The sequence below is a fragment of the Oncorhynchus tshawytscha genome, linkage group LG26 (assembly GCF_018296145.1).
Source record: "Oncorhynchus tshawytscha isolate Ot180627B linkage group LG26, Otsh_v2.0, whole genome shotgun sequence".
Classification (NCBI taxonomy): Eukaryota; Metazoa; Chordata; class Actinopteri; order Salmoniformes; family Salmonidae; genus Oncorhynchus; species Oncorhynchus tshawytscha.
In genome coordinates, this window is record NC_056454.1 from 17480808 (window position 1) to 17599893 (window position 119086).

The window sequence follows — 119086 nt, forward strand, 5'->3', positions numbered from 1 at the left end:
CATGGGCATTAATATGGAGTTGGTCCCCTTTGCTGCTATAACAGCCTCCAATCTTTTGGAAGGCTTTCCACAAGATGTTGGAACTTTGCCGAGGGACTTGCTTCCATTCAGCCACAAGAGCATTATTAAGGTCGGACACTGATGTTGGGTGATTAGGCCTGGCTCGTGGTCGGCGTTTCAATTCATCCCAAAGGTGTTCAATGGGGTTGAGGTCAGGGCTCTGTGCAGGCCAGTCAAGTACTTCCACATCGATCTTGACAAACCATTTCTGTAAGGAAAGGGCCTTCCCCAAACTGTTGCCACAAAGTTGGAAGCACAGAATGGTCAAGAATGTCATTGTATGCTGTAGGGTTAAGATTTCCCTTCCCTGGAGAATTGTCTAGAATGTCATTGTATGCTGTAGCGTTAAGATTTCCCTTCACTGGAGCTAAGGGGCCTAGCCCAAACAATGAAAAACAGCCCAGGCCATTATTCCTCTGCCACCAAACTTTACAGTTAACACTATGCATTCGGGCAGGTAGCATTTTCCTGGCATCCGCCAAACCCAGATTCGTCCGTCGGACTGCCAGATGGTGAACACGTTTCCACTCCTCCGCTTTACACCACTCCAGCCGATGCTTAGCACTGCGCATGGTGATCTTAGGCTTGTGTGCGGCTCCTGACAAACAGTTATTGTGCTGATGTTGCTTCCAGTGGCAGTTTGGAACTTGGTAGTGAGTGTTGCAACCGAGGAAAGACGCACTTTAGCACTCGGCAGTCCCGTTCTGTGAGCTTGTGTGGCCTACCACTTTGTGGCTGAGCTGTTGTTGCTCTTAGACATTTCCACTTCACAATAACAGCACTTACTGGGGAAAATCTAGCAAGGCAGAAATTTGACTAACTGACTTGTTGGAAAGGTGGCATCCTATGACGGTGCCACATTGAAAGTCACTGAGCTATTCAGTATAGGCCATTCTACTGCCAATGTTTGTCTATAATAATTGCATGGCTGTGTGCTCGATTTCATACAGCTGTCAGCAACGGGTGAATTTGAAGGGGCATCCATATACTTGTATTTTTATAGTGTATTTGTTTCTTTTTAACAATTTATGTAAATAATCACAGTAAGGTTCTTAATATTTGAAATGATTTGAAATTGAGATTGTCTGCATTGGGCCTTTAAAGATACACTATGCAAAAACCTCTCCAACATTTCATAGTGGCTAAAATTCAAACAAGTCAACTAATTTTAGTTTATGTGACAAAACAAGCAAGCTGTGAAATATATTTTACATAACCAAATTATTGCATTTTCTGCTGTTTGATGCTGGTGTACAAAACCTCAAGTAAAAGACACAAAATTGTAACTTAAGAACAGGAAGCATAGAAATAGCACACAGAATAGATACTGCTTTTTAGACTTGCTTTCAAATTAGAAAGACAGATCTATAACTCACCTTTCTATGTGAATTTGGTCAGTCACACAAAAAGTTATGTACCAGCTTTAACTAGTTTAGATTTTTTTATTGTAACATTTCCAGTGTTGATTCAAGTGTTAAATTAAGACTACATTACTGTAAATTTTACAGTGTAGTGTTGGCGTTAATCAGTGGAAGAAAAAGTACCCAATCGTAATACTTGAGTAAAAGTAAAGATACCTTAATTGACTCAAATAAAAGTGAAAGTCACCCAGTAAAATACTTGAGTAAAGATCTAAAAGTATTTGGTTTTAAATATACTTAAGTATCAAAAGGCCAGCAGACAGCTCGGACCCTCTTGCATACAGGCAATTAACCCACTGTTCCTAGGCCATCATTGAAAATAAGAATTTGTTCTTAACAGACTTGCCTAGTGAAATAAAAGGTTAAAAAAATAAAAATACCCCACAAGACATGCCACCAGAGGTCTCTTCACAGTCTAAGTCCAAAGCAGACAATGGAAGGTGCACAGTACTACGTAGAGCCATGACTACATGGAACTCAATTCCACATCAGGTAACTGATGGAAGCAGTATAATCAGATTTTTTTTAAACAGATCAAAATACAGCTTATGGAACAACAGGGACTGTGAAGCAACACAAACATAGGCACAGACACATGCATACACACATGATAACATGCTGTGCTGTAGATATGTGGTAGTGGAGTAATGGCCTGAGGGCACACAGTGTGATGTGAAATCGGTTATGAATGTATTGTAATGTTCTTAAAATTGTATAACTGCCAAATTTTGCCGGACCCCAGGAAGAGTAGCTGCTGCCTTGGGGGGGGGGGAACCATAATAAATACAAATGTACAGTGCCTTGCGAAAGTATTCGGCCCCCTTGAACTTTGCGACCTTTTGCCACATTTCAGGCTTCAAATATAAAGATAAAACTATTTTTTTGTGAAGAATCAACAACAAGTGGGACACAATCATGAAGTGGAACAACATTTATTGGATATTTCAAACTTTTTTAACAAATAAAACTGAAAAATTGGCCGTGCAAAATTATTCAGCCCCTTTACTTTCAGTGCAGCAAACTCTCCAGAAGTTCAGTGAGGATCTCTGAATGATCCAATGTTGACCTAAATGACTAATGATGATAAATACAATCCACCTGTGTGTAATCAAGTCTCCGTATAAATGCACCTGCACTGTGATGTCTCAGAGGTCCGTTAAAAGCGCAGAGAGCATCATGAAGAACAAGGAACACACCAGGCAGGTCCGAGATACTGTTGTGAAGAAGTTTAAAGCCGGATTTGGATACAAAAAGATTTCCCAAGCTTTAAACATCCCAAGGAGCACTGTGCAAGCGATAATATTGAAATGGAAGGAGTATCAGACCACTGCAAATCTACCAAGACCTGGCCGTCCCTCTAAACTTTCAGCTCATACAAGGAGAAGACTGATCAGAGATGCAGCCAAGAGGCCCATGATAACTCTGGATGAATTGCAGAGATCTACAGCTGAGGTGGGAGACAATGTCCATAGGACAACAATCAGTCATATATTGCACAAATCTGGCCTTTATGGAAGAGTGGCAAGAAGAAAGCCATTTCTTAAAGATATCCATAAAAAGTGTCGTTTAAAGTTTGCCACAAGCCACCTGGGAGACACACCAAACATGTGGAAGAAGGTGCTCTGGTCAGATGAAACCAAAATTGAACTTTTTGGCAACAATGCAAAAACGTTATGTTTGGCATAAAAGCAACACAGCTGAACACCCCATCCCCACTGTCAAACATGGTGGTGGCAGCATCATGGTTTGGGCCTGCTTTTCTTCAGCAGGGACAGGGAAGATGGTTAAAATTGATGGGAAGATGGATGGAGCCAAATACAGGACCATTCTGGAAGAAAACCTGATGGAGTCTGCAAAAGACCTGAGACTGGGACAGAGATTTGTCTTCCAACAAGACAATGATCCAAAACATAAAGCAAAATCTACAATGGAATGGTTCAAAAATAAACATATCCAGGTGTTAGAATGGCCAAGTCAATGTCCAGACCTGAATCCAATCGAGAATCTGTGGAAAGAACTGAAAACTGCTGTTCAAATGCTCTCCATCCAACCTCACTGAGCTCGAGCTGTTTTGCAAGGAGGAATGGGAAAAAATTTCAGTCTCTCGATGTGCAAAACTGATAGAGACATACCCCAAGCGACTTACAGCTGTAATCGCAGCAAAAGGTGGCGCTACAAAGTATTAACTTAAGGGGGCTGAACAATTTTGCACACCCAATTTTTCAGTTTGATTTTAAAAAGTTTGAAATACCCAATAAATGTCATTCCACTTCATGATTGTGTCCCACTTGTTGATTCTTCACAACAAAAAAAACAGTTTTATATCTTTGTTTGAAGCCTGAAATGTGGCAAAAGGTCGCAAAGTTCAAGGGGGCCGAATACTTTCGCAAGGCACTGTAAATGTACAATTGAAAATATACTTTACTATCAAAAGTAAAAGTACAAGTAGAAATCCTTTCAAATTCCTTATATTAAGCACTGCAGATGGCCACATATTCTAGTTATTTTTATTTACAGGGGCACACACCAACACTCATACATAATTTCCAAACGAAGCATGTGTTTAGTAAGTCCGCCATATCAGATGCAGAAGGGATGACCAGGGATGTTCTCTTGATAAGTGTGTGAATTAGACCATTTTACTGTCCTGCTAAGCAATCATAATGTAACGAGTACTTTTGGGTGTAAGGGAAAATGTATGGTGTAAAAAGTACATATTTTTCTCTAGGAATGTAGTTAAGTAGAAGTAAAAGTTCTCAAAAATGTAAGTAAAGTACAGATATTCAAGTATTACTTAAGTTATTTTTACTAAAGTACTTTACACCACTGGCGCTAATAACCAGTTGAAACAAAACCATGCCCATCCTTATCATATTTCCCAGTATGATCTATTGCAGGTCGATTGATTAATTGATCTTATGCTACTAAAATATAACATACATTTTCTAAACTATTCCAATCTTCTAATTGGACTTATTGCACCTGTTACTGAAATGATTGTTCCAGTTTAGATGTTAAAGGTAATCTCACATCTTAGTCTTCTCAACCCTGACAGTCATTCTGAATGCAGGTAGCGGAAAAAAGTTGGATATCCCCACTCAGGTACTCCAATAGGAATTACACATCACTTTGCAAGCCAGCATAATGTGACTTGCAGGCCTGTAAACTGAGTTTCTGGTCACTGTATTATGGTAAAACAAGGCCCTCAAAAGAAGGCCTTATGAAATATATCTTAAAAAATTTGAAATTAATGAATGCAACAACCATCTCTGTCACTAGCAAACACAATCACTGGTGGAACTGGTAAAAATTAGCTCAAAAGGCACCCTGGTAAAAATGCAAATCAGGCTTAAAACCCAACACAAGGGCTATTCAATTCCGGTCCTGGAGGGACAAAACATTTCTGGTTTTGGATGTTTCTTCAAAGATCCATCCCATTAATGGTTCTTCAGTGACCCTTAAATGGTTCCCCTATGGCATTGCTCTCAAGAATGTTATTTGGTTCCAACTTGCACCTTTATTTTTAAGATTGTAAGTGTACTTCATAATTTCAGTCATCTTAATATTTCCCTTCAATAATCAAAAAAGAATACTGTACAAGGTTCCTTAAAGTTAAGTCTGTTGATATAGCCATTTCCAAAGGTAGCACAATAATTCCTTTAATATGTTATCATTTGGCTCTGTCTGGATTCAAACTCGCCACTTAGCTCACCAGCATGTCAACTTTGGCAGAGCCTTTTTCCCTTCAAGTAAAGCTGCTGCTGCAACGTTTGTCAAATATAGGGACAGTCTCTTCCTGTAAACCCTAGGGAAAGGACACATCTGATAACATAGCTTGTGAACCAGGACTGTATAGCTCTGATTAACATTAATCAGATACTGGAAACCACTAACAGATACCAGAAGAGATAAGAGTTGTTTCTCGTTTGAGACACTTATTTGCTCACAAGGTTTAGAGTAAGACCCCTGAATGGTCCAATCAGACTTCTTGTTACGATTCCCTTTTGGCCCGACAGTCTAGGGGGGATGGTAATGAGACCCGTAACATAACTCATGCAAATTATTATTGTGACAAAGTAAAAGTGTGAACGAAATAACCACGACAACAGAAATCTACCGTCAAACTCCAGGTTTATTTATAAACACACGGTAATGGGGGAGCAGGAAAAGGGGCTGAGCTGGACCCAAGGAAAGAAACAAATATACAAAAACACCCCTAAGCTAGACTAGCCTACTTTAACAACAGCTAACTAACCAAAAATAGTGGGTGGTCCGCCCAGTTCTAACTAGTGTATTTAACAAAGTTCACCTACGGGTAGTGTATGCCCATGGGCGACTTGTCTTGGTTTCCCCCTTTTCCCACCAGCAACAAAAAAACACCATAACCAAAAACAATACTCACAGGTGATGACAAAGTGCTATGGAGGTGCTCAAACAAAAGAGAGCGGTTAAGACACAACACGAGAGTGAAACACAGAGCCCTACAGACATGGCATTTACAGAGAGATTGAGCTCTAGAGCAAACAAATGATGGGGTTTTTAAACCATGGGGAAGGAACTGTGATAGGGTAGGAAATAGGAGGAGGTGTGTCTTCTGATTGATGATTGATTGTTGACTGATTGGGGAGTGATGATTTTCACCTGTGAGGGGAGAAGGAGAGAAAAGAAACACACACACAGGATACACACACAGGTTAACTGTATCCGTAACACTTCCCATTATGTCATTCCCTCTAGCAGGGCCTGATTGGTGTCACAGTTTTACCCCAGCCGCAGATAACACACCTGACTCCAATAATCACCTAATCATGATCTTCAGTTTCTAATGCAATTAGATTAATCAGCTGTATTTGCTAGGGATGGAGAAAAAGCAGGCCCTCGAGGACTTTTTGAGGAGCTTACAGCCATTGACCTTCTCAACCTACCGATCTATAGGCTATGGGTAGAGTTGGACACTGTATGGGACAACTGTGTACTCTATGGCACCATGCACTTCCCTGTCCAAAGTAGTACAAGTTTTAAATGTAAAATGTACATATATTTGCTGTACATCTGAAGCCGTTTAGGATCCACAGGTTAAACTAAACATCCAACAATAACAGTCCCTTATGAATGGGAAAACTACGGGAAATATGGACATACAGTACACAATATATACAAAAGTATGTGGACACCCCATCAAATTAGTGGATTTGGCAATTTCAGCTATATCCGTTGCTGGCAGATGTTTAAAATCGAGCACACAGCCATGCAATCTCCATAGACAAACATTTGCAGTAGAATGGCCTTACTGAAGAGCTCAGTGACTTTCAACGTGGCACCGTCATAGGATGCCACCTTTCCAAGTCAGTTCGTGAAATTTCTGCCTTGCTAGAGCTGCCCCGGTCAACTGTAAGAGCTGTTATTGTGAAGTGGAAATGTCTAGGAGCAACAACAGCTCAGCCGCGAAGTGGTAGGTCACAGAATGGGACCGCCGAGTGTTAAAATGAGATCGTAGCGTGTAAGAATTGTCTGTTCTCGGTTGCAACACTCACTACCGAGTTCCAAACTGCCTCTGGAAGCAACATCAGCACAAAAACGGTTCGTCGGGAGCTTAATGAAATGGGTTTCCATGGCCAAGCAGCCACACACAAGCCTAAGATCATCATGTGCAATGCAAAGCATCAGCTAGAGTGGTGTAAAGCTCGCCGCCATTGAACTCTGGAGCAGTGGAAACAAATTCTCTGGAGTGATGAATCACGCTTCACCATCTGTCATCTGACGGACTAATCTGGGTTTGGCGGATGCCAAGGGGAACGCTACCTGCCCCATTGCATAGTGCCAACTATAAAGTTTGGTGGAGGAGGAATAATGGTCTGGGGCTGTTTTTTATGGTTCCCTTTACTGGCCCATTAGTTCCAGCAAAGGGAAATCTTAGCACTACAGCATACAATGACATTCTAGACAATTCTGTGCTTCCTACTTTGTTGCAACAGTTTGGGGAAGGCCCTTTCCTGTTTCAGCATGCAATGCCCCTGTGCACAAAGTCCATACAGACATGGTTTGTTGAGATCGGTGTGGATGAACTTGACCGGCCTGCAGAGCCCTGACCTCAACCCCATCGAACACCTTTGGGAGGAATTGGAACGCCGACTGCGAGCCAGGCCTCATCGCCCAACATAGACCTCACTAATGCTCTTGTGGCTGAATGGAAGCACATCCCCGTAGCAATGTTCCAAAATGTAGTGGAAAGCCTTCCCAGAATTTTGGAGGCTGTTCTAGCAGCAAAGGGGGGGGACCAACTCCATATTAATGCCCATGATTTTGGAATGAGATGTTCCGTGTTCACATACACTACAAGACCAAAAGTATCTATCCATATCTCTTTTACACAAGCAAAACAGTGTTTCCCCAATGTTTTGCTTCAGGGTTGGGACACTGTGTTAATTTAGTCTTAATGTTGGGGTGATTTGACATTACACTCATCTTGATGGAATTTTGGGAACTGGTTATTCATTCCCTTTGGTATGATGTTAGTGTTCATTAATGTCATTCATTCTCTACAGAACAGCCACCTTGTGGCTTTACAACAGCTAGGTTTCCATTAAAGGAAAGGTTCACCCATTTCAATGTTACATTGTTTTTGTGCATCTCTGAGTGATGTTCTGTCGATTCCCTGGGTCATTTCACGTTTTCACATGTAACTGAGTTAGCATTCAAGCAGACAGAAATCCATCAGGTATGAAGTAGCACTCTGATAAAGTGGCTCTCACTAAACTGGAAGTTCATAGGGATACGACTTTTAGATTGCGAAACGTCTATCGTACGTGTCAGATTTCAATACTGGCCGATGTCATAACTCAGGAGGATGTCTTCTTTCGACTAAGCTATTGATCATATTTTTTGCAAAATTCCTACTTCGAGAAATGTGTAATTTAACGGGGGGGTCTAGCACATGTTTCCTATTTGTCTGCCTCTTTAAGTCCAGGGTGTATTGCATGGTGCCGTTGCCAGAGATACTGTATTATAGAAAGGAAATAGCATTGAATGAGGAATGTATAACACCCCAAAGAGCAGACTGTCGACCAATCGCGTTCACCTTGTCATGTTGCGTCACACGGTTGCTAAGCTTATCGTCACCTTCTCAAAGTCAATGTATATGCTGATAAAAGTTCCTATTTTCCTCGAAAGTACGTAATGTCACGATTCCAAAGCTATACGATATGACAGAGAGCAAGTTAATTATCTCACATCTCAGAAAAGATTTGTAATGTTATACTTCCTCTTGATGAAATTCGTGCTAATTTTTGAGCTTTTGAGCTAGCGCCCAAAAGACTCCCATTCACTCCTTGAGGAGAACATTCCTTGTCCCAGAATCGCCCAGAATGGGCAACGTTTCCCATCTCCTCAAAGGTATATCTCTGTTGCGAATGTCAGACTCAACTCTGCGAGGCACATAGATCTCAAACCAAATACAATTGTATTTGTCACATACACGTGTTTAGCAGATGCTATTGAAGGAGTAGCGAGAGGTTTGTATTTCTAGTTCCAAGAGTGCAATAATATCTAACAAGTGATATCTAACAATTTCACAACAAAACACACAATACACACAAATCTAAAGAAAAGGAATGACATTTAAAAAAATGTAATATTCGAGCGAGCAATGTCAGAGCGGCATAGACTAAGATACAGTCGAATCGGATAGAAAACAGTATATACATGAGATGAGTAATGCAAAATATGCAAACATTATTAAAGTGACTAGTGTTCCATTATTAAAGTGGCCAGTGATTTCAAGTCTATGTATGTAGGGCAGCAGCCTCTAAGGTGCTAGTGATGGCTATTTAACAGTCTGATGGCCTTGAGATAGAAGCTGTTTTTCAGTCTCTCGGTCCCAGCTTTGATGCACCTGTGCTGATCTCACGTTCTGGATGATAGCGAGTGAACAAGCAGTGGCTCCTGTGGTAGTTGTCCTTGATTATCTTTTTGGCTTTCCTGTGACATCGGGTGTTGTATGTGTCCTGGAGGGCAGGTAGTTTACAGCCCGACAGCATGCTCTCAATTGTGCATCTGTAAAAATGTGTGAGGGTTTTAGGTGCCAAGCCAGATTTCTTCAGCCTCCTGAGGTTGAAGAGGCCCTGTTGTGCCTTCTTCACCACACTGTCTGGGTGGGTGGACAATTTCAGTTTGTCTGTGATGTGTACGCAGGGAGCTTGAAGCTTTCAACTGTGGTCCCATTGCTATGGCTAGCGGGGTACTCCCTCTGCTGTTTCCTGAAGTCCAGGATCAGCTCCTTTGTTTTGTTGACATTGGGTGAGAGGTTATTTTCCTGGCACCACGCTCCCAGGCCCCTCACTTCCTCCCTATAGTCTATCTCATCATTGTTGGTAATCAGGCCTACTACTGTCGTGTAGTCTGCAAACTTGATGATTGAGTTAGCGGCGTGTGTGGCCACGCAGTCATGAGTGAACAGGGAGTACAGGAGGGGACTGAGCATGCATCCTTGTGGGGCCCAAGTGTTGAAGATTAGCAAAGTGGAGGTGTTGTTTCCTACCTTCACCACTTGGGGCGGCCATTCAGGAAGTCAAGGACCCAGTTGCACAGGGCGGGGTTCAGACCCAGGGCCTCGAGCTTAATGAGGAGCTTGGAGAGTACTATGGTGTTGAATGCTGAGCTATAGTCAATGAACAGCATTCTTACACAGGTATTCCTCTTGTCCAGATAGGGCAATGTGCAGTGCGATGGCAATTGCATCGTCTGTGGATCTATTGGGGGTGGTAAGCAAACTGAAGTGGGTCTCTCAAAGCACTTCATGATGACAGAAGTGAGTGCTCCTGGGCAATAGTAATTTAGTACAGTTACCTTTGCCATCTGAAGGTTGAACATGTTGAGATTGTAGACTCCTAAATTGATAGTGCAGTTCGTTTAGGTAATTTTACAGCTACGTTTTCTAGCTAGCCAGCCAGCCAGCCCATAGAGAGAGCATTGCAGATGTTGTAGTCCACTTGAGCTGCAACAGATTTCCACAATGATTTTCCACCATGTTGCTACCAACTTTACTATAACGGCAAAATTATTATTTTTTCCACAAAAAATATTGTTCTCATATATTAGTGTAATTTAACAAAGTAAATTAAAATAATGAGTGGTTTTTGGTGGATTTTTCCTTTAACATGTCCAGTGATTTTTTGTCAACATTTAAGAAGTTCGTATAGAAAGTAGATGCAACAATTGCTTGCCACAGTGTGTTTCCATTTAACTGTCCATTTAATTGTGTTGATAAGAACAGCTAGACGTAATGACGTAAAAAATAAAAAAATTAACGTTTTTTGTAAAAACCTAAAATGTCATATAATGTTGAATATGGTTTGTTGAAAAATTGTTTCCATTTATGCAAATTTGAGCATCAATAAAGTGGTGACAGCCTGTATGCCCTGCCCACTGTTTAATGTCTCAGGTAGCCCACAAAAAAACAGCGTAGATAGAATTCAATAATTTACAAATATTTGCCATATTCTAATAATCCTCATGTGTCTACTTATCGTCACTGTCCGTGCCATAGTGTAACTTGCACTAAGGCCTAGTAGAGATCTGAAACAATTTGATGGTGAAACTTGCAAAGAACTTCAGGTATTCTTGAAAGTCAAGGCAATCCTTGCAAATCAACATACCTTTTCTAGTTGAATAAATGGGAAGCAGTAGGCATTTAGAATTAAATGTGGAGTGGAGCCAGACATACTGTGTATAATATGAGATGGTCTCTGCCCTAACAATTGGAGTCATTGTCTCAAAGGCGGGGAGGCAGGCGGTCTGATTATCTGTCTGCGTATTGACCGATAAAGAGAATCACTGTTTATTTCAAATTTATGGTAACATACTGTACCAAACAGTTTAAACAGCAAACAAACATATTTATTGGGGGTGGAAATTAAGTTGTACTTTGGGAGTCTTGCTAATGTTCATGTGCACTATAAACATCGCCTACTCAGAGGGTAAGAAATGGTAAATAAAATGCAACAATATTATCGAATCAAAATAAAACAGAAGTGTCTGTACTATACCTAGGAGGTATAAGAAAGCTCAGGAAATATTTTTGTTTTTTTGGACACATATTTAACCCCTTATTTTTGTTGGCACAAAACTACCTCCATATTTCCATTGGTTTGTATGGGTTACCTTCAGATGAGTCCTGTGACACTTGTGGGGGTCATAGAGCAGAACGGAGAACACCATCATGTTTGTGGGCGTCTCCTCTTTCCAGAGAGTGTTGTCATACGCTACAGACGTTTGGACGCTCGGACGCTATAGATGTGAGAAGACTGATTTTTGGGATGTGTCATGGTCTGACAAACATCGCTGTCGTTCGGCCACCTTCCACAGCAGATGCAGAAGACCGACATAGTCAGATGGGGTGGATTGAGCCCACTGACGGATTTTGATGGGTATTGTTTTATTATGTTACTTCTGTTGACACACAGGTGCTTCAATAATCTCTTAAGGATTACACTTCCATGGGCTTTGTGTCCTTCTATCAATCCTTATTTATTACCCTGCTACCCTTACAAACCCTGAATAGTATTTCACCAATTGCTTTAGCAGTTATCTTTCCTCAAGGTAAAACATACAGTTATGACTATAACTACTGTTCCCAGAAGGAGGGAAACAAGGTACAACACAGCTATGGGGAGTTTGTGTGCTAGTGCCCTCTGAATCCCCGCCTTCCACAGGTGATAAACCAGAGGCACGGATTCATTCCTTCTTCTCAGTATCGCTCTTCACCGAGCCCTTCACCTGCCCCTGAACAGGTGTTGTACTTAGTTTCCCTCTTTCAGGGAGCTATAGTTATAGTCAACTGTAAGTTCCCTTTGAATCGCTCATCTCTGTACAACAAGGACATTGTCAATAAGGACATTGTGGGCTACACTTGGGGCAGTGACATCCAAGCGATAAAACCTCACAAAACTGGATGGTGATGCACAATTCGCCGCAGCACAAATATCCCCTACAGACAACCCTTTAAACAATGCCCAAGACGCTGGCAGAGTGAGAGAGTACACTGTAAGGTAATTCCTGCCTTTTGCTAGATCAATAGCCTCCACCATCATTTTAGATTTCAGTGATTTAGCAGACACACTTATTACATTTTAATACTTTTTTCATACTGGTCCCGTGTGGGAAATCGAACCCACAATCCTGGTGCCATGCTCTACCAACTGAGCTACACAGGACATAAAACAGAATCCAGTGTGAGAGACACTCCTTAGAAAGTGCTCTCCCACAAGCCAGATTAGCAAAATAAACAAAACGTTTTTCACACAAACTGAGACCCCTGGTGCATAATGCTCTTACCGGACACAGGACATGGAACTGTTACTCCTCAGAAGAAAACAGAGGAGGTGAAAAGGGAAAAAACTCAAATCTATGCCTGTAGGACATAGTCGTGACCTTAGAGGTGAAGGCCACATTAGTACACAACACCAAGGGTGAACTGCATGCAGGAGCAGTGAACGGATAACGCACTGAGATCTCCAATGCGTTTAGCTGAGGCCAAAGCCACAAGCAGGACGGTCTTGTAGGAGAGGATCTTCAGATTCACAGACTCCATCGGTTAATAATAGCTTATGATTAAATGTTTAGGCTATACTGGGGTCTCAACACCATCATCATTATCATTATTCACATCATTCCAATTCATTCAAATCACTTTAATCAACTTTGGTATTGACATCAGTGAGAAGGCTTTCCAAGTGAGGACAGACACATGGGTAGGCCGACCAATAGAAAACATCTGAAAATGAAAATTATTATGAAATTCGGATCACAAAAATCCAATGTTTATTTAAATTCTGCCTTTTCCTATACATTTTAACAATCTAGTCAGTCAATTTAATATAAAACAACATCACAAAATCTATTTGGCCTATATCGTTGTATTTAGTTTCATTAGGATACAGAACATGTAGGCTATTTCAATAGAACAGAATACCATATTTTTTTTAATAGATTTAGCCAAGGTTCAACTTTAAGGCAAAGGCATCTTTTAAGACTATTTTGAAACTCACCTCATGTATCAGCCTGGTCTCATAGACTGAACGCAACACAGTAAATATAAATCCGGGACACTCATATTAGTGTGAGATGTTACGTTTGGTATGGTTACATAAGACAGAAGGTTACTTAAGGTAAAAAACGAAAGGAGGGTGATTGATTGGTGTAGAAGGGTGGGCGCATAACACAAACATTTAGTAACCCAAAGGTTGCGTGTTCAAGTCTCATCACAGCCAGCTTTAGCTAATTAGCAACTTTTCAACTACTTTGCAACTACTTAGCATATTACTTTACCTGACCTTAACTCTTTTAGCTAACCCTTTCCCTAACCATTAACCCTTTAACCTAACTCCTAACCGTAACCCGAACGAACCCCTGACCCTAACCCCTAGCCTAGCTAACATTAGCCACCTAGCTAACTTTAGCCACAACAAATTGAAATTCATAACATATCATACGAATTGTAATTCGTAACATATCATACGAATTGGATGATGGACATCCACAAATGAATACATACCATACAAAACGTAACATATCATACTAAATGAAGTGTCTCAAATTTACAGTACATACAGAATAATACGAAATGATGATTGTTGAAACAGGGTTGAAGTTCAATGTCTAATTTCACAGTTACAAGCGTATTATATTGATAGGCAAAAGACACTGCTATTAATACAAGGAAGTGTATTATGTCACACGATTTTGGACAAGTAAAATGTTATTAGAATGTATTAAAATGTTACATTCCCATGACGCCCAAAAGACGGTTCTAGTTTTAGGAGGTTTTGCTTAAATATAAAATGATAATCGGAAAACAACAAAGTATGCTGCTAACGAACAATAACTAGGCCCAATTGTTTAACTTTTAAACTATCCTCTTTGAACTGCTGGAACTGAATAAATGGGTTGGATGGATGTCTTCGATAGTCCAGCAATTGAATTGCAAGTTGTTCATATGCTAACAATCCAAATATTCTGCTTAAAAAGATATTGAACTGCTACCCTCAGTTTTCATCATTCTTAGAGGAGGTCAGAACAAGCAATGGAACCTGTATTTATCCTCTCTGTGGGTGGAAAAAATATCCTGCCGCAAATAACGACAGACCTCAAATGAGTCCTTCTGGAAGTTCACCGAATATGACATTTTCAAATGCCGAGGCCGCATAATCCTCACTGATGGGGTTATCTCCAAGTTATATGAGAATACAACCATATCCAGGATCCGAAAGGTGATGAATGGCCTGAAGGGGAGAAGTCTGATGACCCAGGAAGAACGACCAAGTTGTGGACAGTGGTACACATTGTTTGCCTGCATGTATTTGGGGAGAAATGCCCTCTCTGAAGAACATGAAGAAGTTGGTGCAGAGGCACCGACAGAAGAAAAAAACGGCACCCCCTGTACCTACATCCCTCTCCGAACTCATCATCCCTGACAGCTATAAGGCCTACAACAGAGAGCTGTTCCTCTAGCATATGACAGTGGACCCAGGCCAGACAGAATTCTGATCTTCACAACCACAAGCAACTTGGAATACCTGTGTGACTTAATGGACTAGTTTGCAGATGGACCATTCAAGACACACCCTTGTCTGTTCAGCCAGATGTACACCATTCATGGGTTGCAGGAGGGGAACATAGCTCCAACAATGTTCAAGTTGCTGCCCAATAAGACAGGTATGTATCAACAATTACTATTAATTGAGGCTTTATTGAGGTGTTCATAACAACAACAACAACAAAGAAGACAAAATGTAGGCATAAACATGCAGTTTAACATTATATATTTTATATTTTTAGGGAACATACGCTCTTGCATTTGTGGCGCTGAAGAACATGAGGCCTGACCTGAAACCAGACTGACTTTGAGCCTGCGTGTTTGAGCCGCGGTTCCACAGCCGGGGATGCCTATTTCACGTGAAACAGGTCATTAGTGACCCGTTACAGAAAGCTGGGCGTATGTCATTACTTCACAGGAGAGGCATTTGAACTGAGAAAAAAAACTATTTTCATCAAAATAAATGTTTTTGCAGAAATGCCTTCTTGAGCATATGAACTTTCATGTTCCTTAATAACAAACTCATATGTAATCTGTAAATATAAATAGAATGTGAAATCACAAACCTGTTAAACCATGATTAGTTGAGATAATGAGGGAGCTGGGACATTCACGAGAATGAGAGTCCATTCTGTCACTTAAACCTGCTCAGTCAAATGGCACATCCTGTTCAATGTTACCGCGAATATTTGAAAGATCCATTGGATTAACTCATATTTTCATCATGGACTACATGTAAAGTGTAGCTACTGCTTTCAATACCAGTGTTGTCCTGGACACAGCTCTGTCTTCTGTTTCTAAAGCAGTCTGGACTGGTTGAAGCCGAGTTATTTTGAAAGCGTTTCAGACAAGTCTGCTGTGAATCATCATAATCCATATACTATACCGGTAAGAGTCTACAGTTAAAATGCCAATATAGCTACATGTACATACGTTGGCTTATCTGAATCTAAAAGGTATTGTTAGCTGTTGTTAGTTATTGTTCATTGTTAGCCATATAGGTAAGTAGCCAGACAGTTGCGTTCAGGTACCGTTACCGCTTGTTTCGTCCTGCAACGAGCCACTGTTTAAAGATGGCTCGTTGCGAGACAAAGTAATGTTAAGACAGCTAGCTGAGCTGTCCATTTGCATTCTGCTGTTAATGTGATTGCTGATGTGCTAAGGCTTGCATGACGTGATGATAAGCTTTTTCATGCTTGCCAGTTAGTCATATTTAACTAGCTAGCTGTCGAAGATAGTCGCTAGGGTGCGAATGCTAATCGATTAGCAAGCTAATCAAACCTCATGTTATGTTACAGTGACACATGCTAAATTGGCTAGCTAGCCACAATGAAAATAAAGCTAAATAGCTATCTATTGGATTGTAGATTTTGAGGTCGGTTTTGTTGCTTGTTCAACTAGCTGGCTAGCTAGATAAATACTATTTACATTTAGCCAGTCGGTAACTATGAAGCTAAATGTTTGCTAAATCTAGCTTTTTTGTGTCTGCATTGCCATTGTTGGTCTGGAAGCAGGTTAAGTGTGTATAGGTCATTTCAGTACAGCTGTAGCAGTAAACAGGCAAATAAGCAATAGGACATTAATTAATTCATGTTTTAACTTATTTTTCTGGAATTTGTCTTTCAGCATAAACCTGCTCTCCGCCACCAGTACAAGGAGATGAAAAGGAGAGCCGCACACTCGGAGCTCAGATGCAATCATTATTAGAACCAACGTTTTGACAGCCAAGCTGTCTTCATCAGGGTATAATGACAAACTGCGGGTCACTAGTTTATATAGTTTGAAAGGAGACACACAGGTTTCTGTAATCATGGCCGGCTGCAGCTTGATTTCATTGGTCGATTTACAGATATAAATAGAACATATAAAAAAGAGGAATGGATTACATAGGATCGTAGATACAATTTGGCCACATACTGCAGGCCTACAAACATTATTTACGATGGGTAGCAAAACCACAATCACAACAAAAAATATTTGTATTGCTGGTATGCAAGGTTTTAATGTCTTGTCTATTTCTGCTTTTTGTCTGCTTTCCTCCTTTACAGCCTGGAGTTGTTGTAGCCAAGGAGCTTTCACTCAGATGGATCCAGGTTTCAGCTGCTGTGCAATGTTGAAGTCCTTCCTCCCAGAGATGTAAAAGCATTCCCCGGACGAGACACAACCCGGCAAACATAGATTTTTGAGAAGATCAGAACATTTGCAATGAAAAGGCCATATGGACATTTACATGTCCTGCTCTAAAGGCTAGATTCCTTTCTTCATATCATAACCTGAACCACAGTTACTCAGAGGATCTTATGAGTAACTTAGATATTGTTTTTACCTTGATTATACATCAATAGGGAATTTCATACAGTAAATGGTTTGGCTAATGGGGGTAACTTGGTGAGATAATGTTCAGAGAATCCATTTAGGTAATTTGGTGAAAGTATTCCTTCTCTAAATATACTGTATGTTCTTCAATGATTAATGTAGGTCAGGTGTGAAAATGACAGCAAAATGTTTGAATGCCTTTTTCTCCTAAATTGGATATTAGATTTTTCTACTTTTAAAACAGCATTACTTCCACGTTTCCTCCAACTAAAGTGTATGATATGCCCTTTTGAAGCTCTGTACAAAACACAATTTGAAATGTTTTAACATTTAGTAATCAACAACAACAACAAAAAATGGCAAAAATAAGAGAAAGCTACATGACAATGCAGTGCCATAAAAACAAGTTCACAAACTTTCCGCTGTGGTGAGGCAGATCCGCACCCGTGTTGAGACTGCCGGGGAGATGCGTCACCCAGAGTGAGGGAAAGTACTCACTGCTCCATAGCAGTAGGGAGCGAGCCAAGGAAAAGATGGGGCGAGACCACACCATCCCTGTCGGTTGATGTATGCCACGTTTTGGGATATAACTTGACCCATGGGGGTCCCCAGTGACAACAGCTGCGAGCCCTTCCGCCGTGCTAGAGCACGTAGACAGGACTGGGACACCCGTAGTGACCGGTTTAGGTGGCGCGATGTGTCCAAGTGAGTGTCTATTCATAATGTGTGTAACACCCCAATTGTCCAGGTAGTCCAATATCCTGAGCCCCAGACACCACTTCGGTGCCAAACTCTGCTCCACAACCTTTGTGAAAGTGCGAGGCGAGAGGGAAAGCCCAAACTTTCTGTGAGGGGAATATATGGCCATGAAAGTACACCTCCTTCAGGTCGATGGAGGTGAACCAATTGCCCCGGTGCACTGACTGTAACTAACAACTGGCTGTTCGTGAGCATTCTGAATTTGTAGACGCAGGTGTGCTTGTTTAGGACACACAGGTCTAAAAAGGGATGAAAAGTCCAAACCAGGAAATACCGGCTATACCAGCCATCTTGGGCCTCTGACATAGGAACCATTCGGTTTGCCTGCTTCTGGAGAAGGGAAGAAATCTCCTCTCTCAAAATGGGCACTGAGGCTTCAGGAGCAGTTGACATACTGACTTTAAATCCTTGGGGACGCACAATGAATTGTAGCCTGTACCCCAATGTCACTGTTTGCATAATCCAGGGCATCACTGTGCATCTAAGCCATTGGTCTTCAGACAGCGAGTCTCCCATAAAGTGCCATCTAAACGAGTTCAACCACGCCTTGTGGGCTCTGAGAATTTGGTTATTTTTCCATGCCTTTTTTAATTTCCACAACTCTCAACAAGAAATTGTCTGACTGTGTGGGAAACCAACTATTTTTATTAAGCTCACATATGGAGGACACAACCCTCTTGACACCCGTGAACACCGTGGAACTTGAGGTAGAAATCATGTGTTTAAGTGAAGATGTTTTAGAAGAAAAAGAAACGCACACCTATTAAGACGAGGTGCTGGCTAGCGGAGTAGAAAACATGAAAATAAAAATAAAAGCGAGCCGCACACTCTAGAAGCTCAAGATGCAAAAATGTAATTACCAATGTTTCGACAGGCAATCTGTCTTCATCAGGGTATGTGGCTGTCGAAACGTTGGTAATTCAATTTTCGCATCTGAGCTCCTACAGTGTGCGGCTCTCTTTTATTTTAAGTGAAGATGTTTGCCTGAAGCCCGGTCCACTCTGGGTTCGTGGGCTTCGGCTACCAGTGACGTACCCGATATACCGTGCCACTTAGGGATACTGTTGTCACAGCGAACATCTGAAGAGGGGAAGAGGGGACCAGTGGGAATACCCTTGCAACATCAGCTTGGCTGAATGTGGTTGGGCTCAGGTTGTCTTAAGCTCACTTCACAAAACGAGTTACTAATTAACACACAATGTGCAGAAGAATGAGCACGCCCTCCTTAAGTGGGACAGTTAAGTTGGAGTAAAGACGTTCCAATGTTTGTTTTTTAAAGAAAGGCATGAATTGTTCTGCTCAGCTCGAGGTGAAGAGCAGAAGAATTTAAGGAACGAATCCGGGACTTGGGTTTATCACCCAAGGGGTGGGGTGGGGCTTGCAATGAGGCACGGTGTTCATTGGCCTTGTCAGACGTGATTCAAATGTTCTTCAGTAGAGGGCGCTGGTGCGCGAACTTTCCCGAGCTGTGTTGTACCGAGTTGACCGACTGAAAGTTGAACTATCATTGAGGACTATGACCCTCCGATGAGCTCCACAACTAGTCATTCATATACCCTGGTTGTTTGGTTTGGAATCCCCACAGCTGTTAAGGTTTTTCCTCCAGAGAAAAAAAAAGATTTACCAGAGGCTCCCATAGTGCCAGGGAGCTGGGGACTCGAGCACACCGTGTAGTCTGTGCCTGGCAGAGGGTTCATAATGCAGCCTGAGTTGTTGTCTCACCGGAGCCCGCTGCTTCACGCCTGTAAGGCTTCTGGGGCTGCTAAATGTGGGAGTTATTTCCTTCAATGATTTATTAGGTTATCTCTACACCGTTGCCCTGGGATTTCAAGTGGGCTGCAGAGTGAAAAAATGAGAGGAGGCCTAAGCTTTATCATCCCAACACTCCTGTTCTGACTCGCTCACTTTGCAAGAATGCATATTCACATCACTACCCTAAAACACACATCAAAGCATTCCATTTTTTTTTTTTTGAGGTGTAGGTTATTCATTTAACAAATGATTGTCTTTTGTATTTCCATAACGCTGTTAGACTGTAGCAAACAAATTACACATACCGAAGGTGTTGCTTGGTCGGTTTCAAAGTGCAATTCCCTCATTGGTCACATGTCTGTGCTGTTATTTGGTCTAGACGGGCAGTGGATGCCATCAGAACATTTACAATGTCTGAGTGTCAACTTGTTCCCACATTTCTGTTGATTTGTGTGAGGGGTTTTATTGTCAGATTTTTATTGAAAATGCTTTGCTCACGGGTCAAAATCTTTAATATTTTGCATGATCGTAACATTACTCCCTGTATTCTGTAAGGATACCTTTTATAGTCACCCTATGTTTTTCAATGGACAATAAACAACGTAGCCTACCTTGACTGAACTTGACAGACAAAAAGAGCATTTCAGATGCTTCCCCTATTTAGCCTTAATCCATGTGGAAGAAACTAGGTCCATTTTCCACATGAGGTCAGTTTATGCCTACCCCTTTAGCTGATCAGTGAATTGGATTCCTCGGAACACATGCTTTTTTTGGTTTACTTGAATTTATTGAAGAGCTCTGTTATTACTCCATTTTCTATGTAGCCTATTGCTTCTGAACATCTTGCATCAGTACACAGTCATCTGTGTCCTGGCATAGGCTGCAAATGTAGTCATGGGAGACTATTTTACCACAATGATAAAGAAGTGCTTTGGAATTTGATTGCATCATTGTGTCTCTTGATGACATTTGTGTCTCTCCTCATGAATGATTTCATTGCCTGGGTGTGGGCCATTTTTTATTTACAGATGCCAAACTGCAAAAACGTGTCACTGCTTGACACCACAGGAAGTGATGGATTTTTCATGCCACTGCACCCATGTACTTAAACTGAGTCATCAGCCAATTATATGATAGTACTGAATCATCTCTCTAAGTAGAGGACTTTGCAACTCTGACCTGCAATTACTTTAATAGGTTAATATTTGCTTTTGACCTGCAATTACTTGAATAGGTTAATATAATTCTCTCATGAAATATACTATGTTTTACGGTCATTCAGATGGTATCAGCCATATTGTGTATGGGAAATCAATAACCGCAGTATCATTGGATAAGATGATAAGAACGTCCAAAGTACATCAATATGCTGCACACTATTTTGGATTACTGGAGCTTTTTGACTACACAGTGTCAAGGTGCCCGACTCACTGCTGAAAAATGTTACTATTGAAATACAACTGCTATCAACATTATCACCTTTATTGTAATTATATAGTAGCCAAAAGGCTTAGTATCTGTTACATGTTTTTCAAGTATGAGATCTTTGCTAAACCTATGAGAGACATTTGAATGTCTTTACAGGGCTGTGAATGTGAGGAAGCTATCAGGTCTGAGTGCTCTGATTATCAGTCTTCACACTTGATAGCCCATCTCCTCTACAATGAAAGGGGAAATGGCAGTAATGGTGAGAGAAATGCAATTTAGATGTGAGACAAGCTCTTGATAAACCACTTTCACTTGATAAACCACTTACAAAAGCCATGCCGTTTCACATGTCCACTTAGACTGAACATTGAAACATAACTGGCCCCCCATCTATTGATTTCCTCGTTCTTCTCAATATCATCTGGCTGTTGATAAGATTTACACCAGAAGACAGTCAGGGAAGACAGTCAGAGAAGTCCTCCTCTCCAGGATAGAGGGGGCATATGGTAGATCGCAGGTTTTCTTTCTATTTGTCCTATTAGTTAGAGCCTACCTTGGAGGGAGAACATGGAGATAGAACACAGTGGTGTACCTGCAGTAGAGCAAGTCTGTGATGCCAGTTTTGCCATGGACGAGCAACAATTAGATCAACAGAAGTGAGTTAAAAAAAATCTATATATATTTTTACTTTATATTATATTACTCTACTCCAGCGTGCTGATATGACTGAAGATACTGTAGCGTACAATGATTTGGACACTGCAATCATTTGTATGTAGTGCTATACATGAAATATGCATGTGTTATTGCTCTGTATGCAGGTTATTTTTTAAGCACATTTCTAGTGTATTTTCACACACTTAAGTTATCACAGTTAACAGATGGATGTATATTAGTTAAGTGTCTCCACAGTTGTAGCAATATTCAAGTAGGATAATGGAATTTTTTTTGCGTGTAAGCCAAGAGCACATGACTGTTTAGGTCTGCCTTAGAATATATTTGTTAGGTAGACAAAACAAGGACATTTGGAAAAAAGAAAAGGAGAGCCGCACACTCGGAGCTCAGATGCAATCATTTTTAGAACCAACGTTTTGACAGCCAAGCTGTCTTCATCAGGGTATAATGACAAACTGCCGGTCACTAGTTTATATAGTTTGAAAGGAGACACACAGGTTTCTGTAATCATGGCCGGCTGCGGCTTGATTTCATTGGTCGATTTACAGATATAAATAGAACATATAAAAAAGAGGAATGGATTACATATGATCGTAGATACAATTTGGCCACATACTGCAGGCCTACAAACATTATTTACAATGGATAGCAAAAACCACAATAATCACAAAAACCAAATGATTTTTTTAGCTTTGACAATTGAGCCAGTCATGCTTTAAAAAGGTTCCAGCTGCAGGTCTGTGCTAATTTCTAAGTGACACCCTGGGCTTTGTGACCTTACTGGCTTTCCATGGCCACATTGATTTTCCTCCCACATTACAGATAATTGCTGGGTGCTGTGAATCCTATCCTCCCAGAGCTGTAACAGGGAGGTGCTGTAGTGTGTAGAGAGCTGCTATCTGATATTGGGAAGATGATAGACCTTAATCTCATTGACTGTTGGGTTTCACTGTAAAAACTCCATTCTCTGCTAGGAGTAGAGAAACAGTTATACACACTATAGAGTGGAGTTGATGTGGTTATTATAGAGTTTGTTATGAAGTTAAATTGTATTTAATTAATTATGAACCTTGTTTTCAAAGAGGTTACTGTATCATGAAAATGAGATACCAAAAAATGGGCAACATAAAAGTTTTAAGTTTAGATTCAGAACCGAGAGGGAGTATTTTACACACTCATAACGATGTAACCTTTCTCTGACTTCCATGCAATATAGTATTTCCATATAGCTAATATCACTCATGAGAATAATGTCCAATTTTATGAAGAGTTCATTCTAATTGGTCAACATATAATGATACACTTTTCAAATTGTGAAACAAATCACACTATTGCTCCAATAAATTGAGTCCATAGGTTTTGTGAACACATTAGTCACCTTTAGGACAGTGTTTGGTGTCTCCCGGAGCTGCAGTTAATATATTAATAATTCTGCTGTTTTGCATGGTGTTACTGTCATCGTTTTATTCAAATCGCTGCATCCACTGTTTCTTCTGCTCCATAAAATCGGACAAAGACACTTTCCCCCGTTCTTAATATGTCACACACACAACTACTTTGATAAAACGAACTCACTGCGAGTGAATCACTTATTTGATGATTTGTAGACATTTTCAAGTCCGTCATGTACAGAGTAGTTATTTTAAGTGTAGTTGGTGACTATTGTACGGTTATTTTGTGGCTACTAGTGTACCATCCTTGTTATTTGTTTTATCATGTTATATATGCCTAAGAGTGTGGTTGATAAATCTGAAGTTTAGAACCTAGTGTGACAACCATGCCGGTCGGTATAGTATTTTGTAAGGAGGAAGGCAGCTCACTTCTAGAATTAGATGTTTTAGGCTACTTCCCACACACACTGGCATTTTATCAAACCTAAAACATGTATCGTCATTACTGTGGTGATGACCGTTGTGCATATTTACCCGAATCTTAATATTTAGGCTCGTGATGAATTAGATCAACAACAAACAAAAAAGATCGGTGGCGATGCCTCACTTGGAGTGGCCCCCATCCTTGGGCTAAATGGTGCGGTCTGGTCTGGTTTGTGTGTCATGGAAAAACAGGCCACTGTTGCATTGCACTGTGGCCCAGGGGCCAGTGGCAGTCCACATGACTGGATTGGTTCATGTCAAGTATTTATGTCACAGGGGGAAATACTTTTTCGACCTCGGCCTAGTCCATATGGTTATCCTCAACTTTATGGTAATGAGAAAAGGGTGTGTTGGAGTGCGATACATCGGACGTGTAGAATTTCCAAAAGATAATTGTATTGGGGATTACTAGCCTGTACTTAGTCATTCATACAGTAACTGTTCTCATGGACCACTGTCCAAAACCTACAAGACATCATATCTGTTATGTCATTTCATTTAATTCAGTTGCAGCAAGGCAACACACATGTGCTTCATTTCATAACTAATGGAAGACTGTGTATGCCATTCACGCATGAGAGAATCTGCTCAGGGTAATCCAGCATGAACTATCATAATGCTGTAACGCTGCAGCTTTAAGGGAGAATTCTGCCTTAACAATCCCATAATCAGAGCACGAGATAATACAACAGAAATTACTCATTAATTGAATAGTCTGGGGCTAGAATTTACTGTAAGCTACAGTACATGATTAATGCATATTATTTGCAAAGCCTTGTTTTGGACAGGTGCTTGAGTGATGGCTAGTAAGGCCATTTGATTTCATAGTGTGACGTTCAAAATTGGTGCTGGTATCTATAGGCCTGAAAATATATTTTTGTCTCATCTGCTGCTCAAATGGTTAGGGAAAGTTACATGTGTTGTACAGTAGTGTTCCACAAACAGCCCACTGCTTCGATGTCCTGCATCATCGTTGTCACCATTGTGCAGCTAGGTGAAGGGGAAGGAAGAAGCAGGTGAAATCCTGACTTCCAATAGGTTTTTCTATTTTTTTTTGTGCCCATTTTCTTAGCGAAGCATCAGTAGTGCACCAGCACAGCCACTTATCGGTTCCTAGCTGTTCACGATTGATCCCTCTTTGCTTTCTGATGCAGTGGCCCGGAATGTGATGTTATTTCATTACTGAGGCAGAAGAGACGAGCTGGGTCCCAGCCCTGGGGGCATCTCTCTCTCCCTGACTTGGACAGGACAACAGTACGTGATAACAGCTGAATGGTTCATGCAGGCTAGCTCAGTCAGTTGCCTATGGTAACTCCTGCTGGAGCGTGGAATAGACAGAGACTCTGGACTCTGGAGAAAGGAGTGAAGGAGTGAACATCCAGTAGAACTGGTGAAAGGGTCAGTTCGGAGAGAGAGAGAGAGGAGGAGAGGAGAGGAGAGGAAACGAGGGCTGTTTCAAGGCCTGTCTTTAGCTATGGACCCAAATATGGACCCAGAAGACAATGAACTTGGAGTTTTCACCGTCATTCAGTGAGTAGATAATTCAAGTCCTAGTACGCAGTTATGTAGTTTACTTTTGTAATGAACTTGGTGAATATTGGTTTGATTACATAACATTTTTATAATTTGGAATTTTAAAACATCAGTGTTAGTAATCAATGAATGCTGTATAGGATTCATTTCAGGATTGTGGATTAACCATAAATCCACTTCTGGTTGAAGTTATTTGCATTAAATGTCACATCAAAGTTGTAAGTCTTTTTAGTCTACAAATGCCCATGTTTAATGTAACAACTGAGGATAAGATGTATATTGTATACATGTCATTTCTCTCTAAACAGTGATTAGATTGGACTATGTGTGGATGCTGGGTATTTGTTTGGCGATGACACAGTAATTGGCCATGTGATGATTGTACTTTCCACTGATGTTCTGTAAATAGCTTGTATTGACAGATGGAACCTCCAAAACCCAAACACGCTTTACCCAGCATAGGATGGAATAATATTGGTCTGTGCCTCAAAGTTTTTGGGGAATTTTGGTTTATCCCTCTTTGAAGAATTCCACTGTACTGTAAATAATGTAATTGCCATACGTACTGTACTATGTGACTTTATCTTGGATTAGCAGGGTGTTGACCTCTTTTAACGTGAGCTTCGAACTTCTTAAGGTGTTTTACTAAAACTGATCAACTGAATCAAAATCCATTTTGACTTATTCTGTGATCTCAGCCAGGTTTCACTCTACTTCTAATTCCAATTAGTCACACTGGTGAATATTCATGGAACATGCCATTAAAATGTTGAGCTTCCTGCTTACACTGTTTAATTCAGTGAATAAATCCCCAGTGGCATGGGGATAATGAGGATGGCACAACTAGATCACAGACACACAAACAGATTGGCTAGGTTAAAGCACCGATGTGGCACACATATAGGCAGGCAGGCAGGCAGCCAGCCAGGAAGGCAGATGAAAGCGCACACGCATACGCAGAATAAGATGGACAGGGGGGCAGGGTGGTGTTAGTGGTCCATGTCAGAGTGCAGCTTGCTGTGACGGTTGCTGACACGTACATCTGGTTGAGGGCCAGGGTCCAGGTGAGGGCGAGAGGGCAGTCTACCACCACTGACAGATTAACCTTGTACTGTATCTCTGCTGTGGGCTCCAACAAACTAACATACTCAACATCACTGAGAAAACGCACCATGTACAAACAACCTATACTGTATATTTCCCTTCACAGTCTGATGCAGTATCGGTCTGAAATGTATATTTTGATATCTTGAATGGGAGGATATAAGTCTGAGTATGTGCTGCTGTCCTTAAATCACACTAAACACTAAACTCCCGAAAGTGATTACTCCATAGCCTTCTGCTTATAGGTCTTTTAGCTTCCTTTGCGAGCAACTTGAGTTAAAGGTACAATACAGACATTTTTATCTCAATATCAAGTCATTTCTGGGTAACAACAATTTATTGTGATTGTTTCAATTAAAATTATACAAAATAAACAATAGCTTCTTAGCAGAGAGCAATTCCTCAAGCAATAATTTTGCAAGGACTATTCTGGGACTACTCTACTCTGGGAGTGGTTTGATTTGGAAAGTTAGCTGTTATTGACAGAGAGGTTTGGAGCTCTCTTTCTTATTGGTCTATTAACTAATTTACTGCATGAATGCCAAACCTCCCTCCCACCAAAACAGGCTGAAATTTCAGGCGGTCTTTTCAAACAGCTCTGACACTAAAAGGGCATTATCATAGTTTTAACAATTTTACAGTATTATTTCAACCTCATAGTGTGGAGATGCATATAAAACACAGGGAAATCACGTTTTTGACTGCACTGGGCCTTTAAACTCTGGACTTGCAGAATTTAGCTAACCGCGGGTGAAATCAGCTGTTTTTCAAACAAGCTCAGTGATAGAGGCAGCTATGTTAGGAATCAGAGGGTGAGCTTTGATTGGTTCAAGGCCCGGGCCACAGTTTCCTTAGATGTCCTTCCTGTCTGACCTTAATATCCTCTGCCACTCCCGCTGGCCTCTAGGCAAGGCAGCGGCCCAAATGGACAAACAGCCCAGAATACGCCGAGTCTCTCTTTCTCCACCACAGCCATGGGACGAGCAGACTGTCAGATATTTTCCACTCACTGATCTGATCTGGGTGTACTAGATGCCTTGGCTGTTTGGCAGTTAGGAGCATTGGGCCACTAACTGAAAGGTTGCTGGATCGAAATCCCTAACCGACAAGGTAAAATCTGTCGTCCTGCCCTTGAGCAAGGCAATTAACCCTAATTGCTTCATGGTCACCGTCAATAATGGCTAATCCCCTGGCTCTGACTCCACTCTTGACGATGTCTCAGGGGGAATGAAATACAGGTTACCCACTAGTACAGGTTACCCACTTGTACATACAAGGACTATATAAGCACACCCTAATTAAATAATAATGCAATTATTACTATACATGATCTGCAACATATATGTTCATATTTTGTAAGATGGTTATACTGTACCTCTATATTTCAGGCTGAGCCTCTTATGTGTGTGATGCTGAGCTTTACAGGTTGCTAGATTCTATTGACCAACCGTATGCAGATGGAGACAATATTTCCCCGTTTCCTTAATGGCTACTGATGAAGTTACAAAGTTGCAGAGAGTCAGCATTCCTGAGGCTCAAGGTCTCTACATGGTCAGTGGGGCATCAGGGATGTCTGAGTCTGACTGATCAACCACGCTTCTGCCTCACTGCCTTAAAGAGAGCAGCCAAATCATGAATCTGAATAGAGTGGGAATGACAAGTTGCTTTATTGCACGGCTCACCAACAAAGGCACTCTAAGTCACTCTCTAGACGCTAACAAGCTGTGGCGTTTTAATATAGAATGGTTGCTGTGTGTCTGCAGGGAAATGGCTACAGATCATTGTTTTAAATGCCTTAGCTTGAGTATCCTAATATTATACTAAGAAATGTAAAACTCATTGTGTGTGTGATGATCACAGGAGAGAGAGTGTCTGAATAGATTGCCTTTATTACCGAGGAGAGAAGACCATTTTATCAGGATGTCGGAGACAAGATGAGGCAGTATCAAACCCCATATATCACAGACACCTTAACGATATAAATTGCCTCTTGGTGCTTTTTGACAGAGAGACCTGGTCTGTAGACTCTGATTAATGAGGGGCGATTCTTCCTCAATTGGATAATAGACATTTGCTAATCTATCATTTGCATGTGAGACTGTAGAGTGGGCTGGCACTGGGGCATTTTGAGTGTGTTTGCAGGTGGCATTAGTTATGAAATAGGCTACATTCCTTTATATATTTCCTTTGTTAATATCCTCACATTCATCAACATGATTCCACAGACCATATTGAAAATGGCTTTGAAAAGCAATGCCTTTACGTGATGTAAAATATGTCTTTCAGTCTAGCAATATGAAACATAGGAAACATTCAAACTCAAAATGTGAAAAAACAGCTTCTGAATAATTCAATGGCTATGAATCATAGGAGCGCCTCAGCCCTCCTCCCATCCCCGATCTTATCTGATCTTAAAAAAAAAAAAAAAAATTGTACATAATGTTTCTTATTACTTAAAAGAGCTTCTGGACATCAGAACAGCAATCACTAACCTCAATTTAGACGAAGACTTCTACTTTAATGAGTCTTCGACGCAGGACATATTGCTCACTCCGGACCAGGCTCTATTCCCTCACACTCGGAAGAGAAAAAAGCCATAATATCCTATGCTTCTCGGAGTCACGGCTGAACAAGGACATGGATAATATACAGTTAGCTGTATACAGAGCCACAGGTGACACAATCTCTATTGCACTGCACACTGCCCTTTCACACCGGAACAAAAGGAACACCTAAATGAGAATGCTGTTCATTGACGACAGCTCAGTATTCAACTCCACAGTGCCCTCTAAGCTCATCACCAAGCTAAGGACCCTGGGATTGAACACCTCCCTCTGTAACTGGATCCTGGACTTCCTGACGGGCCGCCTCCAGGTGGTGAGGGAAGGTAACAACACATCTGACAACACTGGGTACCCCTCAGGGGTGTGTACTTAGTCCCCTCCAGTACTCCCTGTTTACCCACAACTGCGTGGCAGCACACGACTCCAACACGATCATTAAATTTGCCGACGACACAACGGTGGAACAGCTTGTAGGGAGGAGGTCAAAGATCTGGCACTGTGGTGCCAGGACAACAACCTCTCCCTCAATGTGGGCAATACAAAGGTTCTTATCGTGGACTATAGGAAATGGAGGACCAAAAATGATTTTTTAGTGGTTTGTATCACTTGTTTCACAACATGCCTACCACTTTGAAGATGCTAAATATTTTTTATTGTGAAACAAACAAGAAATAATACACAAAAAAATAGATAACATAAGAGTGCATAAATAGACAGCTAACTATTCAGCTCCTTCAAGTTGGATGGGTTCCGCTGGTGTACAGCAATCTTTAAGTCTGGGATTTGACTAGGCCATTCCAAGATATTTAAATGTTTCCCCATAAACCACTCAAGTGTTGTTTTATCAGTATGCTTAGGGTCAAATCAAATCAAATCAAATTTTATTTGTCACTTACACATGGTTAGCAGATGTTAATGCGAGTGTTGCGAAATTCTTGTGCTTCTAGTTCCGACAATGCAGTAATAACGAACAAGTAAACTAACTAACAATTCCAAAAAACTACTGTCTTATACACAGTGTAAGGGGATAAAGAATATGTACATAAGGATATATGAATGAGTGATGGTACAGAGCAGCATAGGCAAGATACAGTAGATGATATCGAGTACAGTATATACATATGAGATGAGTATGTAAACCAAGTGGCATAGTTAAAGTGGCTAGTGATACATGTATTACATAAGGATGCAGTCGATGATATAGAGTACAGTATCTACGTATGCAATATGAGATGAATAATGTAGGGTAAGTAACATTATATAAGGTAGCATTGTTTAAAGTGGCTAGTGATATATTTACATCATTTCCCATCAATTCCCATTATTAAAGTGGCTGGAGTAGAGTCAGTGTCATTGACAGTGTGTTGGCAGTAGCCACTCAATGTTAGTGGTGGCTGTTTAACAGTCTGATGGCCTTGAGATTGAAGCTGTTTTTCAGTCTCTCGGTCCCAGCTTTGATGCACCTGTACTGACCTCGCCTTCTGGATGACAGCGGGGTGAACAGGCAGTGGCTCGGGTGGTTGATGTCCTTGATGATCTTTATGGCCTTCCTGTAGCATCGGGTGGTGTAGGTGTCCTGGAGGGCAGGTAGTTTGCCCCCGGTGATGCGTTGTGCAGACCTCACTACCCTCTGGAGAGCCTTACGGTTGAGGGCGGTGCAGTTGCCATACCAGGCGGTGATACAGCCCGCCAGGATGCTCTCGATTGTGCATCTGTAGAAGTTTGTGAGTGCTTTTGGTGACAAGCCAAATTTCTTCAGCCTCCTGAGGTTGAAGAGGCGCTGCTGCGCCTTCCTCATGATGCTGTCTGTGTGAGTGGACCAATTCAGTTTGTCTGTGATGTGTATGCCGAGGAACTTAAAACTTGCTACCCTCTCCACTACTGTTCCATCGATGTGGATGGGGGTGTTCCCTCTGCTGTTTCCTGAAGTCCACAATCATCTCCTTAGTTTTGTTGACGTTGAGTGTGAGGTTATTTTCCTGACACCACACTCCGAGGGCCCTCACCTCCTCCCTGTAGGCCGTCTCGTCGTTGTTGGTAATCAAGCCTACCACTGTTGTGTCGTCCGCAAACTTGATGATTGAGTTGGAGGCGTGCGTGGCCACGCAGTCGTGGGTGAACAGGGAGTACAGGAGAGGGCTCAGAACGCACCCTTGTGGGGCCCCAGTGTTGAGGATCAGCGGGGAGGAGATGTTGTTGCCTACCCTCACCACCTGGGGCGGCCCGTCAGGAAGTCCAGTACCCAGTTGCACAGGGCGGGGTCGAGACCCAGGGTCTCGAGCTTGATGACGAGCTTGGAGGGTACTATGGTGTTGAATGCCGAGCTGTAGTCGATGAACAGCATTCTCACATAGGTATTCCTCTTGTCCAGATGGGTTAGGGCAGTGTGCAGTGTGGTTGAGATTGCATCGTCTGTGGACCTATTTGGGCGGTAAGCAAATTGGAGTGGGTCTAGGGTGTCAGGTAGGGTGGAGGTGATATGGTCCTTGACTAGTCTCTCAAAGCACTTCATGATGACGGATGTGAGTGCTACGGGCGGTAGTCATTTAGCTCAGTTACCTTAGCTTTCTTGGGAACAGGAACAATGGTGGCCCTCTTGAAGCATGTGGGAACAGCAGACTGGTATAGGGATTGATTGAATATGTCCGTAAACACACCGGCCAGCTGGTCTGCGCATGCTCTGAGGGCGCGGCTGGGGATGCCGTCTGGGCCTGCAGCCTTGCGAGGGTTAACACGTTTAAATGTCTTACTCACTTCGGCTGCAGTGAAGGAGAGACCGCATGTTTTCGTTGCAGGCTGTGTCAGTGGCACTGTATTGTCCTCAAAGCGGGCAAAAAGTTATTTAGTCTGCCTGGGAGCAAGACATCCTGGTCCGTGACTGGGCTGGGTTTCTTCCTGTAGTCCGTGATTGACTGTAGACCCTGCCACATGCCTCTTGTGTCTGAGCCGTTGAATTGAGATTCTACTTTGTCTCTGTACTGGCGCTTAGCTTGTTTGATAGCCTTGCGGAGGGAATAGCTGCACTGTTTGTATTCAGTCATGTTACCAGACACCTTGCCCTGATTAAAAGCAGTGGTTCGCGCCTTCAGTTTCACACGAATGCTGCCATCAATCCACGGTTTCTGGTTAGGGAATGTTTTAATCGTTGCTATGGGAACGACATCTTCAACGCACGTTCTAATGAACTCGCACACCGAATCAGCGTATTCGTCAATGTTGTTGTCTGACGCAATACGAAACATCTCCCAGTCCACGTGATGGAAGCAGTCTTGGAGTGTGGAGTCAGCTTGGTCAGACCAGCGTTGGACAGACCTCAGCGTGGGAGCTCCTTGTTTTAGTTTCTGTCTGTAGGCAGGGATCAACAAAATGGAGTCGTGGTCAGCTTTTCCGAAAGGGGGCGGGGCAGTGCCTTATATGCGTCGCGGAAGTTAGAGTAACAATGATCCAGGGTCTTTCCACCCCTGGTTGCGCAATCGATATGCTGATAAAATTTAGGGAGTCTTGTTTTCAGATTAGCCTTGTTAAAATCCCCAGCTACAATGAATGCAGCCTCCGGATAAATCGTTTCCAGTTTGCAGAGAGTTAAATAAAGTTCGTTCAGAGCCATCGATGTGTCTGCTTGGGGGGATATACGGCTGTGATTATAATCGAAGAGAATTCCCTTGGTAGATAATGCGGTCTACATTTGATTGTGAGGAATTCTAAATCAGGTGAACAGAAGGATTTGAGTTCCTGTATGTTTCTTTCATCACACCATGTCACGTTGGTCATAAGGCATACGCCCCCGCCCCTCTTCTTACCAGAAAGATGTTTGTTTCTGTCGGCGCGATGCGTGGAGAAACCCGCTGGCTGCACCGCTTCGGATAGCGTCTCTCCAGTTAGCCATGTTTCCGTGAAGCTGGAAGGTGAACCTCCATCCCAGTCTCAAATCTCTGGAAGACAAACAGGTTTCCCTCAAGAATTTCCCTGTATTTAGCGCCATCCATCATTCCTTCAATTCTGACCTGTTTCCCAGTCCCTGCCAATGAAAAACATCCCCACAGCATGATGCTGCCACCACCATGCTTCACTGTGAGGATGGTGTTCTCGGGGTGTAGAGAGGTGTTTGGTTCGCGCCAGACAGTGTGTTCCTTGATGGCCAAAAAGCTCCATTTTAGTCTCATCTGAGCAGAGTACCTTCCATGGTTGGGGAGTCTACCACATGCCTTTTGGTGAACACCAAACATTTTTTCTTAATTTTTTTCTTGAAGCAATGGCTTTTTTTTTCTGGCCACTCTTCCGTAAAGCCCAGCTCTGTGGAGTATACGGCTTAAAGTGGTCCTATGGACAGATACTCCAATCTCAGCTGTAGAGCTTTGCAGCTCCTTCAGGGTTATCTTTGGTCTCTTTGTTGCCTCTCTGATTAATGCCCTCCTTGCCTGGTCCGTGAGTTTTGGTGGGCGGCCCTCTCTTGGCAGGTTTGCTGATGTGGTTTGAGATGTGGTTATGTGAGCTGGTGTCGAGGGTGAATGGTGGAGACCTTAGCTATACAACCACTGAAGAAAAATGACAGGGTCCTTTTCCCATCTCTGCCTGCAGCTAGTCCTTCTGCTCCTCTATGGCCATGGTGTTCATGTATTGTACAGATCATCCCCCTCTCTCTCTCTTTCTCTCTTTCTCTCTCCCCTTCCCCCCTTCCCCTCATCACCCTGCTACACCTCCTCTTTCCCTGCTGAGCAACACCCACGCTGCTGCTGTGATCTCTCCTCCTTCCTCCATACTTTAATTCTCAAAACACAACACATGATGGTGGGAATTGATGAGACTGCCCTTTGCAGAGGAGAGGAGGAATTCAAGGAACAGGCTCAATCCATCAGCAGTGATTTGTGTGCCCTACAACACCAGCGTCCCCCCTACATCCCACCCTCTCTTTCTCCCTCTCTCTCTCTCTCTCCCTCTCTTGCACTCTCTCTCTCCCCCTCTCTCTCTCTCTCTCTCTCTCTCTCTCTCTCTGTGTGTCTCCCATCGCTTTCCCTCTCCCTCTCGCTGTGTCCCTTCAAAGCTGTTTTTACTGCACGGCCCCTGCACATCATTCCACTGCGATGGAAATTAAATGAAGGTGGCTTAACGCAGCTGAACGGAGGCATGCTTTGAAGGATGTAGCCGGGTGAAGCGCCACTGCCAGATTCTTTTCCAGGGGCGGTGGATTTGTGCTGCTGAGGCGAGGACACAGCAATCACTCAGCCATGCAGAAGCCCTGACAAGAGAACTAATCTCTCCACCTGACTTGTGGAAGCTCCAGCTTTTTTCTCCCTGCATTATTTATCCCCAGTGCTAAAGACAGTGGCACAATGGAGCCAGCAACGTGAAGTAGATGGTCGATTTGTAGTCTTGGACGGACTGACCATAGTCTGCTGCGCACATGGATGTGTTTAGTCTTGTGAAGATGGCAAAGCTGTCAGGGTGAGTCGGATGGATGCTGTTGAATTTGCCTGTCTGCTTCGATGCCACTTGTGTAATAGGTGGCAGTGTATACTTTACCCACATGATCGACAGAGAAACGTGGGATTTAACAAGCACCATTTAGAATGGAATCTGGTGTAATGGTTGTAGAAATGGCACATACTGTTCAAGGATTATTATAATGACAGTCCCGAGTGCTGTCGCATGCAATTCACATGAGAGAGAGAGAGCGCGAGAGAGAGAGAGAGAGAGAGATAACGGGGAGTGATGTGGTTGAAGTGATGTGGTCCATGTGTCTAAACTTAATGAGGTGCTTTGTTCAGAATGTGAATATATGGTCAGGTTTTAATCTTGCATTACACTGACTCTGTTGCATATGTACTGGAGTGTTTATGGTGGGGTTTATAGCATACGCACACACCCATGATTAAGTGGGTGTCAGCGACACTCAACTGAAAATCATATTTTGGTTGATGTTTAATTGGATGAATCAAATAGTTGTCTTTTTTTCAATGGAATATTAGATATTTAATCAGGGGTGTTTATGAAGCTGTATTTTATAATGAATCAAATGTAAAATAATGACAAAGAGATATGATGATACTAATTAGACATGAGTGAATACTGTATAAGTGTATATTTAGCTAGAGGTTCTTGTGTTTAGTCAGCAGATTTAACTGAGGAAACATTTGTTAATGATTGCAATGACTTCAGGTGTGTGCTATGAGGCAGAAAGCTTGCCATGTTGTGTTATTTTAAGCCTACTATTTACATATACTGTTGTCAGCATCTAGCAGACAACAATTCAATATGATATGAAGTGTGTTCAGCCCCCAGGGGTGAGTTGTCAATCTATATTGTCAATGCTGTTGCATCTGATTAGGTTGCAGCTTGATCATGTCACCACATTACTTGCACATATGTCATTTACAAAACTCAACTACAGTGCCATGCAGTTATAACTAGGCTATACAGCATAACATGAGAGGAAAGGTGACTGGAATATGTATGTCTTTCTGTATATTGTAAAGATTCTGAGCAAGATGAAAGGTCTCCCAGACAGACTGTCACCTTTTGCCTCTGTTGAATCTGGTTCAATCTGCAACACTGCTTGTCTATGGCTGTGACATCAGTTTATCATCGAACCTCATATCACATTAAATGTCCCATTTTCCTGATAAACAAACACTTGTGATGCCAAGTGTCTCAATGAAAGACTTATAAACTCAGCAGAAAAAGAAACGTCCTCTCACTGTCAACTGCGTTTATTTTCAGCAGACTTAACATGTGTAAATATTTGTATGAACATAACAAGATTCAACAACTGAGACATAAACTGAACAAGTTCCACAGACATGTGACTAACAGAAATGAAATAATGTCTCCATGAACAAAGGGGGGGTCAAAATCAAAACTAACAGTCAGTATCTGGTGTTGCCACCAGCTGCATTAAGTACTGCAGTGCATCTCCTCCTCATGGACTGCACCAGATATGCCAGTTCTAGCTGTGAGATGTTAACCCACTCTTCCACCAAGGCACCTGCAAGTTCCTGGACATTTCTGGGGGGGAATGGCCCTAGCCCTCACCCTCCGATCCAACAGGTCCCAGATGTGCTCAATAGGATTGAGATCAGGACTCTTCGCTGGCCAATGCAAAACACTGACATTCCTGTCTTGCAGGAAATCATGCACAGATGAGCAGTATGGCTGGTGGCATTGTCATGCTGGAGGGTCATGTCAGGATGAGCCTGCAGGAAGGGTACCACATGAGGGAGGAGGATGTCTTCCCTGTAACGCACAGCGTTGAGATTGCCTGTAATGACAACAAGCTCAGTCCGATGATGCTGTGAGACACCGCCCCAGACCATGACGGACCCTCCACCTCCAAATCAATCCCGCTCCAGAGTACAGGCCTCGGTGTAACGCTCATTCCTTTGAGGATAAACGTGAATCCGACCATCACCCCTGGTGCGAAAAAAAACGCGACTTGTCAGTGGAGAGCACTTTTTGCCACTGGTCCAGCAACGGTGGGTTTGTGCCCATAGGCAACGTTGTGGCCAGTGATGTCTGGTGAGGACCTACCTTACAACAGGTCTACAAGCCCTCAGTCCAGCCTCTCTCAGCCTATTGCGGACAGTCTGAGCACTGATGGAGGGATTGTGCGTTCCTGGTGTAACTCAGGCAGTTGTTGTTGCCATCCTGTACCTGTCCCGCAGTAGAAAGGCCTCTTTAGTGTCCAAGTTTTCATAACTGTGACCTTAATTGCCTACCGTCTGAAAGCTGTTAGTGTCTTAATGACTGTTCCACAGGTGCATGTTCATTAATTGTTAATGGTTTGTTGAACAAACTGTGTTTAAACCCTTACCAATGAAGATCTGTGAAGTTATTTGGATTCTTACGAATTATCTTTGAAAGACAGGGTCCTGAAAAAGGGATGTTTCTTTTTTTGCGGAGTTTAGGATGATTCACAGAAATATGTCCATACCTGTTGAATGGCAAATGAAAAGCAAATGATTAAATAAATGGCAATGACTTCTACAAGGGATGACTAAAGATTATCTCAAGTATTTTTTTGTGCAAGTTAGTTGATTTACCAAATCACTGAATATCTAGATCTGTATCTATTTTATTCTGAATATAACCATAAACAAAACATTGCTGTGTGTTTTGGGGAACACTGTTTTGGGGAACACAAATGACTTATTTGGAACGAAGGAGGACAGGCCTGTTACTTTAAATGATGTCACTGTTTCTCCACACTGTTGTCTTTCCCATGGCAGTGAATGTTTATGATGTTGCTGCTGTTGGGGCATTAACGTCAGTGCACCACTGTCACTGTTAATAATGGAGCCTATGATTGTGTTCTTACTGTAGTGCTACACAGGCTTCCTCTACTGCCAGCCTGCATTGCAGGCTAGCTGTCCACCCTGTCGCTATCTTATGATGGCAAATGGAATGTTTTAGAATGTAATAAATAGACTGTATGTGTTTCAGAGATCCAGGAGAATGCAGATCTCTTTTATATTTGTCTCCGCCTCATGCCTACCGACACCCTGTCGTCTCAGCTGTCACACAGAAGAGCTTGTCCCAGCCTTGTTTTTCTCTCTCTTTCAACGCAGCAATGGCACCTTTCTTGTGCGAATGCTCTGGAACACATGGCTAACCCGTATTCATGTTTTGTGTGAGGGAAAGCTTTGTTGACATTTTTTTTTAAATCATTATGTGAAGGATACTGAAACACAAATAATATCCCCTTTTGATCGTTTTTAAAAAATTCGATAACGACATATGTAGGATGTTGTTGGTGCAATAATCTTGCACCAACAGGAAATGTGGTTTATGATTCATGGACATTTTTTGTACGGGTTGACACAATTTTCTCGAGGGAAGATCAAGTCTGAAATGTCAAAGTGGGAATGACAAACTTCAAAAGACCTTTTAAACGTCAAATACATTACAGGCTTTGAATGTCCTGAAAAACCTACATCTGTATATGGGTGTAAATCTTGTTTTACCACAGTATGAGGGTTAAGAAGGACAGGACCAGCAATTATTACTCTTCTGGAGGGGTTCACAAGCCCAGCTATGTAAACCAGGTGAGGAGGATATAAAAAGCGAGCGCTACGGTGTGTCTGTCCATTGCTGTATTATGAAGGTGGTAAAATACACTTTTTTTTGCAGTCGAAGTTTCACCAGGTTTCTACAGACTCAGATATTTATCACTTACTCATAAACACTCCTCAAAGCTTAAAAACTCTGTTCAACATAAAAAATATACATTTTTGAAAAATGCCCCAAAGAGATTTGAACTTATTGACGGGTATATGCAAAACTGGCTGGAACCAGCCAGCATGTCTTTATGGTAAAAGCTCTAACATTTGGTTTATGAAAAGTCATATAAAAAGAAGCACTTGGGCGGAAGTATGGAATGGCATGTTTAATGCATGATTCCCCCATGCCTCTGAGTTTAAAAAACAAAAAAAACATTAAAGCACTCTGTCTAAAATATAAGTTGTGAGTATACTGTAATGAGATTGCAATTCAGAACCAGTGGTTGTTTGGCTTAAAGCATATTTACTCTCTAGAAGCACGAAGCCAAAGCCTACTTAAAAACAAAGCTACTGTATGTTGAATATTTAGACAACTAGACATGAAGGCTTACAGCACTTGAGTACATTCTGTTGTTTTACTCCATTTTCTTCTAGGCCTTCACCATTAAAGCTTTAGATAATGACATTCATGAAATCATTTTGCCTAGGTCAAGCCCATTTCACCTATCCAGTTTCCACATACATAACTCACTGGACTGGACAACATTTGATTACCCTAAATATTCATTAGAGTACAAGGGAGGAGGTCTGTTTTAGAAAAGGGGGCCTCTTGGGGACAAGTATGGCGGAGATGGCATGGTAGAGGATCCAGCTGGCTTGTGAAAAGAGAGAGAGAAAGAAGGAATGGCGAGGAAGAGAAAAAAGGAGGAAGAGAACTGGAAAAATACAATCATTTGTTTTGTTCTCTTGCTTTAAAGCTTGGGCATGAATGCAGCACTACAATATTGTACAGTAGAACTCAAAGGCAACCCTGTGGCCAAGGGGCAATTGGGTTTGTTTAAGACTTAACATGAGCATTGGGGGACGAAAGGGTCTGGGCAGGGTTTATACTGTACAGGATGAAAGGGTCTGGGCAGGGTTTATACTGTACAGGATGAAAGGGTCTGGACAGGGTTTATACTGTACAGTATGAAAGGGTCTGGGGAGGGTTTACTGTACAGTATGAAAGGGTCTGGGCAGGGTTTATACTGTACAGTATGAAAGGGTCTGGGCAGGGTTTATACTGTACAGTATGAAAGGGTCTGGGAGGGTTTACTGTACAGTATGAAAGGGTCTGGGCAGGGTTTATACTGTACAGTATGAAAGGGTCTGGGGAGGGTTTATACTGTACAGTATGAAAGGGTCTGGACAGGGTTTATACTGTACAGGATGAAAGGGTCTGGGGAGGGTTTATACAGTACAGTATGAAAGGGTCTGGGGAGGGTTTATACTAGAGTTCAACCGATTAATCGGAATGGCCGATTAATTAGGGCCGGTTTCAAGTTTTCATAACAATCGGAAATCGGTGTTTTTGGACACCGTTTTGGCTGATTGAAAAAATATATATATTTTTAAACCTTTATTTAACTATGCAAGTCAGTTAAGAACACATTCTTATTTTCAATGATGGCCTAGGAACGATGTGTTAACTGCCTTGTTCAGGGGCAGAACGACAGATTTTTTACCTTGTCAGCTCGGGGATTCAATCCTGCAACCTTACGGTTAACATGTCCAACACTCTGACCACCTGCCTTACATTGCGCTCCACGAGGAGCCTGCCTGTTACGCGAATGCAGTAAGAAGCCAAGGTAAGTTGCTAGCTAGCATTCAACTTATCTTATAAAAAACAATCAATCAATCATAATCACTAGTTAACTACACATGGTTGATGATATTACTAGTTTATCTAGCGTGTCCTGCCTTGCATATAATCAATGCGGTCCACATTCGCGAAAAAGGACTGTCGTTGCTCCAACGTGTACCTAACCGTACACATCAATGCCTTTCTTAAAATCAATACACAGAAGTATATATTTTTAAACCTGCATATTTAGCTAAAAGAAATCCTGGTTAGCAGGCAATATTAACCAGGTGAAATTGTGTCACTTCTCTTGCATTCATTGCACGCAGAGTCAGGGTATATGCAACAGTTTGGGCCGCCTGGCTCATTGCAAACTAATTTGCCAGAATTTAACGTAATTATGACATAACATTGACGGTTGTGCAATGTAACAGGAATATTTAGACTTATGGATGCCACCCGTTAGATAAAATATGGAATGGTTCCGTATTTCACTGAAAGAATAAACGTTTTGTTTTCAAGATGATAGTTTCTGGATTCGACCATATTGAGGACCTAAGGCTTGTATTTCTGTGTGTTATTATGTTATAATTAAGTCTATGATTTGATAGAGCAGTCTGACTGAGCGATGGTAGGCAGCAGCAGGCTCATAAGCATTCATTCAAACAGCACTTTCCTGCGTTTGCCAGCAGCTCTTCGCAAAGCATTGCGCTGTTTATGACTTCAAGCCTATCAACTGCCGAGATTAGGCTGGTGTAACCGATGTGAAATGGCTAGCTAGTTAGCGGGGTGCGCGCTAATAGCGTTTCAAACGTCACTCGCTCTGAGACTTGGAGTAGTTGTTCCCCTTGCTCTACATGGGTAACGCTCCTTCGAGGGTGGCTGTTGTCGATGTGTTCCTGGTTCGAGCCCAGGTAGGAGCAAGGAGAGGGACGGAAGCTATACTGTTACACTGGCAATACTAAAGTGCCTATAAGAACATCCAATAGTCAAAGATATATGAAATACAAATCGTATAGAGAGAAATAGGCCTATAATTTCTATAATAACTACAACCTAAAACGTCTTACCTGGGAATATTGAAAACTCATGTTAAAAGGAACCACCAACTTTCATATGTTCTCATGTTCTGAGCAAGGAACTTAAACGTTAGCTTTCTTACATGGCACATATTGCACTTTTACTTTCTTCTCCAACACTTTGTTTTTGCATTATTTAAGCCAAATTGAACATGTTTCATTATTTATTTGAGGCTAAATGTATTTTATTGATGTATTATATTAAGTTAAAATAAGTGTTCATTCAGTATTGTTTGTAATTGTCATTATTACAAATAAAAATTTAAAATAGTCAGAATTAATCCGTATCGGCTTGTTTTGGTCCTCCAATAATCGGTATTGGTATCGGCGTTGAAAAATCATAATCGTCCGACCTCTAGTTTATACTGTACAGTATGAAAGGGTCTGGGGAGGGTTTATACTGTACAGAATGAAAGGGTTTGGGGAAGGTTTATACTGTACAGTATGAAAGGGTTTGAGGAGGGTTTATACTGTACAGTATGAAAGGGTCTGGGGAGGGTTTATACTGTACAGTATGAAAGGGTCTGGGGAGGGTTTATACTGTACAGTATGAAAGGGTTTGGGGAGGGTTTATACTGTACAGTATGAAAGGGTCTGGGGAGGGTTTATACTGTACAGTATGAAAGGGTTTGAGGAGGGTTTATACTGTACAGTATGAAAGGGTTTGAGGAGGGTTTATACTGTACAGAATGAAAGGGTCTGGGGAGGGTTTATACTGTACAGAATGAAAGGGTCTGGGGAGGGTTTATACTGTACCGTATGAAAGGGTCTGGGGAGGGTTTATACTGTACAGTATGAAAGGGTCTGGGGAGGGTTTATACTGTACAGTATGAAAGGGTTTGGGGAGGGTTTATACTGTACAGTATGAAAGGGTCTGGGGAGGGTTTATACTGTACAGTATGAAAGGGTTTGGGGAGGGTTTATACTGTACAGTATGAAAGGGTCTGGGGAGGGTTTATACTGTACAGTATGAAAGGGTCTGGACAGGGTTTATACTGTACAGTATGAAAGGGTCTGGGGAGGGTTTATACTGTACAGTATGAAAGAGTTTGGGGAGGGTTTATACTGTACAGAATGAAAGGGTTTGGGGAGGGTTTATACTGTACAGTATGAAAGGGTCTGGACAGGGTTTATACTGTACAGTATGAAAGGGTCTGGGGAGTGTTTATACTGTACAGAATGAAAGAGTTTGGGGAGGGTTTATACTGTACAGAATGAAAGGGTTTGGGGAGGGTTTATACTGTACAGAATGAAAGGGTTTGAGGAGGGTTTATACTGTACAGAATGAAAGGGTTTGAGGAGGGTTTATACTGTACAGTATGAAAGGGTCTGGGGAGGGTTTATACTGTACCGTATGAAAGGGTCTGGGGAGGGTTTATACTGTACAGTATGAAAGGGTCTGGGGAGGGTTTATACTGTACAGTATGAAAGGGTTTGGGGAGGGTTTATACTGTACAGTATGAAAGGGTCTGGGGAGGGTTTATACTGTACAGTATGAAAGGGTCTGGGGAGGGTTTATACTGTACAGTATGAAAGGGTTTGGGGAGGGTTTATACTGTACAGTATGAAAGGGTCTGGGGAGGGTTTATACTGTACAGTATGAAAGGGTCTGGACAGGGTTTATACTGTACAGTATGAAAGGGTCTGGGGAGGGTTTATACTGTACAGTATGAAAGGGTCTGGGGAGGGTTTATACTGTACAGAATGAAAGAGTTTGTGGAGGGTTTATACTGTACAGAATGAAAGGGTTTGGGGAGGGTTTATACTGTACAGAATGAAAGGGTTTGAGGAGGGTTTATACTGTACAGAATGAAAGGGTTTGGGGAGGGTTTATACTGTACAGTATGAAAGGGTTTGAGGAGGGTTTATACTGTACAGTATGAAAGGGTCTGGGGAGGGTTTATACTGTACCGTATGAAAGGGTCTGGGGAGGGTTTATACTGTACAGTATGAAAGGGTTTGGGGAGGGTTTATACTGTACAGTATGAAAGGGTCTGGGGAGGGTTTATACTGTACAGTATGAAAGGGTCTGGACAGGGTTTATACTGTACAGTATGAAAGGGTTTGGGGAGGGTTTATACTGTACAGTATGAAAGGGTTTGAGGAGGGTTTATACTGTACAGAATGAAAGGGTCTGGACAGGGTTTATACTGTACAGTATGAAAGGGTTTGGGGAGGGGTGTGAACTATGGAAGTGAATTATGGAAATATACACAGTGTCAAAATAGTATCTTTGTAGAGTATTTCAATATTTTCTTTATTATAGCATACAACTTGTGATTTGTATATAACAAGCTGTTACATACGTTGATACAGTTTATTCTGTAAGTACAGCAAAGTACTGCCATGGTGGTTTGAGTGGCGTGTGTGTACCTGGCAATAGTATAATACATTTCTCTGTGTGTGTGTGTGTGTGTGTGTGTGTGTGTGTGTGTGTGTGTGTGTGTGTGTGTGTGTGTGTGTGCGTGTGCGTGTGCGCGTGTACGCGCGTCTGTCTACAACTGATTCCCAATTATATTCCAATTATATTCCACAGCATTTCTATATTCCACAGCATCCTGAAGTCTGATCAATTTGATGTTATTTTAATGCTTAATGGCCAAAAAAATGTGCTTTTCTTTCAAAAACAAGGAAATTTCGAAGTGACCCCAAACTTTTGAACGGTAGTGTAAGTAGAAGCAGATCAGCCCATGGTTTATATAACATAGGACACACATTCACACTGGAACTGGTGCAGACAGACACAGTTCCTCCCAGGCTAAATGAGGAAGAACATCTCTATTTGATTATGTTCTGGCTCTCCCTGAATAACATGTAGACAGTGTTCAGACAAAAAGACAGCAGGATTTCAACCACACTCACAACAACAATACTCAGTAAGATCTTGGCGGGTGGTTTAATTCCCAGATGTCAATTTTTCTCAACACAGAGGAGATTAGCTACAATGTAAAATCCCAGAGAGAGAGAGAGAGAGAGAGAGAGAGAGAGAGAGAGAGAGAGAGAGAGAGGGAGAGAGAGATTTCCCATGACAACAATATCAGCACTTACAAATTGGGAAATGTAATATTCAGCTCTTTTTAAATAATAGTAAAATATGGATAGAGGGTCTTGCCCAGTAGCAGAATCCAATGCATGGCGCTAGATACCGATACTCTCCTTCCTTACTGTATGGACAACAACTGTGAAGTGTTCACACCACTCTGGGGTCTGGATTTGGCTCCGTTTACTCTGTTAATTATTCTCTCCTCCTGCTGATCATTTTGCACGTGTGATGTAGGTGGTTTACGACATTTTTTTTTAACCTTTACATATGCCAAATAAACAGTGAGAGATGCTACACAACATGGACCTGTTAAATGGCTCACCGTGACAGTGGTTCTACATTTCTGCTGCAAGACAAGTATTCAAGTGTCGCATTCATACTTTAGGCTTGAAATGATGCAATGTTTTCATAGGTTCTCTTTCAAAATCAAATTAAATTGTATTTGTCACATGCACGTGTTTAGCAGATGTTATTGCTGGTGTAGCGAAATGCTTGTGTTTCTAGCTCGAACAGTGCAGTACTATCTAACAATTTCACAACAATACACACAAATCTAAAGTAAGGGAATGGAATTATATAAATATTATATAAATATTTGGGTGAGCAATGTCAGAGCGGCATAGACTAAGATACAGTAGAATAGGATAGAATACAGTATATACATTAGGTGAGTAATACAAAATATGTAAACATTATTAAAGTGACTAGTGTTCAATTATTAAAGTGGCCAGTGATTTCAAGTCTATGTATATAGGGCAGCAGCCTCTAATGTGCTAGTGATGGCTATTTAACAGTCTGATGGCCTTGAGATAGAAGTTGTTTTTCAGTCTCTCGGTCCCAGCTTTGATGCACCTGTACTGACCTTGCCTTCTGGATGATAACAGGGTGAACAGGCAGTGGCTCAGGTGGTTATTGTTCTTGATGATATTTTTGGCCCTCCTGTGACATTGTATGCTGTAGGTGTCCTGGAGGGCAGGTAGTTTGCCCCCGGTTATGGGGCAGACCGCATCACCCTCTGGAGGACCCTGCGGTTGCGGGTGGTCCAGTTGCCGTACCAGGCAGTGATACAGCCCGACAGGATCTGTAAATGTTTTGAGGGTTTTAGGTGGCAAGCCAAATTTCTTCAGCCTCCTGAGGTTGAAGAGGTGCTGTTGCGCCTTTTTCACCACACTGTCTGTGTAGGTGGACCATTTCAGTTTGTCAGTGATGTGTACGCAGAGGAACTTGATGTTTTCCACTGCGGAACCATCTATGTGGATGGGGGGGTTCTCCCTCTGCTGTTTCCTGAAGTCCATAATCAGCTCCTTTGTTTTGTTGACGTTGGGTGAGAGGTTATTTCCCTGGCACCACATTCCCAGGCCCCTCACCTCCTCTCTGTAGGCTGTCTTGTCATTGTTGGTAATCAGGCCTACTACTGCTGTGGCATCTGCAAATGTGATGATGGGTGAACAGTCATGATGAACAGGGAGTACAGGTGGGGGCTGAGCACGCATCCTTGTGGGTCCCCACTTATAAGGATCAGCGAAGTGGAGATGTTTAATCCTACCTTCACCATCTGTGGAAACCCAATAGGAAGTCCAGGACCCAGTTGCACGGGGCACGGCTAAGAGCTAAATGATGAGCTTGGAGGGTACTATGGTGTTGAATGCTGAGCTGTAGTCAATGAACAGCATTCTTACATACAGTTGAAGGCGGAAGTTTACATAAAATTAGGTTGAAGTCATTAAAACTCGTTTTTCAACCAAAACTATAGTTTTGGCAAGTTGGTTAGGACATCTACTTTGTGCATGACACAAGTAATTTTTCCAACAATTGTTTACAGACAGATTATTTCACTTCCAGAGGGTCAGAAGTTTACATACACTAAGTTGACTGTGCCTTGAAACAGCTTGGAAAATTCCAGAAAATTATGTGATGACTTTAGAAGCTTCTGATAGGCTAATTGACATAATTGGAGTCAATTGGAGGTGTACCTGTGGATGTATTTCAAGGACTACCTTCAAACTCAGTGCCTCTTTGCTTGACATCATGGGAAAATCAGCCAAGACCCCAGAAAAAGATTGTAGACCTCCACAAGTCTGGTTCATCCCTGGGAGCAATTTCCAAACGCCTGAAGGTACCACGTTCATCTGTACAAACAATAGTACGCAAGTGTAAACACCATGGGACCACACAGCCCTCTAACCACTCAGGAAGGAGACGCGTTCTGTCTCCTAGAGATGAACATACTTTGGTGCGAAAAGTGCAAATCATTCCCAGAACAATAGCAAAGGACCTTGTGAAGATGCTGGAGGAAACAGGTACAAAAGTATCTATATCCACAGTAAAACGAGTCCTATATTGACATAACATGAAAGGCCGCTCAGCAAGGTAGAAGCCATTGCTCCAAAACCGCCATAAGAAAAGACAGACTACGGTTTGCAACTGCATATGGGGACAAAGATCGTACTTTTTGTAGAAATGTCCTCTGGTTTGATAAAACAAAAATAGAACTGTTTGGCCATAATGACCATCGTTATGTTTGGAGGAAAAAGGGGGAGGCTTGCAAGTCGAAGAGCACCATCCCAACCGTGAAGCACGGGGGTGGCAGCATCATGTTGTGGGGGTGCTTTGCTGCAGGCCGGACTGGTGCACTTCACAAAATAGATGGCGTCATTAGAAAGGAAAATTATGTGGATATATTGAAGCAACATGTCAAGACATCAGTCAGGAAGTTAAAGCTTGGTCGCAAATGGGTCTTCCAAATGGACAATGACCCCAAGCATACTTCCAAAGTTGTGGAAAAATGGCTTAAGGACAACAAAGTTAAGGTATTGGAGTGGCCATCACAAAGCCCTGACCTCAATCCTATAGAAAATTTGTGGGCAGAACCGAAAAAGCGTGTGCGAGCAAGGAGGCCAAAAAACCTGACACAGTTACACCATCTCTGTCAATTCACCCAACTTATTGTGGGAAGCTTGTGGAAGGCTACCCAAAATGTTTGACCCAAGTTAAACAATTTAAAGGCAATGCTTCCAAATACTATTTGAGTGTATGTAAACTTCTGACCCACTGGGAATTTGATGAAAAAAGTAAAAGCTGAAATAAATAATTCTCTCTGCTATTATTCTGACATTTCACATTCTTAAAATAAAGTGGTGATCCTAACTAAAATTTCTTCACCTGGATCATCGCCTGGATCATCGCAGCTAGCTATTCGAGTGGCCACTCCTGGCTAACGTCACTGTCCCGAAGCAAGAACCAATTAGCCTGGAGCTAACCTTGCTAGGCCCATCTCCCGGTTAGCCAAAGAGGTCCATCAGCCACTACTTGGGCTACAATACCTATTTTGCCAACTGGCTTGGACCCCTGCCAACTCATCACGACTGGACCACCAAAGTGATTTACCCAATGTGTTTATTCTCAACTGGCTCAGCCGTCGCTTCGTCCCCTGAAATCCCATCCGCTAGCATGCTAGCCGCTGCCTGTTTGCTGTCCAGAGCACATCAGACTGTTAGCTTAAAAGGCCCACCGTATAAATTATTTGGCCACTATACCTATTCTGCCAATTGGCCTGGTTTACCACACAGAGCCCTGCTGATCCGTCTGCTGACGCAACAGCACGAGGGGGCCACAACAGACTTTCTTCCGTTGCGACGTCCCTCCAAGGCACTTCTGTTAGCTTGCTAGCCCCGGCCTGCAAGCTGCCTGAAGCCACTCACTGGACTCCTATGATCACTCGGCTACGCATGCCTCTCGCTAACGCCAATATGCCTTGTCCATTGCTGTTTTGGTTATTATTTATTGCTTTATTTCACTGTAGAGCCTCTAGCCCTGCTCAATATGCCTTATTGAACACTTTAGTTCCACCTAACACACATGCGGTGACATCACCTGGTTTAAATGATATTTTTAGGGACAATATCTCTTTCATCGAGATTCTATGCACAGGTTTACCCTCACTATATCCACATCCTACCATATCTTTGTTTGTACATTAAGCCTTGAATCTATTCTACCGTGCCCAAAAATCTGCTACTTTTACTCTCTGTTCTGAACGTACTAGACAACCAGTTATTTTAGCCTTTAGCCTTACCCTTATCCTACTCCTCCTCTGTTCCTCTGGTGATGTGGAGGTTAATCCAGGCCCTGCAGTGCCTAGCTCCACTCCCATTCCCCAGGCTCTGTCATTTGTTGACTTCTGTAACCGTAAAAGCCTTGGTTTCATTCATGTTAACATTAGAAGCCTCCTCCCTAAGTTTGTTTTACTCACTGCCCTAGCACACTCTGCTAATCCAGATGTCCTAGCCGTGTCTGAATCCTGGCTCAGGATTCATTTTCTGACAAGATAGAACTGCCAAAGGGGGTGGTGTTGCAATCGCCTGCAGAGTTCTGTCTTACTATCCAGGTCTGTACCCAAACAATTCGAGCTTCTACTTTTAAAAATCCCCCTTTCCAGAAACAAGTCTTTCACAGTTGCCGCTTGCTATAGACCACCCTCTGCCCACAGCTGTGCCCTGGACACCATATGTGAACTGATTGCCCCCCATCTATCTTCAAAGCTCGTGCTGCTAGGTGACCTAAACCGGGACATGCTCAACACCCCGGCCATCCTACAATCTAAGGTTGATGCCCTCAATCTCTCACAAATTATCAATGAACCCACCAGGTACAACCCCAAATCCGTAAACACGAGTACCCTCATAGATATCATCATAACCAACTTGCCCTCCAAATATACCTCTGCTGTCTTCAACCAAGATCTCAGCCATCACTGCCTCATTGCCTGTATCCATAATGGGTCTGCGGTCAAACGACCACCCCTCATCACTGTCAAACGCTCCCTAAAACACTTCAGCAAGCAGGCCTACCTAACTGACCTGGCCCGGGTATCCTGGAAGGATATTGACCTCATCCTGCCAGTAGAGGATGCCTGGTCATTCTTTAAAATCGCCTTCCTTTCAAAAAATCTAGAACCAGAAACAGACATAGCCCTTGGTTCTCTCCAGACCTGACTGCCCTTGACCAGCACAAAAACATCCTGTGGCATTCTGAATTAGCATCAATATGCAACATTTCAGGGAAGTTAGGAACAAATATACACAGGCAGTTAGGAAAGCTAAGGCTAGCTTTTTCATGCAGAAATTTGCATCCTGTAGCACAAACTCACAAATGTTCTGGGACACTGTAAAGTCCATGGAGAATAAGAGCAACTCCTCCCAGCTGCCCACTGCACTGAGGCTAGGAAACACTGTCACCACCGATAAATCCACTGTAATTGAGAATTTCAATAAGCATTTTTCTACGGCTGGCCATGCTTCCACCTGGCTACCCCTACCCCGGTCAACAGCCCTGCAATCCCCACAGCAACTCACCCAAGCCTCCCCAATGTATTTATTTATTTATCTTGCTCCTTTGCAACCCAGTATCTCTACTTGCACATTCATCTTCTGCACATCTACCATTTTAGTGTCTAATTGCTATATTGTAATTACTTCGCCACCATGGCCTATTTATTGCCTTGCCTCACTTATCTTACCTCATTTGCAGTCACTGTATATAGATTTTTATTTTCTCTACTGTATTATTGACTGTATGTTTGTTTATTCCATGTGTAACTCGGTATTGTTGTATGTTTCGAACTGCTGTGCTTTATCTTGGTCAGGTCGCAGTTGTAAATGAGAACTAGCATACCTGGTTAAATAAAGGTGAAATAAATTATTTTAAATTTTTTTTGTCTATGGATCTATTGAGGAGGTAAGCGAATTGAAGTGGGTCTAGGGTGTCAGGTAAGGTAGATGATCCTTGGCTTGTCTCTCAAAGCACTTCATGATAGTTCATTTAGTTCAGCTACCTTTGCTTTCTTGGGTACAGGAACAATGGTGGATATTTTGAAGCATGTGGGGACAGCAGACTGGGATATGGAGAGATTGAATATGTCCGTAAACACACCAGCCAGCTGGTCTGTGCATGCTCTGAGGACGCTGCTAGGGATTCCGTCTGGGCAGGTAGCCAAGCGAGGGTTAACACGCTTAAATGTTTTACTCATGTAAGCCACAGAGAAGAAGAGCCCACAATCCTTGTTAGCGGGCCACGTCAGTGGCACTGTTATCCTCAAAGCGGGCGAAGAAGGTGTTTAGCTTGTCTGGAAGCAAGATATTGGTGTCTGGTTGGTTTTCCCTTTGTGGTCCGTGATTGTCTGTAGACCCTGCCACATATGGCTTGTGTCAGAGCCATTGAATTGTGACTCCACTTTGGCTCTATACTGACGTTTTGCCTGTTTGATTGACATACGGAGGGAATAAATACACTGTCTGTATTCGGTCATATTCGAAGTCACCTTGCCATGGTTAAATGCGATGGTTCGTGCTATAGTTTTACGCTAACGCTGCCATCTATCCACAGTTTCTGGTTAGGGTAGGTTTTAATTGTCACAGTGGGTACAACATCTCCTATACATTTCCTGATAAACTCAGTCACCATGTTCGTGTATTTGTCAATATTATTCTCGGAGGCTACCCGGAATATATCCCAGTCCGAGCGATCAAAACTATCTTGAAGCATGGATTCCAATTGGTCAGACCAGCGTTGAATAGTCCTTAGCATGGGTACTTCCAGTTTGAGTTTCTGCCTTTAGGAAGGGAGGGGCAAAATGAAGATCAGATTTGCCAAAGGGAGAGAGAGGGCCTTGTAGGCATCTCAGAAGTTGGAGTAGCAGTGGTTGAGTGTTTTAGCAGCGCGAGTACTACAGTCAATGTGTTGATAGAACTTCGGCAGAGTTTTATAAGGTGCCACTCATCTGTCCTACGCTCATTCTCACCTCTTTTCCCTGCAGAAGATCACTACGGCTCCTAAAGCTCTCCTCAGCATGACTAGATCCCTGTCTTCCTACTTAACTGTTTTCAGGCGAACCGTGAGGTTAATGCTGCTGAACGTAGGACCTTCGCTTCTGTCAATAGTGTTGTGTATCGGTATTTGGTATTTATTGGTATTTATTCAGATCCCCATCCTCCCAGCGGTCCCAGCTTGTGTGGCCAAAGCCAAATGCAACTGGTCCAGCATAGTCCCAACCAGACATTTTGCTATCATGGACATGGAGGAGCTAGGGTTCGGCTAGCTGTCACTGGCAAACCACCTCAACCACAGTGCCTAGTCACTGACTGGCACTTCTCTCCCTGGGAAGACAGAGCACTTTTCCGCATCCATCTTCCCGAAGGTCTACTTGTCTGTGGCACATTCAGTACGGGCGTTGAACATAATGTCCCTACTGTTGGCTTACCAGGCCCATTTGTTACTGGAGATAGGCAATCTCTTAGACATCGAAACAGCTATCCAGAACCTATTGAATGAGATCTGCATCAATAAAGATTTCAACCTCGGGCCTCCAGAGGTGCCATTCAAGGCTGTGGGTGCTCCATGAGCCTTGCTGTGTTAGGGGAGAAAGCCCTGTGGCTCAACTTGTCCAGCCTCTTGGACAAGCAAATTTCCTTGACGGTCCTATTGAGCCGAAGGAACTGTTTGGGCCAGTACCGCAGCAACCCAGTCTACCCAAGGCTTCGCGGCAGGGAAAGGGCAACACACTGGCACCAGGGTTTTCCATACTGCAAAGCCCCCAGCAACGAACAGGCAGCGGACCTACAGTTCGAGTATCCTAACAGAGGCTGGCAGTGGGGAAAGCCACCCTTTGCTGCAGCATCTAAGTTCCGCCCAATTGATTCCCTGGGGGAAGAAGGGGCACTCGACTTAGTGGTACTTTCCGAGCAGCAGAAGGGGCAGCCAACAGTTCACATTGTGTCCTGACCTGTCCCCACTCGGGTGGAGCACAGACTCCCCCCCCGCCCCCCATTCTAAAACCCTAACCCTTGTGCAGTGGCTCATTCAGATGTACCTGCTCAAATGGAAGACGGAGGGGGCTCACTCTACCCCCAAGTGCCCAGTTTACCCCTCTGTGCTACAGCTTTCCCCTCGGCTCTCGTTCAAGTAGCCGGGGCAGGTTGCCACCAAGCACCATTGTTTTGATACTATCCCTTTAAATCATATAAGTCTCTGTCCCATTCAAGAGTCTTGTCAAGGCCACAGAGCAGAAATATAACAAAAGGGTAACTCGCTACAACGCCACCAGGGGGCACTCCAGGACCACTGGCGAGCGAGTGTCATCCAACTTGTGGGTGACTCGCCACAAGAGCAGGGAACTGGCCCGCATTCGCAGGCCAACCCTGGGTCTTGTCCACAGTTACAAAGGGGTACTGACTGCAGTTCGCTATGAAGTACAGGAGGTTGGTAGCACCTTAATTGGGGAGAAAGAGCTGGTGGTAATGACTGGAGCAGAATCAGTGGAATGGTATCAAATACATCAAACACATGGTTTCCAGGTGTTTGATGCCATTCCATTTGCTCCGTTCCGGCCATTATTATGAGCTGTGATCCCTCAGCAGCCTTCTTTGCTATGAAGCCACCTGTTTTCAAAGGGATTTTAGCTTCAATAGCCAGAATCCCGTGGTGACTCAGCTTGAATACCAGAGCAGGAAATCTCCTCTCTATTGAGCAACAGAGCAATCAGAGCAATACCAGCGAAAGAGAGCCCTAACAGCATCTACTCCCGGTTTTTCCTGGTTCCCAAAGGAAGGAGGGGATACGCCCCATTCTGGACCTACGGGTCCTTAACAGCTATCTGAGAAAGTTCATGTTCTGTACTCTCTATTCCCTGGGTCGACTGGTTTGACCTACAGAATGCTTATTTTCACATAAGTATTTTGCCAGCACACAGGAGGTTTCTCAGTTTTTCCTTTAGTGGCTCAGCCTACGAATACCTCGCTGTCCCCTTGTTAGCACTACCTCCCTGGACGTTCAGCAAGGGTGTGGAGGTGGCTCTATCTTCCCTGAGAATCAGGGGGCTGAGAGCCTCTGCCTACGTAGACGATTACCTGCTTTTCTCCCTGACACAGGAGCATGCAGTGTGAGTTACGGCTTCCCTTGTAACCCACCTCACAACCATCTCAGTTGTTGTACCGCTAGGTCAACTGAGAATGAGAGACTCACAATGAATGTGTACACAACGTCACCTCAATCGAAAGATGAACAATAACCTCAGAATGTCTTTTGGCTCTCTGTCACTAGACGAGCCCCTCGATCTTCGTTTCTGGCACTCCCCTAGCGGTAGTATCAATGAGGAAGGTGGTGGTGACAGAGGCATCACTCACAGGGTGGTGAGCAGTCCACGAGGGAAGAGCAGTAAACGGAGCATGTCTGCGATATGGGAGTTGGCCATATCCACATTGTAAGATATTGAAACAGGTATTTGAGGGGCCTCCCGAGTGGCGCAGCAGTTTAAGGCAATGCGTCGCAGTGCTAGTGGTGTCATTACAGACCCGGGTTCGATCCCGGGCTGTATCACAACTGGCCATGATCAGGAGTCCCATAGGGCGGCGCACAATTGGCCCAGCGTTGTATGGGTTAGGGGAGGGTTTGGCCGGGGGGGCTTTACCCAACTCATCGTGCTCTAGCGAATCTTTGTGGTGGGCCAGGCACCTGCAGGTTGACCTCGGTCATCAGTTGAACAGTGTTTCCTCTGACACATTGGTTTGGCTGGTGGGCGGTTGTTAAGAAGCGCGGTTTGGCAGGTCATGTTTCAGAGGACGCATGACTCGACCTTCACCTCCCGAGCCCGATGAGGAGTTGCACTGATGATGCAAGATCAAAATGGAGGGTAAAATACAACACCAACAAAAATTTGAGAAACAAGTATTTGAAAGAGAACTCAAGTTTTATTTTGTAACCCCGGTTCTGATAGTATGAGTGGAAGTAAGGGACCCTTAGTTGGTTTCTGATTCCTAATTATATGGTAGGAACTCCCTAGCTGGGTCAAACAGAAGGGAGACATTACTTTCACACTCCCCCAAAATGTCGGATGCCAAAGCAGGTGCCTCTCCACCCCAGGAGGAGGCATCTTGTCTGAGAGCTTTGGTATGCATCTCAAATGTCACCCTACTCCCTATTTAGTGCACTACTTTCTACCAGGGAACATAGGGAACAGGTGTGTGCGGGTGGGGGGGGTGGGGTGTCAACAGAGTGGCAGATGTTAAACCAGTTACGCAACATTTTCACTACACAGCTGAAAATGACTTCCAACACACCTGAAAACACTAGCAATATTCTCCCACTTTGGGGATTTTATGCAGTGGTTATGTTGAAGAAAACTCTGTTGTACTGTACAGCAGCAGATACTGTCATGACATTACGGTGATAAACATTCTTGTTTTTACAATTTGTTCTGCATGTAGCTAAGGTATTTTAATGTTAATAGTACAGTAGTAAGGGGCAAATATATTGGAATCTCCTATAGGGTTGTTTACTGTAGGTTAAAGGGTCAATCTGCAGTTGATACATCCAATTTTAGACATCCAATGTAAAATGATAATATGCACACATTGATTTTTTTAAGAGTAACTTATTAATGCCTCATGAGCTCAGTCGAACCCCATCAGAACCCACAATATAAGCGTATATATCTCCAATGTTTGTAAGGAAAGTAAATGTAAACAAACACTGTATAGCCTCAAAATGTGGTTAAAACTATAACTTTGATCATCCATAGCCCTGTCTATGAATTTTAGAGTAGTTACATTTCTCCAGCCCCATCACTCAGCTTTTTACCAAAACAGTGGTGGGGATTGTTATTGTTAAAACGGCAGATTGCCCCTTTAAGGATAATAAAACTGCGTATTGCCCCACAAGCACAATAAACATCAGGGGTTATACCTATTTCCTGTTTATAATGATGTGTGTCTTGTTGTAGCCATAATGGCCGACAGCCACTTGAATCCTCAATGGTGAAACCGCCACGTCCGTTTGCGATATTACAACAGCAAAGAAGTTACTGCAAACACTGAACAGGGTTACTTTCCCTCGGACATCGTTGCGCGCGGGATAGAGCGGCAGCATATGTACTGCAATTTCACCCATTTTACCATGATGTGCAACGCTCCCCCAGCCTTCCCCACCTCTGCTTTGTCGACAAAACAAAAACAATAACAACAGCTGTGGGGTGGACAGTGGCACTGTTTCCCCCTTACTGTGGATTCCATCTTTAACCCTCAATGTGGGTAATGAGAGGGATGCGGATGCCAGTGTCCGGCTTTAGTTTCACTCATGGAGGTGATCCCTGTGAATTATTCAAGCAGAGTGGAGTGTGTCTTGTGTTCCAATGGCCGTGCTTGGTGTAGTCTCAGCCACCTATCAAGCAAAGGAAGATCATTCATTAACACCAAGTCTTCAGGGGAATATACTATGACATGTTCTCGCCAGAACCTGGTTGATAAAGACAACGAGAGAGAAAGAAAGAGAGGGAGAGGAGAGAGAATGTGCGAGGTAGTGAGCGGAGTGATAAAGAAAGGATGAGATTAGTTTAGTTATGCTATGTTTATTATTGACTGAAAAGGGATAGCTCCCCTGACTGCATACAGGCTCAAGACCATTGGGTCCTTATGGTCGATTGTTGGGCTGATGTTGGTGTCAACTTAATAAACTATGCACAGAAATCCGACACCTTTTGAGGCAAAGATATTTCTTCCTCCTCCCCCACACATATAGAGGTTGACATTTAGCCGGTGTAAACTTAAGTCCCTTTAATAAAAGCAGGCGAGGTTGTGATCTTTGTGTTTAAACTTGGAGTATAAAGTAGAGCCTGAACTATGCCTGACCTTCATTGTCATGGCAACAGTGGCTATGAGACTCCCAGGAGTGCAATACAAAATTATCGCCTACCTACCTGTACTCTAAGGAAGGTAATTTAAAGTTGTTGTTATTATTGTCTGTGGTTTATGGACTTAGGTTGCTCTGTTTCAGTTGTATACAACATTGTAGAAGGTAATGTTGGTATTTTAGAACAGATTGATAATTGATTAGAATTGAATAGTTCCTCATTAAACATCCAGTACCATACTTAAAAACAAAATATACACAGTATCCTCTTGTCTATCCACTTTCTGTGGTGTTATTTATTCCAAGAGAAGTCTCAAGGAACCCCTTATTCTCAGAACACAACATTAAACAGGGACTCCCCGTCCATCTATTAACAGCATTTTTGAGCATCAGAGACGAACAACGTCCAGAGGACCGGTTTCTCTGACTCCTGGCTAACCTGGTAATGAATTGCGCAGCGTGGATTACCCACCTGGGCCCAGCCTGGCGCTCTACTAATGCCAGATAGGGTAGTCATCATTTATTAAAGCCTACCTAGGCTTAGTTTCACTGTCCACCACTGCAGCAAACTTCCTCAACTCCTCTACTGGCTATTATTCTTCCTCCAGAACACACAGCCTAAATGGCATAATGTATTCCGGGACTACAGATAAAAGAAAGCAAAGATCAAAATACCAATGACTGTGCCATTAGGGGAGAGAAAGATAGGGGAGTGTGGCTGAAAAGAAAGAGAATGGATATTATACAGCTTCTGGGCGATTCAGAATGGGGTTTTGAAGGCACATCTTGGGAATCTGTGAGTAGAACCATGCTCCATTTGTATAGCAAAGACTTCCGGAGAATTGTCATAGTCACCATAGCTGCATGGTGCCCTGCTTGCTGTTCTGAATGTGGAGTATTGAAGATTATGGATGTCATTAGAGTTCAAGGACTTCTCTCAATGGAGAGGACAGGCTCAACTCTCCACCGTCACATTTCAGTGATGGTGTCAATGCCTTATTGTAGGACACCACAAAATCCTCACTGCTGTGAAATAATGTACAGTGTTTACCAAATAAATACAACATGGTATTTGGTGATGTAAAATATGTTTAAAAAGGAAATTGTAAGAAAGAGACAATACAATGCTAACTCATTTCCCAAATGTGGAAAAAGAGAATGAAATTATGCGGGCAGAATCAATGTGATGAGGACCTCTGGCCAGGGGAACCTGCTGCTTTCTGTTAATGCATTGTGGCACCCATAAATTCATAGCATGTGGAAACGCTAATACCTCTCAAACATACGATTGTATTGGAGGAAATCAGATTGCACCCGTTTGGAGCCCAGCCTATCCCACTGCTCTGCTGTTCTATGGGTTACAGAGTAGGCTACAGACGCTATTTCCAGCAGACTCCCCTATGATTTAATATGAACACATACAGAATCAATGCATCCAGTAGCACTTAAGTGCTTTTTTAACGAGGTTAAGTAATCTCAGAACTACCGTAGACCTATTGGCTGTTGCTTTATTTAATTGTTGCTGGATGAAAGTAACATAAGCCTTGTTATCAAGGTCATGCAGGTCACGTTCATGGCAGAATTATACAATATAGCTGCTCGGTTGTCTATTGTTTTCTCCTCTGGCTTTTGAATCTGCTTTACATGTTGTGTTTTCATGCATAGAGCATGCTATGTAATATGACACACACACACACCACACACACACAGACATAGACATTAAGTTGGTTGGTAACCGGGGAGAAATAAAGAGGGGAAGAAAGAGAGGCTTTGAATAATGAATGCGAAGAGGCCTGTTACACAGCAGACAAGCCTTTGAAGTGACATAACTTACTGCCACAGCTTTCATATCTTCACCCATTGCTCACATAGAGAGAGAGAGAGACAGGGAAAGAGAGAGAGAGAGAGAGAGAGAGAGAGAGAGCGATAAAGAGACCAAAAGCTAGTAAGAGAGGGGGAGGGACAGGGCAGGGGAGAGAAAGAGAAAGAAAGAAAGAAAGAAAGAAGTATGGGGGCATCCATAATGCTCTTAGGCTCATCATTGACCTATTCTGAGTGTTACTTGAACATTGAAGACACAGGAAGGGATCTGTTTGATGACTTGATTTAAGTGTTGTGGCAAAGTAAGGATTAGAGCCTTTTGGTGATTTCGCTTTTAGACGATTTGATTTAGATCATTTCCAGCTGGAAGACAAATTACAGCACAGATTTCATAGGAAAGATGGGTTCTTCTTTGCTCTTTCAGTACTATCCATTATTTCCTGAAAAGGGACATAACATATGGGTTTCCATTCTCTCACTTATAAACTCTGAACTCTTCCTGGCACTGCCCTTATCAGAGAATTCCTCCGGGTTCCCTGCTTTCTGAGGAATCTGGGGACATCTCGGAATAAAAACGATTTCATGCCTCTGAGAGCACACGAGTGAGGCATGACAATTACGCCTACGTGTCTCAATTACATTATTCATGTGATTTACATTCATTGACTGAACACTGGTTAAGGAACATTGTTCGTGACGTTCAAATTAGGCATCCACTTGCAATGAGTTGGGATGCCTCAAACTGTGCCATGATGACTCACCTAGTGTAAAAAGTAGTGCACTACATGGGGAATAGGGTGTGTTTTAAGATGCAGACTATAGGCCTTTTGTCATTAGTGTAAGTATGTTATGCCTGACCTCCTCCCCCTGTCCTCCTCCCCAGCCACAGGACCAAGTCATCAGGCTGGCCACCTCCTTCTGGCACCTGGAGCGCCGCTCATGGACCCCCCAATGGATGGGACATGGCCACCAATAGAGACGGGCGAGACTGCTACATCAAGTAAGTCGAGTCGAGGCGAGGAGAGGAGAGGAGGAAAGAGGAGGGAAGAGGAGAGGAGGAACGAGGAGAGAGAAAAAAAGAAGACAGTGGTTCTCTCTCAGTCCCAGATGTTTGGGAGGCTTCGGCAACCTGTGATTATTTCAGCCACGTCATTGGCTAGTGCCTCCACACTCTGTCTCTCTCTCTCTCCATCAGTGCCTTCAGAATACTGATTCCCCTTTTCTGTCCATTGCTGCGCACAGACACAGACCCTGTCTGCACACAGACTCTCTCGCTCTCTCTCTCTCTCTCTCTCTCTCTCTCTCTCTCTCTCTCTCTCTCTCTCACATACACACTCACAGACACGCTCCAACCACTTTACTGTAGCTAGCTCTGGAGCAGAGAACTAAACCCTAATTATGTTCTCTGCCGGCTCCTGATAAAGAATTCACCTGCGTAGCGACTTTCTTTGATCTCTATGAGACTGCATGTAGCTGCAGAGACGCTGGGGTGCAGTGCTATCAGCATAATCGATCCATAGCCATTCTGGATATCTGAGGAGGACTACAGGTAAAATAATCCTCTCTGTCTATCTGTCTCTCCTATGATCTGAATGTGGTTTGACTGTATTGTTCTGCTCTGTACTGTACTGTTCTGTACTGTATGCGGGCAAGAAAGCCCAGAGTAACAAGTGAGTGTTTGGTTGTTTCTTCATGCCTTATGATGCTTCTGTAGGAGGATGAGGCTTTGCAACCACAAAAAAAGAAGACAAGATTCCCAGCCATACTGTGGCATTCGTACTTATCTCTTTATGCATAATATAGTGCTTTCTTATTCAGACACAGTGTGTACTCATGGAATATGCACCCTGCTGTAACACAACATTACGTACTGCATGTGCACATTGTTTGCCTGGTGATTACATATAAACCCAAAGATTTGCAACATGTTATATTGTGACATTGTGCTGCATTGAGATAGGTACTGTCGGAAACATGCTCGGGAACTTATCATACTTGGGTTAGACCTTGAGCTGCGTGATGTCAGACAGGTTACATAAGAGCTCCAGAGGAGGACCGAGTGCATTGGATGTACATAGTCTGTCGGGATGAGGCGCATCACTGAGGCTGGTTTGGCTCGAACCTTGCTAAAACGGGAAGGAGACTCATAAGTAACGTGGCGTGTCTGTGTCCGCAGTGATCTCTCAGTTGATCAAGGTTCTAATTGTGGTGTTGCTTAACGAAACGGGTACAGTATGCATGACAGGAAGGGGTGAATAAACCAGTGACAGTGACTAAGCATACTGTATCACACCATATACACTGAGCGTATAAAACACCTGCTCTTTCCATGACATAGACTGACCAGGTGAATCCAGGTGAAAGCTGTGATCACTTGTTAAATCCACTTCAAACAGTGTAGATGAAGAGGAGGAGACAGGTTAAAGAAGGATTTTTAAGCCTTGAAACAATTGAGACATGGATTGTGTACGTGTGCCATTCAGAGGGTGAATGGACAAGACAAAATATTCAAGTGCCTTTGAACGGGTATGGTAGTAGGTGCCAGGCACACCGGTTTGTGTCAAAAACTGTAACGGTTTCCCGTGTGCATCAAGCCAACTTGACACAACTGTGGAAGTATTAGAGTCAACATGGGCCAGCATTCCTGTGGAACTCTTTCGACACCTTGTAGAGGCCATGCCCACTAACTGAGGCCCTTCCGAGGGCAAAATGGGGGGGGGGGGTGCAACTCAATGATAGGAAGGTATTCCTAATGTTTGGTATACTCAGTGTATAACAGAGATAGCCAGCTATATGACTTTGGAAAGAGGTGTATATTTACAGTCCATAGGAGTTATAGTCCATAGGAATCCAAAAGGTTGGATTACATCAGTAGCATTGTGGTGATATGGTCAAAAAGCCCAGTTTCATGAAGACTGATCATAGAAGAGGATAATTCCATAAGATATCTAAGACTATAATGTACTGTCTCCCTCTCTGTACTGTCTCCCTTTATCAAAAGCTTTACTTCATACATTAGGCATTATATTGCTTGTCAATGGTAATTCAAAGTGCTTAGAACATTGATACCCAAGCTGGAAGTACACGGCCAAAGAAACAACACAATTACTTAAAGATAAATGGTTTGTTGCAACCCTTCAGACGATCTCCTCTGAAGAAGATGTGGTCCTGGTGGAGACTCAGTAAGGACAATAGTTTGTGTTGCTTATGTTTATATATCTTGTGTTGCTTATGGTCGGTCACTCAGCTGCTTAGTGATCAGTCACTATGGGTTATTAGGAATGTGTAGATCATAGAAATAAAAGTCCTAGAATGATTATATTTCTACATTGTAGAATGGGGCAAGCTGCAGAACATTAGTAACTAATGGTACTGATTAGTGTCCATTAGACACAGCCCAGCTAGCACAGAGTGTTCTGAGAACCATATGTTTCTTAGAGCTTGGTGAGAGCGTGGTTGTCCTGGTTATTTTGGATACAACCTTACCACAACTTTCTGGGAATGGTGCAGGATAGTTGCTTGGCTTTGGAACATTTTCAGCACATTTAAGGAGCTTGACAAAAAAAACAATGTTTTCTTGGTATTTCATGACTTTAACAAAACGTTTCCTAAAAGTTCAAACATGATTAAATGTCATTTCAAATGTCCTCCAATAGTTCAGAGAACGTTAAGAAACAATGTTGCTCTGTGGGAATTTCCGTACTTCAGCATAACGTTTCCCACAGGTTTTATCATGGTCCTATTTAAAGTCATGTTCTCAAATGGTTCTGAGAACATTAAGACAACTTCCCATAAAAACCACAAAAAAGCCTTTACTGACTAACATTTTGAGAGAACATTCTAAGAATGTTACTTAAAAATATATACATTCCCAATTGTCAAATGTTGGGGTAATAAGACATTTGAAAGTCTAGGTTCGACAAAATATGTCACCAATTACTGTTCCAAAACTGTAAAGAAAATATTTTTATAAAGTCAGACATTTTACATAGTGGTGTCACTCTAAACATGCACATAATTCCTATAGGAACTCAGCCCTTTTAAAAACACAGGGCTTATGCAACATCATTTTTTGTTTTACATACAAAACAGGACTGATCTACATATGAGGAGACAGCTGAAGGCTCTACCTATCCATTGATGTAAATATACACCCTATCTGATTCCCAGTTTGTCCACTAAATAGCAGTAGGAGATCATATGAAGTCTCTTGGCCACTTCATACAAGTTACCTCTGGTTTGGGTAGTGAGACACTGAACTGATTGTCAAGCCTGACATCTTAATGTTACCCTAGAAATCAGGGTTTTCAAGTTATCCGGACGTGCTACCTGTCCCAGACCTGCTGTTTTCAACTCTCTAGAGACAGCAGGAGCGGTAGAGATACTCTCAATGATCGACTATGAAAAGCCAACTGACATTTACTCCTGAGGTGCTGACTTGCTGCACCCTCGTCAACTACTGTGATTATTATTATTTGACCATGCTGGTCATTTGTGAACATTTGAACATCTTGGCCATCTCCACCTGGCACAGCCAGAAGAGGACTTGCCACCCCTCATAGCCTGGTTCCACTCTAGGTTTCTTCCTAGTTTTTGGCCTTTCTAGGGAGTTTTTCTGAGCCACTATGCTTCTACACCTGTATTGCTTGCTGTTTGGGGTTTTAGGCTGTGTTTCTGTACAGCACCTTGAGATATCAGCTGATCTAAGAAGGGCTATATAAATACATTTGATTTGATTCATTTTTGTTGTTGTTGAAATAAGAAGACAGGAGAGAATACTTCAAACTTCTGTTCCCATTCACTTTTCCTATTGTAAACGAGTGAGATAGATCATGGAGGTTGTGGAGGAGGACGCATATAAGGTAATGTGGATGGGGAAGGAAATGCATTGCTTTACACTGACCATCAGGGTGTACCCTTTCCATGCATACTAAATGACCGACATTGCATACTCTATGAATATGACTATGGCCTTGGGAGAGGAGAGCAGAGGAAACATATGGCTTCATTCCAACAACCAATGTGAAACCAAAAACATACGTTCACACAACTTCCAAGGAATTAAATATGCTAGCTGAGAGGGCTGTCAGTACGTTGGGAGGCGGGCCATCTCTAGCAGGTGGCCGTGGTTGGAGATGAGACAGCACACTTCCTGGTTGCAGATGTCCATATGTTTTTCCACTGCACACAATCTGTTGTGGTTGTCATGTATAAGTGCTGAAACCAACATCACAAATCTAAAAGTGACTTTGTCTCAGTGGCACCTTAGCAATATGATATGTTTTATTGCAACCCAAAACCAAGGGAATCAACCATATAACATTACTCACAATGTGTTTCAAATGTCAGTAAGAAGACGTCTGTGTGTCTGTTACCATAGGCCTCCGTGTAAATGTCAAGAAGCCCCTGCCTGCACCATCCCTGCCCTCACTCAGTGCCTTGAAAGATTTATTGTGGCTATTCAGTGACGAATGGAACATGTGTCAGGAATGACTGTGACTTACACACTGGCTCCCCAGTCAGCCCACAGGCCTAATTACCCAACACAGTGGCTACCATGGGAAGAGTTGCTATTGCTGCCTCTGATACTACAGTTCTGCTGCTGGAGAAGGGAGAGATACTGGACAAGGAAAAACTGGAGGAACATACAGAGGAGATGCAAAGCTACAAATTGGCACATAAACAGTTTTGTAGACAGTTTATGTGGTGTAAATGTAAAGGATATTACAGTTTGATTAATTGATATACTGTGTATGATCTACAAATACACTTATTAACACAGTTAACATGATAGTCTAATTGAATTGCAGTCTATTTACATAGATCCATCTAGAGGGAATATCCCAAAATAAAGTCAATGTTGACTAGTTCAAATGAGAGGGGTGGTCGGGGTTCAGACTGAGGAGTGCCGGGCAACAGACTAACAGGTATCAGTGACAGGTTGGCCAGCCACAGTGGTTCCACAGGTCCAACATGAAGCCAGTCTGTCTCTGTTTGAACCTCAGGACTTGGCCCTTCCCTAATCACCAGCATACTACACCACCTCACACAGGTCAAAGGCTCATTGTCCAATGGCCACACGTTCTATTTCTGGTTTCCCATATGGCTGAAGAATCACATGCAAGTAAGATGCTGCCATATACTTTTTTTAGTGCTAAATCTGTTTCCCACTGGGCACACCACGTCATTTCAATGTGGATAATTGACAATCAATGTGGATAATTGGGTAATATTTGGTTGAGAAGTTGATCAATAATATTACAACCTATATTCACCCACTCAAAATACACATAGTTTGTTGAATTTCCAATGCTTTAAAACATCTGAAAGCACAACCAAATTCCAATGAAAAAACAATGTCTTATTTTAGGTTTAGTTGTCATCCAAATGTTTATCACTGTGCTTTCAACCATTTAAAGGCACAGCAAAGATCAAATGGAAATACAATGTCAGATCTTTTTTTTTTAAATGTATACAACAAATGAACGTGTTATTACTGTGCTTCATCTAATAGCAGAACCAAATGACCTGGATTGCAGTTGAGATGACATAAAAAGTACATGGAGCAAACAATCAATGCCCTTCGAGATTCTGCACAGATTATTGCAGCAATTACTCTATAATACTCCGTAAACTGGTCATCTCTGTATACCCGTCGCAAGACCCACTGGTTGATGTTTATTTATAAAACCCTCTTAGGCCTCACTCCCCCCCTATCTGAGATACCTACTGCAGCCCTCATCCTCCACATACAACAACCGTTCTGCCAGTCACATTATGCTTAAGGTCCCCAAAGCACACACATCCCTGGGTCGCTTCTCTTCAGTTCGCTGCAGCTGGAACGAGCCTCAAAAAGCACTCAACCTGGACCGTTTTATCTCCATCTCCAGGGCTCCCGAGTGGCGCTGCTGTCTAAGGCACTGCTTCTCCGTGCTAGAGATGTCACTAAAGACACCCTGGTTCAAATCCAGTTTGTATCATAACCGGATGTGATTGGGAGTCCCATAGGGCGGTGCACAGTTTTGCCAGCGTAGGCCATCATTGTAAATAAGAATTTGTTCTTAACTGGCTTGCCTAGTTAAATAAAACATCTAATTAATTCAAAGACTTGATCATGGACACTCTTACTGACAGTTGTGGCTGCTTTGTGTGATGTATTGTTGTTTCTACCTTCTTGCCCTTTGTGTTGTTGTCTGTGCCCAATAATGTTTGTCCCATGTTGTGTTGCTACCATGATGTGTTGTTACCATGTTGTTGTCATGATGTGTTGTCACCATGATGTGTTTTCATGTGTTGCTTCCATGCTGCTGTTGTCTTAGGTCTCTCTTTATGTAGTGTTGTGGTGTCCCTCTTGTCATGACGTGTGTTTTGTCCGATATTTTTATTTTATTTTTTAAATCCCAGCCCTCGCCCCCACAGGAGGCCTTTTGCCCTTTGGTAGGCCGTCATTATAAATAAGAATTTGTTCTTAACTGACTTGCCTAGTTAAATAAACTTTTAAACAAATTAAAACAACATCTGAAGATCTTCACTGCAACCGATGCTATTTTTAACATGCAGGCTTTGATTAAGAAGCAATGTATATAGTAGTTTCAGTAACCTTGAAACGTTGGCATGGATGTGTTACTCATGTTAAGGTTTAATGTTACATTAGTTTGTAAGAGAGCCTTAACTTTAGGTTATTTATTGTATTACAAAAGTAATATTGAATTGTGTTTGGTTATCTATCAACATTCAAAGGAGCTTGGATAGATCCATCTGTGCCACCGGCTTAATCCCATTCTTTAACTTTTCTTTTTGGTTTTATTTGTGGTTGAGTTTTCTTTTTGGTTGAGGAGATGTGAATCCAACATATGATTTGTTACCTTGTCGACTAAATCAGTTGCACAGTTGAAACTGTCCAAGCAGAAGATAGAATTAGACTTTTTTCCAATCCAATGTATTTTCAACATAGACTCCATGTCACAATACGTCGGCAAATTACGTTGAAATAACTTTTTTGCCCAGTGGGTTATCTGCATTAGTATGTATGCATGTTGAGTTTGAGATTTTCTTGATAAGAGTGAAAGTGAGGCTGCATGAAGATATAACCACAGCTAGATTGTCATCGCCCACGTGTTTTATTTTGAGGCATGATAGTAGTTTGTAATTTCAGACTAAATGCTACTTTTCAGCGTTGAACGTTTAAGGAACTTAATAGACTGGGAAACATTCAGTTCATATCTAAGAGCATGACATTTACTGCTGTACTCCTACTGTATGTTTCAGATTTATGGAAGAAACTAGCCAAAGTTACAGTAGTATTTCATATATATTTATTTGCAATGTTTTTAGATTTTTTTTAAAACATATTTTGTTAAATGGATTTTTAACACCTTTTGGCCCATTTTGGATATACTGAATCACATCTCCATTTTAAAGATGAAAGGTCAAATCAAATCTAAGGTTATTTGTCACGTACACAGGATACAGCAGTTATAAACAGTACAGTGAAATGCCTGCTTGTAAGCTCTTACTCAACAATGCAATACTACTAAGTCATATAAATAAAATACACACAATAAATCAAATACAATAAAACAAGTACACATGAAAATATACACTACATACAAGGTCGATACCAGTACCAATGGTAAAAATAGATTTGTTGGTGTTCAGTCGTGTAGTGACACTGTCACCTGTTTAGTGACCTGTTGGACTTATGGTTGTCCCCTTCCCTCTTCACTCTCCCAGCCACGTGTCCCAAAGCAGCTCCCTGGAGGAGGTTCGTCTGGACGGGGACAAGTTTGTACCTCCAGCCCCCCGCAAGGTGGAGATGAGACGAGATCCAGTCCTGGGCTTTGGCTTTGTGGCAGGCAGTGAGAAACCTGTGGTGGTCCGGTCAGTCACACCAGGTAAACATACCAGCCCACCTGTAAACCAATCATGTCACCATTAATAACCACAGCTTCACACATAGCTATTATCAACAGGAAGTAAGATGTATTACTGTATATCCAATAGTGACCAGATGACAAAAGATGGCGACCAATCGGTGATGATAACCAATGAAAGGCCACATTTTATTTATAAACCATACACTTCAGAATACTTGATATATTAGCCAAACTTACGCCTAAAGAGTACAATGAATCCAGAAAACAAAGAAGAATTACTAGCTAGAAACTTTGTAATTGGTACCACTCCCCTGTGGTTCCCTGTGTCTTGGTAGGAGGTCCCTCTGAAGGCAGACTGACCCCAGGAGACGAGATCATCATGATTAATGATGAGCCGGTTAGCTCCGCCCCCAGGGAGAGGGTCATCGACCTCGTCAGGTACAGGAACTCAATGTCTCTAACATACGTACAGTATCCCTGCTGAGTTTACATGGGATTTGTGTATGCACAGGAAGTCATTTGGACATTTCTTTCCTGAAACATTGTAATGTCAAGCTGTGTGTGCCTTGCCTTGCTGAGTCATTTCCATGACTCGTGAGTCATGACAATAGACAGTAAATGTCTATATGAATGAGACCCCTGTTTTAACTGGTTAACTAACTATAAAAAAATAATAATAATAAAAAAAAACCTGCAGTGAAGGATAATGCCCTATGTATAGATTCAATGTCAATGCCAGAAATACCCAGATAGTGTGGGGTAATGGGGTAGTGTACTTTGCCTACGTCTGCACCATGCGGGTCCAACTATATACCCGTGTGAATTATTTCTGTCTTACTACATGCTTGACTCAGGTGAGTGAGTGAGTGGCTGAACGGCCATATGACCTACATTCTGTGGACTGTGGAGTGAGTCTGTACAGTAGATTAGTGCAGTGAAATATGTCCATAAGGAGTCCAGTCCATCACTGCTCCCCTGGCCTTGAGTCAGTGTGCTGGGCTCCATCTCAGCAGTAAACTACTGTTTCATTACAGGAGTAACAGCCAGGCTTGAGGCATGGCTAGAATAGATTGCTCATGTTGTTAGACCTTCTTCATGGGCTCACTGCATAGGAGAAACTGCATAGGAGAAACAATGCCTGACTCAGACCTGATTAATCGACTTCTGCTGTACATGAATATGACTTATTTCCCTTTTTAATCTACAGTTTAATGATGTTTTCGTTGACTTGTTTGTGTTGTGTTCCTTCTCTGTAGGAGCTGCAAGGAATCCATTGTTTTGACAGTGGTTCAACCGTACCCAGTAAGTATCAATCGTCCCATCTTTAAAGGTTACCATTGATAAAATTCAGAGCGAACTTCTGGGATATGAAGTTCAATGGACTGTGTGTCTGTTGACTCGGTGAATCCAAGACAGTCCGAGACGTAAAAAGGTGGCCATATGTCTCTTCTGGCGTCAAAACGGGGAGGTAACTGCTTAATGTTCGCCTGGCTAACTCACAGGGATTTCAGTCCAAACACTGAATACTGAAAGTTGTCCAAGTCCTCTCATGGTAGCAACAACCCCTAGCACGAGACCCCAGATGAACCTCAACCTGCCACATTGACAGCTGTTAGCACCCGAGAGGACCATATGAGGATGGATAGAATGCCACATTAACAGCTACTGTGAATGTAGGTGATATTATGATTCATAAAATAGGTCAATGAGATGGATTTGTGCCGTCACCACCAAAATAGACAATGACTTGTATATCAAATAATCGGAATATCACCATGTAAGTTCGAACTCTGGCAGAAATCATTCTGTGTTGTATCCTAGCTTTGGGTAGCATATTTCAGACTTCCACTCAACAATGGTTTATATATGACAAAAGCAGCAATTACGTCCAGAAAGACTGCACAGAACTTGTAAAACATATTACATTTCATATTTTCACACACAGCTCTGAAAATTATATAATTTGAGCATTCATTTCTTCTAATGATATTTTCCTGTATGAAGACTCTCAAGGGAAATAGCCTGACGTGTGATTCTACTGGAAAGGGCCTCAACTTGAGAAGAAGTTCATCTTGAAAATGTCTTCGGTTTGCAGAAAAAAACAGATCGAGAGAGCTCCAGAATCCCATAAGATGCATGCAGAACCGGCTCTTCTAATTCAATCTTGAATTGTTCTCACTTATCAGACATAGCTGTGCTGTGACTCAATAACACAGACACCAGTGGGGGTGTCCTTCCACTACACACCCTTACAGCATCTCTAATCATATTAATGTATTACAATATGGGGAATTGAATGAAAACACTAGTGTTAATGGTAGTGGGATGAGGATGAGGATGGGATAGTGGAAATGGAACGTTATTCTTCTCCCGCCACGGGGGAATGGCTGATTGGTTGTGGCTTCTCTGAAGGGGTGGTCCTGTTGCCAACTGTGTTTTTTATTCAAACCCCCCCCAGTCTCCCAAATCTGCATTCATCAGTGCAGCCAAGAAGGCCAAGTTAAAGTCTAATCCAGTGAAAGTCCGCTTTGCAGAGGAGGTCATCATTAATGGACAGGTCCCAGTAAGTACAACAGTAGTGTTCTACAACACTACATCACACTCTGTCTCATATTATTGTATACCAAAGTTTTCCAAATTGTAAAAGTATGCACCTATGACATTGACCTTGAATCTTCTAATATTGCAAAATATGTTGGACTGTTGAACTGTATTGGATGCCAGTCGTGTTCTTCTTTCCATTGCCATTACCTGCCATTACACATTGTTTTCTCATTATATTCAAAAAATGTGTTTAGGTGCAGTGAAATGTGTTGTTTTACATGGTCAGCCATAGTAGTGCAACACCCTTGGAGCTAAGTACCTTGCTCAAAGGCACATTGACAGATTTTTCACCTTTATCAGCTTTGGTATTTGAACCATCAACCATTGCGTGGCCCAACCCACAAACCGCTAGGCTACCTGCCACTATGTACCATTCTAAACGCTTACTGTGACCATTTAACAGTGTGGCGTAGCCTACTGATCAATTAAAAGGCTGCAATTATCACCATTTTCTTGTCATTTACAGGAATCTGTGAAGGACAACTCTCTACTCTTCATGCCAAATGTTCTGAAGGTGTACCTGGAGAATGGACAGACCAAATCCTTCAAGTTTGACAGTAACACATCCATTAAGGTGCAGCAATACACCCTGCCCTTCACTAAGACATCTTAATGGGGACATTGATCAAAAAAATGATTTTTCAATTTAACCTTACATCACTCATAGACCACTTACAGAATAGTTTATTTCTTTGATCACTGTGGCATACTGTATTATCTTTACTTATGATTCAGCAAGTATCCAAATGTGCATTACACACAGCACTCCCACAAAGGCAAGGGAGCTGTAACTTCATTTAAGTGCACGAAGAAGTAGGCCAGCACTTTTTTCTCATGGCGTTGCTACACAAAACATCTCCAAAGTGTGCTGTTTAATCTGTGTCATTTCATGTAATGCAGCTGACATTTACTGTCAAGTCGCGCACTGTATATTTGTGATTATGAATGTGAAAAATCCTACATTTTTAACAGGTTTGATTGAGAGGAGTTTTTTTTTTCTCTTCCATAATCTTTCTAGGATATGCAGTATTCAACAATCAAATTGTTCGCTAAAGAACGTAAACATTCGTAGCTGCACCTACAGTATCTGTCATGCAAACGAGTGCTTCACACGGCTCCTCTCCTCTCTTCACACCTCAGTCCCTCACACGGTGGTCCCCTATGCTGCAGTCCTGCTGTGCACGTTCCTGGCACACGCCATATTAATAACGAATGTCTCTTCTGTCTGTGTGAAAGGATGTCATCTTGACCCTGCAAGAGAAGCTCTCTGTTAAGAGTATTGAACACTTCTCGCTGATGCTGGAGCACAGGAACGAGGGCTCGGCCAGCAAACTCGTGATCCTCCACGAGCAGGAGATGTTAACTCAGGTGAGACGTTGTGGGGTTATCTACAGTGGGGTGAGCAGCCTCACACCCGGGTAGACGTCAGATCGACAATATTAGGGCCTCATTCAGTTACTGTTACAGTGCCTTCAAATATGACCCACGTTCGTTCATAGCAAGTGGGGATTTTTTTGTTTTTTTGCAGTGCTTTTTAATCCATTATTCATGACATCTCATCACTAAATGTTAATTCCGTGTCCTCGCCTGTTGACCTAGGTGACACAGAGACCAGGGGCACACAAGATGAAATGCTTCTTCCGCATCAGCTTTGTCCCAAAGGACCCCGTTGACCTGCTCAGGAGAGATGCAGTCGCATTTGAATACCTTTATGTTCAGGTGATTCACAACACATGGAAGACAACACTGCCTGATTAACAAATGATTATGTTGATTGTGTAATCAACATTTTTGTATGATATTCATTGATAAGCATTTGGTAAGATTTCATATAGAAACATTAGCTCAGAAAAATGTAAATTACCTAGTGTTGACTTGGAGCCCAACACACTAACTGCATTATGGTCAGTAACAATAGTCCAAACAGTTGAACTTTCTCTCCTCCTCTCTTCCTCTCCTCTCTTCGTTCAGAGCTGCAATGACGTGGTGCTGGAGCGATTTGGGTCAGAGCTGAAATACGACACGGCCCTGCGTCTGGCTGCCCTGCAGATGTACATCCTCACCATCAACACCAAGCAGTCGCAGAAAGTCTCACTCAAATACATCGAGTGAGTGGCTCTTGTGTTTTCTCTGTAGCTCAGTAAGTCGAGAATGGTGCTTGCAACGCTAGAATAGTAGGATCGATTCCCGGGACCACCAATAGGCTACATGACATGTATCCGTGCAAGTTGCTTTGGATAAAAGCGTCTGCTAAATGGCGTATAATATAACACTGCTGCACCACCACCAAGTCAGTATGGACCAGGTCCAATGTCTCGTCTGGTCCCCTAAACTTCACACATGGCCCTGCATCTTCTCACATGTTCAATCTGGCAGCACATTGTCATCACTCTCAACACTTACTCAGAAACTTGAGAATAATCTGAAGAGATTATTCCCAATTGTTATGTCGTGAGTACCACAGGTAATTCATATGGATGTTGATTATAATCGATTACCTGTTGGTTACTCAACGGATCCTCTCTTTATAAAGTGATTGATGTTCGCCTGAAGGAACGTATTCTGCTGTTCTATCACATTGTACATAAAATGTATGTCACCAGTGTTTCTTGCTCTACAGGAAGGAGTGGGGTTTGGCACTGTTTCTCCCTCCTGCAGTACTGTCCAGCATGAAAGAGAAGAACATCAAGAAAGCTCTAACGCACATTCTCAAAACCAACCAGAATCTGGTACCTCCTGGAAAAAAGGTACCTTTATTCTCCCTCCTGCTATCTCTCCTGTAGTCATGAATTGTCATCCTCTCGTAAATTTCCCCACTGTTAGATAATGTAACGCGTCAATGTGACTAATCATAGCGCCAGTTTCATTGTAAAAGAAATCCCCTGTGCACATTCGTATTGTCAATAGCCTAAATTGCTCATGTTCTCTTTCAGCTGTCAGCATTGCAGGCCAAGGTCCACTATCTGAAGTATCTCAGTGACCTGCGACTGTACGGAGGACGGGTTTTTAAATCTATACTGCTGGTAAATAGCTACCTCTCTTTTTCTGAGCTCAAACTATTTGAATAACAAGACACAAAAACATCAGAATATCATATCTCATTTAACGAGTTCATGTGTACTCTGTTTCAATTATTTCCCCTCTGCTCAATGCCCCCAGCAAGGAGAGAAGCACACAGAGGTAACCCTACTAGTGGGTCCCAGGTATGGCATCAGTCATGTGATCAACACCAAGACTAACCTGGTGGCGCTGCTGGCCGACTTCAGCCACGTCAACCGCATCGAGATGTACACAGAGGACGAGAAGAACGTCAGGGTCGAGCTACATGTTCTGGATGTGAAGGTGAAATCAAACAAATCTTCAAGAGGGACTGAATGTGATATGATCATGACGATCAATGCAATGAGTTGACATCTAGCCTGATTTAATGAGCTATATAATAGCATTTTCAGCAATAACATTATACAAGGAAATGAATGATCAATGAGGACATTGTGTCAATGTGTTAATGTGTCCGTTGTCGTCCTCTTGTCTCCCTATTCTCCAGCCCATCACTCTGCTAATGGAGTCCACTGACGCGATGAATCTGGCCTGTTTGACTGCTGGATACTACAGACTACTAGTGGACTCTCGCCGTTCCATCTTCAACATGGCAAAAACAGGGAATGCAGACACCGGTGAGTCTAGACTCTACATAGTTCCGTTGTTTTCAAAAGCCAACAATACTGTAAGTTGATACATTAGCATCACTGATATCACAGAAATGGGATTATCAACCGCTCTTTGGTTCCTTCTCAGGCAATGACTGCAGAGTAAAGCAGAACTATCAGGCTATAGAGTGGGCGTACAGCACCTCCTTTAGAGGGTGTGAGGAGCACCAGCACCACAACAACCAGCGCTGTACGTCCAGGGAGCCCTCTTCTAACAGAGACTCAGACTGCGTGGACCACGGGAGGAGTGAGAGTGACATGTCCCCCGTCTATATCACTGAGATCCAGCAGCCACCCCAGAACAACATGGCAGAGAGGGTAGATACCAGAGGGGGGACCAGAGGCCCAACACACCCCCAGCCCTACCTCTGTGCCTCCAGACCCAAAGCCCAGGACTCCCCCCGCAGTGCCAAGGTCTCCTTCATCTTCGGGGATCCACCGTTAGACAGTGTGAACCCCCAGAACCTTGGCTACCAGAGGCTGATGGACGACGTCCCAGAGGTACTACACGACCACAGCCCCATGTATACGCGACTAGAGGAGGACTACAAGAGCAAGGATCCCATGGACGGGGAGGGCTATCCGTACAGCGCCAAAATCTTCGGCAACACCGAGTGCATTGAGGAGCCGCTGCTGCACGACATCTGCTACGCCGACACCACGGACGCCGACGAGGACGAGGATGACATCAGCTGCGAGGAGGACATGGGGCTGATGGGGGATCTGGACAAGGCCACATTCCTCTCGCTCTCGGGGTCCAGCGATGACATCATCGACCTGACCTCCCTGCCCCCGCCGCCAGAGGGTAAAGACGAGGAGGATAACGAGGATGTATTGCTTCACTCCCTCAACCTGGCCATCGCAGCCCCGCCCCCAGGCTTTAGGGACAGCTCTGATGAGGATGAGCAGCACGGTGGGGCCCAGGGGCATGTCAGAAAGGGCCAGGGGACTCGTGACGATATCCCTGTATCCCTCATAGACTCAGTCCCCACACAGGGGGAGGAGGGTCCAGACGTGGAGGGGGCCCTGGACGATGCTGTGGTGTCCACCTTACAGGCACTGGAGGCCCTTGCGGCTTCTGAGGAGCAGAGCCCACACCCACAGTCAGAAAATAGCACAGGTTCTTCTTCTTACACTATTGTAACGTTTATTCATTAACACCATGCGGATGTTCCAGCCATTAACTTTTAAATTTGTTGTTGTTGATTTTTCAATAAAAAAAACATTTTGTTCTATGTTTCCATTTAGTGTGCGCATTGTTTCATTCGTTTTGAACATAAAAATGTCCTGTATTTCACTCATTTTTGGTTCCAGTCCTTTTTTTGTTGTTTTTTTGTTTTGTGGATCATTTATTTATTTAGTATCATTTATGATCAGCTGCACAAATGTGTTTCAACTCACAGCTTTCATACTCTTTGTACCAATGAATTGTGTGCTTTTTTATAATATTTCTAAGATGCCTCAGGTAAAATGTGTTAATAAAATGTCTGTCTCTCTGTGGCACACAGGTGTAGAAATATCAAGGGCCTTTAGCCCCGAGTCCTCATCGGACTCTGGCAACGAGACTAACTCCTCAGAGATGACGGAGAGTTCAGAGCTGGTCGCTGCCCAGAAACTCTCTGAAACCCATTTGAGACTGTATGTGGCCACTGCGGAGGGCTACCACACTCTGACTGAGGAGAAAACAAAGTTTCCCATAACACCTTGTGAAGGAAAGGTAGCCCTGACCATACAGCAGAACCCTCAGGAGACCTGGGAAGGGGAGGAGAAGGAGGAGGAGGCCAAATCCTCAGCTGTGTCCTCCACCCAGATCCTCCACTCAGATGGGGGAGAGATGGAGCCAGAGACCATGGAGACCAAGTCCCTCACCGACTATTTCAACAAACTGCACAGGGGCTCTGTGATGAGAAAGCAGCCAGGGAAGCTGAGTGACACGGAAGGCAGGATTCAGGGAGATAACGATGACTCAACAGAAAAACGACACAGCAACATCCAGAATTCAAATAGAGGGGATCCACCCAAATATAATTCAGACCCACCCAAATATAATGCTATTCTAAGAGAACCTCCATACATGAACCAATTCGAATTGGGGCGAACACCCTATCCGTATAGAGAGAAGCCCCCAAGATATCACCGCCCTCCTGAAAACAAAATGGCGGACAATCTTTCCCCAGACTGTGTGAGTGATTCACAAGCCTCGCACTCTGATAGGGGAACAATTAAGGGAGACAAGCAGGACTCAAATGAGAGAAGCCTGCAGTTAGACTCTCATTCCCGCTCCCCCGCCAAAGTCCCCCACAGTACTGAGGAAGCCAATTTACCCAGCAGCGACCCACAGCAGCAGCAGACGAGGGTTCCCTCGGCCGAGCAGGATGTCACACGGTTACACGAGTATCACCTGAGTAAGCGCATGTCATTGTTACAGGGCAGCGAGGGCGTCCACTCCCTCCAGAGCTCCCAGTGCTCCTCCATAGATGCTGGCTGCAGTTCAGGAAGCAGTAGCTGTGTCACTCCCATGGACTCTCCCCTCTGCACTGGAGAAAACATGCATCTGCTCTCAGAGTCTTCCCTCAAGGGGCTGGGCTATATTAGTGGGGAGGAGAAGGCCTATGGCACCCAAGGCCAGGGGACCCAGCAGGGCAAGGCTAGACATCAGACCATAGATCCCACCCTGCTGAGGAAGATCCACGCAGCCACCAGTGCCGAGCCTGGATTCGGTACCAAACGAGGAGATGGCTGCCACCGGGTGCCTAAGATAAAAGAAACCACAGGTACAACTAAATAGAGCGGTCTTTTCCTTTGACGTCTGTGCGCTTAAATGGTAAACACAATTCCAGGAGCACATTGAGGCTGTTGATAAATTATTCACTAGCTGGGGATTAGGATATGCATCATGGTGTCAGAGTAGCATTATCCATTCAGACAGAAGACAACAACAAGCATGACACTAGCTAAGGACATGCAACAGTGCAACAGTGCATACATGTGTAGAGGATGTGATTGGTAGAAGAAATACTGCTGTGTACTGGTTCATTATGTAACACTTGCTGCACAGAGATCTGATAAAAGTGCTGAAATGCACCTTTATTATATTTTACCCCACTCTCTGTTATGAAAGGACAATTAAAAAAGGCAACATTTTACTAAAAAGTCCTCTAATGAAAACAGGAAAAGGTTAGAGATCAAAGCAATGCACCATGTTGTCAGGGAGATGCTTAACGATTCTATTTGATTTTCTGCTCCCCCTAGTGTAGCTTGCACCCAGCTCAAGACGGCTGCAGGGGAAGACTCCTCCTCTGCTCTCTCCAACGAGGTCAACGCCGCCGCCACCACCACCTCACCACCATCATTAACCAGTAGCAGCAGCACAGAGTCCAGTGTGCCCAGTGCCACAAAGCAGCAGGGGTGCCCCTGCACTGAGCCCATCCCATGCCGCGCCCAGGCTTTCCCTTCAAGCTTACACCCATGTGACCCTATCACAGGCAGCCTCAGGAAGCCACCGCAGCAAAGGGGTCGGATGCTGAGAAGGAGCTGGAGCAGCATCACGCCGGGCTCCAGGAGCCTCGAAGAACTGTTGGAGAAAACCAAAGCCACGCTGAGTGGGAGGAGTGCCCAGAGAGTCCAGTCACCCGACGACCCCTCCAAGCCACAGAGGAGATTTGCTTTTTCCAAGACACTTTCCAAGAGCTTGTCCTTGTCCCAGGGATCAGTATGGTCTGTTAGATCAGTTAGCTCTCAGTCCTCTGGCAGGAAGCTCTTCAGAGGCGCCTCTATCATGCTGCCAGCATCATTGGATGCCAAGCAGCTCCAAGCTGTGCCACTACCCAGACTGGACAGCAGCACCTGGATGAGGTGCCATGGGCCCTTCACACACTGCTTCCCCAAGAGGAAGACCAACACTGATGATGACGATGACGATGAAGTCGGAGGTAGAGCAGGAGAAAGCCCTACCTCCCAGCCATTCTCTGGGGGTCAGAAGGCACAGTCACTCCCTACCAGCCCCAGAGTTGACGCAGAGAACACAGTCTCTTTGTACGCCTCTGGATCTGAACCCCCCGCTGTGGCTGAACAGCTCAACATGGCCAGTGGTGTGACTGTGAGCGGCATGAGCCTGGGAGCGAAGCTGAGCCGTGTCAACTTACTGAAGGGAAAGACCTACACCCTCCCCCAGGGGTTCTCAGATGCACAGAGAGATGCCCTGGATATGATGTGTCTGGTGCGCTCCGGTGTATGCCAGGGAGGTGGCCAGAGGTCAGAGGTCAGTGAGTCCGACCTGTGGAGGTTCAGTCAGCTGCTCTCCATGGAGGCCCTAGAGCTGGGCAGCGCCTGCAATCACATGGCCCTGGTGCAAGGCAGCCCCCAGGACACCCTGCTCTCCCTGACTCACAGTTTCCACACGGTCTGTTGCTTAACACAGGCCTGCATGTCACTGGTGGAGGGCTTGAGCCCTGAGAGCCGGCAGCGCGAGGTGGTAGCAAAGGTGGACGAGGTCGTCATGAACTATGTGTGTCTGCTCCAGGCTGCTGAAATGGCTTTGGATAGTTCCCCCAATGACCAAAGTGTGAATGCATTGACACGTCACTCCACCACCATGTGTGCTATCGTCAACAGACTGAGTCACTCACTGACAACACTCTACAAGTAAACATAACACGGTTATGATTAGCGATTTCAAAGCCATACATAAGAGACGTGGGTTTATTCGACCCAAACCAATGTGAACTGCTGTGACAAAACCTTGCCTTGTGTATATTTTGTTTGATATGTAAAGTCAAATAAACTCTATTAATCATGATGACACTTTTAAAGGTGGTTATATTCAGGCCTCTGAGAAGAAGAACATGTTCCTAAGGGTATATAAACTGATATTACTTGATAAGTATACTTTTACAAATTGATAATCACCTTTTGGGGTGTAATGTGTAGATGAACAACTATTAATTCTGTATTTATTTGTATGAATTATTATGTTACACATGATACATATTATGTGACAAAGAGCTCTAGACAAATCACTGCGCAAGACAAGAAATTAAATTATATGATACAGTCCATTATGACGTCGATATTTTTCATTTGCTGAAACCGACATAGTTTATGAATCTTTGCACATGTTCACTGAGTACTTTCCTCTTATTTTTGTCAGCACTCCCATAACATATTAAAAGTAAAAAATGTTGCAACCTGAAGTTGATTATTGTCTCCTTTATTATTCTCATAACGATTGTTATACAAAGTAAAGGTCCATTTCAATTATCAATTAAAAAACATAATTGTTCTCTAAAGCCAAGTAATGTTCTGCTTACAGTAAGTGGGGCTTTCTCCAGCTTTCTCTAAAACCTATTTGTCACAAAATTTGCATAATTTATACCAAAAACTCTCCTGGACCATGTTTGGTTGTATTAAATCATGTTCGATTATTTACTGTTTTACCATTTACTAAGTCCAGGGTGATGATCATGCATTTTGCATTAATGATGATGGACTGTCTAAGTTTGAAGGCCGGAGAGTGTGTCTGCATAATGTATAATCTGCAGAGTAACGTTGCTTGAAGGCACAGGCTGTACAGTTTATCGCCACAGCTACTAGCTAACGTCCCAGCTGTCCTGTGTTTCTCTGAACTGAGGTTTCACTTTTTTTAACAAAAAAATATACTAAACAATTGTTCTTTCATGTCTCTGTGTTTTCTTAAATGTCCTTCAATTCGCAAGAGGCTGAATGTATCTCAACGGAGAAAGCATCCGAGCGAAGGAAACAGCGCCCCTCTATCTCAGTATGTGTTGCCCATCTATCTGATGCTGTCTGATTAAAAAGAGTGTGATCTTGTTGCCGCCCATAGCATTGAATGCAAGGGAAGCCAGTGAGCATTTGGCCTCCCTTGATAATAATAATAAAAAAGAATAGCCAAACTGAGTGAGCTCAAAAGTGAAGGGTCCTGGCGCGCACAAAAAAAAGTGTCAAAGGAAGCCAGATTGGATATGGCTAGACACCTATCACATCACATCAGATGCCAAACGCCATTGACAGAAAAATTGTTGCATCTCGTTGTGTTGTTGTCCTCCGGTGGCTAGCTAGCAATTTCCTAAATTAGCCATAGATAGAAATAGGGATTTGGACTTGTGGTTTTACATAATTCTCCATACTGGTCAATGATTATAACAGCGATTCTATACCAACCATAAATACATACATAGTGCTCCTGGCCTGAGAGGATGGAAGTTCAACATATAGCTAGATGTAGTAGGCTAATGTTAATTAACTGGCCTGGCTTTCGTTGCCCATGAAAGGAAATTAGGCTAGCAAGCAAACATTTTACTGTTAGCCAGGTAGCCTAAAAGTGTGTACTGTACGACAGAGTCATAGACAATTTAAATCAAATTGTATTAGTCACATGCGCCGAATACATCATGTGTAGATCTTACAGTGAAATGCTTACTTACGAGCCCCTAACCTACAATGCAGTTTAAAAAAATATGGATAAGAATAAGAAATAAAAGTAACAAGTAACTAAAGACAGCAGTAAAAAACAATAGCGAGACTATATACAGGGGGGTACCGGTACAGAGTCAATGTGGAGACTATATACAGGGGGGTACCGGTACAGAGTCAATGTGGAGACTATATACAGGGGTTATACCGGTAGAGAGGCAATGTGGAGACTATATACAGGGGGTACCGGTACAGAGTCAATGTGGAGACTATATACAGGGGGTACCGGTACAGAGTCAATGTGGAGACTATATACAGGGGGTACCAGTACAGAGTCAATGTGGAGACTATATACAGGGGGTACCGGCACCGAGTCAATGTGGAGACTATATACAGGGGGTACCGGTACAGAGTCAATGTGGAGACTATATACAGGGGGTACCAGTACAGAGTCAATGTGGAGACTATATACAGGGGGTACCGGTACAGAGTCAATGTGGAGACTATATACAGGGCGGTACCGGTAGAGAGTCCATGTGGAGACTAAATACAGGGGGGTACCGGTAGAGAGTCAATGTGGAGACTATATACAGGGGGGTACCGGTAGAGAGTCCATGTGGAGACTAAAAACCTTCAGTATTTTGTTGTTGATGTAGAGCTCAGTACATTTGTCTGGCAGTTGTCTAAAGACTTGCTGAGGAAGGGAGTTGAGGTTGTTGTGAGAGATGTCTAGGACCCTCAGATTAACCCGTTTCCGAAATGAGTTGATGTACTGTATATAGTATCTTATCCCTCCACAGCATATCTAAACGGTTACCTTTGAATTCTAACTTCTTCAGAGAAGTGTTTTCCAGCTCTGTGTTGGTGGAGGTGGAAATGTTATTGTAGTTCATGAGTAATATCTTCAGATTGGTCAAATTGTTGGTGAAATTCAGCATATGAGTCAAACCCTCAGACTCAAAGTAATGGTTGTTGTGGCTTATGTCTCACATAACTAAACTTCTCAGTTCCTGAAATGCTGAGGAATAGAAAAGGTCGAGACAGTTAGATGAGAAGTGAAGATACTTTAAGTTAGTGAGATCTCGGAACCAATTTAGACTTCGGCTCATCGAATTTCCATAGAGATTTAGGCATCTAATGTTAGCAAGGTTCAAGAATCTGGAGTGAAGGAAGAATATGTTATTCCTGCTGATATCCAGTTTTTTTCCAAACTGGCTGCACAGTTATTAACGAAGGAATTCAGTGTCCCAGCTTCCTTGTCCTACTATTTGCAGCTGCATGCATACTCATCATATCTAAACCAATGAATCTCTCTCACTTCTCCTTTGTGGTAGTGCTCAGCATCTGACATTGGGGAGCCATTTAAGGCTTCCCCTCCAGAAAAATCAACAGAATTACCACTTTGAGAAGGGGACGATATGTTATTGTCTAATGAATTGATTATTTGAGTGCTGAGGTTGGTCATTTTGATGAAGTTGGTGCCCAGGTCAATGACCTTGAGGTTCTTTAGAGGAATCAGTGGCCTGATGTCTGCATTGGTCAGTTGTTTGAAGATAAAGCCCCTGAGGGTGAATACTTTCAGGGATTTCAGGAGGGAGAATGAGTGATTCGGGTTCAGAGTAGCTGGGTACTTCTGCAACTTGTAGTTAAAAGACAGGTCCAATTATTTGAGGTTGGTTAGAGCTCGTGGGAAGTTAGCATTTGCTATTTATCTAGCTAAAACATTGGTTGAGATATAAAGTACTCGCAGCTCTGTACAGTTCTGAAACCACGCCATAAGTACAGTCGTGGCCAAAAGTTTTGAGATAGACACAAATATTAATTTCCACAAAGTTTGCTGCGTCAGTGTCTTTAGATATTTTTGTCAGATGTTACTATGGAATACTGAAGTATAATTACAAGCATTTCATAAGTGTCGAAGGCTTCTATTGACAATTACATGAAGTTTTGACCCTTCTTTTTCAAGACCTCTGCAATCTGCCCTAGCATGCTGTCAATTAACTTCTGGGCCACATCTTGACTGATGGCAACCCATTCTTGCATTATCAATGCTTGGAGTTTGTCAAAATGTGTGGGTTTTTGTTTGTCCACCCGCCTCTTGAGGATTGAAGTTCTCAATGGGATTAAGGTCTGGGGAGTTTCCTGGCTATGGACCCAAAATATTGATGTTTTGTTCCCCGAGCCACTTAGTTATCACTTTTGCCTTATGGCAAGGTGCTCCATCATGCTGGAAAAGGCATTGTTCGTCACCAAACTGTTCCTGGATGGTTGGGAGAAGTTGCTCTCGGAGGATGTGTTGGTACCATTCTTTATTCATGGCTGTCTTCTAAGGCAAAATTGTGAGTGAGTGAGCTCCCTTGGCTGGGAAGCAACCCCACACATGAATGGTCTCAGGATGCTTTACTGTTGGCATGACATGGAACCGATGGTAGCGCTCACCTTGTCTTCTCCAGACAAGCTTTTTTCCGGATGCCCCAAACAATCGGAAAGGGGATTCATCAGAGAAAATGACTTTACCCCAGTCCTCAGCAGTCCAATCCCTTTACCTTTTGCAGAATATTAGTCTGTCCCTGAAGTTTTTCCTGGAGAGAAGTGGCTTCTTTGTTGCCCTTCTTGACACCAGGCCATCCTCCAAAAGTCTTTGCCTCACTGTGCTTGCAGATGCACTCACACCTGCCTGCTGCCATTCCTGAGCAAGCTCTGTATTGGTGGTGCCCCGATCCCGCAGCTGAATCCACTTTAGGAGTCGGTCCTGACGCTTGCTGGACTTTCTTGGGCTCCCTGAAGCCTTCTTCACAACAATTGAACCGCTCTCCTTGAAGTTCTTGAGGATTCAATAACTGGTTGATTTAGGTGGAATCTTACTAGCTACAATATCCTTGCCTGTGAAGCCCTTTTTGTGCAAAGCAATGATGACGGCACGTGTTTCCTTGCAGGTAACCATGGCTGACAGAGGAAGAACAATGATTCCAAGCACCACCCTCCTTTTGAAGCTTCTAGTTTTTTATTTGACCTCAATCAGCATGACAGAGTGATCTCCAGCCGTCACACCTGTGTTAATGAGAGAATCACTGACATGATGTCAGCTGGTCCTTTTGTGGCAGGGCTGAAATGCAGTGGAAATGTTTTGGGGGGATTTAGTTCATTTGCATGGCAAATAGGGACTTTGCAATTAATTGCAATTCATCTGATCAATCTTCATAACATTCTGGAGTATATGCAAATTGCCATCATACAAACTGAGGCAACAGACTTTGTGAAAATTAATATTTGTGTCATTCTCAAAACCTTTGGCCACGACTGTACAAATGTGAGGGAGTTACTACTGCAAACGTGGTATCCTCAGTTTGGTTAACATTTTTAAAGCATTTTAATTTATCTGAAGTTGTGAATCGTGAGGGCATGGAACACAAGGAAATGGTGCATTGTAACAGCGTGGGCAGTTTCCACTTACGTCAAGAATCTCAAATTGGGTAAAATGATAAAACTCTTGTTATTATAGAGATACAACTCTCTGAGACTTGATGCTAATTTTGTAGGGTGTAGGATAGGTTATTTGACTTGAGGGATAGCAAAGTAATGTTACCAAGCTGTAGAAACGCACCCCCCTTAATTTGATAGGAAACATTACATGGGTTTCTGACAGTAACATTTTGGACCCAAATAAAGAATCTGTACATTAGTGATGTCAGAGAGGTTATTTTTCAGAATGGTATATATTGGATTCACCTCTAGACTGAGCAAAATGAGGTTCGGAGGGAGATAAAGAACCTTCAGATTCCTCAGGTCTTTGACGGTGTTGTTTCGATGGTCACATTCTCCGTGCACATGTGGTTCTTGTGGCCGATCTTGCAGCACATGTCAATCTCCATGATGTTCTCCAGGCCCTGTAAGAAAGTGGAGTTGATGTAAGGGATGTGGTTGATGGTGAGGGTTATTGTTACGACTTCTATGAATGGTGAGTGGAGGAGTCAAGCGCAGAGAGCAGGTAATTCCGTACGTTGATCTTTATATTCCAACGACAGCGGAGACATGGACATGCAAAACACTAGGGCGCATGAAACAACCCGTCCCAAAATACACAGGACTAAAACTGTCCGGAAAAATAGCGATCATACTAATACACCAACACCAAATAAACAGAGAACAAGCCCGCACAATACCCAGCGGGCCTAGTGCCCTTAAATAGTGCCTATAAACAAAACTAACTCAAAACAGTTCTACCCAATTAGACCCAATTAACAGAAACAAAAGGAAAGGGAATCGATGGCAGCTAATAGGCCGGTGACTACGACCGCCGAGCGCCGCCCGAACAGGAAGAGGCAACATCTTCGGCGGGATTCGTGACAGTTATATTGGTGATGTTTTTGGAAATGTCATTTTGGACCTCCAGGAGTCCTCTCTCAGTGCAGTCCACATTGACCCCGCTCCCGTTGCTGGCCAGGTTGACGTCACATGGCAGAGTTTTTGGGTACCAGCCTCCAGCTGCCAGCATGAAGAAGCACCACAGGTCCAGCAGCATCACCACACACACCTGGAGCGATAGACACTCTGTTATCTGACAGGGGGAATCATTACTAGAGGGGTATTGATAATGAGTTTTATTGCCTCTTAAACCACAGGACACAACAAGTCTCAGATTAAAATTCACTGCTCAATAAAATATAAAAGTATAGAAACCAATCACTTCTGTTTGCTGGGATTCAAATAAATTGTACATGACAGTGGCACACATCAACAAAGAAATTGTAGATGTTGGTTAACATATTAAAAGGTTATGAGGGCATTTTCCCCCCAAAAAATATTCTGATTCTATTGACCTTTCCTATGTTGTTCTACATAGACTTAAAACTAACAGATCTATGCTTAAATATATCCTTTTATTGTGATCTTTGTATTAATGTTTTCAGCATCACCAGTTTCTTATTTTTTTATCAATCTTTTGTTTCTCTCCATCCACCAGAAACACAATAGATGTACGTACTCAGGTACTTTATAGTCATGAAATGATCAGTGCCTTGCAAAAGTATTCATCCCCTTGGCGTTTTTCCTATTTTGTCGCATTACAACCTGTAATTTAAGTTGATTTTTATTTGGATTCCATGCAATGAACATACACAAAATAGTCCAAATTGGTGAAGTGAAATTAAAAAAATAACTTGTTTCAAAAAATAAAAAACGTAAAAGTGGTTTGTGCATATGTATTCACCCCCTTTGCTTTGAAGTCCCTAAATATGATCTGGTGCAACCAATTACCTTCAGAAGTCACATATTAGTTAAATAAAGTCCACCTGTGTCACATGATCTCAGTATATATACACATGTTCTGAAAGGCTCCAGAGTCTGCAACACCACTAAGCAAGGGGCACCACCAAGTAACCGGCACTATGAAGACCAAGGAGCTCTCCAAACAGGTCAGGGACAAAGTTGTGGAGAAGTACAGATTGAGGTAGGGTTATAAAAAAATATCAGAAACTTTGAACATCCCACGGAGCATGGACTGGGAAACTGGTCTGAATTGAAGGAGTGATGGATGGCACTAAATACAGGGAAATTCTTGCGAGAAACCTGTTTGTCTTCCAGAGATTTGAGACTGAGATGGGAGGTTCACCTTCCAGCAGGACAATGATCCTAAGAATACTGCTAAAGCAACACTAGTGGTTTAAGGGGAAACATTTAAATGTATTGGAATGGCCTAATCAAAGGCCAGACCTCAATACAATTGAGAATCTGTGGTACGACTTAAATATTGCTGTACACCAGCGGAACCCATCCAAATTGAAGGAGCTGGAGCAGTTTTGCCTTAAAGAATGGCCAAACATCCCAGTGGCTAGATGTGCCAGGCTTATAGAGACTTACCCCAAGAGACTTGCAGCTGTAATTGCTGTAAAAGGTGGCTCTAACAAAGTATTGACTTTTGGTGGGTGAGTAGTTATGCATGCTCAAGTTATTTTTTTGTCTTATTTCTTGTTTCACAAAAAAATATGTTGCATCTTCAAAGTGTTGTGTAAATCAAATGATACAAACCCCCCAAAATACATTTTAATTCCAGGTTGTAATGCAACAAATTAGGAAAAATGCCAAGGGGGGTGAATACTTTTGCAAGCCACTTGTATTATCATATGAAAGTTATTCTTACACTCATGCGAGACAACATTGATCAGATGTTTGTGTAGATAAGAATTCTCACGGTTCATTTCTGTTCTTCCCATAATATGAAAGGAGAGTTAAGATTGTGAACTATGATGATGACAGTGAGAACAATGTGCGAGTGTCTTCACTTCCCATTTGTCAAATGACAGAGACCTGTCAATAGGCATACAGCTGTTGCGTAAGGTCAAGTTCCCCAAAATATATATTTTTTTATTGATATTCCTTAAATCAATGTTACCTATTGGGGTGCAGGTTTAATTAAATCATGCATAAGCAGCGTTTTAAGCATGTAGGCTTTCTTGCTTAATCAAATCTAACACTGTACACCTTTATTTTATAGTGCACTGAATTATTTAACATTTGTCACGCCCTGATCTGTTTCACCTGTCTTTGTGCTTGTCTCCACCCCCCCCCCCTCCAGGTGTCGCCCATCTTTCCCATTATCCCCTGTGTACTTATACCTGTTTTCTGTTTGTCTGTTGCCAGTTAGTCTTGTTTGTCAAGCTTACCCGCGTTTTGTCAAGCTTACCTGCGTTTTGTCAAGCTCACCCGCGTTTTGTCAAGCTTTCCCGCGTTTTGTCAAGCTTACCCGCGTTTTGTCAAGCTTACCCGCGTTTTGTCAAGCTTACCCGCGTTTTGTCAAGCTTACCCGCGTTTTGTCAAGCTTTCCCGCGTTTTGTCCGATCTGTTCCCAGACGCTTTTCTCGCCCTCCTGGTTTTTGACCTTAGCCTGTCCTGAACCCGCCCGCCTGACCACTCAGCCTGCCTGCCGTCCTGTACCTTTGCCCCATCTGGATTTCCGAACTCTGCCTGCCTGCCGTCCTGTACCTTTGCCTCTGTTGCTGTAATAAACATTGTTACTTCGATACAGTCTGGGTCTTACCTTACCCTGATACATTTATGCAGTTTGCAGCAGTACTAATTCAATTGTGGGTCAATGCAGCTTTTCTTCAGCATTTGCTCATCCTTTCTTTGTAACATTTATTGAAAAAGTATGGATACAGTTCATCTTAATTATAATAGCATAAACAACAAGGAGGAAATTTACTGTAGACATGAGGGGACAGATTTCTCTCATGTCATAATGTTTACATATCTTACATTACTCGTCTGTGTGTATATACTGTATTTTATACCCTCTATTACACCTTTCTTATGCCATCGCTCATCCATATATTTATTTGTACAATTTCTCATTCACCCCTTTAGATTTGTGTGTCTTAGGTAGTGTTGGAGAATTGTTTGCTTTGTTAGCTATTACTGTGCCGTTGGAACTAGAAGCGCAAGCATTTTGCTACACTCGCATTAACATCTGCTAACCATGTGTATGTGACCAATAAACTTTGATTTGAGCTTGCACTGTGTGTTTGCTGATGAATGCCCTGATCTCTGGCCAGTCAATTGGTTAAATTACATTGTTTCGTCTCTTAATCGCTCCTAATATATCTGAAAATGATGCAATAACCATGAATTTAACTGATTGTATATAATGAGTGATGTCCCACGTTAAACCTGGACACACAAATAGTAGGAATTTGCACTGGCTTCAGCCATGATGGCATGAGAGCGAAATTAAACATCTGCACATCGCCTGCAGGTGCGAACGTGTGTTTCACTGTCCAATCCGAGGCTTGAATGTGATCTGAGGATGTTTGGTCACTTGGGTATCTTGGGAAAGCCTCAAGGGAGAGCGGACAGTGCATTCTAAACAGAGACGCATATACTGGCCAAAAAGTATTTTTTTTTTTTTTTTTAAATTCGAGAAAAGTGAGGCGGGGCATCTGTTAAACAGTAATTCAACTTTGCCCGGCCTAAAACTAAATTTAAAAAGTAGCACAAAATAATGAGGCTATATACAGAGGTTACTGAGTCAATGTGCAGGGCTACACGTTAGTCAAGGTAATTTGTCCATGTAGGTAGGGGTAATGTGACTATACGTAGATAGTAAACAGCAAGTAGCAGCAGTGTAAAAACAAAGAGTGTCAATGCAAATAGTCCGGGTGGCCATTTGATGAATTGTTTAGCAGTCTTATGGCTTGGGGTAGATGGTGTTAAGGAGCCTTTTGGATCTAGACTTGGCGCTCCAGTACCGTTTGCCGTGCGGTAGCAGAGTGGGTGACTTGAGTCTTTGATAATGTTTTCGTCTTCCTCTGAAACCGCCTAGTATATAGGTCTTGGATGGCAGGAAGCTTTGCCACAGTGATGTACTGGGCTGTACTCACTACCCTCTGTGGCGCCTTATGGTAGGATGCCGAGCAGCTGCCATGCCAGGCGGTGATGCAACCGGTCAGGATGCTCTCGATGGTGCAGCTGTACAACTTTTTGAGGATCTGGGGTCCCATGCCAAATCTTTTGTCTCCTGAGGGTGAAAAGGCGTTGTCGTGCCCTCTTCACGGCATTCTTGGTGCGTTTGGACCATGATAGTTGATGTGGAGACCAAGGAACTTGAAACTCTCGAGCCGCTCCACTACAACCTCTTCAATGTGAATGGGGGCGTGTTCGGCCGTCCTTTTCCTGTAGTCAACGATCATCTCCTTTGTCTTGCTCATGTTGAGGGAGAGGTTGTTGTCCAGGCACCATGTTGCCAGGTCCCTGACCTCCTCCCTAAAGGCTGTCTCATCGTTGTCGGTGATTAGGCCTGCCACCGTTGTGTTGTCAGCAAACTTAATGTTGTTGGAGTCCTGCTTGGCCACACACAGAGTACAGGAGTGGACTGAGGGCCCTGAGGAGCCCCCGTGTTGAGGATCAGTGTGGAAGATGTGTTGTTGCCCACCCTCACCACCTGGGGGTGGCCCGTCAGGAAGTCCAGGATCCAGTTGCAGAGGGAGGTGTTTAGTCCCAGGGTCCTTAGCTTAGTGATGAGCTTTGGGGGCACTATGTTGTCGAATGCTTAGCTGTAGACAATGAACAGCATTCTCACATAGGTGTTCCTTTTGTCCAGGTGGGAAAGGGCAGTGTGGAATGCGATTAAGATTGCGCCATCTGTGGATCTGTTGGGGCGGTATGCAAATTAGAATTGGTCTAGGGTTTCCAGGATGATGGTGTTGATGTGAGTCATGACCGGCCTTTGAAAGTACTTCATGGCTACCGATGTGAGTGCAATGGGGTGGTAGTCATTTAGGCAGGTTACCTTCGCTTTCTTGGGTACAGGGACTACGATGGTCTGCTTGAAACATGTCGGTATTACAGACTCGGTCAGGGAGAGGTTAAAAATGTCAGTGAAGACACTTGCCAGTTGTACATGTCCTGGTAATCCCTCTGGTCCAGTGGCCTTGGGAATGTTGACCTGTTTAAATATCTTGCTTATATCGGCTATGGAGAGCTTGATCACACAGTCGTCCGGAACAGTGTTGCTTGCCTAGAAGTGAGCATAAATGGCATTTAGTCCTTCTGGATTGGCTCGCGTCACTGGGCAGGTCGTGGCTGGGTTTCCCTTTGCAAGCCCTGCCACATCCGGCGAGGGTCAGAGCCGGTGTAGTAGGATTCAATCTTAGTCCTGTATTGACGCTCTCCCCATAGATTTTGCAGTTACATAATGTCCCCATGAGTGACTGAACACTGACCAACCCCTACACTCCAAATGTTACGCTTGCTGCCCCAACACCACAGAAAGCACTGAGCTAGGCTGAAACAAATGCATTTTGGAGCTGCCTTACTCAAGAAAGCAAAAAAGAGACCATATTTGCATGCAGCTTTATTATTATTTTTGTAATTTTTTTAATGTTGATTTTAAACAGATATGTGACACGTATTAATGCCAAAATAACATGCTAAACAGGTGTGGCTCAAAACAGGTGGGGCTCTAACCCCGCTCTAAAACAGTATAAAAAGAAATGCCTTCAGAAAGAGGGAAGCAAATCAGGTGAGAACCTATAATAACCCCAATAATATGTGCCACGGCACCCAGAGTAAACCTGGTTGAGGGAACCAATCAGCTTGCAGAACACATTTCACTCACTGCAAGGGGAATTTGAGCTGCTCTTCACTTGTGATTGAGTAGAGAAGAGTTGAGTCATTACATACGGAAACAAAGCGATGCATAAAAACATCCTAATAATAGACAGGCATTTGCCGTTTCATTAAACTTCCTTTTTTTGCTTGCTGGAAGCTAAAATACAGGCAACGACCAGGCACTACTTATTTGATAAGGTTTTCAAAGCTCACAAGGTATCAACAGTAAATAATATGGTAAGTTAGATTAATTACAATTTTAGCATTGAAGATGGTTACCAAGACTATGTAGGATGTGCTTTTCTCAAGTGGCAAAAGGTATAATGAATCATTTGACAATATTATTATTTATAGGGGGAAGTAGAATTCAGTTTAACATCCATTTTACTGAATTGTTACATTCACAAATGCTTCTTCTAGGCAAAATGATGGTGCATAACTGCTATCCTGAAATTAGTGCAGAAAGTTTGGGCATGGTATTTTTAAAAACATTTTTTGGGGGGTGGGTACATCTTCCCATTCTAATTCAACTAATATGGTAGCTCAATGACTTTCATTTCTATTATGATAACATTGTACCACCAGTAGGAGTAGTAAAACGAATGGTAACAGCAATGAGCATTTTTGGGGTAATTAAGGATTTTCTGAAATGAAGGCCACAAATGCTCAAATCTAAGGTCATCAATATTTTAAAAGTATTTATTAAAGTGATATGATTATCTGATTTTGCTCACAATGTTATGTGCCTTCATTTAAATTGACTAACACCAATTGACACTTTGGATTTAGATGCACCAAATTGTTAATTGTTAGCACATTTTGTTATTGTTAGCACATTTTTCAACACGGATGAAGAACAGCTTGGCACACTGCCTGTCACCAAGCTTTCCACGCACATGAAGTATGTCCTCACTGATGCTGTGGACATTCTAACCCCGTTAGTTATTTTGACCTTTATTTAACTAGGCAAGTCAGTTAAGAACAAATTCTTATTTTACAATGACAGCCTACCCCGGCCAAACCCTCCCTTAACCTGGATGACTCTGGGCCAATTGTGCGCTGCCCTATGGGACTCTTGATCACAGCCAGTTGTGATACAGACGGGATCGAACCAGGGTCTGTAGTGGTGCCTCTAGCATTGAGATGCAGTGCCTTAGACCACTGTGCCACTACATAAAAAGGTGGGCACAGATTGTGTCACAATCAGCTACATCCTTCCATGCATCAGAGGGGTGACACATTTTTGTTTTTGCCCTAGCACTACACAGCTGACTCAAATGATCAACTCATCAAAAGGCTTTGATGATTTGAATCAGCTGTGTAATGCTAGGATGAAAACAAAAATGTGTACCCCTTTAAGTCCCCAGGACCAGGATTGAGAACCACTGACTAACCAATTGCTCCACAATGGAAAACTTGTCAAAAACCTGAAACAAGCAGTGGACAAGCACCTGACTGTATACGAGCTGAAGAAACCATACCAGATTGCCTTAGTCTTAGATACACACTTTAACTGGCATTGTGCAATGCCACTGAGAAGCCTACCTTTACTTCAGACATCAATTGTCTTACCACAAAGTTTACCAGCACTACACAAGATGTCCCACAAGGTGAGCTACCACCTCCAGCGAAGAAAAGTAGATTGGACACGCTGTTTGGTTTCATGGAACAACCAAGCACGGCAGCATGTACTCCATATCTCATCACCCCCTATCTTCCACCAACTACTGATCCTCTGAAATTCTGGAATACACAAACTCAAACATACCCAACACTGAGCAGAATTGCTGTTGAGTACCTACATATCCCAGCATCCTCTGCAGCTGTGGGGTTGCTTTTCAGCATTGGAGGGCATATCTTCAGACCAGATCACTGATCAATGTCCAACTCGCTTTCTGAAACCCTGATGTTTTTAAAAATGTAACATGGCATCTTGTCCTCTTTCATAAAACACCAATGTAATTTATGGGCTGCATATTGTGATTAAAAAATGAAATACGACTTATACATATTAAGTTGTTTGTTATTTCAAATGTAACTACTAAGTACAATACATTCACAACTATTTTCAAATGTATCCAAATAATCTAATATTTTTGGGAAAATACTGTCGTTCAAATACGTTTAATAATATGTATTTTAATATATTATATATACATACCAATACTTTCCAAATTGTATTTTCAAATACATTTTAAAATTCAAGTACTTTTTTAAAAATTGTTTTTTTGATATGTATTGAAAAGTTTTTGAAATACCTGAAATAGTTTTTTTTAACCCATTTCTGCATCATAATCATAAAAAAATATTTAAATAGCTTTCTTGGTCTTATTGATCTATACAGTATATGAAATACTTATGTTCACTGTCTAGCATTAAAAAAAATGTAGATAGATATCTCTAAATCCCTAAAACATGTCACTACACCTCTACACGTCACCAGTGGGACAAGCCAATTTGCTAGCCCCCAGTAGTTTCTACAATGCATTCATATATATCTGTTGCAATAGAAAGGACTTACAATAGAATGACCCTATTGCAATAGAGTGGCCATAAAATGTGTGAGTGTAGGTCTAAAGTCAATAAGTAAGTCATCATTATATTTCCATACTCACACGTTTGTACTGTTTGCTTACAGGATGCTACCACCTGCTGGTTACAGTTGGCTCCATTGTTCCTATACCACTTCCTGGTACCTACCTCATGTCATTGGATGCCACGGCAGTTTCCATGTGACGTTACGGTCAATACTACCAATACCACGGATGACATCATATTTAATTGTGAGGAGCGTCGACTGAAAAATGTACCTGTTGGCATCACCAGGAATGTGACCGTGCTGGACCTATCAGAAAACAACATCAGAAATGTATCTCTTGATGCATTTTCTAATCTGGAGAACCTGACCCTTCTCAATCTCAACTGTGTCAACAAAAATGGTGACACACACATCGCCGAAGGTGCCTTCAAGAATCTGACAAACCTGCAGGACCTAAGGCTTAATGGCAATGGCCTCATCAACATTCCTCAAATTCTCCCACTCATTCTGGACAAACTCATGCTGGACAATAACAAGATCAATTTCTCGAATATGAGCAACCTTGTCGGTATACAACATGTGAAGGAGCTGTACTTATCCAAAAATTGCTATTACTGGAATCCCTGTGAGACTGACTTTACTATTGGATATGGCACCTTCTCAGTATTGACTAAGTTGAAGGTTTTGATGTTGGCCTATAATAATTTAACTCGTGTCCCAAAAGGACTGCCAAGCTCTATACAAGAATTACACCTCGATTCGAACAAGATACAGCAAATTGCTGAGGATGATTTCCTTGGACTAACCCATCTAACAATCCTGGAATTACAGGGAAACTGTCCACGATGCTCCAATGCTCCATATCCTTGTGTTCCCTGTCCTAATGATTCTCTGGATATTCATCCTCATGCATTTCATGGTCTTACACAGTTACAGACACTGCACCTAGCAGGCAACTCACTTCGTTTCATCAATAACTCCTGGTTTGAGAGCTTGAACAATCTCACACATCTGTTCCTGTCTTATAATTACTTAACAAATACTATCACCAGTGGAACCTTTTTTAGCTATCTACCAAAGCTAGAAAAGATTGATTTGTCATTTAATTATGATTTGCTTGCCTACCCTGAAACCCTCGAGCTTTCAAAAAACTTTTCACAATTGGTGTCTCTTACAACGTTACACATAATGGGTTTTGTTTTCAGGGAAATTCATTTAGAAACACTCAGACCGCTTTATGAACTCAAGCGTCTTTCAGTGTTGAACATCGGAACTAACTTTATTGTTCGATCTGATTCCCACATATTCAACAAATTCTCAAACTCAAGTCTCAAAGTCATATATCTTGCGGAGAACAGGCTTTATCCAATTTCAGTGAATGAGTCCCCAGGTTGTGGCACAGGCGGCAACTTAAAGTCGGTGTTGTACACGTCGCCACTGACTGGATATTATTCCAATTCAAGGGACTTTTCTTACGGAATAAATCACAACCTTGTGAAGCCAGAATGCTTTATCTCTGGTCGAGTGCTGGTCCTTAGTTCAAATAATCTCTTTTTCATTTCTCCAAAGCAATTTGAGGGCTATGGTGACATTGCATGTCTAAACTTATCAAGAAATGGATTTTCAGCAGCATTGAACGGGACAGAGTTCACCTCATTACCAAACCTAAAATATCTCGACCTGTCCTTTAACAAGATTGACCTGGCCTATGACAATGCCTTCAAGGAATTAAAGAAACTCGAAATATTAGACCTAAGTTACAACAGCCACTATTTTGAAGTGTCTGGTGTGACACATAATTTAAATTTTTTGAAAAATCTACCGACTTTGAAAGTATTGAATATGTCACACAATAACATTTTTACATTAACCACTAAGCAGATGACAAGCACATCTTTAAAAGAGCTTCAATTTCAACACAATTTGTTGGCTACATTATGGAAAGAGGGGGATGACTCATACAACAGCCTTTTTAAAAAGCTGACGAATTTGACCTATCTGGATATTTCATTTAACAGCATTGAGAAGATCCCATCAAAAGTCTATGAAAACATACCATATACCCTTCAAAAACTATGTATTAGTCATAATTCACTCTGCCATTTTGATTGGGATAAACTGGCAGGTTTTCAACAACTGAATTTCCTGGATCTAAGCTACAATTCTTTATTTCATGTGTCAGCAAATCTCTCAAACTTCACAGACACACTTCAGATTCTTGACTTAAGCCACAATCAGATATTTCAACTCTCTCGTGGATTTCTTAGGGGTGCTCAAAGCCTTCAGATACTTGACCTCAGCTACAACCAACTGACTATCATCAACAAGACCACCTTCCTATCGGGCCCTGAAAACTACATGAAAACCTTGTCCTTGCAAGGTAATCCATTCCAGTGTACCTGTGATTTACTAGAATTCATCCTGTGGATAAAAGATAACAAAAACGTGGAGATCCCCAGACTGGCCAGTGAGGTGACCTGCAACATGCCAGCCAAAATGAGAGGCCAACCAATGATACTGTTTAACATTAAAGAATGCAACGAGGACAACATAGCCTTCCTGATTTACTCCCTCTCCACTTCCTTGATCATGTTCACTGTGGTCATCACTATGGCAGGGCATGTGTTTTATTGGGATGCCTCCTATATTCTATACTATCTGAGGGCAAAGCTGAAGGGCTACCATTCGTTGAAGTCAACAACAACAGACAATCTCTATGATGCCTTTGTTACCTACGACACCAGAGACCCGTTGGTGTCAGACTGGGTACTGAACCAACTGCGGGTGCAGCTGGAAGAGAGGGGGGAGAGACACCTGCCTCTCTGTCTGGAGGAACGAGACTGGGCCCCCGGGGTCCCCCTAATAGACAACCTCTTCCAGAGCATTCGACAGAGCCGCAAGACTGTCTTTGTGCTGACCGAGGCTTACATCAGGACTGGGAACTTCAGGATGGCTGTGTACCTGGCCCACCAGAGGTTGCTGGATGAGAACATAGATGTGATTGTGTTGGTTCTCCTGGAACCCGTGCTGCAGCACTCTCACTTCCTCCTTCTGCGGCGGCGTCTGTGTGGAAGGAGTGTTCTAGAGTGGCCCCAGTCTGCAGCCGCTGAGACCTGGTTCTGGCAGCACCTAAGGAACGCTGTCAGGTTAGACAACCAGGTGATGTACAACAAGATCTACTCCAGGTACTTCACCAGCAAGTAGAGCACAGTCCAGACCAGAGACTCAAGAGGAAAATATATTTCTCACACAAATAGACTGAGCAGTTACACACACAAACTGTGATACCTTTTACAAGCTCTGACTCGGACTATATCAGTTTTTCTATCTCTTGCACTGAATAATATGGATGATACTGTACATCTGAAATCAACAATATGTATATCAATGTGCTATTCATTGTTCTAACACTATGGCCACCAGTAACTGTGCATTATAGTTGTGGTTCAGTTTTTCAGTTTTATGCTGTCTATGGGTAGTAGATAGTTTTTATTCCTATTTGTTTTTGTCAATACATTCAAACTGCATGCCATTTGTAAGTAGATATCTGATTTTAAAATGACTTGGTGCAGTCTGTCTATGGGCATCCGTCTTTATATGATAACAGGAAGTGAACTAGTCTTAAGTTCCTGTTTCTTTAGGCTCAGATGAGGATGTGAATCTGAAGCCATGGTGCTAGCCTGTCAGTGGCACTTCTTTCTTTATTTCTTTATACTTAGAAATCTATAGGCTACAGTGATTCAACTGAACCGGTATTGTTGCAACACACTATTTTATTATATTAATCAAAACATTGTTTAGGGAATCTCTTGTAAATGTGGACTATACATTGGACTACAGAGTCACAGCATCAAGGTCCCTTATGATAATTGAAAATGCATTATCTAAATGTAATCAATGACATAGGGATGGGTAAAATATTACAGTTGCATAGCCTCCAGACAGGTAGGCTTATGTTTCTAACGCAAACCAATAAACGCCAGTGTTACCACCTGATGTAATACTATGTAAATCCACAGGATGTCATCATTGAGACAATCAGTAAGAGTTACTTATGCGGTGACAGCGGACTGTTTTGTGTCGGCAACGCAATGCTCTAATATCAAATCAGATAAAATGCAAGGTCCAATACGTTAAACAAATAAAACCATAACTATTGTGTATGCTCTCTCGCTTGTAAATATTGATGTAATACGTATATATTCCAACCAAGATAAGCTCAAGAGTGAAGGAACGTGACGTCATGTTCACATTTGCATATTGCGGACTATAATAGACCTTGCTTGATTTACTCGCCTTCACTCGTTCTCTACGCAATCAGGATTGAGACACATCAGTAGCCAGTACAACTCCGGTGAGTGCACAAACACATTATTTGTTGTCATAAGCGCTGCATAGCCGCTTTTTCTAAATGATTTTACAGCAATACAATATGTTGGTTAAGCTAGGCTACAAATTGTCGAATCGCAGCAAAAAGGTGTAAAGCCAAATGCATTAGAGGATACTCACTTAAAATGTATATGTTGAAAGCCCTATTCAATGGCATGTAATTGTATCTTGTATACATTTTAAAATGGCAAACCCAGTCTCGGGCAAGATGCTGAACCGACTCTGAGTGTATCACATCCGGCGGTGATTGGGAGTCACATAGGGCGGCGCACAATTGGCCTAGCGTCGTCCGGGTTTGGCCGGGGAAGGTCGTCATTGCAAATAAAAATCTTCATAACTGACTTGCCTAGTTCAATTTAAATGTAGTTGGAATTTAGGCTTATGTCGATTTATTTTTTATTTTTTGTAGCGTGGATGGACTGTAGACTCGGTTAATGTTGCGTAAAACATTATCATGGGTTTTGGGGTGTGCTACAATGTCAATATGAAACGCAACGTTCCAACGGTTTTTCTGAAAGGTCGACTCCACTTGCTTCATACTGTCTTTGAGATTCTGTGATGCAGGGCGGTGGTTCTTCCGCCTGCCTGCAGACGGCTTGCACAGAATGTCAGTTACTTTCTCTAGTCATAGCGCTGATAACGAGAACACGTGCTCGTGGAGTAAACGCCCTAATGAGATTTGCCTTGCTTTTATATAAAATCAATGGATTTGTTGTAATTGTCGGATGCTTGCCCTGACATTTCATCACCCACGTGCTGTAGAGCAATGAGAACGAAACTGCCTCAGAAGGTTGTTTAGAATATGGGCAAGTAAGAGTAGCATCTGAGGGAAGCAATGCAGCAACAAAAATGTTTTAAAGGCCTGGTGTCACATTTGCAAATGTATCTAATCTGTAATAAATGATCTTGCTGCCTTTTCATTCCCATTGTAAACAGTTTCATCTCTTACCAGATCCTCTGCAAGCATGTCTGACAAGCCAGATCTCGCTGAAGTCTCTAACTTCGACAAGACCAAGTTGAAGAAGACCGAGACACAAGAGAAAAACCCATTGCCCACCAAAGAAAGTAAGATTGGTGCTAGGTTTATTCTACTTAATAGCACACATCACTTGTGAAATTGGTGTTTACCGTACGAACAAATTGACCATTTAAACACTTCAGCATACACACGGACACTAAAACATATTTTCCCTTTGCAGCCATCGAACAGGAGAAGCAAGCAACAGCATGAAGCCCAAGCCTCTGCTATGCACACTGTACATTCCACAAGCATTGCCTTTTACACCTTGTAGCTGTGTAACCCAAAACCTAAGTTGCATTGTGATTGGACAAAAGCAATGACTGTACAGCCCCTCCCTAGAACTTTTTTTATTATTTTTTTTACATCAAGTCTGAACAACTACTGACTGGCACTCTTTGACTAGGAGGATGTGTTGCGTGTCTCTAATCACTTCCAGCACCGTCACCTGTCCCTGCTGTGTCCCCTACTTCCAGCCACTTGTGGTTGTGAAGGGAAGTGCATGGGTGTGATGGATCTGCCCAACCCGGGGACCCACTTCTGATGTGTAATTCAGCTTCTGGCAACATGAAATGCTTTCAAATAAAGCAGTGTTTTGTTTTTCTTCAAATTCTTTTGTATAAATTCAATTCTTAGAATGCAGAAGTTTGTTTTGATATGCAAATAAAGTTATAACTCTTTCTTTGGGTGACAGTAGGTTATTTTCATACATTTTGAATATGCTTAAACTAGTTTCAGTCATCACATTGCCTCTTGTAAATGTTTTTTGTGCATCTGACGTAAAGTACGACTCTGCACATTAGGGAAGGGTGTATATACCAAATATATTGGCCATATTTTGGTGTCCTGGACTCTCATTGCATCAAAAGCCTGAGCAATCACAACCGCCAGAATCCAAGCAATGTTTTACCGAGCTGCTGTGGATTGCCGGGTGGGCTTTAGAGCACTAAGTGGATGAGCAGACATTGCTTGTGCTGTCACAGTGCACACGCCAACTGACCTAGAAAAACACCTGTGGCAATCTTTACTGCAAATGGCTTAATGGTCTGCCTGCCCGAGCAAAACGATGCACCCTTTGGTGTTGGTCTGAACTGGAGGCAGAGAAGGCCTCTGACTTCTGGTGTACTCCATCCTTTCTGTTGGGCTGGACTTAACTGTTTTGTCGTTTGTACTGGGTCTGAGGGACAGAACCCTGTATGAATACTAGTCTCTGTCATCAGCATTTAGGCAATACATTCTCGCTATTTTGAGATTTCCACATTTTTGCCACCAACTACTTGGACTCTAAAATACAGGTTATTTAAATCATCCACAATCCTAACTAGTTTATGGTCGGGATGCGTGGATTGCTGTCAAACTAAGTATCCATGACATTCATTCCATTGAACGGGTCTTGAGTGGCAGCCTGGTGTCCCTATTCCTCCAGGACAAGATGACCTTGTACCAGATCAAAAAGGTTAAATCATGTTTAGTATAGGGTACTTTCTGATATTACTCCCCATGGGAGATTAAATGTGCTGTACAAAAGTAAACATGCACAGCAAAATGTAGACCCATATCTGCATTTATAGGACTTCTGACCTATCAACTCAGGCAGATTACAAGCTGTTGGAATGTCCTTTTAAGACACTAACCTCAAGCTCTTATCTCATTAAACCACCCCCATCATGACACAGGCCAGACATACACGTCCTGCTCTGACCCGGGCATATGGTGGAGTCCATATCCTCTTTGGATAAGTCAGGAGCATCTTGAGTCCCCCCCACCACCACCACACACAGCGCTGTGGCACAGCATAACACATCACAGTAAAAACCCAAGACAGATTGGCCCAGCCCAGGGAAACTATATCCTCCGCCTCAGATTTATCTAGCCCAGCCCATCTTAGTCAAGTTCAGCCCAGTCTGGTGTAGAGTCCACCCCAGGTCAGCCTGGTACAGCCCTGCACAGGACGTCTTCCTCTCAGCTGCACCAGGCCATTGTTCACGCAGTCCAGAATAACAGGAGCAGGAACCCTCACTGCCTCCAGCTGTGATACAGCTATTTCAGAGAGCCAGCTGACGTAGACACACTGAAAGACTCCCCCCTCCGCTGTAATAGCTTCCTCCTGCTCCCCAACTAAAAAAAATAAATAAACGTTCTCTCACTGTCAACTGTATTTATTTTCAGCAAACTTAACGTGTAAGTATTTGTATGACCAGAAGATTCAACAGCTGAACAAGTTCCACAGACATGGGGGGTCAAAATCAAAAGTAATAATCTGTATCTGATGTGACCACCAGCTGCATTAAGTACTGCAGTGCATCTCCTCATGAACAGCACCAGATTTCCAAGTTCTTGCTGTGAGATGTTACCCCACTATTCCACCAAGGCACCTGCAAGTTCCTGGACATTTCTGTGGGGAATGCTCAATGGGATTGAGATCCGGGCTCTTCGCTGGCCATGGCAGAACACTGGCAAATGTCAGACTGACATTCCTGTCTTGCAGGAAATCACACACAGAATGAGCAGTATGGCTGGTGGTAGTGTCATACTGGAGGGTCATGTCAGGATGAGCCTGCAGGAAGGGTACCACATGAGGGAGGAGGATGTCTTCCCTGTAACGCACAGTGTTGAGATTACCTGCAATGACAACAAGCTCAGTCCGATGATGCTGTGACACACCGCCCCAGACTGTGACGGACCCTCCATCTCCAAATTGATCCCGCTCCAGAGTACAGGTCTCGGTGTAACGCTCATTCCTTCGACGATAAACGCGAATCCGACCATCACCCCTGGTGAGACAAAACCGCGACTCGTCAGTGAAGAGCACTTTTTGCCAGTCCTATCTGGTCCAGCGACGGTGGGTTTGTGCCTATAGGCGACGTTGTTGCCGGTGATGTCTGGTGAAAACCTGTCTTACAACAGGCCTACAAGCCCTCAGCCAGCCTCTCTCAGCATATTGCGGACAGTCTGAGCACTAATGGAGGGATTGTGCATTCCTGGTGTAACTCAGGCAGTTATCGTTGCCATCCTGTACCTGTCCCGCAGGTGTGATGTTCGGATGTACCAATCCTGTGCAGGTGTTGTTACACGTGGTCTGCCACTGCAAGGACAATCAGCTGTCCGTCCAGTCTCCCTGTAGCTCTGTCTTATGCGTCTCACAGTACGGACATTGCAATTTATTGCCTTGGCCACATCTGCAGTCCTCATGCCTCCTTGCAGCATGCCTAAGGCACGTTCACGCAGATGAGCAGGGACCCTGGGCATTTTTCTCTTGATGTTTTTCAGAGTCAGTAGAAAGGCCTCTTTAGTGTCCTATGTTTTCAGAACTGTGACCTTAATTGCCTGCTGTCTGTAAGCTGTTAGTGTTTTGACGACCATTCCACAGGTGCATGTTCATTAATCGTTCATGGTTCATTGAACAAGCATGGTAAACCGTGTTTAAACCCTTTACAATGAAGATCTGAAGTTATTTGGATTTCTACAAATTATCTTTGAAAGACAGGGTCCTGAAAAAGGGACATTTCTTTTTTGCTGAGTTTAATAACTTGGGCAAGACTACTGTCTCAATGTGGTGGAGGGAGTGCAGTCTTCCCATGCAAGCTATCACACACATACTCACACACAGAGATTCTGGTGTGATCTACGAGAAATGTGAGTAGTTTGATAATATACAGCACCAGAAAGATGGGTACTGCTGACTTAGTGTTGTCAAATTTACTGAACAAAAACAAAAGCAACACCTAGTGATTGAACAGCCTGATTATTACACAGGTGCACCTTGTGCTGGGGACAATAAAACACCACTCTAAAAGATGCACTTTTGTCACACAACACAATACCACGGATGTCTCAAGTTGATGCAATTGGCATGCTGACTGCAGGAATGTCCACCACAGCTGTTGCCATGGAATTGAATGTTAATCTCTCTACCTAGAATTTGACAGTACGTCCAACCGGCCTCACAACCGCAGACCATGTGTAACCACGCTAGCCCAGGACCTCCACATCCGACTTCTTCACCTGCGGAATCATCTGAGATCAGCCACCCGGACAGCTGATGAAACTGTGGGTTTGTACAACTGAAGAATTTCAGCACAAACTGTCAGAAATCTCAGGGAAGCTCATCTGCATGCCCGTCGTCCACATCGTAACCAACTTCAGTGTGCAAATGCTCAACTTCGACGTCCTTTGCCACGCTGGAGAAGTCTGCTCTTCACGGATAAATCCCGGTTTCAACTGTACCGGGCAGATAGTAGACGTTTGGGCGAGAACTTTGCTGATGTCAACGTTGTGAACAGCGTGCCCCATGGTGGCAGTGGGGTTATGGTATGGGCAGGTATATACTATGGACAACAAACACAATTACATTTTATCAATGGCATTTTGAATGCACCGTGATGAGATCCTGAGGCCCATTGTCGTGCCATTCGTCCGCCACCATCACCTCATGTTTCAGCATGATAACGCACGGCCCCATGTCGCAATGATCTAAACACAATTCCTGGAAGCTGAAAATGTCCGAGTTATTCCATGGCGTGCATACTCACCAGTCACCCATTGAGCATGTGTGGAATGCTCTGGGTTGATGTGTACGACAGCGTGTTCCAGTTCCTGCCAATATCCAGCAACTTCGCACAGCCATTAAAGAGGAGTGGGACAACATTCCACCGGCCACAATCAACAGCCTGATCAACTCTGCGATGTAGATCTGTGGCGTGGCATGTGGCAAATAGTGGTCACACCAGATATTGACTGGTTTTCTGATACAAGCCCCTACCTTTTTTTTAAAGGTATCTGTGACCAACAGATGCATATCTGTATTCCCAGTCATGTGAAATACATAGATTAGGGCCTAATGAATCATTTCAGTTGACTGATTTCCTTATATGAACTGTACCTCAGTAAAATCTTTGAGATTGCTAAATTGTATTTTTATATTTTTGTTCAGTATGGTAGCGACAATGTTGGTGTAGTAGTGAACTACACGTAGTTTAACTACCTTTTTCAGTAGCTTGTTGGTAGTTGAATCGAATTCAAATCTAGGCAGTGTTTTCCGTGGTTAATCACTTTTTTGTAGCGTAGAGGTGCACCTAACTACTTGAACTACACAATACTTTTTTATGCAAAAATGAAATATGGGTGAAGTAGGCAAGAATTTGCATTCTTTTTTGGCATCAGACCTGCATTTCTCAATTGAAACATTGTTTCGGTGTTTAATAGGATGAATTGCATATTCCATATTATCCCAAATTGAACTGTTCTTCCAATTTGTAGTCTGCGACATTTCAAAATTGACGTGATAATTTTTCAAGTAGTTTTTCAAGTAGTGAACTACTTTTTCAAAGTAACTTTAGCCAACTTTAGTTTAGATTTTCTTAAGGGTAGATTTAGTGTACCTTAACTTCTTCCAGTCTGAAGTAACTGGTTGCTTGGTAAACTATGTTTTCAGAGTAGCTTCCCCAGCACTGGGTAGCGATGATTAATTTGCCAGTCTGTTGTATTTGTTATTTAAGACCTGGAGACCAGGCTTTTTTCAATGGAAATGTAGCATATACACAATGCAGAGGCGGCAGAGAGTGTGGTTTCCTGTGTCTACTGTGGCCTTGGGACGAACTGCTCAGTAATGAGGGGTGGCAGGTACACAGTTGTTCTGCCTGAACCTAATCCAAGGTGACAGGCACCGTCTAGGTCATGTGCTCTAATATACAGTACAGGAGAGACAGCGACACTGGCAACACAGGTGCCGCCACTCCGCTGTAGGGAAATAGCAGGGGCAAACAAGTTTGAACCCTCCACTTTGTGTTTGAATTGGTTCAGGTTTTAATAGCAGGCTACACTGTAGAGGAAGATGCCCTTGCTATGCTGCCAGGTCATGTCAAATCCAGTTGTAGAATCTAAATAATTATCTTCTTCTGGCCTGCTGATTTTGTCAACAGTAGCTACACCTTGGGATACTGTTGTTGTTAGGGGTTGTCGTCATCCACCATGGATCATCATCTGACCTATAATCTAAGCATTTATCTCATTTAGGGATAATGTGATTCCTGATTCCTGCTTACAAGCTAAAATGAAAGCAGGAAGCACCAGTGACTCGGTCTATAAAAAAAAGTGGTCAGATGAAGCAGATGCTAAACTACAGGACTGTTTTGCTATCACAGACTGGAACATGTTCTGGGATTCTTCCAATGGCATTGAGGAGTACACCACATCAGTTGCTTTATCAATTTTAACTAGGCAAGTCAGTTAAGAACAAATTCTTATTTTCAATGACAGCCTAGGAACAGTGGGTTAACTGCCTGTTCAGGGGCAGAATGACAGATTTGTACTTTGTCAGCTCGGGGATTTGAACTTGCAACCTTCCTGTTACTAGTCCTACGCTCTAACCACTAGGCTACCCTGCCGCCCCAATAAGTGCATCGAGGACGTCGTCCCCACAGTGATTGTACGTACATACCCCAACCAGATGCCATGGATTACAGGCAACATTTGCACTGAGCTAAAGGATAGAGCTGCCGCTTTCAAGGTGCGGGACACTAACCCGGAAGCTTACAAGAAATGCCCTGCGACGAACCATCAAACAGACAAAGCGTCAATACAGGGCTAAGATGGAATCATACTACACCGCCTCCGACGCACATCTTATGTGGCAGGGCTTGCAAACTATTACAGACTACAAAGGGAAGCACAGGCCCGAGCTGCCCAGTGACACGAGCCTACCAGACGAGCTAAATCACTTCTATGCTCGCTTCGAGGAAAGCAACACTGAGGCATGCATGAGAACATCAGCTGTTCCGGACAATTGTGTGATCACGCTCTCTGTAGCCGTCATGAGTAGGACCTTAAAACAGGTCAACATACACAAGGCTGCGGGGCCAGGTGGATTACCAGGACGTGTAATCCGGGCATGTGCTGACCAACTGGCAGGTGTCTTCACTGACATTTTCAACATGTCCCTGATTGAGTCTGTAATACCAACATGTTTCAAGCAGACCACCATAGTCCCTGTGCCCAAGAACACAAAGGCAACCTGCCTAAATTACTACAGACCCGTAGCATTCACGTCCGTAGCCATGAAGTGCTTTGAAAGGTTGGTAATGGCTCACATCAACACCATTATCCCATAAACCACAGACCCACTCAAATTTGCATACCACCCAAACAGATCCACAGATGATGCTATCTCTATTGCACTCCACACTGCCCTTTCCCACATGGACAAAAGGAACACTTATGTGAGAATGCTATTCATTGACTAGAGCTCAGCGTTCAGCACCATTGTGCCCTCAAAGCTCATCACTAAGCTAAGGATTCTGGGACTTAACACCTCCCTCTGCAACTGGATCCTGGACTTCCTGACGGGCCGCCCCCAGGTGGTGAGGGTAGGTAGCAACACATCTGCCACGCTGATCTTCAACACTGGCGCTCCCCAGGGGTGCGTGCTCAGTCCCCTCCTGTACTCCCTGTTCACCCACGACTGCATGGCCAGGCACGACTCCAACACCATCATTAAGTTTGCAGACGACACAACAGTGGTAGGCCTGATCACCAATAACGATGAGACAGCCTATAGGGAGGAGGTCAGAGACCTGGCCAGGTGGTGCCAGAATAACAACCTATCCCTCAACGTAACCAAGACTAAGGAGATGATTGTAGGCTACAGGAAAAGGAGGACCGAGCATGTCCCCATTCTCATCGATGGGGCTGTAGTGGAGCAGGTTGAGAGCTTCAAATTCCTTGGTGTCCACATCAACAACAAACTAGAATGGTCCAAACACACCAGACAGTCGTGAAGAGGACACGACAAAGCCTATTCCCCCTCAGGAAACTAAGAAGATTTGGCATGGGTTCATTTGTATAGTTTGGGGAACTGTGACACAAATACACAGAAAGATCACTATGTTCATGTATTTTTTTCAACAGATTATAGTCTGACATCAGCTTATGACTGATCATTACATAATGGAAAACCCAGTGTTTTTGCTGGGTTTAAAGGTTTAACTGTTGGTCTTGGTGCCCTCATTTTCCATGCCCATGTAGTTTTTGAGGAGGAGTGGGTGGATGTGCCCTCGTTCTGTGAACACAAGACAAATGATCATTTCCCCCATGGCATTGCCCCTATGGCACACCTAGACTCTGCAGATGGGGGGTTCTGCCAGTGGCTTGCCCCTGGCCATCTGCCAGCTGAAGGTGTGAGTGTGGAGCAGCATTAGAGGACTTGTTTAGTGGCTGTCAGTAGAAATGAGGTCCTGAGTGTCTGATGGGACTGTTTCATGTTCTACTCCCTCTGTGAAGGGGCTACAGCTGCTTCTTTTCACTGTGTGTGTCTGTGTCTCACAAATGACTTCCAGGCCTGCATCGAGCATGCACAGAACATAACAGCTGTGCTGAAATGACAACAACGGTTTGTGCTCAGGGCAGGGCACAAGTTCACATGGCTCGTTTTGATTCCCAGGCCTCATTTAATCCAAAGTCATTTTCTAGTGAACATGGTGCTGTTTATTTTCTATTTGCCATTTTGAGGGAACAACAATGGCTGTCACAATGAAAATGCCTCCTATAAGGTGACACACTGATCAGCAATCCAACAAACCATACAGACAGACAGAATAAAATGTGACATAACGCAATAGAAGATTAGGGTGAGGTTATCTAGATCAAGATATGTTATTTTTAGAATAATAATCATAATAGAGGGGAATACTCAGAGCAGACGTTTAGGATCCAGTGAACGCTCAAAACACTATACAATACTATAGGTTCTGTTATTTAGCTGTGCTGCAGAACCGTTACACGTCTGCGGTGCCAACCTCTCCTCCCCCTCCCTCTCTATGAGGCTCCAATCACAACAGGCCTTCAGTGTCCAAACACAATGTGGACAGACACAACGGCCGGACTCCGGAGGAACACAGTAGCCCATGCCACACACCCTGGGGGTGAGGCGCTGCCACGCCAGCCAGGGACGCTGCCACCCTTCTGTGCCCTCACTGACCCTAATTAATTGAGTAACTGTTCGTTATATCAAAACACTTTCCAAAGACGGGCTATTTCAAAATACCATATGTCAATATTGGCTATGGCAATGTTGGGATCCTACTCATATTATTTCCCGTTGTTTGGTGATTCTGACAAATGTGTAGTATTTATGTCAAGCTGTTTCGGACCAAAGAGCAAGGGGTTTTATCTTGGTGGAATAGATGAGCATGTGTTATTGAACAGTTGCTGCTTTTCAGTGTGAAACCTGCCCCAAAGTGCCCCTTCAGCCACCCCCAACAGTAAATAAACTGTTTGAATGTATGGCTAATCCATTGCAGTCTCTGACTAGTAGGACTTTAAACTGACAGGGTAACTTCAACTCCTCCTCTGCCCAATCTGGGGCTCCCTCCCTCAATCCACTGATGTTTTCATGGGCTTCTCTGCACCGTGATGCAATTTCCATTATCTACACAGTGAAGGAGAGACGGTTGTCCAGAGAAAGGGATGCAAATGGTGACTCCACACACAAACACACAGTCACACTGAGAGGTCATTGTGATGAATTTGGCCCAGAGCGAGGACCAGGAGGCCATCTGCCAGTGTTGTGACGGGACGGCACTCGCCTCTCTGACTGACTGGACCGGGTGTGGGCTGCAGTTTAGCTGTCTCTCTCTCTCTGGGAAAAACACAGATGTCTTTGAGTCCCTGGCTGCCACAGCCACAGCCTCATGATGGCCGGAGTGTCAATCTAATCAAGAGCTTGGAGTGTCATGCCACAATGATGCTGTGGCTACTGTACTATGGTCTGTCTATACTATCCAGTAATGAAGACATACTATCTTGTCACTGCTCATCTCTACAGAATTACAATTATGTGATGCTTCATACCAGAGCCATATATTTAAATACTTGACAACATTCTCATTGTGAAAAAGTTCAGGAAATAAATAGTACAGTATGATACAAATCCACAACAAACCCTCTAAGCCATCAAATACTGTACCCCTCTCAAGCCGTAAATAAACGAGAAAAGCTGTACTCAAATTCATTAACGTAAGGTCATACAGATACTTCACTGCACCAGCCAGTAATTTTCTGAACAGGAAACACTGCAGGGTGAAAGAGACAGGGCTGGTTCCTACAGGTTAGTATTACTGGTTATACAAGAGGAAGTTGCAAGCGGTGCAAGAATAACTTCAGCTAGCAGCCTCTGTTGTGGCGAATTTTTTTTATCTCTGTTTCTGTGTTCAGTCTCAGAGCTTAATGGCCAGGTCCTTCTTTCTCTCTCTGTTTCCATGGTAGCAGACAGGTGCTTACGGCTTTTACTGAGACGGGTGCGGTTCACAATTCAAAATCAATGAGCTTTGGTTGATGCATGTGGTTTTGAGGATACATAGAATGAAATATTCCTCATATTTCCACATTTCCAAGAGGAACAAATGCAATGTAGTTAATAATTGTTTTGCTGTAGAATATTGCTGATTTGCCCATAGATAAGTGTCGTAGAAATTCAGTACTGAGAGAGACTTGGTCATTTCTTCAAACAATCATCTTTATTTAATATCGATTAATAATTGCAATAATGAAACCGTCGACCCCACACTCTGAAGTGTGTTGCCGAGTGCTTAACTGATAAAGAAAAAACAGATGTTATATAGGACCTAAAAATGCTTAGTCAGACTGGTTCCAACTCCCATAAGCCACCTTGGTTATCGACACAGGATGGTGTTTTACCCCCAACCCGGCTTAGTTTCCCAGATGCCAGGAAGATGAGACAATGAGGCATTGTCCTAAACTCTTCCAGGCTATCACACACACCACATCTTGTCTATGAAATGCCAACTTTAGGTTTTTATCACCAAGCCATTGTCAGCTCAAGCTATCTCTAGCAAAACCCATTTTCCTTCACCATACGCCCCAGGCTATCTGCAGGAAGCTAGAGAGGAAACCTTAACAGTTGCCAGCCCAAGCTTCATAAAGACTCCTCTCAGTTAACTCAGAAAGGGAGAGAGAGAGTCCTAAGAACCTTACTCTATTTCATAAAACAGCCATCTGGTACATAAACATAACATCATCTTGTAATTATGCTACCACATAAATTAATCCTAATTTTCAGTCCACATTTTCATGTCACTTCTCACCAATCTGACAAAAGCAAGCGTTATACACAGTCATATACTGTATATCTTGAACATGTAAGATACATCTACATAGTCAGCTGTCATATATATACTGTAATCTAAGTAGTTGTAGTATCACTGGTGGGCTTGAGACACTGTTATTCCATTTTGCAAGTTGGAAACAACGCGAGGGGATTTAACTCTATGGACCATTTTCAGTAGTTCAGTTGTCAGAAAGTTAGTTCCTCAGTGCTGATTATAGTTCCTGTTTATAACTATTGCAGTCAGTCAACAGCCTGGAACTATGCTATTGGTCTTCTCACGGCAGCCCTTTACAGAAATGTCCAAAATAAACAAAAAGGCTTTTCAAGTGTGATCATACATTGTTATACTTCAGTGAGACAATCTGGTTATATTAACTGCCTAGTACAAGCAAAAACATGATTTCCCTGTGTTTTATATGTACACTGAGCATACAAAACATTAAGATCACCTGCTCTTTCCATGACATAGACTGACCAGCTGAATTGAGGTGAAAGCTATGATCCCTTACATCACTTAAATCGGTGTATATTAAGTGGGGGAGGTGGGTTAAAGAAGGATTTTTAAGCAGTGAGAATACTGAGACATGGAATGTGTATGTGTGCCAATCATGGGCAAAAAAAAATATATTTAAGTGCCTTTGAACGGGGTATGGTAGTAGGTGCCAGGCGCACCGGTTTGAGTGTGTCAAGAACTGCAATGCTACAGGGTTTTTCACACTCAACAGCGTCCCGTGTGTATCAATAATGGTCCACCACCCAAAGGACATCCAGAAAACTTGACACAACTGTGTGAAGCATTGGAGTCAACATGGGCCAGCATCCTTGTGGAATGCTTTCGACACCTTGTAGACTCCATGCCCCGAAGAATTGAGCCTGTTCTGAGGGCAAAAGGGGGGTGCAACTCAATATTAGGAAGGTGTTCCTGTTTGGTATACTCAGTGTATGTCAACACTATGAGGTTGAAATAATACTGACATAGTGAAAATGATGATAATGCCTTTTTAGTGTAAGAGCATTTGAAAAGACTGTCTGAAATATTTGCCTGTTTATGTGGGATGGAGTTTCGGCCTGCCTGGGCACAACACCAGGTAGTAAATTTGTTATTAGACAAATAAAGAAAGAAAGTTTCAAACCTCTCTGCCAAACACAGCACTTTTTGAGTTTACCCCTCCCTACTTAGACCACTCCCAGACAGTCCTAGCTAAATTCTTGCTTGAGAAATTGCTCCTTGCTAATTGCTAAGAAGCTGTTTCTGTTTGAAAACAAGCACAGTAAGGTACTTGTTACCCAGAAATGATTTGATACTGAAATAAAAAATGGTTGCATTGGACCTTTAATCTATAACAACGAACAACATTATGAAATCTGGTCCGCTTAACTCATCATATTGGGTTGTGAAAACATTTGTCTCATTGTGAATCATTCGAAAGCATATAAAGTAAGTGATTCAATAATAATTCACTATCAGGTAATAAGTGAATTATGATGCCACATAAACATGCAATTTGTCTCTCAACTGGGCTGCCTGGATACTTGCCCAGTTAGGAAAAGCCTCCTTTTCATTTGCAAACAAGCAGGTGACAAATCTTGGTATATGGTCAACCTTCATAGAAGCCCTCAACTGTTCCACAGCGGAGGTTAGCTTACCTTCCAAGAATGGTCAGAACTGGAGAATTAGAACGGGGGGGGGCGACTATTTTCTGCCTGAGAGGTGGACAGTGTGTTGAGCAGGTGAGGACTTGAAACCTCCTCCCTGGGGAATGTTAGGGTGAAAGTGGCAATTTACCTGTCCAAGCAGGCAGGCAGGCACACAGGTCACATCTCTGCAGGCACAACCCACATCTGGCACAGAAATAATTTAAACCCTGGAGGTTGTGTTTAACTGTTAATGAACAACAATTGCACTGGAGTTGTGGTTTAGGGTGTTGTATTATATAACACAAAATTGTCTCTTCACTAAAGTGACTACAAATCATATAGATTAGCTCTCGAATTCCAAAACTCAGCAGATTAACAATACATTGTCGGTATCAGTACTAGAATGTGCACATCAGTGTGCTGTGGAAATATCCCCTGACTAAGAAACAAATAAATATACCCACCTAACCTTTGAGGAAATGCCATTGTTGAAATGTCAATGCCTTGTTATACTCTGCTGAACAGATACCAGCAATTTACATGCCTAAAGACATTCATGCATCGATGAGTGAAAATAATGGTTATGAAATAAAACTGAGCAGAGAGGTTTATTGTTGGCTTCAGTAGGCTTAGCTCTATCTAGGCAGAGAGCATATCCTTCATAGGAAATCCAGAGAGCCAATGGTTGTTTATGTTAGTGGGGGTTTCCATATTGACTGTATTTTATGGGAAAAGCACAATTCTCTGGAACAGTGAAAACATCACAAACCTATTCTTGACTCCACTTAGTTAATTTGATAATGGTCAACATTAGTCGTCCCAAAACAGAGGGCAGAGATACTCATTGAAATATGCATCCCCCCGTATGGAAAAGATATTGAAGAATTTATTTCAGATTTGTATATGTTCTACCTGGAACTTGTAACTAATACATATGGCAGCAAATACAGTGCCTTGCGAAAGTATTCGGCCCCCTTGAACTTTGCGACCTTTTGCCACATTTCAGGCTTCAAACATAAAGATATAAAACTGTATTTTTTTGTGAAGAATCATCATTGTCTTGTTGGAAGACAAATCTCCATCCCAGTCTCAGGTCTTTTGCAGACTCCATCAGGTTTTCTTCCAGAATGGTCCTTTATTTGGCTCCATCCATCTTCCTATCAATTTTAACCATCTTCCCTGTCCCTGCTGAAGAAAAGCAGGCCCAAACCATGATGCTGCCACCACCATGTTTGACAGTGGGGATGGTGTGTTCAGGGTGATGAGCTGTGTTGCTTTTACGCCAAACATAACGTTTTGCATTGTTGCCAAAAAGTTCAATTTTGGTTTCATCTGACCAGAGCACCTTCTTCCACATGTTTGGTGTGTCTCCCAGGTGGCTTGTGGCAAACTTTAAACGACACTTTTTATGGATATCTTTAAGAAATGGCTTTCTTCTTGCCACTCTTCCATAAAGGCCAGATTTGTGCAATATACGACTGATTGTTGTCCTATGGACAGAGTCTCCCACCTCAGCTGTAGATCTCTGCAGTTCATCCAGAGTGATCATGGGCCTCTTGGCTGCATCTCTGATCAGTCTTCTCCTTGTATGAGCTGAAAGTTTACAGGGACGGCCAGGTCTTGGTAGATTTGCAGTGGTCTGATACTCCTTCCATTTCAATATTATCGCTTGCACAGTGCTCCTTGGGATGTTTAAAGCTTGGGAAATCTTTTTGTATCCAAATCCGGCTTTAAACTTCTTCACAACAGTATCTCGGACCTGCCTGGTGTGTTCCTTGTTCTTCATGATGCTCTCTGCGCTTTTAACGGACCTCTGAGACTGTCACAGTGCAGGTGCATTTATACGGAGACTTGATTACACACAGGTGGATTGTATTTATCATCATTAGTCATTTAGGTCAACATTGGATCATTCAGAGATCCTCACTGAACTTCTGGAGAGAGTTTGCTGCACTGAAAGTAAAGGGGCTGAATAATTTTGCACGCCCAATTTTTCAGTTTTTGATTTGTTAAAAAAGTTTGAAATATCCAATAAATGTCGTTCCACTTCATGATTGTGTCCCACTTGTTGTTGATTCTTCACCAAAAAATACAGTTTTATATCTTTATGTTTGAAGCCTTAAATGTGGCAAAAGGTTGCAAAGTTCAAGGGGGCCGAATACTTTCGCAAGGCACTGTACATATACAAGATTAATATCAGACTTATACGGGTGGTTCACATTTAGACATAATAGAAATGTTGCGTGTATTACATAAAAAGCAGAGAAGAGATGTGTAATCTAAGCCTTCTAAGGTCTCACATACATGTACATGGGACATGCAAATTTCCAAGCACTTGCATACCACTGTCTGATGTCATTGACACATGCAATGAGATACTTATTGAAAAATGAAGCAAAGTCTGCCGTGAGGAGGAGGACGAGTGACTTCGGTAGCAGCAGTGAATATATTTAGTTATTAAGTGGATATCTCTCAACAATCATTCTCACAATAGCACATTGGTAGTAGTCAGTAAATACATATCAACGCTGGGCTTGGTTAAAACCTTGGATGGGAGACCAAAGCATAGCTGTAGATAACACTACAGCTAACTGTGCAGTAGGAGTGTGCAAAGCTGTCATCAAGGCAAAGGGTGGCTACTTTGAAGAATGTCAAATATAAAATATTTTTTGATATTTTTTGGTTACTACATGATTCCATATGTGTTATGTCATAGTTTTGGAAAAAAATATATATATAAAAAAATAAAATAAGTGTTCAACAATCTAAATATATTTTAAATTTGAGATTCTTTAAAGTAGTCCCTTTGCCCTGATGACAGCTTTGTTCACTCTGTGAAGCATATTTTTTTAAATGCTTCAGAGAGTGTGAAAAAATAAATAAAACCCTTGAATGAGTAGGTGTTCTAAAACTTTTGACCGGTAGTGTAGATGACAAAACATACAAAATCTTACCAGATCCTTATTAGAGCAGGGACACACACATAGGACTGTCTACCGTTTGCCAGCCAAGAGTAATAGCAGCTCTGAACAGTTTAATTCACGAACCAAACAACCCATACTGCCAGTGCCAGCCCATAATCAAATGTTTAGCTAGCTAGCTAACATTAACATATTCATTAGCTAGCTAAGGACACCTAACTAACACGGCAGCTAAAGGATTTTTCGTTGTGTTTAATGCTTTAGATTATTTATTAGATTTATTTTTACAAATAATCTTCTGCCATACAAGATTCTTATTTGACTATCATGATTATTTTCCATATGGGTCTGATATTCATAGCACAGTCACTGTTATAGTTACTCTTGGTGGAGTTGGTGGAGTTGTAGTCAACAACTCATGGTGGAGTTGTAGTCATAGTGGGGACATTAGGAGAATTTGGGCAGCATACACTATTTCTAGTTGTACCACAGTTGTACTAGAAATGTAGGATATTCATTTCATCACACTGTTGCAGGAGAATGTTCCTGCAATCCAGGGCACTTTTCACTTGAAGTGTATTTGATGTATACACTCAAATTAAGCTCCTACATCTGTAGCCTCACCACTGATTAACCCAATCAATGGGATAAGCAGTCCCTGAGGCTATGGCCCTGGCCAGACCAGTCTTACTTGTTCTGACCCTGGGACCATCACTAATTCATTTTGTTTATCAAGGAGCATAGGCCACTCCTCTATGTCCTGCAGAACCACAGTCATAGAAATAGAAATTACAAGAATGGACCTCCACATACAAATCAGTGTTCTAATTATATTTCTATGCTCCAAGAGAGACAAGTTTGGCTCTAATGGAGGTTCTGCTGGAAACATAAAGTGACATGGGATGAATAATTAAACTGTTTAACATCAATCTAAATCTGAATGCAAATGTAATGCTAGGGGCACAAAATGGAGAATAGCAGAGTGTTTTCTTGAATAGTAGGCAGCTCATATAATTCATTATTGGTTAATCGGAATCGCAATCTCATGTATACATTATTCACGGTGTGTGAAGAGGTAAGATTCTCATAGAATGAGCTCCATCTTTTGTGACACCAGTGGAGCAAGGAAAATGTACTGTAGGTGTGTGGGAACTGGAGAGTTCCTTGTTAGAAACCATTAGCCCCAGAGCTTTCTTAAAGCCTCCCTTTACTGACTGCTGCTCTCCCTGTCTGACTGGTGATGATGACATGTCATGCCCCTCCCTCACACCTCCCCCACGCCCAATGGGCTTTCTCCTACGACTCAAGACCAGTCTGAGCAAGACTACCATGACACACCTCACAGATCCGCAGCATTCCAATAGAGAATTTTACATTTTCCCAAACAAAATACAAAATGCCCACAGTAACCCCTGATCTTTAAAACTTTCTTGACATTTTTTTGGGGGGGGTAGCCTAGTGATTAGAGCGTTGGACTAGTAACCGAAAGGTTGCAAGATCAAATCCCCGAGCTGACAAGGTAAAATCTGTCGTTCTGCCCCTGAACAAGACAGTTAACCCACTGTTCCTAGGCCGTCATTGAAAATAAGAATTTGTTCTTAACTGACTTCACTAGTTAAATAAAGGTAAAATTTAATAAAACATGGAGTCACATGGAATCACGCTTTATTCCAAATCACATCAAATGACATGTTTCGTGTACAGAATGATCAATCAATAAATCTCACTATTCCTATGGAGACAGACAGTCATAAACGAAACACAAATGCAATCTACCCGTGAAATGTCTTAGCCAGGTTGAAGTGGTTAACTGGCTGCATGAGAGCCCTCAGCATGGGAGGGTGCTTATGAATCCGTACCAGCAGCCCATCTGATACAACGCTGACTCATACTACTGCTGTGAAGCCATCGCTTAACATGGGGATCTCACTCCTTTAGCAGCGTGTCAAGGGTCCTACAACACAAAAGGGCCAGTACAATCCACATATTCATTGACTTTGGCTGCCACATAGAGGGTGTTTTAGAGACGATTACACAACGATAGTGCTATTTATTCAGATTTCTGTCCTACCTTCAAACATATTCAAGAGTAATGAATAGAGTCATTTATATGAGATTTGTCATCATTATATAGTGTGATAGCACCTCTAAGGAAGAGCAGGTGTTGTTGGCTAAGGAGGGTGTAAATAGTATTAATGGACCCAGGGGATGCTCAGCCTCTATTTTGTGCTCCCTTTTTGAAAATGCACCAAGGGAATGACTATTCTTTTCTGTCTTCATTATCATATCCTTGGTGGGAAAAAAACGCCCCTGCTATTGTGTGATTGGTAGGCACAATGGGGCAACACCCTGTAACAGTTGCCATGCATGACAAACTAATTTCCAGATTTTGCTCACCTAAATTTGAGGAGAAAAGGAGTGAAAAATGAGGGAGTGAAAGAGGGAGAGATAGAAATGGTATAAAGCTGTACTGAAAGTTTATTTATTTATGTAACCTTTATTTAACCAGGAAGGGCTCATTGAGATTAAAATCTCTTTTTCAAGAGCGCCCTGGCCAAGATAGGCAGCACCAAGTCATTACAACATAATTACAGACAGACAACATGAAAAACTACAAGTAATCTAGTAAAAACCATTGAACTCACAAGAGTATAAAACAGCAAATTAAAAACATTGACAGGTCAGGGAATCAGCCTCAAAATCCTTCATCAGTGATTTAAAAACACCAATCGGGACAGGTTCTTCCAGTTTAAAAGTATTTTGTAAGGTGTTCCAAGACGATGGCGCAGAGTACATAAAAGCCCTTTTACCAAATTCAGTTCGGACATTTGGAACAGTTAGCAGGATAAAGTCCAGCGAACGAAGAGAGTACCCACCACATTTCTGAACAATAAAAATGCACAAATAAAAAGGTAGTAAACCCAAAATGGCTTTGTAAATAAAAGTATACCAGTGACTGAGTCTACGAGTGACTAGAGAAGGCCAGCCAACCCTGGTATACAGAGTGCAGTGGTGTGTAAGGGTTTTGCAGTTTAAAATAAACCTCAAAGTGCCATGGTAAAAAATGTCAATTGATCTCAAACACTGAGCGAAAGCATTCATATATAAAATATCCCCATAGTCTAGTAAAGGCATAAATGTAGCTGATACTAGCCTCCTTCTGGCTTCAAAAGAAAAACAGGCCTTATTCCTAAAATAAAATCCCAATTTCAGCTTCAATTTTTTTTGTAAATTGTTGAATATGCAATTTAAAAGAGAGGCCGTCATCAATTAAAATTCCAAGATATTTATATGAGGTTACAACCTCTCTCCTTGCCCTGACAGGTAGTAATAGGTGAATGGTTCAGAGGTCTATTTCTTGCATTAGAAAACACCATTAGTTTAGTTTTGTCAGTATTGAGGTGTCAATCTGTGTCAATCTGGATCAATTTTATCCCTGAATCACATGATTCAGTCTAATGACACATTGATTATGACCAACATCTTTGTGTGTATCGTTTGAAACGCAGGTGTCTTAGCTAATGAATGCTTTAAACACAGTCGTTTGACATTGCACGTGACAATTTGATAGCCCGTTATTATGTTTTGTTTGGCTTGATAATAAGGCAATGATAACATAAAGGCAGAGAGAGTTCCCAAACTTGTTTGTTAATTCCCTGTAGGGTGGAAGGTGAAAAAATGATATACTAATAGAGGCTAACTGAGCTTCCTCTCACAGGAAGTTAATTCCACACAGAATGGGAAGAGAAGTCAAACTGTTCCCAAGAACTGGGCTTCCAACTGACCAAAGAATACTCTGCACATTGATATTCAGTAGGGGACTTGAGAGAGAAAACCAGTTTCATATCTTTCATAAAATATGCAACAGTGCACTTAGACATAATCTAATAAGGTTTACAAAAGCCTACAAAATCTCTGGAGGCACTGGAATGACGCGTATTTAGAATACTATTTTATAATGTCAAGTGAAGTCATTGTGTAAAAGGCTCTATGTATTCCATACTCAGGTCCAAAAATGTGTATTTCGAAGTGATTTCTTTTCAGTGTAAAATAAAGCCTTTTTTTCCAGAGAATGGGGTGTTATAGGACACAGACAGTGATGTGACCACATAGCTATCTCACTGAGGACTGAGCCCATGCCCTTATTAGGAAGTTTTTTTTTTTTAAACTGGCATTTTTCTGCAGAGGGATTTGTCTTCATCTCTGTGGTGTCTGCACACACACTAAGGTAACCTGTTTTTGAATGTTTTGGTGACAAACACTTATCCTGTGCACCCAATCAGAAGGAGGGGGAGTGAAAACACCGGGCATGGACTTTTTAAGGATCGGAGAGCTAAATATATACAGTTTAGAATTCCATGTAGTTATCAGCCTTACTCATGTCTGAAATAGCTCCAGTGTTTCTGTTTCCGCATTGCTATACGTCAAGAAGCTAAATTTGTCCAGCTTACAGTTTTTCATACTGTTCACTTCTCGGACCTATTGCAGAAATCAAACCCAATTACTCACAAAGGCAAAATGCTACGTATCAGACTACAATGGCATCACAATGGCAAAATGCTACGTATCAGACTACAGTGGCAACATCTTCTTCTGTGTTTATAACAGAGGACTTTCAGGCTGTGTAAGATGTCTGTCAGACCGGTTTCCTTAGAGCTACTGACCTAGGAAGTGGACTAATCTTTGGTTTGTAACTTGCTAGAAGTCTTGAAAACTGGGAAGGGAGGGGATAAATTGCTTCTCTATAACGTACAGAAGGATAGTTTCGAACAGTCTCAAAGTTTGCTGTAGATTTCAAGTCCACAGTAAAGGCTCCTGAAGTATGGCACTGTGGAATTTCTATGGGAGAAAAATTCCTTGGAAATCAGCTATTGCCAGTGGAGTCTTAATCAAATTAGCCAATCAGGCTGGGTGCACAGAAAGAGATGCAGCCTTTGCAATGTGACATATGCATGAGACCTTTCATCGGAAAGAGAGTCGCTCTGCAGTGAGGAGTAGCACTCCAGCTGTGAACCTGGCACAGGCCCATACAGGCTCAGGCACACACAGACACTCACATTGTTTTTGTGTGAATTCACTCATGCACAGTCACGCCCCTCCCCCAGCCCCTCTGCACATGGCAGGACATGCACGCTAAAGACAAATGCAAACATGCATAGATTTCTCAAGACATGAAAACCCCTGCCTGGCAGGACAGCCCTAACACAGTGTCTCTGCAACACTAGAGGCTTGAGGACACAGCTATTAGGAAGACAGATTGGCAAACAGGATATGACACACTGCAATGGCAATCTCCCTCTGTAGCTTTGTGTGAGAGGACAGAGTGAGGTTACGGTCAAGAAATCATCAGCATCTATATAATAACAAAGTCCCAACAACCATGCACAACACCAAAACATAAACACGCATTCATTGTTGTGACTAAGCCAGTGTCACAGCCTGTATAATATCAAGCTTAGACCCAGTGCATAGTACATGTAAAGGAAAAATAGGGAGATACGATATGTCACTTTATGCATGACAGAAGTGATCAAGTGTGACAGAGAGAGGGGAGGGAGAGCGGGGGGGGGGAGAGACAGACAGAGAGATAAAAGTGTGTGTGTGTCTAAACTGGTGATCACATGACTGAAAAGGAGAATCCTGGCACCATGGTCTCTGTGACCCCAGCCTCTCTCAGGGCACATCAGACTGGCTCATTATCTTTGACCATATCTCCAACTCTATCTGACATTTGTATTTTTGATTTTATGTAAAGAGTCAAATCAGTTTAAGAACAAATTCTTATTTACAATGACGGCCTCCACCAGCCAAACCCAGACAACGCTGGGCCAATTGTGCGCCACCCTATGGGACTCCCAATCACGGCCGGTTGTGATACAGCCTGGATTGCCTTGTCTTGTTGCTAAAGTTGACATTGTTGAGCATATTGAGTTAACAGTAATCTCAGTGGTTGACAATGATGACTCCTGAATGAATGAGTGCGTCAGATAACATGACCTCTGTCTATAGGGACACTCTGTGCAATGGTTACCATGCCAACGGTGAATTAGAAAGAGGAGGGGACAAAAGCCTCTATCTCTGCAGATCTATCTAGGAGGACTCTCAGTTGGTCTTACTTGTGTTTGTTTTGGGCCATGTTTATGTGATTATCATTGAGTTAAAGTCACATGTTCAGAGAGTGAAATGCCAATGCCTTCTGTA

General features: G+C 42.7%; 3 protein-coding genes and 2 pseudogenes across 7 annotated transcripts; 3 read left to right on the top strand and 2 right to left on the bottom strand.

The window, feature by feature from the left end:
- The first annotated feature begins 25179 nt into the window (after positions 1-25179).
- On the top strand, positions 25180-77914 carry LOC112225285 (FERM and PDZ domain-containing protein 4-like). Of its 4 annotated transcripts, none has more exons than XM_024389079.1 (17): positions 25180-25406; positions 58416-58532; positions 66266-66426; positions 66744-66846; positions 67665-67710; positions 68867-68971; positions 69479-69586; positions 70249-70380; positions 70612-70731; positions 70984-71120; positions 71633-71759; positions 71946-72035; positions 72172-72354; positions 72560-72689; positions 72811-73842; positions 74231-75496; positions 75980-77914. In XM_024389079.1, the coding sequence occupies exons 1-17, from the start codon at positions 25351-25353 to the stop codon at positions 77368-77370; spliced, it is 5304 nt and encodes a 1767-aa protein (XP_024244847.1). In that variant the 5' UTR covers positions 25180-25350; the 3' UTR covers positions 77371-77914. The 4 variants fall into 4 exon arrangements, with proteins under 4 accessions (XP_024244847.1, XP_024244850.1, XP_024244848.1 ...); XM_024389082.2 differs by having other exon boundaries at positions 75975-76066; XM_024389080.2 differs by lacking the exon at positions 25180-25406 and adding an exon at positions 34067-34519.
- A 2504-nt stretch (positions 77915-80418) lies between these two features.
- On the bottom strand, positions 80419-80931 carry LOC112225007 (annotated as a pseudogene).
- Positions 80932-82476: 1545 nt separating this feature from the next.
- LOC112225008 lies at positions 82477-83676 on the bottom strand (annotated as a pseudogene).
- Positions 83677-89308: 5632 nt separating this feature from the next.
- LOC112225286 (toll-like receptor 8) lies at positions 89309-95845 on the top strand. The gene is made up of 2 exons (XM_024389083.2): positions 89309-89495; positions 91897-95845. The coding sequence occupies exons 1-2, from the start codon at positions 89493-89495 to the stop codon at positions 94999-95001; spliced, it is 3108 nt and encodes a 1035-aa protein (XP_024244851.1). The 5' UTR covers positions 89309-89492; the 3' UTR covers positions 95002-95845.
- Positions 95846-96007: 162 nt separating this feature from the next.
- On the top strand, positions 96008-97884 carry LOC112225288 (thymosin beta-12). Of its 2 annotated transcripts, none has more exons than XM_042306521.1 (3): positions 96008-96151; positions 97139-97251; positions 97386-97884. In XM_042306521.1, the coding sequence occupies exons 2-3, from the start codon at positions 97152-97154 to the stop codon at positions 97415-97417; spliced, it is 132 nt and encodes a 43-aa protein (XP_042162455.1). In that variant the 5' UTR covers positions 96008-96151; positions 97139-97151; the 3' UTR covers positions 97418-97884. The 2 variants fall into 2 exon arrangements, with proteins under 2 accessions (XP_042162455.1, XP_042162456.1); XM_042306522.1 differs by having other exon boundaries at positions 96061-96151; positions 97123-97251.
- Positions 97885-119086: the final 21202 nt, after the last annotated feature.

Coding starts and splice junctions, on each gene's coding strand:
- LOC112225285 (XM_024389079.1), top strand. CDS start 25,351: ATGGACCCAAATATGGACCCAGAAGACAATGAACTTGGAGTTTTCACC. Junction 66,427..66,743: donor GGTCCGGTCAGTCACACCAG/GTAAACATACCA, acceptor GTGTCTTGGTAG/GAGGTCCCTCTGAAGGCAGA. Junction 66,847..67,664: donor AGGGTCATCGACCTCGTCAG/GTACAGGAACTC, acceptor CCTTCTCTGTAG/GAGCTGCAAGGAATCCATTG.
- LOC112225288 (XM_042306521.1), top strand. CDS start 97,152: ATGTCTGACAAGCCAGATCTCGCTGAAGTCTCTAACTTCGACAAGACC. Junction 97,252..97,385: donor CCCATTGCCCACCAAAGAAA/GTAAGATTGGTG, acceptor TTCCCTTTGCAG/CCATCGAACAGGAGAAGCAA.